Source organism: Vanessa cardui, chromosome 25, assembly GCF_905220365.1.
Source record: "Vanessa cardui chromosome 25, ilVanCard2.1, whole genome shotgun sequence".
NCBI classification, from domain to species: domain Eukaryota; kingdom Metazoa; phylum Arthropoda; class Insecta; order Lepidoptera; family Nymphalidae; genus Vanessa; species Vanessa cardui.
In genome coordinates, this window is record NC_061147.1 from 43731 (window position 1) to 155200 (window position 111470).

Genomic DNA, 111470 nt, shown 5'->3' on the forward strand with positions numbered 1-111470 from the left:
AAGATATAGGGACAGAGAAAGCGACTTTGTTTTATACTATGTATTGACGGAACTCCTAAACGGCTTACAGTTAGGGTGCGATTTGGGGCAGAATTTCTTTCTGTCTTTAATCAAATTTTGTGTATATGGTGATGTCATATGATGTACGACATAGCATACGAATAGCTCTTTTGCAAAGTTTTTTTACTGAGGTCGATTACAGCTCATTCGAGGGTGGTACCTTGTAGTTTATGCCGCATGACGTATTAAAGCCGCATTTTCGAAAGTCTATTTTTGCTTTATTCGAAAGTTTCTTTTGAAATTGTCCCTGAAGTAGTTTCTGATTCATATAAACGGCACGCTTAATCTATCCATATTAAGAAAAAAATGTTAGTCTACATCAGCTTCACTTAAAATCAAAAAATAAATAAAATTTTAACAAAAAGAAAAACCGACTTCAAACAAAACAGTATTTTAAAACAAATTAAAATGCACTAAAAATAATAAAAATAATTGCATATTTAACATATTTTTTTTGGCTGACACCGGCTCCAAAAATAACAATAACTATAACTACGTTATATAATCGTAAATCGACTTTTAAGTAGTCTAATATTTTTCATTTCATTTTACCTAGGAGGACTCTCAAAAATATGTTAAATATGCAATTATTTTTATTATTTTTAGTGCATTTTAATTTGTTTTAAAATACTGTTTTGTTTGAAGTCGGTTTTTCTTTTTGTTAAAATTTTATTTATATATTATGTAGTGATAACAAATAGGTACAATGACACACTTTATTCATTTGAATTACATGCTGTAAAGGACCACATTGGTCTACATTAAATGCCCAAATTATTTAAAGTACCTAAGTGGATAAGGAATTATGCTATTTTGCTTAAAATCGCTTCGAAAATAAGTCATTATTTCTTGTAAAAATAAAAGATAAAAAAATGTTTATTGTGGGTTATATTTAAGAGAAAGACATATACTATCGCGGACTTTTTTGTAGACATTCTTGAGGTGTACAATTCTGTACTACATTATTTTGACCTAGTAGGGTTCAGCCAGCGTATACAATGTAAGCGCAAAAAAATTAAAAAAATTACGACATAACATTAGAAACTTTTAAAATTATCAGTGATACTTAACTATATTGTCTATGTATTCCCTTCCTCTCGAATAACTCTATCTAACTGCAACAAAATTCGTAGCGTAATTAACTTTAACATTAAATAAAACTCTTAATTAACCGACTTCAAAAAAAGGAGGAGGTTCTCAATTCGTCGGGGCCTTTTTTTTTTTATTTTTTATGTATGTTACCAAATTACTCAAAGATGGCTGGGCCGATTTTGATAATTCTTTTTTTGTTTGAAAGGGTATGTTTTACAGGTGGTCCCATTATCAGGAGATCAGGATCTGATGATGGGATCCTGGAGAAATCGAGGGAACTCCTCAAATTTTATAGGCACACCTATAGTGATTTCGGTTTTATTCAAAGTGCCTTGGTCATATGCTCACGAAAAGTGACATTTGATGAAGTGGAACCGATGATGAAGACCACAATTGGTAATTAGAACCTATTAGTAAGTAACTATTTTACGGGTTTAGTTCTATTTCTTTAAGATAGTCGTCAAGCAATTGATGTTAGTAAACATGCCTATGATGAAGTCTAGCTGATGGTGGACTACCAGGAGAACTCCTCAATGATTAACGGCATTGCATCGGGAAAAATGGTATTGTCTAATTGGCGATGATCAGTTAACATTAGGCTATTGTAACTTAGGTAACGCTTAATTTGAGTTGCAGTCCACATCGTCTTGAAACGGCGTTGAGTTATGTTTAGAGTCGAAAGCCAAATAATGGGATTCTTTATGAACGACTATTATATATAAGAATAAGAATGTTTAATTTGTTTTTTATTATGAATTAAATATAACGAAAAATATGTTATTGTCAGGAGAACAGGATCTGATGATGGGATATTGAAGAAGTCGAATGAACTCCCCAAATATTAATATAGGCACATCTGTGCGATTTAAGTTTTTACGGTTCCGTAGTCAAGACGGAACCCTTATAGTTTCGTCCTGTTTGTCTGTCTGTTCGCAGTTTTGGTCCGAGGTACTTAATACTAAAAAGCTGTAAGCTGAATACTGTAAAGCTGTATTTAACATCAGTATACACATGAATTACGCTGAGAAAGTCATACAATAAAATCTTTAAAAAACATTTTTTGGGATGTTTATTTATAAAGTGAGTAAAAAAAACTATTTTATCTCATAGTTTGAGGTATCCTTGGATAAGTCGCTAATGATCATTAGAACTGTTTTATAAAAAAAAAGTTACTTTTTAACGGTTTTGTTTCGACTACTTTAATATGGTTGCTGAGCAATAGATGTTTGTCAACATGTATTTGGTAAAATGTAGCTGTTGGGGAGACTATTTTTTGTAAATGTTAAATATTAATTGATACTAGGCTATTGGAGCCGCTGAACGGCTTTAGCTCAAAACAATTTACTCACGCAAAAAAAAGAAAGAACAGGGCTGTGTTGAATGCCTTTCATGACACACACATACGATGCGTATTACTAGTAAGTACTAAGGAATTATGCTTTTTCGAAAAATACAAAAGCTGATCAAAATAATGTAAAACAAGATATTTACTATTTATTACCGGTTTTTGCAAGTCTTTTATTTTAAAGGTAGAGAGTGTGATTGTGCTGTTTTCTATTTCCTTATAGAAAAGGAAAACAATGCAAAATATCAAAAGTTTCCTACCAGAATCTTCAACATTACTTATCCTGTTTATATTTTACTTCAAGCATAAATAATCAAAAATTATCTCTTATTTGGAGGGTCAAACTTATTGTACTTGGGAAACCAAATATGAATAGCTGTTACCTTAAGACTTAAGTAATAACAGAAAAGTTTACCTTTCAGTAATCATATATGATAATTATATGAAATATTACTATGAATCGTCATTTAGTGTAAAAAAATCTTTAAGTGGGATTGAGAATAATTACCACTACAAATACTCTATTTCAAATATTTTACGGATTGCTATTCAAATATATTAATATAGTTGCTTAGCAATTCGTCACGGTGAGAAAATCTTTTCAATATTTAATGTATCTCTGAAGAAATATTTCGTCTAAACATTATACGAGATTCGACGCCTAACAGTATCGTCGGTAAAAGACCACCGCAATTATTAACGTCGCTGGGTATAACGTTATCCGGAGGTGTTCTGCCATAAGTTGCAGCTTCGCGTGATTCGTCTGTAGCATTTATCTTATAGGTTCGGTTCGATACAGCATTAGTGGCGGACATTTTACCATTGTATTCGTCTACTTGCTTAACAGACTTAACTATAAATGCGAACAACAGCACCATCTGCGAACTCCTCCGTTAATGGGACCCTTCGCCTTTCACACAATAGCTCCAATTCTGTAGTCGTTAGCTCTCCAAATCTTAGATGATTGAGTAGATCGATAAAATTTTGATCATTACGTTGGCGCATATTTATAGTTTACTCGCAAAAAGAAAATTGATGCCACAAATTGACTTCTGCTGAGCACCATGCTGGTTGAATAAAGCACCAATTGCCCTTTACAGGTGGCAACTGCATTATGTCTCCAAAGAGCAAAATATTCAACCCTCCGAATAAGAGATCATTATTTTTAAATTCTTGGAGTCTAAGGTGTATCATCCGAAGATTCTCGTAGGAAACCATTGAGATTTCGTCAATTACTAACCAATTTATATAGCGCCACTTCCTCCTTTCTTGCTCCAATTTGTGGCCAGTCATGCGAGTATATGCTCTAGAATTCCCCTTCTCAATAGGCAAGTAAAAAACAGCGTGTAGAGTTTTACCAAATATTTGCCGAGCTGCAACTCCAGTCAAACATGCTTCTTCAACGAAAGTAGGTTGAAGCAATGAGTCGCAGGTAGGAGTATAACAGCGCTTTATATGTTCAACAATCAACTTTAGAATAAAAGACTTGCCGCTACCTGCTCCCCCGGTAATAAATAGTAATAATTTATCGTCATTACCCTTCAGATTGTTTTGGATAGCCTGTGTAATTTTTTTAAACAGATTTTTTTGCTGAACATTTAACCCCCGTATATTGCTAAAAAAATCATCATCTGTCATTAGTGCGCTCTGATGCAGATCTTCACAGAAATCGTCATTTTCGTGAGCTATAACATGTTCATCTGTACAAAAATGTGGCTCATTTCGAGAACGATTTTTATCAACAAATGTGTCATGAAAGGCATTCAACGCAGCTGCTTGAGCGAGTGCTTGCTGTATTACTTGCTCTGCGTGAGCAAATTGTTCTGAGCTAACACCGTTTAATATAGGTCTTAGCTCTCCGTGTCGTCTTAAAAAACATTCTTTCGTCGATTCCCCTTCTAATAAAAGTTGACTCTCTACACGGAACGGGATATGGCAAACAATCAGGTTATAATAATACGCCTCTTTATCACTATTAATAGTATAATAACGCGTCCATAATACTGCTGCTTTGTTGCGTATCCGCATTCGTGTATTGTCTCTCAGTTTGTAATGTGACGGTTGATTTTCAACACTACCCATCTCTATGTCCCCATCATCTTCAGTCCATGTTGAAGAAGACATAGTTTCATAGCGAACGGCAAATTCAGCAAGACTTATATTTTCTAGTTGGTCGGGTCTAAGCATATAGCGGTCGAAAATATTATTATATATGGCGGTTTCATCTCCGTCAAAACGCAGTAGCCGGAATCGTTACTCTGGTTTACAGCTGTTAATAAATACCGTTTTACGGCTACTGATTTTAAGTGGGAGATGGCAAAGACGATAGGCACATTCCGGAGCACTGACCAGTCGCTGTGAAAGAATGGCCATTGAGACGGCAAATAACTGATTCCACACAGCGCCACCACTTATCTTTGCCTATGTAATTGCTTCCCGAACTACATCTCCCGTATCATGAGGTTCGCATTTACTTGCGTACTTAGCTACATAATATGCAACAGCCGTAACATTGCCACACGGCTGGATATCCATATTACCCTGCCATAGAGAAAGTAATTCAGGGTTGTAATTATTGACCATGGTCTCAGAGGCAGTTCTTTTTAATATACAAAATCGACCATTATTAGACAGCGCTTCATCAGACCCCAAACAGATTGTACTGTCTGCTAGTGCTTTAGGGAATCCAAATCGACAGCAACTATCAGTGCGATTTTTTTGACAAGTAGCAGTGTGTTTATGTATTTGTACATTTTGAATCAAACTGAGCAGTAGCGGATCATCAGGATTTAAAGAGCACGACACAATTTTTTCAATTACTGCTACGCCTTCCATGGTGAAAAAATCTGGAACCCCTTCACACCACAACAACATATGTAAATGTCGACTGCCTCTATTTTGGAACTCAATCCGATACCAATAGTCTTGAAGAGGACCTCCCAAGCAGTTATTACTATTTCTTAAATAGCGTATTAAAGCATTTACTCGAATGTTAAATTGTCGTGCAACTATTACTGGATACTTCTGTACCAGTGCCAAACGTTCTGGAAATGACAAAGCTTCTGCGTTATCTAAATCGCCGCCGTCAGCAATGAGCAATGCTTTGGTCATTTCTGGCCAATTTAAATCATTGTAAGAGAATGTTACGAACCAAGTTGGAGCTCCGAGACTCCTGACCATTGCAATTAATTCTGAACTACACCGTTTCCAATAGGAAGCACAACCTCTTAAATTTCTCATATTCTCCACTAGTCCTTGTGGCGTCCATTCGCCGTAACCTTGCCGCCTTCTACAGGATACTGAAATGCTAGATTTGGCACGAAAATATTCCACAACAGAAAGAGCAAAAAAAAGGTAGTCGTTTCTCTGGAAACGTATTTCTGAACCCATTATTCTGGCTTGAAAATAGTCCAAAGCTGTTATTGGAATATCTCTCTCTTCTCCGAAGCCATTTTTTCCATCGGGGAACAAAAAATACCACCCTAACGCTTCCATTCGTCGCTCCCGTTCTAAATTTAATGGAGGCGCAGTTTTACGAGTGGTTTCTGCTAGTCTCACTTCTGAATCTACATCACGGTCATTGACGGAAACAAAGTTACTCAAATCAGGAATCCCTTCGTCAATAGAATGAAGCATACTGGTAGTGTAAACATATCTAGTTTCTGTCTGAGTGGTTTCATTATCATCTTGGGGCAAAATTGGGTTATCACTTGAATGTCCTGACGGTGGAATGTGGTCTTGACTATTTTGAGCTGGGTTCACAATAATGAGCTGTTGATTTGGCTGATGTTCGAACTGACTTATCTCTGATGATATTGTTATAGGGGTCAACGAATACACGTTCAACATTAAGGAAAACGAAGAACTGCTTTTATTAGGGACATATAAATTTCGTCGTAAAGTTGTATATAGTTTATCTATGCTGCTAAATCTCATGCAGCAAGCCGTACCTTTTGATGGAGCTTTACAACTCTTGGCACCTCGGGAATGAGAATCGAATAACCAAAAAGAAGGCATTTCCGATTGGTATTTGCAATGCACTGTAACTGTCATTGAATTACACGTTAATATTCCATTTTTAACAGTATTAGCGTTTTCAAAAAACAACCACTGCAATGCTTGACTTAAATTTGCCACATCAATCTGAAATTCCCTTGAACGTTGTAAGTTTTCAAGGTTTTCTGTGACAATAATTAAGCCAGTTTGGTGAGTTGAAGCGGAAGTTGCTCAGCCAACTCAATAATATCCTTGGCGAAAAGAACAACTTGCCCCCTACACCAACCTTGACTGTACCGATTTTGTACACGAATCATTTGTAAAAATGGTACAATCCTCAATAAAAATTTTTTCTCAATCTCAGTCAAATTAGCTATTTCTGCTGGAATTTCTGACACAGTCATTTTATTCCAAAATGCCTGAGCTGGAATTTTCCGTTTTTTAATATTATTAAAACAACGATGACAAGTTACGATAGTCCTTAAAGTGATTAAATCAACAGGAAGCAAATTCTCAAAATTAGCCGTTTGAAGATTTGTACGCTGCTGAGGATATAACATTTTCTTACAGATATAACACGCCACATCAGCAAACACATTTATTGCTGTGTTAAATTCTTCAGCACTCGTCAAAATTCTAGTATCGCAGGCACGCTTTTTATTAAGACGGAGCTCTCGTTTTTCTTGTGTTTCATTTAAAAGTGCTTGAGCTGAACGCCGTTTTGCTAAAGCCAAACGATGTTCACGCTGCTCAACTGTCTCTTTTAACAGTCGTTCATAGATGAGTGACAAGCGATGTTCGCGCTGTTCAGCTGTCTCATCAGAGAGCCGTTTGCGAATTAGTGACAAGCGACGGTCACGCCCTTCAGCTGTCTCGTCAGAGAGCCGTTTGTGAATAAGTGATAAGCGACGGTCACGCTGTTCAGTTGTTTCATCAGAGAGCCGTTTGTGAATCAGTGACAGGCGATGATCACGCTGTGCAGCTGTCTCGTTAGAGAGCCGCTTAAGCATACCCAATAAACGGTGGTGACGTTGTTCAGCTGTTTCGTTAGCCAAACGCTCACGAATAAGCAACATGCGATGCTCGCGTTGTAGTGTTGTTTCATTGGCTAATTGCCTTTGTGCATTACTTCTCATACATGAAAGTCTTACTTTCCGGTCTTCTGAAGATTCTACTAGACGCCGTACACGGTTTCTGGCGCTGTTGCGCTTAAGGTGCTCATTTATTTAATTTTGGGACTCCAGTGCCCGACGTTTTCTTATATACAAAGCACGTGAGGAAGGCCTCCCCATAATGTATCCTTCTTTACTCAATTTTAATAAAAACCAAACTAAAATGAAATGTTTAAATGAAAAAAAAAACCTCTTAAAATGACAAAAACTAATTATGAAGAAAAAGAAAAATCCTAAAACTAACAAATATACAATTGCTCAACCTAAACTTATATATAATACTTTTATAATACAATAATATACCTCTATAAATAATATATAATACAACAGTTGTTACTGTACTACTAATATTTATACAACAATAACTTACTCCTAATTAAATCTAAGCTAACTACAAAAATGGAAGTAAATAATTATATTAATATGAAACTAGACTGTTTTATACAGAAATTAACTACAAATTTAATTAGACAGTATCGAATGAATCCCAAATAGCATAGAGTATCAATAAAGTACACAATAAGTTAAATTTCATGTGATTTCTACAGCGCTTAGGTAACCTCGGTTCACGAAAGTACGAAACAAACGATAGCGCGATTTAACTCGATCACACCGCCATCTATATTTGCGCGGCGGTAGGTTAAATAAAATGGAAAGTAATTTGCATAGATGGCGTAAATAGCAATATATTTATTAATTTCGCTTAACCCATGTTATTTATCTTATAATATAATATACTATAATATATTGATGATATTAATCGTTATAACTAGTAAAAATTAAAATAAAGACATTATTTATGTATAAGTAATTAATAAATTAGTGTTAATTGTTAAGTTTTGTAGCAATTTTAGTTAGTTTCGTGTATAATTGTTGAAACATATGAATGTTATTATGAAAAAAAGAACTAATAATAAAGACCATTATTTATGAAATTTAAAACTTATCAGTATATCACAGGTTGTTATTGACATACTTTTTTAAAGAAAGGTACTGAGTATAATAAAGTGAATGACAAACACTACCAATTGTAATTATAAATAACAAAACAACACTGAAAAGCAGTAAATAAATTTTTATAAATAATAATATAATATAAAAAAACCGCCTACAAAAATGAACTAAAAAAAAAAAAATAATCAGTTACATCCATATCCAATTTACGATTTTTTAATCACCTTTTGAAGTCGATGATTAGCAGCCAGCTTGGACATAGCGAAGGTCTTAGATCGCGTGTGGCACAAAGCGCTTCTTTCGGAGCTTCCTTCCTATGGACTTCCCGGGAAATTATGCAATTGGATTACCAGCTTATTGGCAGATCGAAGCATCAAGGTCGTTGTCGACGGTGCATGCTCTGACTTAAAATTAATTAGTGCTGGTGTTCCACAAGGCTGCGTTCTATTACGCACTCTGTTTCTTCTGCATATCAATGATTTGTTGCAAATCGGGAACATTCATTGCTATGCAGACGACAGTCCCCTTAGACGAAAACCGGAACAAACTTGTGTCTGAAATCGAGTCTTCGTTAAACAAAGTCTCGAACTGAGGCCGGCTAAATTTAGTACATTTCAACCCCAAAAAGACGCAAGTTTGCGCATTAACCGCTAAAAAATCACCATTTCGGGTGCTCCCCAGTACCAGCTCCTTCCATTTGATCGCATCCAGCGGCTCGAGTTATCGACAATCAAGGCTTTTCCGATCTCCTTGATCCTTTGGCTTTGCGTAAAAATGTTGGATCACTCTGCATCTTCTACCGAATTTTTCACAGGGAATGTTCCGAGGAATTTTTCGGATTAATCCCGGCTACTGAATTTCACCTTCGGATATCTCGTCAAAATTTTAAGTTTCACCAGCAGCACCTTGATTTCCGAAAATCCACAACATTTTCTGCCTCGCACAACCACTTCGTGTAACCAGCTTTCGCCGGCGGTTTTTCCGAACCGATACGGCATGGGAACCTTCAAGAAAAGAGCGTACTCCTTTCTTAAAGGTCGGCAACGCACCTGCAAGCCCCCTGGTGTTGCAGATGTCCATGGGCGGTGGTAGTCACTTTCCATCAGGTGAGCCTCCTGCTCGTTTGCCACCTATGTCATAAAAATAAAGCGACAGGCGAATGCGTTAGTTCCCGCTCACCGGCGGCGCAGCAACTGCTGTTTCTATCTAATTAATTAAAAGACGACAACAGTCTCTTTTACCCTATCGTTACAAAACCCGATATCAAATTTATTATTTATTATTCTATATCATATGAGTACTCTTCGTATTTTCATATACTTGGTAATTTAACAATGATTTAATAACTGACATAATTAACAAGTAGGTACTCTCTATTTCGCTTGTTCATTCTAATGTATTAGGTAACTATTTTAATTACTACGAAGACTCAATCCAAAAGTGAAGTCGGCTCATAAAATATATTAAAATTAAATAAGTCGGCACTCATTAAACCGAGTTGGTCAAATAGTTAGAACGCGTTCATCCACACCATTGACAGCATCAGTGGTGAGCATAAGTGGTTCACACTCAAACACAAAAAACTCAATTTTCATGTGTATAATTTGTGTTGGTAATAAATTTCGTGATTACTGGTGAAGGCAAACACCATGATGAAACATGGACGTGTTTAATTTCAATAAAAAAATTGCCATACGTGTGTTCACTGCGGGTTGCATCGGAGCAACTTGGTGGAATAAACTCCAAACAATCTTCTCAAAAGGGCATGCATAAATTGCGTAGCCCAACAGTGAGACCTAATTACAGGCTGTTCCTTTCAACGGGCCAAAAAACTTTCAGAAATTAATCATACATAATTAAATAAAATAATACAAACAAAAACAACAACAACAGCCTGTAAATTCCCACTGCTGGGCTAAAGGCCTCCTCTTCCTTTGAAGAGAAGGTTTGGAACATATTTCACCACGCTGTTCCAATGCGGGTTGGTGGAATACACTTGTGGCAGAATTTCTATGAAATTTGTTACATGCAGGTTTCCTCACGATGTTTTCCTTCACCGCTAGCACGAGATGAATTATAAAGACAACATGAATCAGCGGCGCTTGCCTGGGTTTGAACCCGCAATCATCGGTTAAGATGCACGGGTTCTACTAACCACTGGGCCATCTCGAAAATATAATACATTTATACAAAATATAATTACAGATATTATTGTATATTGTTATCAATTAAATAATTGGAATTTATTAAACAATTTATTATTTATGGTGCAGTTATTATATGATTTGCAATTAAGATAAGTATAATTAATATAATTGATAATTATTGTGACTTCATCGTCGTCGTCGCATGTTTCGATCTTATAATAATTAATTTCCATGAAGATTTCAATATTAGCACAGTTTTTGACATGTATTTTTTCTTGTATTTTAAAAATGTGCCAAATAGCTTTAAAAGTGACTTCATTAGGAAAACCTGTTATATATTTATACTATCTGTTGCCAGTGGCTCACGTGAAATATGGTTTTAAATAAATTAACAGACTAATTTAAAATATTACGCTAATTTAAGACGTCTTTGTAAAGAACACTTGTGGTTCATTCATTTCCATGCAGTCCATTTTAAAGGTTTGACAGACTGCAAACTGTACTCTTTTGAACTTATAAGATCTATTACACTGTTTCTCCGTCACTAAGTTATAATTGTAGCCCCTATGACATTATTAGTCTGGTGCCGTGTCTTAAATCCCTCATCAGTATCATTGGTACGACAATCTTCAAACTGAAAACGACGGACCTCAAGACTTACCTATACACGAAGTTTCAACCTCTATTTCAACCCTTAAGGGTAGAATATTTATATATAATTATATCCTAGCATCGCTTAATGTTATATCCTTAATATCTACTCGTTTCTCACCAATTTACCAAAAATGTAGTTTCAAGTTTCTAACTTCATAGATGGCGGACTTTCAGAGTAACCTATATACAAAAACCTTATTTCACCCCTTAGGGCTAAAATATCCAGAAAACTTAAATACGTGTTTACTCATTTTTAATCAGTATCTCAAAAATAAACTTTCATAGCTCTGCCTTAAAAAATTGGCCAAATTCGAGTCTACTATATATATATGTATTGGCAATCCCTGACATCCCAGAGGGCTGAAATACCCACAAACGCTGAAATACGTATCAACTTATTCTTAATCAATTTACCAAAAATAATGTTTTAACTTAATAATTGACGGGTTTTCACACAAACTTTCAACCCTTGTTGAAGGGGGTAACCCGGGCCTTAGAAGTAGAATATTCATAAAAGCTGATAAAGGTATTTTTTTAATTGTAACTAAACGCCTGAAGACAAGGTTTCATGCTTCTAACTTCAAAAATGGCGGACTTCAAGACTAACCAATATAAGCAATAGCAACCCCTATCTCATTCCTTAGGCCTAGAATATCCTTAAATACGTATTTACTTATTTTTAATCATTATTCTAAAAATAAAGTTTCATGTTTCTAACTTAATAAATGACGGACTTTTATACAAAATTTTCTTACAAATCGACTTTTTTTAATCAGTATCCCAGAAATAAAATTTCATGTCTCTAACTTAAAAAAAATAATTGAACAAACGTTTAACTCCTATTTCACCCCGTCGGGTAGAGTTTTCAAAATTCCTTTCTTAGTGGGTGTCTACTCAATAAATTGATTCTACTCACCAAGTTACAAGTCGCCGAGCGTAAACTGTAATTGTTTACGCTCGGCGATGGTAAATCAGTCAGTCAGGACTTGTTATTTTATATACATAGATAAACTTCGCATTACATTAACGTTAAATAACCTTACATTAACAGCCTGTAAATTTGCCACTGCTGGGCTTAGGCCTCTTCTGCCTTTGAGAAGAAGATTTTGGAGCATATTCCACCACACTGCGGGTTAGTAGATACACATGAAGTCGAATTTCATTGAAATTAGACACATATAGGTTTCCGCGAGATGTTTTCCTTCAGCGTCGATCTCGAGATGTATTATAAACACAAACTAAGCAGTTGCTTGCCCGGGCTTTGAACCCGCAATCATCGGTTAAGATGCCCGCGTTCTAACCATTGGGCCATCTCAGTTCATTTGGTCGCTGGGCCTTAGTCACAGCAAAATACATTTTTAAATTTTCACTTTGTAATTAATTTTTGATCATTAACAATGTACAAATAAAATTAACGAACAAATCTAGAAACATCTTAAATTCTTAAAAAATATTTCATTTAATATTCGTCATCTATTTCATCTTCTTCGATGATGTTCTCGATAGGCTGCAGATTGTTCATGACAGCTATAAACTTATTTGTCAAGATCACATAACCTCTAAAATTATCAGTGTTTATCTTCTATATTGTATACGTATGATATATAAAAAAACATTCTCTTTAAATCACTCTATCTATTAAAAAAACCTCATCAAGTTGCATAGCTTTAAGGATTTAAGAATAGACAGGAAAAGACAGTCAGAGCTGAGCTCCGCAACATACGCGATTAGAAAAGTTAGACAACTAACTGATATTGATACCGCTCGTTTAGTTTATTTTGGTTATTTTCACAGTATTATGTCATATGGCATATTACTTTGGGGTAACGCTGCAGATATTGAATCTGTCTTTATTTTACAAAAGAGAGCAATCCGGTTTATTTATAATCTTGGAGCTAGAGACGCTCTTCGGGATGTTTTTAACAAAGTGGGAATACTCACTGTTGCGTCGCAATGTATTTACAACAATATTATGTATATTCACAGTAACATTGATCACTTTGATAAAATCAGTGATAATCATTGTATGTGCACTAGGAGTAAGGATAAGCTTATAACGCCAAGTTTTCGACTCCGCAAAGTCAATAAATACTTCTTGGGGAAAGGTATCCGTTTCTATAATAAAATTTCGCAGACATTTTTAACTTTGCCGTTTAGTAAATTCAAATCGTTTGTAAAAAATACATTGGTAGAAAAATCATATTATTCGATACAAGATTTTATAGATGATAAAAAAGCGTGGAGTTAATACCTGTTGACTTCCAAGCAGGATATATTAATTTAAATAATTGTATTCAATTAAAATGACTGTATTTTTTTAAATGTTAAAAAAGAGTAACTACTGAATTTCTATCCGGTTCTTCTCGGTAGAATCTACTTTCCGAACCGGTGGTAGCTTCACTTAATTGTAAAATGACGATTCAAAAGTGCTTGTAAAGCCTACTGGAATAAAGTTTATTTTGATTTTGATTTTTTTGAGTGATAACAAATATGTACAATGTACACACTTTTCACTCATTAGGAAATACAAACCGCTATGTCCGTGCGTTTTAAAACTGTAATATCTTCGAAATTATTCATTTGAATTACATGCTGTAAAGGACCATATTGATCTATATTAAATGCCCAATTTATTTAAAGTACCTGAGTGGATAAGGAATAATGCTTTTTTGCTTAAAATCGCTTCGAAAATAAGTCATTATTTCTTGTAAAAATAAAAGATAAAAAAATGTTTATTGTGGGTTATATTTAAGAGAAAGACATATACTATCGCGGACTTTTTTGTAGACATTTTTGAGGCGTACAATTCTGTACTATATTATTTTGACCTAGTAGGGTTCAGCCAGCGTATACAATGTAAGCGCAAAAAAATTAAAAAATTTACGACATTACATTAGAAACTTTTTAAATTATCAGTGTTACTTAACTATATTGTATATTGCATTATATACAAAAACCTTCCTCTCGAATAACTCTATCTAACTGCAACAAAATCCGTAGCGTAATTAACTTTAACATTAAATAAAACTCTTAATTTTAGGACTTAAATCAACAGCTGAGTCTTCTCTCAAAATTATATAATAGATCAGAACTGTACAGTTAGAGTAAAAAAATAATAATGAGTGCCAAAAGTCAACGAAACTATTTCGTAAATATATTCAACTAAACAGTAAATAAAAATTCAAATTAAGATAAAAGAACAATAATCACACGATAATAAGAACTGCAGAATACTTATTAAATCACAAATTAATTACGATAACAAATATAAAATTTAAAATTGTGTAAATAATTTTGTTCAATAATTAAATTTTATCATCATTATCAACAGCCTTTTTTCGTCCATGCTGGACATGGGCCTCTCCAATAGCACGCCACTGTGATCGATCTTCGACTACTCGCATCCAGCTTCTGCCAGCCGTCTTGCGTATATCGTCACTCCACTGTGCCCGACGACGTCCTACACTACGTTTGCCGAGACGCGGTCTCCAACCTAGAACACGTTTTACCCAACGTTCTGTTCAGTTCAGCGACAAATATGGCCAACCCATTGCCACTTCATACAGCTTACTTATCCGGTGGGCTATGTCGATGACTTTGGTTCTGACGGATCGCCTCATTTCTGATGCAATCTCGCAGAGAAACGCCGAGCATAGCCCTTTCCATAGCACGCTGAGCGACTTTAAAGTGGTGGACTAGCGTTGCCGTGAATGTTCACAAGTAGAACGCATGTAAAGATTCTATGTAACTTCCCAAACGCTGCCCAACCTAGCTGAATTCTTCTATTCACCTCGTCCTCAAGGTTGTTTCTACCTAATCGCAAAGTCTGCCCGAGGTAGACATATTTTTGAACAACTTTGAGGACGGTACCGTGTATCGCAGTCGGTTCCGGTAGAACATGTTCATGTTAGTTGTTGTAGGTCCTGCAGCGTTTCTGTAAGTTCAGCATCCTGAACATATCCTCCATTGCATTAGTGAACAATTTAGGGGAAATAACGTCCCCTTGTCTCACTCCTCGATGCAATGGTATGGGATTTGTTTGCTGATTCTGTAGTCGGACGGACACGGTGGCAGCTTCTTAGAGACATCGCCAATCAACTTGGCAACGCTGCAAGGACTCCATTAAATTTACTATTTGTAAGTTAATGAGCATTTCATTAACAATGTGTTACTCCTTGCAAACCTTTTGGGACTCTGTAAGTTGTAGTGCTTGCAATGTAAGCTCAAAAAGTGTTTACGATAACACATTAGAAACTTCTAAAGTTAGTAGTGTTACTTTACTTTATTATGCCTGTGTTCAACACGGCACTATTTTTCTGTTCACACTACGTATATGAATTAAGTTCCAATGCTCTTGTAAAAACTCGTTTTACTAACTAGCATATAATATTCATAGGTGAATCAATTGTAGAAAAAAATCAGCACGAAAAAAGCTAGTAATTCCATCTGTCAGGATTAAACAAGCACACCTATAAACCTCCTTTGTGTTGCTGAAAGTTTTCTTTATATTTAAATTATTCTTTAAATTGTCGTGTTTAGTTCTTAGGTGACGCCAAGATGGCATTGTTCAATTTTTATAAGTTTTTGAATCGTGCAATCGTTTTGTTATTCTGTATATATAAGACATTGTGAAAATTATTGTTTGGTGTGAATCGTCTCAAGAAGTAAACGGAAGCTTATACAGTACTAAGTGTTTCATTTCGTGAATAAGGAGCCTACCGGAGTTTATTCACCATCTATATAATTCAAAAAGTAAATTTGACAATTGACATGTAAAACAAACTATTTTATGACATAATAATACAAACTATTTTAAACATTCCGCCCACCAAGAACTTGTTTTATTAAATTACACACACATAAAAATTAAATTAAACAATATAAAGACCGCCCACCATGACACAGTAAAATTAAACTAGTATAACAACAATTATAGTAAATAAATTTTGATTAACATTCTGAATCACAATAAGAAAACTAAAATTAATTATCATTGATAGACTCAGTCATGGGTAAAAAACAAAGTTTGTTACACGCTCTTTTGAATCCTTCCCCATGTGCTTTTTCTCAACTTTTCCAAGTAGCCACTTAGCGGGTGGCAAATTTTCGTTTCTGATAATTACTATATCACCAATATCTGGTTCAGCTCCCTTCGATGACCACTTATACCGTTGATTTAGTGTAATCAGATATTCAGCTGACCATCTCTTCCAGAAATCATTTAACATTTTTTGTACAAATATCCTCGCTGTAGACCTGAAGACAATATGCCTCTGAAGTAATCTTCTTCTGGAATTGTTATTAATGGTTCTCCAATAAGGAAATGACCCGAAGTCAGTGGCAATAAATCATCTGAATTTCCACGCAATGGACACAACGGACGTGAATTCAAACATGCAGAGTTCTGCGTAACGATAGATATAAAAAGACATATATAGCCCTTATAAGTTTTTGAGCCACAACCTGACGCGACTCTCACTTTTATGAAGCCAGTAAAATCTACTCCCGTAGTCTTAAATGCTCTCTCAGGTTTCAGTCTCACTGATGGTAGTTGACTCATAAATGGATGAGTTTTTTGTCGTGAATATCTGAGGCACGTAATACAATTTCTGTAACATTTTTTAACATAATCTTTTGCTCTTAATATCCAGAACTTTGATCTTAAATAATTCAGCATTGCTAGCGGTCCACCATGCAAGGTTTTTAAATGAGCATTTTTTTATGGTATAGGTTGGCGGACGAGCATAAGAGCCACCTAAGTGGGATGGTAAACGGTCACCATCGCCCATAGACAATGACGCTGTAAGAAATATTAAATATTCCTTACATCAGCAATGTGCCACCAACCTTGGGAACTAAGATGTTATGTCCCTTGTGCCTGTAGTTACACTGGCTCACTCACCCTTCAATACTGAGTACTGTTATTTGGCGGTAGAATAACTGATGAGTGGGTGGTACCTACCCAGACGGGCTTGCACAAAACCTTACCACTAAGTTAATCTTGAATGATTATTTTGTGAGGTGACTTGGTAAAATAGTAGAACGTTTCGTATCAAAACTAGCTTGAGAATGTTCAATCAAACCACCAACTCTTAAGATAGCGTCAACATCTAGAATAAGACAAAGGTTATGTAATTTGCTAGATTTTGATAAATATCCATTAGTCTTTAGAATATTAATATCATCCTTAAAATGAAAATTTTGGGTGTCTTTTATACAAATTTGTAAAACTATGTTCCTCTCTTCTGGTGTAATGTTTTCTGACAGAAATCTTACCTTATTTGGTATTTTCCATAGCAGAACTCTTCGACAATAAAATGACACTCGCAATAGTCTCTGTAAATTCGAAAATTTGAACCACTGCGCTCTTGTTCTTACTGGATCTTTGTTCCTCGTTTGTTATAAAATCACTGGATTTATATGTTTCGTACTCAATAATCTCTTTGAGCCATGATGGACCAAACCACCATAAATTGAGATCCTTCAAGTCTCCGGCTTGAATACCTCTTGATGCACAGTCAGCAGAATTCTCCTTTGTATTGACATGAATCCATTGATCTCTATCCAGAATAGTCAATATTTCTGACACTCTATTGCTGACGAACATCGTCTAACTGCTTGGTCCACCGGTTATCCATGCTAACACAGTGGTGGAGTCAGACCAGGCTCGTAATCGTTCCTTTGGAATTTTTAGAACTTGCGACACTTCAAAAATTTATTGGGCTGTAAGAAGAGCTGCACATAGTTCAAACTGTGGGATGGATATTTCCACTGGAGCAACTCTAGTTTTTGCCATGATAAGATGGACTCTAATATTCCCTATTACATTTTTACTTTTCATGTAAACTGCAGCAGCATAGGCAGCTTGCGAAGTATCTGCAAATGCGTGAAGTTCTACGTAATAGCAACGCTTTACTTGCAACCATCTTGGAATAATTATGCCTTTTACGTTAACCAAATCGAAAAACGTCGAAACGCTAACCACTCTTTTAATACTGGAAAGACCAAGACCGTGAATTTGACCGCACGGCGATTTCATTCCTAAATATTTTACAGACTATGTTTTTGTTTATTTTCATATTTTATGACTTTTCCTAGGTTGCTATTATTATGCTAAATCTGTTTAAAAAAATATTAAACTATATGTTGTATATGAGATTCCCTTACAAATACCTACTAAGACCGCACACCGTCAATGTGACGGCATAATTATAAAGGCAGCGATAAGAATTTTTTTTAATTTTTTTTTTTTTTTTGTTTAGTAAACAAAAATTTCTTCAAACTAATAAATGTACTCTTGTTTTATTTACGTTGAATTCTCAGTTCGTCAGTTGATACTGTTTAGATTGCTTACATTACACCTAGTACACATTGGTTTCGTCTGGGAAATAGTCGTAATTTTTGAAAAAATGAGCCGCAATCTCACTAATTCTCAAATAGAACAAGAACTGTTGCGTTATCAGGATATACAACAAGATGTGTCGGGTGATGAAAGTGATGACAATTTATCAGAAAGTGTTTGTGAAACCAGTGATGTAGAATTTCAGCCGGAACAGGTCACTTCTTCATCAGACGACTCCGAAGTAGATTCCTCTGCTACAAATAACAATATTATTGTAAATTCGCGTAGAGGACGCGGCGATCTCGTAGATCAATTACCGGATGTCGAGCAACGCGTGGTGGACGTCCAGCTAGGACATCAGTACCAGAGGTCAGTATGTTGCAAGTAGCAAGCGATGGCACAGAATGGACTTGTATTTCTGCAGACGCTAGTGGAGTAGGACGTCGAAGCCAGCAAAATATACTTAGAGAAGTCTCAGGGCCTACTCCATACACCAAAAGATATGTTGAAAATAATAACCCAGTTTCTGCATGGAGACTATTTATTCACGAATACATCCTATGACGTATAAAAGAATGTACTGAAAAGGAAGCAACATGACAAGTGTCGAGACGACACTTGGAAGTTGTCCCTAGATGAACTAGATGCATTTATTGCTTTGATTTATGCTCGTGGAGCCTATAACATGAGTCACTTAGATTTAGACATTTTGTGGTCGCAAGATTGGGGACCACCCGTTTTCAAGAATACTATGAGCAAAAATAGATTCAAAGAGATAATGAGATACTTAAATTTAAATTTAAAATACTTTATTGACCAACAACATAAGTTGTGACAAAAGGCGGACTTAATGCCTGCAGGCATTCTCTACCAGTCAACCTTTAGGCCAAACAGAAAGTCATGAAGGCGGTAACAATAAATTTTATAATAAATACGATAGTAATAATAATAAAACAAGAACATTGATAAAATATTTTATATATGAATAAGAAAACACATTTATAATTATATATACATATATGATATAAAATAACAGAGTCGTAATAGAAATTATAAAAACACGGCGTAGTGAGAAAAAAAGAGAAAATTAAGAGAGGTTTTTAATAAGATGATCCTGTAAACGACGCTTGAAAAATGCCTTAGTAGGAGCCTTTCTAATTTCTACCGGAAGTTTATTCCATAATCTGACAGCTTGGACAGAGAAAGCGTTAGTTACGAAACCAGAGAAGTGACAGGGAAAAGAGAGAAGGAGAGAATCAATAGAGCGTAGCTGTCGATCGTGATTGTCAGAGAGAAATTTGAATTTATCCTTTAAGTAATCAGGGGAAAGAGGGTCAAAAATAATAGAAAAAAGAATACACAGTAGCCGTAAATCCCTGCGTTGGCGGATAGGGAGCCATTTGATTTCGGCTCTACAGTGGGAAATGTGGTCGAATTGTCGAAGGCAGAAGATGAAACGCAGGGAATTATTTATGAGGCGATCGAGTTTAATTAAAAGATCGAGTTTACTTACGTTTTGATTTGAGAATCACGCGTTCTGCTCGCTTAGCTAATGACAAATTTGAGATGATTTCGGATATATGGAACACATTTATAACTAATTGTCAAATGTGTTACATTCCCGGAGAAAATTTGACAGCTGATAAGCAGTTATTTCCATCAAAAACTCGGTGTCCATTTTTATAATATATTGCAAACAAACCAGACAAATTTGGCATAAAATTTTGGCTGCTTGTAGACGTCGAGAGTCCTATGTGGAGGATTTCCGTATCTAGGAAAAGACGAGAACTGTTCAAACGATATTTCATTACCCGAATATGTGTTTTTGAAACTAGTACAAGCCTATTTCAAAAAGGGCCGAAATGTTACCACTGACAACTTTTTTACGTCTCTAAATTTGGCTAAAAAACTAATGATCGAAAAGTTGGAACAATGCGGCGTGCAAGACGAGAAGTACCGCTGATTTGTAGAAGTATTCGTACTGCCATATATGAAAGTATTAAATTTAGGGAATGGGAAGTGTAGCTTGAGTCCAAGAATATTCATCAAGAGATAAATTTAGAATTTTTTCTAAAGCTTTTTTAAGGGTGGCATCGATTTGATTGGTAAGACTAGGATATTTCCAGATTGGGCTCGCACGTAGAATGTACATTAATTTTGGAACGAAAAGGCAATGTTTTAAGATTGTATAAGCTATATGAGAATTTAAAATGCCCAGTCTGTCAAAATTGTCCGAAAATATTTTAATTTTTTCGTTAAGAGAAGGCTCTATGCCCTCATCAAATAGTGGTGCACCAAGGAGGCAAAGTGTATCTTTATGAAGAATTTTTATGTTAGGTGCAATTTTATTAAATTTATCTATTGCCAAACTATTAATATTAAATTATTAAAGATTATTAAATATTATTATTAAAGATTGATAATTAAAATTATATTTGATGTATTAGTCTTACCGATACGTCCTGATAAGATCCAACCTAATTGCGTGTTTTGTGCAATAAGGCCACACTCCGATGGATGTTTCTTAAGACCCTCTAACATGATTTCGCTAAGGATGTCAACATCCAAAATAAGATCAACTCTGTTTGGCTCTCCAAATTGCGGATCTGCCAGTAATAAATTCTCCATTTCTGGCCAGTCCGTGATTATAGTTGTATTATTTGGTAAGAAGGAAGTCAATGTACTCAAGATAAATGCTTCAACTGGCATCGTAAACGAATGATATCTCGACTCTAATATAAATGAAACCGAACTCTTTGTATGTATCTCCCCGTCTTCCACTCCTATATAAGGCCATTTACTGATGTCCGTTCAAGACCCAGAGCTTGAACAGTAGTTTCGTTGATAAATTATGCCTCAGAACCTTGATCTATAAGAGCACGTGCAAATTGATAATAGTCAGTTTTGCTTTTGATTTTGACCACGGCTGTGGCCAATAATACTTCTCTGCGTCTCTCCTGTGTAAAGTGAGTTGATATCTTAGTTTCCGTTTCAGTTGCGATATTAAGCTCCTTCGACTCGTAAGAAGTTGAGTCTTGTTTTCGTTCAATGTGCAACAAAAAGTGATGACGTTTTCCAAAACGTCGACAGCAGGTTGATTGGCGACAAAACTTAACTGTATGATTATGTCCTAAACAATTAAAACACAATCTCTTTTCTTGCACAAACTCAATTCTTTCTTCAGGAGATTTATTTGCAAATTGCTCGCAATGATGTAATATGTGTGATCCAGAACACATAGTGCAGGTTTTTGTATGTGAAATAGCTCCATTTCTCTCATAAGTAGAATGAAATGATTTCTGCTTGATTAGTTGTTTTGATGGATTTGTCCCTAATATTATAAAGCGAGTTTCTAGAAATTTTGGTAAACCTTTCCAAATCGGTAAGACTTCTGATTCAATTTGACTAATATGCACTTCCCATTGTTTGCGAAATTCTTGACCTAATTGGGTACAACTAAATAATTAATAAATAAGTCCCAATTCTCAATGTTTACATTTAAGTAGTTAAGCGATTTCAGGCACGGCGTAGTGGTATCCAAGCATTGTTTCAAATTAACCGCCGAATCAGTAATTACATTTCTTTGATAAAACAGCTTTTTCATAATCTCATTAGTATTATATCTCAAATTATTGTATCGCTTGATCAACATTTTCCATGCTTCACCATAATTAATTTCTGTAGTAGATATTTTTTTAAAAAGGTTTGCAGGTTCCCAAAAGTCTGCTCTTTAGATAACGCAGATTTTGCACTCCACTTAAATTTCCATTTTCATGGACGAGCGATGCGAAGAGATCATAGTTATAAGTTTTGCCATAAATTTGCCATTCATCATAATCACCTGAAAATATTGGCAAATTGATCTGCGGCAATCGTACTTCATACAAGTTCGTCGCCTGATTTGAAGAAATTTTCTTTGACATCGATGTTGTTATTTGCTCGAAATCTTCTTTTAACTTTACCTTAAATTCAAAATAAACTTCATCATATTTATCAAAGATTTCATTTCTAAAATAATTTAATTTAATTTTTCGGCGACTGTCACTTTCGATATTAATTCCGCATGCTGATCAAAAAATATTGTATATAATTTTTCTCTATGTTCAAGCTTCGTTTCTATGAACGTCCGTGTAATCCTTTCTTTTGGTGGTTTTTTATAATATCGAAAAGTTTTTTGATCTTCTTATTTTAAAATCGTAGACTCCATTTTATAACTTGATTTTCTGAACTGTCCGTATCAATTAACTTATATTTTGAAATCTTGAATATTCATAGGTGAATCAATTGTAGAAAAAAATCAGCACAAAAAAAGCTAGTAATTCCATCTATACACATCAACACCGTCTAGGGATATTTTGTATAAAATTCTTAAACTCAAAAAATCATAGCCAATTTTAAAATCTTTTGATGAAAAAATAGTCTTTCTATTTCGTAAACCTTCTTGGACGATTCTAAATTTGAATTTGAAAAAAAAATAAAAAAAAAATATTTACGCGACATAATGGTAGCGATGGCCGAAAGTTTCGTTTACCTACAGTCATATTGAGATATTTTTTTTGGTCAAATTTAAGTTTAAAGCAAGTTATAGATTAATTTAGAGTTAAACCTATTGTGTGCATCATACAGCGGCGCCATTTAACGAGAGATGAAAGGCTAATGGCAGTAGGCATGCTCCAAGCTGGGGCTACTCAACGGAGTATTGCTGAGGATATTGGAACAAGACAAAACGTTATATCTAGGTTATGGTCACGTTACCGTGCTACTGGTTAAGTGACTGAATGATATCCAGGTGGGAAGCGTATAACCACTCAATGACAAGACCGATATTTGCATATTGCTCCGAAAAGAGAACCAAATGTTACAGCATTGCAATTGGTTCAGAGGCTCCAGCCAGAGGACCAGTTACTTGTGAGTGACCAAACTGTAAGGAGAAGGATCCGTGATGCTAACCTTCATGCTCGCAGACCGCTTCGTACTCTAGAACTACGCCGAAGAAATCTTGGGCCACGACTAGAATGGGTTCGTGTAAATTTGTTCTAGGAAGATAAGCAGTGGTCTGTAGTGCTGTTTACCGATGAGTGTCGGTTCGGTTTCCAACTCGATACACGTAGAGTACGTGTTTGGTGATTTACTAGTCATGATAGCCGTCTACAACATCTTCAGAAAGTCCATTAATATCACGGCGGGATATTATGGTTTTGGCGTGAATTAATCTTGATGGAAGAACAGACCTCGTTTGGATCAGAAACACCATGGCGGCTGAAAAATACCGTAACGAGATGCTTGTGCCAATAATTTAGCCCCATAGACTAAAAATGGGCTAAGAATTCACGCTCATGGACGATAATGGCCGTCCGCACACAGCGAGAGTGGTAACGAGATGGTTGTAGGAACAAGACGTATCGGTCTTAGGCTGGCCTGTTCAATTATCTGACATAAACCCCATAGAGCACGCCTGGGGCATACTCCAAAGAAGGGCTTTGAGGAATTTCCCTGCAAATTTTGCGACGGAATAGCAACTTTTTTTGCATCTTAGTGGGACCTGGGACAATATACCGCAGCAAGACTTGGATAACTTGATCCAAAGTATGAAAAATTGTGGTAGGACCGTTAATAAATGTCCTGGGTGGTTTAACAGAATACTGATTTTTCATATGACTGTTAAAAACAAGAACTTTTCTATATTTTTCACATTTTATTGAGACAAATATTATTTGTTATGTTTACCATTATTTTACGTTTTTTCTTTATTTAAGTATAAAATTGTTTACGAAAAATAAAAAGGTTTATTTTTTATTCTGGAGTATAGTCAGATAAATGGGCTTTATAAAAATATAAACATGTTGCATGTTATCTTTAATAAGTTTTGAAATAATTGAGTAAATTCAAAATATCCCTAGACAGTGTTGATGTGTGTATATAATTCAAATAGAAAAATTGACAATTGACATATATCACACATTACTTTATGACATAATAATACAAACTATTTTTAAACATAACTATTTTAAACAGCCTACACATTTACTACATTACACATAAGAAAAAAACTGCCCCAAAATCCGATGCAAAATTTTAAAGATTTAAGCGTACACAGGTACAGATAGACAGAAGTAAGCGACTTTGTTTTACACTTTATTATGATGATTAAGTAAATTGGAGGCGAATGCGACACGACTTTAAAAAAAAGGGAGGAAATCGGCAGCTTTATATATCTAAATCTCTGATGTTTTCTCTGTCTAGAAAGGTTTGTAAGTGTTAGGTAGACAAAGACGCGAGCGCGTCACCAGCGCCAGTTGAGAGGGTTAAGCGAACGTAAGTTTCACACGGTTTAGGTAACGGTCGCGCTCGGCGTCTGCAACACGAGACCGGACTCGCATTTGTGTCGGTTCACGTCTATTCAACGTCTTTTCAATAATAATAATAAATGTTTATTTCATCAATAACCAAGACAGTACAATAACATCTCAAAGGTTGACTTCTCCTTTTGAGTGCCGTGAGCTCCCGTGCCAGAAGAAGTCGCTCTTCCTTAACACACTCATACTTCAATTAAAAGTTATACGATGAAACAAGCTAAGAATTACAAAAATATATATAAAAGTTAAAGGTAGAACGCGTGCGCGTGTGTTAATGATAATATAGTATAGATAACTCAGGTGACACGCGATAAAACACTATAAAAATCATATGATTGGAACTGGAGAATTGGCTCATAAAACATACTAAATCGTTTTATAAAAAAGTGATAGTAATATTTACAGCAATTATCTCTGCTGGAATACATGTGCGGCTTATTTACGAGTGCAGATTAGAGCCGAGTGTAACCTTCAGCGAGCAACAGAGTAGTAGGAGGACACGCGACAGCCACCTCGATAAGCACGTACTTAGCAACAGCATGGAGTGTTACTTATATCGCGATACTTTTAACAACTATTCGTAACCAAACCGATAAATACAGCTTTTGTCTTTGCTATATTTAAAAATATATTTTATTTACAGCACTGTTTGCTTACGAGGACTGCTCGCGCTACCGAGAAACTCTCTCGAATAGCAGGAAATAAAAAAGATATATTAGTTACTAGAACCGATACATTTAGACATTCCAACGCAGGTTTTCTTTGCTTATTTATTAAAATATAATATAAATAATAAGTTCGAAGCTAAATAATGATTTCAGAAGTGACTCTGTGAATATATACAACCGTATCTTATCTGCCGCACTGCTGACACTGTTTCGCGGGTAACGATCACCGCGGTGATAACGTGAAATCACAACGTAATCCTATCAGAGAGGGTTAGTTAGATGTTCTGCGTAATATCAAAATAACTTGCAAACCTTAGGTGTATTGATTTATACACACAGCTCGACAGCTGTATGTAATGTGAGAATTACATGTAAGCGATTATGCATAACGCTCCTCAAAATAAATATTAAGTTCAAAAATATATTTTTGAACAATTAAATGCAGCCCATATGACGGGAGTGAATACCCCTCCCCCGCTCGTAAACATTATTTACTTTTGTTTTCTTTTTCCTTCAGTTTGTTTTTTAATCACATTTTATTATCTATTTTTATTATACAAATGACTGTTGTTATACATTGCTCTGGCTGTATCAAATAAATCACAAACACACATTGTGTACCCACCCAATAAAATGTTGGAGCTCTGAACTGTTCCCCTTAAGCAGTGAGCCTTCGAGCTGCGGTGGCGCAGTTAATGGTTACTTAAAAGTATCATTTGAATTGAGCTCGGTCAATACCATTCGACGTAAGTGTCGTGGAAAATGAGTATTTAGAACACAAACGAGTCGAAATAATAATGTACAAATAGAAATTCAAAAACTTTCATCAGTAGTCGTCCACGCGTCGGCGGTCGGACGTCGCGGGCGCATGCGCGGTCGTGATTACAAATAGCGTACTTATTGGGACACACGGCAATGAATACAGTTTCACTCGTATCCGGGAACCGAGCCGATCCTTCGGCGCGGCAATAGCAGCGAATGTTTCGTCAAAACTTTCCCAATCCGTAAATATAGGACAATTGATATTCAATGGGCGCTAATAACGAGTATGCTTTAAACCAATATTTCTAAGTTACGAATGTTTACAAAATTAATCAAAGTACATTCCTGTTAAATATTTAGTACCTAACTAAGTTATCTTCAAATTGACGTGTGCTTCATTATTTAGTGTGTTTTAAGATATTTTTAACAAGAGCTTTATTTTTTAAGGAAAGGGTTTTTGATACTTAATAATAATAATATGGTCCCAGTCAATCATTTTGTAAAAAAAAAAACATTTTAAAACGATTATTATCTAGTTTTTACGTGTATCTCAACATGCCGGTTTGTAAGAAAATGATCTCTCTATCTATCTAATTATTTTAATTCTTAACAGACCAAATACGCTGCAGCACAACCGGTTTACAATTAGCCATTCAAAAGTTTCTCTACATATAACATTATAACACACTCATCCAAATTGTATATACTTGAAAAATTGGGATTCAGTACGACGATGAGAAGTGACTTAAAATTGACTTCCGAAATTTTATAAGCTGACTTCATTAATTAAATACAACGGGTACAGTATTGGCTGTGTGTGTTGTTGCTGTTCCAGTAGATCGCATATAGGCCGACACAAGGCCTTTCAAGTCCCGGGCCAGCCTATTAGGCTTTGTGTTTGGGGTTTGTCTGTACGACAGTAGTTAGCGATTATTTATCCAGTCGAGCCTTCGTAATCATGTCATGTCAAATTTACAATCGGATCGAGCAAAGGTACAGAGAGTGGTGATACCACCTGTATATAATTGTATTGCCACCTGTGTCTAAGTGTATTGCGGAAAACGGTCAGGGTGACATCAGCATCATCTGAGTGAAGCTAATCTCAGGCGTATTAAGAGATAAGAGTACACAATGAATCATAATTCTATTTTATTCCGTGACGTGTTACTTCATTCTTGTCCTAAGTTAGCACTATCTAGCCATGCACCTACGACAGGATCTAACACGTACACACACACTGCCATCTTAACTCAATACATAGCATTGAGCTGAGATGGCTCAAAGGATAGAACTCTTAAGCGAAGATTACGGATTCAAATCCAGCTAAACTACTGTGTCATGAAGTACTACTTTGATCGTACAATTCACCTTATGCTTATAGTAATGTGGTACTTTTATCAGATGTAGCGCATTAGGTCAAAGAATCTTACTCGGTACTAATAAGTATGAACTGGTATCTAAATATACTAATATAGCTATTAGTATACATTTGAGCGAATCCAGCTGTTTTTCTGCTTCTAAACCAGGTTGAGGATTTCAAGTAAAAACTTAATCAAGGTGTTTTACTTTATTTGCTTTAGTAATTTGATCTAATTATTATACTATATTAGTATATTTCGTCATAAATCATGAGTTATACATTGTGATTCACGGAGTTCCTTAACGGTGCTTCACGATACAATCTCGGTTCAGATCTACTAATAAAATAATATACATAATACATTAATACATATAAACTATAATTGCTGTTGATATACGTTTAATCCATTGACAATACAATTGATATGTATTACAAGCAGACAGGACAAACACAGGGTTTTTTTGTAGATAATAATGATGACACAATTGGTAATATCTAAACATACTTTATTAGGATGTGAGTTGTCTCTCGCTAAATCTTCCTCGTGCGGTTTGGCGAAACTTGCTTGAGCATTAAGTACAGCTAGCTAGCTAGTGACGACATTGAAAATAAAATAAATTTTAATATTATAAAATACTAAACAAAACTATTAAAGAATGTTTGAATGCGAACAGTTGATATAAATCCACCTAACCAGCACTCATGTTAATCATTACGACATCCTCCCCAAGAGTCATGGCATGATTTCACTGTACACGAAATGGGCTAACTAATCCACACAGCATCTATGGCTCCTGAGATATGCGGTACCTAACACAATATTCACAGATAACTTGCGTTGGGTTTGAAACAATTACCTCCCTTACAAATTATATTTTATAATAAATTTAAAAAAATAATAGGCACAATATTTCTTTTTGAACCACAAATCAGTAACCATATTTTATTTAAATTAAATCCTACTCTACTTAATACAATATACATACATTATCTCCAGCAAAATGTACCTTTTCTACATTGAATAAAGTTAATGACTTTGACTTTGGCATATTGTTATTGATTTCAGAAGTCATTACATGCCCAACCCGTGTTATCCGCCGACGGCAGTGGTGCCACACCAGAACCATCACGCCGGCGGCACGTGACTGCCCCAACTGTACACACATGTACCGTACGCGGAGACCCACTCGGCGCGGACGCGGGCCGACCAGCGAAACGATTGCGTCATAATAACTGACGGCCCCGTCGATCTATTGGCTAGCTGCTGAGGCTATATTGTTATTTTTTCTTATCTCTAACAAATAACAATATAGCAATTGTTTTCTTATATACACATACCTATACATAAGTACATTACAAGTAAAGACATATTTAAATAATGATAAGATGAAGAAAATGACATTCTTATCAATAGAAGCGATCTCTTACAGTAAACCCCGGGCGCAGAGACTAAACGCTCCAGACAGAGCATTGCAAACTGCAAACATACGGGAACGTCGGCGGACTTCGGTCGCAAATGACATGTTACATAGCGCATAGAGCCTAATTAAAGTTTGTGGAATCTCACGTAAACCTTAAATTGTAATTACAATGCCGCTCGTCGAAAAGCATTACATGTGAGTACCTGAGCGCGCAACTATAAACAGATCCCCAACGGCGCGGACAACACGTCGCAGAGATCGGACACGTACAATAAAATACAATTTATTATTTATTAATAGATACACCAATTGAACACAATGTATTTTACTAAGTTTCTAAACTCTTTTAAAATGGAATAAATTAAATCTCAAAGCTAAAAATAACGAGATAAATGGAAACAATGTTTCTTGCATCAAGTTTAGGTGATTGTACCAGGTTTTGAGGAACGGTTTAACGTTTGTGTAATGTGGTACATTAAGTTATTGTACAAAATGTTGTACAATGGAAATAGCCGTCCGTGAGTCACATCGGCCGCTATCAGCGCCGGCGACCTTGCGACCACCGCGTCTCACCACTACAATGGAAACTATGAATTTAACTACACGTCATACACGCCAGCCAGCAAAGGATTATAAATGCATCAACTACTTGCCTCATTGTACGAAGAGTATTTTAATGCAACATTGAAACTTAATTATTGACTTGATAATTAGCTACTCGTTCTCGCAAAGAACGTTTCATAACTACGTGGAATTTTAAATATTGTAACAATATTATTTAGTAAATAATCAATGCTCTGTATCTTTAGAGGCGACTTAGCTCAGTGGTTGTAATACGTCAATATTCAACGAAAACATCGGCCTCAATTGTAAGGTAGCACTACTACGTGGTGTGCTTAATTTGAATCATTCATATTACTTTATTGTAAATCTACTTAATTGCAGTAAGACAGCGGTGTATTCATACTTTCCTTTTTTAAGCCGAAAGATGGAATTCAGCTAAACAATCTGCTCAGGGGGAGAAGGACCTTACACTTCTACCTTTTTTTTTTTATTACGCTGGAAAAACCCTTTGCGCGCTTCCCCCACGTGATGGAAAGTGGGGGGGTGTGTGGGACTCCCCGGAGCCCTGAACGCCGAGTGCGCCCAAGCACACCGGGTTTACCCACTAAAAAACCAGCGGTACCCTCTCCGTCTTTCGGCGGACGCCACGGGATCGCTTACGCATGCTACCGTGACGAACCTTACACTTCTACCTGGATGTGCGCAGGCTGTTAGTGCTTTTCTTCTCTAAGCGCCATTGGGATTTGTTGTAACTTCCTCTTAATACGGATGTGAGCTCCCAATCATCGGTTGAGTTCATCGAGTTCCGTTCATTCGGGTGTTTCGATTTATGTATATTTAATATAAAAATTAGAATCTATCGTGGAATCGATGACGTAATTTCAAAGTGTTTGCTCGCAGCACAGCTAGTGCATGTCGTGGGCGCTCGGGGTGAGTGAGGATTCTCGACTGAGTCACCGCATCTCGTGACGAGCAAGGCCGGCGCGCTGAGCCGGTAAAGGCCGCACAGAAGCGTGAGACTCACCCGTACTCACAAAAACCAAGGATGCGGAGGCACAAAGCGTCACTACTCACTGCTAATGGTTTTATGAAAAAATTACAATAAATTATTTATTTAAATGGCGATAAAAGGAACCTTCCTAACTTAATGATGTGACACTCGAATAAAATATTCAATATCTACGAACACAGCGCGTAATGGACGCTTAGAACTTGTACCAACTTGTATTTTGTTGGTATTGTAATATTGCTAGTGCTATGAGGATAATGTAAAGTATTATGACGTAATATCTCACGAACTAAAATTAAATAAGCGGTTTCAATCGGAATGAAACAGGCACAAGAGACAGAGCATCATAGGTCCTGAGGCAGGTATGGTGTGTTTTTTTTTTATTTCATAAAGCACTGTCAAATGACAATTAATGGTGGTGACTTACTATCATCAGGTAGTCAATATCGCGAACGCCTACCTACCACATAAAAAAAAAATTAACTATTCGTATAGTGGATGACGTGTTTACTTTAAAAATTCACTTTAGAGATAAAAAAATGTACGCATTAGAATAATTTTATTACCAGCACCCAGCACCCACTGCCCAAGGTACTTCACTATCGGCTGACTGGAAAAGGATCAAACCAGACGATCAATTAAAAATTAATTTTAATATAAATGTATAGAATGAATACAAGAATAATTAATAACATAACTAGTATTAATCTATTTATTACATTCGTAATCAGGACATTATCGAGGCCTTGAGACTTTACTATCGAATAAAATAGACTTTACACATGTTGTAACTCACAATGTTATCAAATGATGTTTTCAGACACTGAAGGTAATGCTCACACTACAGATTGCGATACAAAACTTTAATTCAATAAATAATATTTAAAGCGAGCCGAATGGGCAGCCAAAACACAACCCTCAGAGACCCCGGAGATATCAGTATGAAGGCAGATAGGTTAACTTCCCAGCATACATCTACAAACATAATATGTAGGTACTTATCGACTGAAAAATTTGAACCACCCAATTTTTGATTAGTGTTCTTAAGTCTTACAGTAAAACCGCGTCTTAGTTTGAGTGGTCATAAAAAATACTTACAAGTAACAGTGGCAGTGCGTTTGGCGTTTGACGTTGTACCGTCAGGTAGACCGTTTACATGGTAACAAAAGATTACCAGCAGTTTCAAGTCCTCCTATATAATGTCTATTTACTGTATTCAAAAAATCATTATGTCGATTTTCCATATAGAAGCGTAAATCAGAAACTAATCAGGAATCGGAAGGATATTGTTGGAAAATGACAGGTACTGGTATTTCGATAGAAAACTGTACATGGCGAGTAGACGAGCCTCTATCCCCGGGCAAAACGATTTTTTGTTTCATGAAACAGTAACTATGCCTCAATCAGAAACAAAAACGATATAGGTAGTATTGTTTTTCTAGTCATATAATATAGACAATGCTTGTGTAACACTTGTTCTTACAATATAATATTGCTACTTAGTTCTAGGAATATTACAAGTGTTTATCATTCCTCAGTAGTGACAATCTAACCGTTAACTTCTTTGTGCATAATCTTTGAAAACAATGCGTTTTACAATTGAACCAAAGGCCGAGTGGCTGTATCTTGTTATTTATAGCCGAAGATTGTCGGTTTAAATTCGGGCAAGTATCATTCAATATCAAGGTAGTTGAAGTAAAACATCATAAGTAGCCTGCGTGTGTCGGATAAACCATCTTCCACCTGAGTATCCTTAGAAAGAGAGAATACTTAGATTGTGGGACTGTAGCTATTGTACCATACCTGCTTTCGATTTAGGGCTGTAGTTCGAAGACGACACAGCACAACCTGTCGAGTAGCAGAGTAGTAGGTGGCAGTCCAACGCTCGCTTGACAGCAGAAGAAACAGCGGAATTTTATGAATGTCACTTTATTAGGAGTTTTGTTACGAGGACTAAATATTCAGAGGTACCTCGTACATACAATTGCTTAATAGTATTATAGAAATAATATGTGTTCCATTGTTGATGTGCTTTTTCTGTTTCTTGTATACCTTCAGACACGTGACCAACGACACGGTCTAATTTGTTGTTAGTTCTGACAGTGTAGCAGAAACAAATTTCAGGCATTTCTGTACGTTTGCACCTGATTTATAAATTGTTTGTCTATGTTTATATATAAAAGTTAAAACCAATATAATTTATATTGATTAAATGCAAGTAATTTATTATTTACAATAATTAGGTACACGTGTCATTTATCTTACCTTTTTAGGTTTAGTTTTAAATAAAAAAAAGTAAAGTAACAGCCTGTACATTTCCCACTGCTGAGATAAGGTCTCCTCTTCCATTGAGAGGACCATTGACACCGACTCCAAATATAGCAATAATTATAACTACATTATATAATCGTAAATCGACTTTTAAGTAGTCTAATATTTTTCATTTCATTTTACCTAGCAGGACTCTCAAAAATATGTTAAATATGAAATTATTTTTATTACTTTTTCGTGCATATTCATTTGTTTTAAAATAGTGTTTTGTTTGAAGTCGGTTTTTCTTTTTGTTAAAATTTTTATTTATTTTTTGATTTTAAGTGAAGCTGATGTTGACTAACTATTTTTTTTTTAATATGGATAGATTAAGCGTTCCGTTTATATGAGTTAGAAACTACTTCGAGGACAATTTCAAAGGAAACTTGCGAATAAAGCAAAAATAGAATTTCGAAAATGCGGATTTAATACGTCACGCGGCGTAAACTACAAGGATCCCTCGAAAGAGCTGTAATCGAACTCAGCAAAAAAACTTTGAAAAAGACCAACTATATTTCGTACATCATATGACATCACATACACAAAATTTGATTAAAGATAGTAAGAAATTCTGCCCCATATCGCACCCTAACTGCGAGCCGTATAGGAGTTCCATCACTACATAGTAAAAAACAAAGTCGCTTTCTCTGTCCCTATATCTTTAAATCTACGCAACGGATTTTGATGTGTTTTTTTTTAAAAGATAGTGTGATTCAAGGGGAAGGTTTGTGTATATAATACATGAACAATATAGTAAAGAAACACTGATAATTTTAGAAGTTTGCGATGTGATGTCGTAAATAAACAAATTCTGTAGTATATTTAGTATCAGTATTGCACCCGTGCGAAGCCGGGGTGGGTAGCTAGTTGATTATAATATTCGACTATGATAATTACATAAACATAACCACATTACGGAAGGTGACTCAAATATCCAAATAAACTATAAATAAAAGATTCGACTGAGTATCGCTAACGTGCTCCTCAGAATTGTTCCGTTCCCTTCCGTTCCGTTACTTTGTCATGGATCCTGTGCTCAGAACCTTACCAAACTTTCACCAAATTACCCTTGAAGTATATATTTTATTAAAGAATTATCAAAATTGGTTAACGTGATTTTCAGTTATTCACCTATTTGTCGCGCATATACATAATGCAAATTTAAGACTTATGTCGTTTTCATATGGATACCATCATCGGAAAAAATTAAAAAAAAATTGGGACCCCACGGGAAGCACTACCTTTCAAACAAAAAAAAATTATCAAAATCGGTCCACCCAGTGAAAAGTTATGAGGTAACAAACATAAAAAAAAAAAAAAAGAAAAATACAGACGAATTGATAACCCTCCTTTTGGAAGTCGGTTGAAAAATGGTCTCATACGCCACCGATGACTTATATATAGTTTAGGTAACTTCGTTTTTGTATGAATCTGTTGACGGAGTTTAATTTTTAAAAAGATTTAGAAAGATAACTTTAATAACAGAACGCATTATGAGTATCCCACAGCTGGGCAATGACTTATTCTAAACTAAAGCATAAGAACGTGATTTTGAGGTCCACTATAATTATTTACTAGGAGTTCCTATTTGAATGCTGAGTGAGCCAGTGTAAAAACAGACACGAGCAAAATGTCCTTTCCCCCTCGGCAATATGTCTAACAGTATTCCCCTGGCTTCGTATTTGAGCACGCCTATATTCTGCGTGTCCGCTCGCGTGGCCGGAGCTTCTAGTTGGATGTAAACCGGTCGCGTTATTTAAGAACGCATAAAACTATAAGCCTTCGCGGCGCATTTATATCGACCCGAGATGTTGACTCGATAATATAAATGTACAAAAAGGATTTTCTTTCGCCGGTTCTTCTCAGGTCGGAGTGTTTTCTTTGACGAACCAGTGTTCGTTTAATTGTTCGTGCAATGTTTAATTTGACAACTGCTTTGGTGATCTGATGTAATCGTTACTTATTGAATAAATGAATTTTATTCTTATATAAGGCGTATCTTTTTATATCTTTAATATTTATTAGATACAGATTTCGAGTTGTCTCGTGAAGCAAAATAATGTCCTGCGGCTATTAGGGTTCCTCAATGGAACGTGACCATGTCGTTAGAAGTTTTAAACAGCGATATTAATTTTTATGTCTGTTGTGTTACCCATTTAATTTTGTTATAAGTTTATTGAGAAGTATAAAAAATAACAAAGTTCACCAAAACTGCCTGCCTGCCCAGATACCTAATTATGATTAAATAACAGCCTTTTAACAGCCAATTCTTTCTTTATAAAGGTCAAAATACTTTAAAAACACTAAAGACATGCAGGTTGCCCGATTCACATTAACACAACTAATTTGACTGCTTCAAGTCTACATATATGTACACTGCAAACATTCAGATAATTTTTAATATTCTTATGTTTGATAAACGAAGTGAAATTAATGGTAGGCAATTTTTTTCGATCTATTTCGATACACATACAATATCGTTTCCACAATAAATGACAAAATGAATTTTGTGGGATGTTATGTAACAAGATATTTGAATGCGCGAGGAAGGGAAGAGAAGGGCGCCTCGTAGCTCAATAGCATGCAGACGTTAGACAGCGGACACAGCCGCCGCCTGCCAGCCGTCGGAACAGGTACACGGCACACACAGGCAGACAACACGACTTCGTTTCAAACATCCTTTATTGATCACTCAACAATAATTGCACTTAGTAATTATATAAATCTAACTACACATTTAGGTAATCATTTCATAAAAATCGATTTTCCTCTTAAATTATAATTAAAATAATATTAAATTTCAATAGAATTCCTTAATAACGAACAGTACCTATGTACTATGTACAACATTCAATGGCAATAAATGAAAGGCACGATATGTTACATTCTGTCGGGTGAAGCAGCGGCGCATTAAAATACTAAAATTATTGTACTAGGGAATAAGATCGCAAATCAAACGTGATTTCGACGAGCACTGATGTCACCGCACGGCGATAACAGCCGGCGGGGGCACGGGGGGCGCCCCGCGCGCGCCCGCACCTGCCGCGCGGCCGCCGTGACCCACGCACACAGCCGCACGCACTCAGCACTGCACGACATGTAGCGACGCCGCATGCGCAGCCTACGACACGCACTACACCCTCGCACGCACGCTCCGCTCCTAGCACCTCATAGTTTCTTCACGATGTCAAACTTCGACTTTAGATCCATAGGCACCTTCTTAGGATCAACCTTCTTTTTCGCAGCGAGTTGCGCGCGCATCTCCGCGGCTGTCATTTGAAGATTAAGGCGTGGCGGAGGCTCCGATGAAGGCGACTCGTTGCGATCAGTGGTTGGCGAGGAATCGTTCGTACTCGCCGGCGAGGAAGCATTTGCAGATTGCGCGGACACCGATCCCGCGGAAGCCGGTCGCTCGGGAGCGTCGAGGTCGGGCACGGGCTCGCCCGGGGCCGGGGCGACGACGAGCAATTCCGCATCATCAGGCCGCTGCTTGATGCGCGCGACTACTTGCTTATGCGTTTCTCCGGCGATGCTCTGCCCGTTGACTTCTAAGATGCGGTCTCCGCGGCGCAAGCCGGCTGCCTCCGCCGGGGACCCGTCGTCGACCTTGCCGATGTACTGTCCGGGCTTGCCTTTCTCGGCGTGTAAATTGAATCCGTATCCATCGAAATTAGGCACCTTCCGCACGTGGCAGAGCCGCGGCTCCGCGGCCGCCGACCCGTTCGCAGCCATAGCTATGACTGTGAATGCGCGCGATTGCTAGCGCACGCTCCGAGCCACTGCCTCCCGCGCTCGCGCCGCACACCTCCGACGCCCTCCTCCGCCTCACCTGTGGAGGCTCCGGCTCGGGACCGAGGGCGAGCGGAGCGGGGGAACTCGAGTACTGCCTCCAGTGTATACCGAGTCGCCGCTGCGGCGCGAACTATCGTCGTGAGTGTAGTGTGTGCACGATTTGTTGTTGCAAGTCTACGGAAAGGGATTCCGATTGAACGCTGAGAAGGGTAAGTACAGAGCCGTGAATAATACAAGCTCCAAAGTTGGGAGCACAGCTCTAAGGGCGACACGTCATAGCGCGCGTACCTTTCGGGATCGAGGTCGCTTCGAGAGTATGCCGCTTTCCCGCGACGGTGTTCCTAATATATTAATATATTCCTTTAAATAAAACGCTATTTTAAATGACTGCGTATACCGTATTTAGATTAATTTGATTGAACATAAAATATAATTACGAGCGCCCGAGAGGAAGAGAGAGTAGGCGACTTTAACGCGGACGCGGTGATTTTTGCATTAGAGAACCCTAAATTCATAGTTAAGACACATTCACTCGAAATGTTTCGAATTAATTACTAGCATGTACTCATGTAGCGATGCCAGGCGCGGCTCCGCGAGCGGCCGCTAGATGGCGGTGGCGGCGGTCGGACGGTCGTTGATCTGCCTCAACTCTCACACGTCAGGCCTCGCTCAGCTGAATTCTAATTACTGTTTACTTCGTAAATCGCACCTCCTAGGACTACGCTACGAGACCGGATAGCTCCCTTCCACGGCCCGTTGCTATGACAGCTTGTATGGAGTTCCTGTGCTCGGGGCGGCGTGCTCCGTGACCGTCATAATTAACAGCACCGGCCGCGCAGGAAGTAGATATCGGCCTATGCATACATGTCGCGTTGTATCGTCGACGACAGTCATTTTATTACTTATCTATCTACTTATTGCCGTGAACATAAGCCCCGGCGTGGTGCGGGGTTCCCGACTCGCGCAACAACAGTTACGTGCCAACAACAACACTAATCTTCGATAAGATTAAAGTTATCTCGGAATAACTTTGATTAGGACACATTCTTGATACAATCATTAATACAATTTAAATTACCTCGAAAGACAATTAATTTAAATAAATAATTTATAAACCTTTATTAATTGGTCGACTTTGAGCAATAGCTAAATGCCGGGGAAGGTCCACACATAAGAGTACATAACATTAACTCGTGATTCATCAAAAGCGTCCCATTAATGAATTCGTGGTCACGCCGTGTGCGCAAGAGTCTGAACTGTTTTTCGATACATTTTGCTTATTAAATAACTATGACTATATTATGTATCCTAATTAGAAAGTTTAAACACAATTTCAGTAAATTATTTCTACTATTTGTACTCATATCTACCATATAAAGTCATGTAGTCCCACTGCATGCTTAATATAGTCATATCGATGGTTCACCTTTAGGCAAGTTGCCAAGAATGTGCAATTCGAATACCAATACAAGCGAGTATTAAGAACATCTGCCATGCCCATGGTCATCAGAAACCGAAAGAAAAGCCCTTACAATAATTACAATTGAACTGCGAAACGTGAATCATAACCGAAGATAGTTAATTTATATAAGTTTTCAATCCGTGTCATTATTAACATCACAAGGAAACCTACACTGAGGTTGCCAATCCGCCACATCTGCAATACGCTCGAAATCACCTCAAACGGAGGAGTGGCCAGCACTTTCGATTCGCGCTGTGTATATCCAGCAGAAGTGAAATCTGGTGCAGCTGCTTTTGACTTCCGCGAAGATATTTCTGGTCTACCATCAAAACGCAGATTCTGATGCCATAACGCGCAAATCGCATCAGATAATTAATTATATCAAAAAAATCAATAGGGAAAGCAAAATTTGCCTGTTTTTTAACAGCTCTTAATTGAAGTACATAAAAATTCTTATGGTAAATATTAAAGACGCTTAGCCTTTGATCTATATTGATTATAAATTTCGTCGTAAAAAAATAATATTTAAATGTCATATGAATGACTAATGACTTGTACAATTGATTAAATTTTTCTGCGAAAATATTTCGATGAGTCGATGACTCAGTGAAGCTCATTACGACGGTGAACTTGAAACACTAAACGAGCCAAAACTGTAATTATAGCGAATGTGTGGCAATCACGGATGCGACACGGATTGACCAGCTCTAGGAATTTCAATCATACGACTCATCGTAGTGACATTTTATATTTTAGTGTCTCGGAGTTGAGTTAATGTTTGAAATGTTTTAGTTTATAAAAGTTGTTAAATTAGTGTTTTGATTTCAAAGTTCTCATAGAAACCAAAATTTATTTAAAATCGATAAATTTTAGATTATTTTGATAATTTTAGTAGAAGGCGCCACTTGCAGTGATTATATATTAAATAAACTATATCGTGAGTATCGTCACAGGAAGCCTCCGTGGTCGTGTGCCTACTGTACCGTTACGTCGACGCGATTGGTAGCTAGAAATGAAGTATTGTTTTAGTGTGTGAATAAACTATACAATAAACATAATAACGATGAAAGAACAACACCTAAAGTACTTCAAGTCGTGACCCAGAGCGCCTAAATCAGCAGAGTACACCGACAGCGGCCGAAGCTAGTTCGTTCGTTCTGCCGCTCGACCGCAGGGCGCAGACACAAGTCGCGCGACGCGAAAGTCGCGGTGAAACCATCGCGGTACTTCTGCGTACGGAGCCCGCACTTTTTATGCGATGTGTCTACCGCGACGCGTCACTGACATGCCTATGAACTCGTAAAATAAATGATTCGTTAATCAGCTATTTCTATGATATACTTGTTCTTTGTAAATTTTAATTCAAATTATATTCAAGTTCAGTTATGGATACCACGTTATATTCAATAACAGCGTATAACAATTTTCTGCAAATGAGCAAAGACATCTTCGTTTATTCACTGATGCTAGCCCTCGGTTTGCAAGCCACGCTTAAGTTAAGCTAAGCTCCCGTTCATCTCATGTACCCAGACAACTAACACGTCAATACCCAACACTAACTCGAGATTACGATCGGGTTTCTAATGTCTTATTTGGAATATAAACGTCGACGTTTATTATTCAAATATGGGTCGCAGCTCGTACATCAGCGCTCGCGGTGGTGTTAACGTTAAGGCTCGGCGATGTAGTAACGAGTAAACACTCCGTTCGCTTCGCATTCCCGAGCGATGACGCGCCGCGCAGGTAGCGCTCACGCACACACGCGCGCCTCGCGTTACTATTTATTGCAAACGTTTCCAACGATACGTGACTTTTCCCAAACACTTTTGTGACCAGCGATGGGTTACATATTTTGTACAGTTAAATCTAGAATATTAATCGTTTTTCAGTATCGACGTTTTCATCGTCTAATTCATAAAAAAACCACTGCATCCTTGGATTGCTAATATCGTGTTAGAGTTGAATTCTTAAAGAGCGTTTATAATAAAGTGTGTGTCAAAGACGAAAATGAGTGTTAGTTGAGGTATGGCCCGGTATGACACTGGGCGGCCTTGAGCGGCTCGCGCGGCCGCTCCGCTGTTGACACCGCACTCGACGAGTGTGTTAGAGCTGACGATTTTATCTGTAATGATAAAGCGATTAAAACTAAATACCAAAAGGTATTCAAATCACATGTACGTACCCAATTAGAGTTATATCTGATTTATAATACAGATATTTTATTCATGTTTCAGTACCCATTTTTTATAAAAGATAGCGTGTTCAAATCCAGGCAAGCACTTAGTGCTTAACGGGATAGTTCGACGTGGAACATGCGGTATGATGAGCAGCTCGTTGAGAGGTCAATCTTTCTATCTCTCTCTACCCAACAGTGGGATTCGCTGTTACTTCTAACCACGTTTCTTAATAAATGACATCGGAGCAAAAAACTAGAAAGTGAAATTACTTTCTAGTTTTTTTATTTTTAATCAAGAAAAATTAACATTCGTGTAATATTCGGCTCTTGGATAAGTATAAGTGTAACAAACAGATTATTCTAGATATTCTAGATAAATAGAACATTTATAAATCCTTATTGAAAATAAACTACAAACTCTTGTCATCTATACAATCCTGTGATATGTAATTTGCGTTATATATTAATATTTTTTAACCTCTAATGCAATTTATTAATAGTTAAAAGCAAAATAATTATGGCAATAGCAGTCATTTATATTTGTCCCGGTCTGAGGGGTGAGTGAGACGATGTAACTGCGGGTGCAAGGAGCATGTGGTCCCTCAGCGCGCGGACCGTTAAGGAAATGATCAAAACTTCGTACGATCCCAACATATTTTGCTCGATTTCTCGTCTGACTGTCTGTATTAAATAACTTAATACTACTAAGGCGAAATTTGAATAAAACGTGACCGCAGATCGGAGCGAAAACGAGTATTAAAGCATAATACGAACTAGGAAGAACTAGCTTTAGTAACGAGAAGCACAGATATTCTATATTCGATTTAATATAAAAATATTGACCACCAAGTCTGAACTCTTTACATCGGAATATCTAAATAAAATTTCTTCGCAAGTTTCCCACGCGAGTCGTTGTCGCGTCTAACAATAACGCAACTAGGAACCGAACCCGCCTCACTTTCCCCCGAGCGGCAGTCGGGCCGTTAGAGACGTCGCGACGTCGATACTACTCGATATAAGTAACTACAATATTACGTGAAGTACTGGGAATATTACATTCTAGACTCTGCTAAAATATTCATTATTATTTTTATCCCAGCGTATGAAAGGTTTCCAAATGAAACGTACACACTTGAACAAAGTTGATTCTGTAACTCGTGATGTAATCGTGTTATCACAACATTGGCGTCGATCAAAATATTTATTTCTTATGCATGTGGTACCGCCATAAGTGTATGCTACATGTCACATGGTCGTTGATGGTGCGTGAAACCGTTGTTTAGGGTAGCAGTAAGGATAAAGGCGAAAAAGAAAATTATGTAAAATGAATGTTAGCAATGTAACGCAATGTAATCAACGCCTCAATCCATCGTGTGGTCCAGTTGTATCGTAACAGTTACAGAACACATTGCATCACTGTCGTCGCCGCGTAGGAAAGCTACGGAACACGCCACGGCGGGCGCTCGCGCGAGACGCCGTGCGTCGCGCCCGATCAGCCTGCAAAAGACATCAACGATGACACGTCTTACGCACAAACACGTCCTAATATCCAAACGCCATGACAGCCATACCGACAAGTACGAAGGGACGTTATGATATTTCAGTATTAAAAAGTCTATAAGTAGATATAGCCACATACAAAACATTGCTGCTTAGTTTATTTATTGATGCTTATAGGTTAATAAGTTAAATTCATAAATTCCTTTTCAATTACTTTATTTACTTTTCTCTTAAGGCTTAAATTTTAAAATATTCATATGTCCATATGAATATTAAATTAAAAGAAACCAAACCTAAAACCATACAGAGTTCACTTTTTGCACATGCTTTTACTATGACTCAGATAAAGAAATTGAAGGTAAAAAAATAAAGTAATAAGTAGTTAAAAAACTAAGCCCCACCGCGCTAAAAATATTCTTGTCGGAAATGCGTAGCGTAGAGTACCGCCTCGAGGTAAGGGTGACTCACTTAACCAATACCAGGTATCATTGTTTTAGAGCTAATAATTCAAAAGTAACCGAAGTGAAAATACACAACAACACGACTATAATCGTGTGACGTCATTATTTCCCGCCTAGCTAAACTTTAAAGTCATGTCAACTGAAGGTCATAGTTGTTTATTAACCTTTTCTCCTCCTCGGAACCACATTATTAGTCTTATTGCTTTGCAACGAAACAATATGTAGGATATCTTTACACACACACGCACATGTAGACACGATGACGTTATCTCTGATAAGGGGACGCTACTTCAAATATATCACCTATAACTAAGTGGGTACAGCTCTGATTATTGAATTTATTATTTGTGAAAACACTTCTATATCAACTACGCCACAATAAATGTTAATTACAGTTTTATTTCAGTGAGAAATTAAACAAAAGCCGCTTTAAGTTGGAATGAACAAGACTAACAGTATGTCAATTTTTTTATTTATTTATAATATAAAAAAAACAATCATTTATTATTTTTAAAATCCATACCTTAATTAATTTAACTCTGTGACGTTTATTAATTTAAAACATTGTGACGTCTGATCCTTATAAATCATCTCGCACTCGACGGTAGAGAGGAATACAGTGAGTGCGATGATCCTGTGTTAGTTGATAGTGAGAGCCACGAAACTTATCGACTCGCCCTGGAGCGGCGTGGCGGAATAAACTCCAAATTGATTCGAACCGCAATCTCGGGTTAATGTTCACCTGCTGCTAGTGGGAAATTTCAGACACGACTCTCGGCTTAACGCAACAACATTTTTTTAAGAGGAAGAGACACAGCCCTCGTCCATCAGTGCTAACTTTATTTTTTTTTACGCTGTAAAAACGCTTTACGCGCTGCCCCCACGTGAAGGAAAGTGGGGGGGGGCGTGGGACTCCCCAGTTTCCTGAACGCCTCGTGCGCCCAGGTCCACCGGGTTTACCCACTAAAAAACCAGCGGTACCCTCTCCGTCTTTCGGTGGGCGCCACGGGATCGCTTACGCATGCTACCGTGACGAACCATCAGTGCTAACTGCTAATATTGTTAAAAAAAAAGTATTTCTAATAAGATTTGCATGTATGCGTTTATTACTTATTTAAACGAAGATATTTCCATAAAATATTTCACGACATATCCTCTCACGAGCCAAAAAGACATTTACAGCGATGAGACCTTGAGATGTTGGAGTTATTGTAACATGTAAATATGTTTGTAGTGTAAATGTAACGTAACGTGAAAATCAAGTATCGTATCATATGTAGAATGTTAAGAAATATTAGATTCCGAAATAGTTTTAATGAAAACGAACGACAGGAAAACCACGGCATACATTTAAAAAATTAAAAATAAAACATCGTATGATGTAACGTGTAGTCTTTATGTATGTTAAATAAACTGCTGGTTTGTATTTGGAAGCGTTAATCTTATATCAATTCAGGGTCGATTTTAATTATTTTGTGAAGAGTCGAGTAGAGTAGAGAAGAGTAGAGCTGCAAACATAAAAGACAATTAACAACGAGGATGATATATGAAGGACAACCAATTTATATTATAAATGACTCAAATCTTAGACTGGTTGAACTTTTGTCGAGACTAATACAGTATCAATATCAGTCTATTGTTTTTTGTGAAATACAACGGGAGAATCTCCATGTTAAGGTCTCAGGAACTCGTTGTCAATTATAATATGTGCCGTTATTCGTACAAGAAGGTCACATACCCAGGTTGCTTGGGTGTCATCAGTTGATTAAAGAAGTTACATACAAAGAGTTATGTATTTTAAAACGACTTTGCACTATTACTCCAAGTATTTCAGCTGCAAACAGCACAAACATGTAATTTGGAGTTAAACACAAATATTCGCTCCGTCTGTTTACTCATTACTCGGCTAGCAATACTATTTACATACAAACATCGGCACCATGTGACTTAAACTTAAACTTCACACATGTAAACGAATATACATTATTTTTATCTTCGCTGGCAGTTTAGTCATCAGGTTAATTATGTAACCCCCTCACAAACAAAACACAAAAATAAGGAATACCTACTCAATCAAAATCAAAAATAACTTTTACAGGTGGGCTTTTACAAGCACTTTTGAATCGTCATTTAACAATTAAGTGAAGCTACAAGACTATATAACTAATCCTTAGTATTGGTTGATTTCTAGGCAGAATATGTATGTGTATGCAGGTGGATATAATTGTAATTTACTACTCTGTAATTAAAATGACGGAAAAGAGTAAACTACAATAGTTTCAAATAGGCTCATAGGCACCACTGTTGTTACAGATCAAATTTAAAGGTACCATCGATTCAGAAAGTAGATTCCAGCGAGAAGAACCGGCAAGAAGTGGTTACTCCTTCTCACCGTTTAATGACATCGTACGTTAGTAACTTATATCACAGTATTCATATGTCAAAACTCAAAGTACCAACTACGAACGAGTAAATGTTTTTAAGTGGTATCGATCGCAGCGATAAACATTGCGACACGGCCACTTAAACTCGGTGCAAATATAATTAACCACACTGGAAGGTGATTCGCAAATCCGCAATTCATTAGCAAACCCACACACGTAACGTACACAAACCCACACACACAACGCACTGAGGACGTAACGACGAGTAAAGCTATTAACGCCCGCACAGCGCCTGCGCACTCTTTAAACAAGTACACATATTTATTATACCCATCGATAAAATAGAAGTTTAGATACTTCTAGGTGATTTTCTATTTCTTTAAACACAGACAAACATTGGAAGTAGGTAGTGTTGGTACCTAAGAACCCCATATCAGATATTCTACCGCAAATAGCAGTACTCCGTAGTTGTGTTCCGGTTTGAGTGTTAATGAGCAAATGTAACTACCGACACAGACACAGCCCATTGGTATCTAAGGAATGGTTAATACTTCTTAAAGAGCCATTATTAATGGGGTTGGTAACCACATAGGTGGTCCACTTGTTCGCCCGCCCACCAGTATCATAAAAAATATATAGTGATCAAATTCACTTTACCAATATTCTACAGCATTTTTTAAAAATAAACGTCTAATCGATTTCGTAAAAATAGAGGCCTCAATACCAGATCTCCTATCCGGTAATGCTGTCAAGGTCAGTAGGGCCCGTAATAGAAAATTAAGAAATAATTATAGTATGTAGATCATTTCCTGCAACTATAATATATTAGCAAGTACTAATCGTAATTTGTATCTATTAACGATTACAGTCTCCTCAGTTCACCTCGGATAGGTTTTAGGATTTATGTTTATCTCGACAACTTTAGCTGACTGCTGAATTTTAATTTAGACATCAAACGTTGATTCATTCAATATAAATTTGAATAGAATATGAATATCAATGAGTGACATATTCTCGTTGTTGTTGCTCTCTGTACGTAACCTTCATTATTTTCCACATTAATCGTTACAGATTATCCAATACCATTTCGTGTTTCGTTAAAACTTTTATCTGACAAAAAAAGTCAGTAAACTTATACTTAATTGTTTAATAATTAAGTTTCTAATTTTAATTTGATTTCTTACAGTAAATATTTTTGCGTATAAGTAGGATTGCGGTGTCCTGTAATAAATGGCACACGACATATAAACCTTTCATTGATATGTTGAAAAGAAAAGATAATGCTAAGCTACTGGAGGTCCGAGAAGTTAGCTCGTACCACATCTTCAAAAATAAAGACATGAATAAATATAGATTGTTGAATATGGATCTTGAGCGGTGTCATATAAATTCAATTTAAAATAAAGTTACCTATAATTGTTTTGTCCAAAACTCAAATAGACGTGTTCGTGATACAGCGCCGAAGGTCGGCAGTACAACTTATTTATCATAATTCATAACATTGATATGCATAACTCCTTTGGAATGCGTGCCTTGGAACCTGTTAGCAGATAGCTGTTTGCAGCCTCCGAGCCGAGGTGTTTTAAATTGTCTTGTGACGTAATACACGAATTATGACGTTCTTAATATGTTCTTAGTCAAATCATGAAGATTCTTAGTTCAAGTAACGCTTAAATCAATACAACGTTATCAAAATGGAATTTAGCTAGTATTCAACAATCATACACCTATGTGTGACATACTCACAACTGACTCCTATTCGAAAAACAGAGGATACCAAGTCCAAGTTCTATTACCGTCAAAATAATCTTGTACGCAATAAGTTCTTACTTAAGTATGATCCTTTAACATTAATTTTGAATTTATAAATTGCTTACAAAACTAATAACTCAATACAAACAGATTACGATGAAAAAGTAACAATTCGTAATTCTTTCGTTGAGATAATTTTATTGGGAGCCTTTCTTAGTTGAAGGACCGGCGCGTATTGACCAACCTTCGTCCAATCAAACAAACGACATCTAAGCAGAACATTCAGAATCTTCTACCACCGGTACCGGTACGCTTACCTACTGGTACAATATTCAAATATTCGGTTTAATATTCAAGCGCAAGGTCGTTCCTATTGTTCAGTAAATAATGTCGTAAGATGGCAGAGAAAGCGCGTAACTTTCTCAATATACACATGCCTTATGAATTTGTGTTTAAAATAACTACGAAGCAGCAAGAATGTTTGTACACAAAGACGAGAAATGATTAGAAACGCGACTTGTGTTCTGTATTGTGCGTGAGAGAGAGGTCGGAGGTTTCTCTTTCACGGCGCGCATCGCAATGAAGGGCGCACCTGCAGCGCGGACGCACTTCTCTGTAACGCATTATCTACTGCTATCTTTAGTGAACACGTTTTCATAAGTCAAAGTTGTGTTAGCATAAATGGTTTGTTTTGTTTTATTGTTATTTTTTCGCTTAATCCTATGCACGCTTACAAATACCGTTCATTCACCAACCCACAGCGGAGCAGAGTCGTGGAATACCATTAGATCCGAATGTCCTCGGAGGCCTTACTGCTGTGGGTTGTTATTTTACGTTTTACAACGTCAGTCCGACTCAGTAGAACCATATTATTGTTAAGATATTAGCACTTATGTATCGGCGTGTGGCATTGTACCATCATGTATCGACCCAAAGAATGGCGGTTCGTATCGTATAGGTACGAGGCTATGCCAGCTCGGCATTAACAAGGCTTTTATATATTTCTATGAAGTTGAATGTCACGATTTTGTGACACTATTATATATATATTAGATATTCATTTATTTAGATTGAAGATAAATAACATACTAATAATAATAAAAATCTCTTATTATTATCTTTTACTTTTTTGCTAGACTCGTACACTAATAATCCAATTTGAAATATTTTCGACGGCTGTTACAAGAGATTAAAGAATAAGTCACGCGAATCCATTCGCGCTTGTAATATCAAAGCCATTTTTATAAATTCAATCGTTACTGTCAAAACAATTTGTAACTGTATCCGATGTCCGTTCCGGCCGACAACTCGCCTCAGATATTATGTTGTCGTAAGCAAACCACAGGCCGGCAACAAAGGCAAATAGATTCTTTGACATTTTACTAGTTTTAGTTAATGTTACCTTCCATTTTACTAAATCTGCCCAGAAATGGGCGTAAATAAATTTTATGGGTTATTAAGTAAGCATTAGTAAACCAACATTTAGTGAAGAAACATTTGAAGTCATCAAAAAAGTTAAAATATGGAAAAATTACCGATTATTGTCATACGTATTTGATTGGAAGTCTATCCAGAAGATTGCAATTCCTTTTAATTGAAAGTGAATCGATTTAAATCAAGACGTCGCACACGGTTTAAGGAGATCTAAATTTTAAATCTCCGGTAATCGTCGTAAAATGATACCTCCTGTGAGCCCTGTTCTGAGCACACTTTATAAGCTGTTACTGCATCAGAACAGATTTTATTTCCTATAACGGGTACAGAATACAAGTAGCTCGTGAAAAACTAATGAGTCCACGCAAGCAGCGCCGCTGTTGTCTCGTGGAGTCACGTTCTGTAAACAAAACCCGAAGACAAAGATCTTTCACGACATTGTGCGGCGACACGACGCGGGCGGCGTGTTGACAGTTGATTCGCAACACTTGAGTCGAACTTATTGTTAATGAAATTATTTCGCAACGCAGAATAGCAGAATTCAATATTTTAACAAATACAGTATCTCATTGCAAATACGCTTATAGTGTTATTTAAATATTACAAAGCATTCATTCATAGCATTATATTACTGAAGTTATTATTATTATTACGGATTGGTTACTTACTGAGTTTGGTTTATAATATATTATTTTCTTTGATTGCAGACTTTCACAAACAACGTATCGAGTACTTAACGTTCATACCAAAAATTAATTTATCGTGATGCGCGAGTGGAGCCAGTCGGCGTGAAACGAGCCGCTGATGATGGCGATGAGGAACTCGGGCGGTGGAGGCGGAGGCGCGCGGGGGCGGACGTCGGACGCGACGGCGGCGCGCGCCCTGGACGAGTTCGACACCCTGGCGGGGCTGAGGAGGAGCGCCTACGTGCTGGAGCATCTCGCGACCTTCACTGTCACGCGCGAGACGGGCATCGTCTATCCCGCCGATGGCATGAGACGACTGTTGCAGCTGGAAAAGAGCAACGGTAATCCGAGAACTAATTTATTACACAAACATTAACTTCTTTAAACATACGACTAAATTTAGCAAACAGTCAAGATACGGAGAAGTCTTCCTGACGATGATGGCAACGGTGAAAATTGTAGATCCCGTGTGTCTTGTGACACAAGTGAGCGCACTTTTTGCCAAGGACCCACCAATTTATTGCTGCTTGCCAAAGCTTGCACTAATAACAATTGACCTTCTAAACGAATCATGTGCTATTTTCATAAAAGTTATCATTTACTACATAGATCTAAATCATAAAGTAATAATTTTTTTTTTTCATTATATTTAAGTAAATCCGAACGATGTCTGAAATATAGCGCAATGAAATGATCTGGATAATGGTAATGCGAGTAGGTGTGTTTTTTGGTAATCTTATTAACAGGTTTTTCATTTGTTGTCACACAAGAGTAACTACAAGTTCCTTGTCGATTTCTCTCTCTCCAGGTTACGGTATAAATAATGAACCTATCCGAATAAACAATATTTTGATTTAAATTTGTCGTTCTTTAATTTCAGGAATATGGAGCCAAAAAATGCAACTTTGTTTAGAAGACCAATGGGTCCTGGTAATGGATTACGAAACCGGGGTGAGCCTTTTTTGTCGTCAATGATCCTTTACATTGCTTTGTGTTTACTGTTTCACACATAGTATCTAGACATATAGTATCCTTCTTGTTCAACTGAATGTAGTCAAACTTTACGTATTAGTAGATAGTACTTGTAGATTTCTAGTATAGCATTTAGATAAAACAAATATCTGAGATTCACAAGTCTGTTAAAACTGTACTCTGCCACAAATGTAGCAACAAACTTAAGGCAATGTTCGTATAATAGCACTCGTCTCCTGTTACAGTCGATAATGGAGCGCTTCCCAGCGTCATGGGTCCACTCGCCCACGGCGTTCACGTCCCCCGAGCCTGCGGAACTGTACAACAACGTGCTGGCGTTCGTGGTGGGCGCCCCGGAAGGCGGCGGCGGCAACTCGCCCGCGAACGCTCGACGCGAACTGCACATATTTCAATGCCATGACGTCGGGGCTCAGACTCTCGTCGAGGAATTAAACGCTCTTAAGTAAGTTTACCGTCAATATATTTAGCTGTAAATAGCACGTTTTGCTGCAAAGGCCATTCAATTATGGAAGGCATTGTTAATTAGACACACACAGAAAGTATAGTGCACATATAAGTTTCTACGAGAACAATGATCGACATGCAGCCTATGATTCTAAAATCAGATTTGTTGTGTTATTTCACTGGAAAAGTAGATTTACCGAGTTACGAGGAAACCTTAATGTTAATTATATGATTTACGTCGAATGAGGTTCCTTGAAGTCTATAAACAACGATTATCAATTTGTGAAATGCGATGTAAATAATTTCAATATATTTGAAGTCTAACAACTAATTAGCAAAAATTAATTTGAGTAACACGCTAAAAATACCTGGAATAAACTTTGTCCTCTTCCGTAATCATTAACGAGTATGATAAGAACTATAGAAGTAGTTACTTATACTTTGCAAATTAATTTAATACAAGTAATTGAATAAGTTTTTCGACAAAAAATTGTTGCGACGGAACAATTTTTTATTACGACGATTAATGTGACGCAAATATGCTAAACAAGTGATTAGTTTAGCGTCACACGGCTGGCAATCCCAAATACAAGATATTTACTTTTGTATTTTCTCTGCACACTTGCTACTGCACTAATCGTCAAGGCCTAAAATGATGACGGCGATATAAGCAGAATTTCACGATAAAATCGCAAAGATATCTTTAACATTTAAAATAACACACAGATGTTATCTATTTATTGGTTATTATTATTCATCACGTAACAACGCGTGGAATGCCTAAAATACGCTTAATCTTATCATTTATCTCGCGCCCACTGAGATGAGGAGCTGGTTGGCAGACGTCAGGTGCAGTCAAATCGCTAACGGCGTCGCGTGAACTTCACATGTTCAACAAAGGTTTCATCTTTCCATTACCCGTCTCTGCCTACACCTGGTGTGCATACTCATTAAACTGAAATACAGGAGTTCGAAAAACATTGTTTCATTAAAAAAATTCGAAACGCTGATGCAATATTAGAAGCCTTTGTAAAGGGAAAATTACGATGATGATACTGTTGGTTGTCTACCATAAATCTGGTCAATGTGATCGCTCATACAATCTGTGCCTTTACAATCTTTTTCGGACATTACAAGTTTAAATTGTTACTCGGTACAGAATGGTTATAAATAATACTGTGCTTGCAGGGGAGTCGGCAGCGGGGGATCCGAGGGAGGTCGAGATTTTGTTATTGAACGGGAAAGAGAAAGAGAACGTGAAAATGAAATGGAAAGACCGAGACGACAGGTAACTGGCAAACATCAATACATATCATTAGGATACATAGCGCAGCTCTTTGCAATCTGTATATAAGAATAGCTCCCAATCACAATGTGTTCGCCATCGCCATCGCCAAAATATCAACTGCTTGTTTAGCTGTTCTCAGTCTGTCAGAATACTACAGTTATAGGCACAAGTTCCAAGGCTGCGTTGTCGTTGCTAGACGATCAAAAATGATTACTATTCCAAGGCTATGAGTAATGTTGACGCACTTTTTACATTGAATGAAATAAAACGTATCTTAGAAATGCAACATAACGCCTGACCTCGTTGTATTAAATGTATGAGAGCATTGCCGACGTGAGCTGCTCATTGTTCTAGAAGCGAGCGGGCGTTTTATCGGTTATCAGTCGTCTTATCATCTCCCGATAAGGGCGTACAATCGATTGCTTTTATTGCACATTCGAAATGATTAAATTCCTACATCGCACAAACAACTTTATTTTCATTTTGTTATTGCGAAGAACATTATGGTTACTATAAACTATTATTGGAGTGCTATCACGTGTACTTGTATATCATGAACTGTGATATCTGTGCCGCTATCGAGCATATTAAACATTCACAATTTATTTAATCTCAAAACTACTAATGATTATTGATAAATATTGTACTATTGTATTTTAATCTATTCAACGCAATTATACCCAAAATTTAAATATTATTTTATTCTCTTGAATATCAATTGTTCTACATTTTCTACATTCGCAATCACAAAGAGATCCATCCGTCGTTATTTTCACCATTAAATGGAATAAAACAAAATCGTTTATTTTTTGTCGGAAATCATTCATCATCAATTTTTGCTGTCCAAACGAGCAATCTTTGAAACGACAAAGCGCGAAAGATATTCAAGCATACCCTCAAGTTTAAACATTATGTCTTCTCGTATAAGTGTTAATTTACACAATTTCATACAACCGTCGATCCGTCCAAAGGCGCATTTCCAAAAAATAGAAATATTGAATGATAAATCAGGGCCTCGATTCAACTTATAACGAAAACTTTGACTTCGTATCGCTATTACCAGCAGTGTTCCTTTCATAGAGCTGGCAACACTGTCGATAGTATCGATAGTATTGCGGTTATCAATAGAATTTCTCATTGAATTATCGATACTATCATTAATATCGATCCATCTAACCATCGATAGTCAAACTATCGATAATTGAAAAAGATCGATAAAAAAAAGGTTAGAGATGTTATGGACCACATGTAACAATCTGATTATTTAATTCTGATTACCTATATTATGAAACTAATAAAAGAAAGTAAAGTCCAAAAGGACTCAAATTATTCAACAGCTGACTCTATACTAATGCTATGGAGCTACATTGCAGGGTCCTAGAGTGAAAAGTCTACTATAAGTCAGTGAATATTCTATAATTATCAGATATGTAATGTATTCTATGTAAAAGTCACAGTAATGATTTTAATCAAAAAGCACGGATACTATAAATACAAAAATCGAACTTAAAAATGTCGCGAAGATTTCTATAATAGAAAATTTCCAACTTAGAGTTGGACACTGTTAGAGATACTACGAGATATCTGATGTAGGTGAAGGTCGCATCGTTCAGATGGATTATCACAATGGCGTGTCCCTTATTGACAATATTTGTTAGTCTCGCTTTATTTATATTTTTGTTTGTATATTACGTTGTCCAAAACATGACAATTATCATAAATAATTATATATTGGATGTGTTAGGGTATTTCCCACGCTGGTATTAGTTAAGCAATAGAACAGAATATGTCAATATTTTAAGCAGAGATAATCCGCTGTAGGATTACGTACATTAGCCCGTTATCAGTGATAGCGGAGATACGGGTCGCGGCGACATTCGGTCAGTTTCATCAGCGCCTCGCTGAGTACCTCGCGCGGCCGCTATGGCGCCGCTCTATCACACCCTCACGCGCCAGCAGTGGGAGGCCGTCCTCACTGTGAGTTCCCGCGACTACCACGACAATGTATCACGCACAGAGATATTACGCGCGACGTATAAATAGTTTTTAATCTAATCGTTTCCTGCTCATGACTCAAATACATTTTAATAATTTGAAATGAACGATATTAGCGGCTCATTTAGATTGTATGATTTTAGCAAATGTCAGCTCAACTGGGGCGCGGCGAACGCGAGCGCGGCGGGTCGGGGGGGGAGAGAGACGACGCCTCCTCGACGGGGTCGGAGCGACTCTACGAGCAGGACATCGCCATCCTGAATAGGTGTTTCGATGACATAGAAAAATTCATAGCGCGCCTGCAGCACGCGGCGGCCGCGTCGCGGGAGCTCGAGCGGAGGCGGCGGTCGCGCGGCGGGGGCAAGCGCGCGGCGGGCACCGGCGAGGGCATGCTGGCTCTGCGCACGCGGCCGCCCCCGGAGCGGGACTTCGTCGACGTGCTCCAGAAGTTCAAGCTCTCCTTCAACCTCCTGGCGCGACTGCGCGCCCACATCCACGACCCCAACGCGCCGGAGCTGGTGCACTTCCTGTTCACGCCGCTGGCGCTCATCGTGGACGCGGCGCAGGACGTGGCCGACGGCCGGCTGCCCGCGCGCGTCGTGCAGCCGCTGCTGACCCGCGACGCGCTCAACCTGCTCGCCAATTGCGTCACCAGCAAAGAGACGGAGCTGTGGCACTCTCTCGGCGACGCGTGGCTCATACCCAGGTAACGATTCATTATTAGACGTCTTACACGAAACAGGTTCCAGGATTACTAATATTCCTATTTACCCCTCCTTATAAGCTTATTACTTGTGTTAGTAGTGGGAACGACACTAGCGCAAGGGGTCGGGACCGATCCTGCGAATGTTCCATCGCTAGGCGGCCCGTAAACCATTGCGCTATTGATGCTTCAATAAATGAAATAATTGATTTTGTAGTAAAATACTTTTACACGAAAGTTTTTAAGCTTCTAGTCCGCCTATATTTACGATGAACTCAATTATATATAGAAGTGTAGGTTCAATCACTTTCATAAAGTTTATAAGATTTTAAATTACCATGGTTATTTTTATTATTAAAGTAATTAATTTCGGGATATTTACCATGTTTTTTTATTTTTGTTCGGTGGAGCTCGATATTTCGACATTGTCTAGAAATGTAGCAAGACCCGTATCCCGAAATTAATTAATTTAATTCATAAATATTTTTTTCTCATCGCAGAAGTAGTCCCTCATGTCAGTGCGTTCAACCATACAAACGCACTACGCCAGTTAAATATTGTTCAACCCTGAAAGGCAAAGTAAAGCTACTGACCGACGAATTGATAGATATAGGAAAATAAAAGATCGAATTCAACATTTTTAACGATGTGTAATTGGTATTATTTACATAATCATTTAAAGTATAGATATCATAAATAGATCGCCGATATACATCAAGATATATATTATATACCTACTTTCAGAAATACATTTACAGTGACATCATTCGATACCGGATTATATAGATTACAGTACATCCTCCATGGGTATGGAGGATGATCTATTGAGGAGATCCTATTTCGAGATTATCTTGAATGACTTGTTCACGAGACTATAGTCCGGTATTGTCACCCGAAGGCGATCGTATCAAATGCCCTGAAATATTTAAAAATTTGACGACCTCCATGGTAGAGTGTTGTGTACACCGGTTTTCATGGGTACGGCACTCTGAGGTCCCAGGTTCGATTCCTGGCCGAGTCGATGTAGATTCCATTTCTATGTTGTCTTGGGTCTGGGTGTTTGTGGTACCGTCGTTACTTCTGATTTCCATAACACACGTGCTTCAGCTACTTACATTGGGATCAGAGTAATGTATGTGATGTTGTCTCATATTTACATATTTAAAAAACCACAAATCGTTGATTTTATATAAAATCGATGTTGCCAATAGCGTCGGCTAATAATAATAAACATCAATAGATGCATTTGTGTATCGGATATTTGCTTAAAAAAATTTTATAGAAATATTACAACTTTTACAACAATTTCATTAACTATATTTATTTTTATTCAGAGTGAAAAGGAAAGCAAAGCAAAATAGTAATAATAGAGTAATCTTTCATATTGATACCTAATTATTAATCAATATCAAGAGATATTCATTTAAATAAATATCCGGTCTAGATTAAACTCATCAACAACAATGACGCTTTACCTATCAACATATACACGCATCGAAGAATCGTATAACCGTCAGTCGACTTTCTACTTGTATTTCATGAGTGAGATACGAAGTGAGATTTGACAGAATAATACTGCTGATAAATCCACTAATGACATTCCTTCGTTATCGGTTGATTATGTTGAATTATTTAAAAATATTATCAGCGACACCGGTTTCTCTACGTAAATTATACGCGAGGAATTTGCGACGTAACCGGCGTAGTCTCGAATATTCGTCGATAAAAAACACAAGACAAAGTGAATAGGTAGTTTCATTAAATCGAACGTCAGAATACTCCCATTTCCTTAGTCATAAACTTCGATTGCTTGAAAAGCAGCAAGCTTATCAGGCTGTAAATCCCGAGTTCTGATTCAAACAAGAGGTCGGACTGATAAAAACGAATGGGCTTTTTGTCGAAATCATTTCAGTCTGACCCAAATCTTGCATCTACCAATCTTTGGTAATGGAACGGACCTCAGCATCTGCGGCGACAAATGCCATGGGAATCCAAAGTTAACAATGACTTTTAACATTAAGGCTGGATTTTGACCAAATTATAGGGTGTAATAATAAATTTAATTTTTAATAAAAACTTGTTCTAGAGAACAATGGAAGACGACAATACCTCCGTACCAACCGGTATTCATGGACGGCTGGTCTCCGGACTATCAAGTCGACGACCAACCTTTGCGTCGGTAAGTGCGCCACACTTAATTGATTTAGTAACATAGAGCGGCATAATGGTGTTTGTATACGTCCGCAGTCTCCCCTACCCGTAACGAGTTATATTATTCACAACTTCCATCACCATTTATCTCATATTTATTGTTTGTTATACATATTTGTAAGTCATTCCATGTGTTGTTGCTTTTCGTTTGTGTTGAGTGTTTTTGTGTGGTGAAGGGCGTCTCCTCGGCGAAATGAGGCCGGTCGGGGTGCGGATGGGCCTATGGTAGAGGAGGAAGCAGCTGGGAGGGCTGACCGCTCGGAAGGCTACGGATACGATCGAGATGAGCCCGACTTGTATGGCGATCAATATGCGTCGTTTCCCAGGTTTGTGCTTCGTTAAACGTCTATATTGTGTCGTCTATTTCTAGTTATTTTTTAAATAATTTATTTTAAATTTCTGAGAAACCCTGGATCAAACGAAAAAGTTACATATCGAGGCATTGGTCTCAATAAGATCTCATAGTTTGAAAATTGGTATTCCCCTACATCCAAAACAATGTCCTTGATACATACATTCACTTCAATTATCAAATACAATTTATCAGCTATCGTTGAACATTATCAATCCCCTATAAAATACAAATGTAATTCTATAATAATTTTAACAGGGTTATAAACTTTTGTGTTTTAGATCATGTGTCATTCCAAAAAAATCTGTAGGGAACAGAATCATTCGCCTATACTCGTATTTACACTATGAACAGTCATTCATAACTGCATTGATTGAATGCTAACAGAAGGTGTAAATGTTTCAGAAACACGCGAGCGATGGCTCGCGAGGACTCCGTCTCAGCGGCGTCGTCCCCTGAGCGCGAGCCAGCTTACAGAAGCGATCGTGACGAGGGTGCGTACTCAAATAGCGTACCAGGATCAAGTTTCAGTAGAAAATAATATTGAAAAATACGAAACGAATTTCTTAGTCTCTTTGAAGTTTGTTTGTTTGAATGTCACTATATTTTTACTTCACTGAAATTGTTTGAAAATGCAATCTTACTACAAGTCTTGGTACCTACACTTCCTATTTCGTCAATTATCCCATTAGCGTGTTCCAATTTTTAAAATGAACGGCCGACGGGCACAATGACATACATGTTAACTTCCCGTAATTTGCGACCTATTGACGAAGTTGTTTACGATGACAAGTTACAATACCTGAACTAGATGAGTATTATTATAATTATTGCTAAATGGAACAATTTTATTGTCTAATTTTCCTTAACTTAAGCTGCCAATGGTATGTATTCTTTAAATATTTCAAAGATATCGCTTTTTCAGATGACTTGGGCGAGGCGTGGGCGAGGGGCGTGTCAGCGCGCGGGGGGCGGGTGGTGCGCGTCACCTACCCCCGCACCGCCAATAATGACAAGGAGCTGACCGTTGTACGCGGGGAGTATTTAGAGGTAGGCACATTTCATTCAACATATTTGCACAAGTGGTTCTTAGACGTCGTCATTATTTCTTTCTAACATCCCAATTTTCTTTGGGTAACTTTCTTGGTGGATTTCTTTCCTTCTAATATTAGTAAGGGTGATTACACAGCCAAACGATGGATGAGTTTAATAAACAAATCTTAGTCTGTTTTCAGCGCGAGAGGTCATAAATCCTGTCCGTTGTTTTTTTGCAATTGTCTAGAACCTTACTACATAAAAATGTTATATGTCATGTGATGTTCATGTTTATAATGCTCTTTATTGAATATTATAATCTCTGATAAAAAGATTTTCTGATGCACCTATCAAACACCTCGACACAGTCAAACCCTGTAAGCGAAGTGGTATAATGGTACATGCTTGAAGTAACCTAGCAGTGTCGCAACCGCAGGTGCTGGACGACTCCCGCAAGTGGTGGAAGGCGCGCAACCGGCGCGGGGTGACGGCGCACGTGCCGCACACCATCGTGGCGCCCGCGCTGTCGCCGCCCTCCTCGCCGCACCTCTACCCCAACCCCATCTACACGCATTATCAGGTAGAGGGTATTTTTATCACATAGGTGGCAAACGAGCAGGAGGCTCACCCGATGGAAAGGGACTACCACCGGCCATGGACATCTGCGACACCAGGGGGCTTGCAGGTTGCCGGCCTTTAAGAAAGGAAGGATTAAAAACACCCTAATTTTAAATTATATACTATCTTTAAATAGACCTACCGTCTAATGGCCCATTCCGGCCACTGTAACCATTCTCGAGAGAGACATGCGTGTAATTCAAAGACGTCTTGGCAGTTGACAGCCAGACCGTTTCTTTATTATGCCCTTTAACGTAAGGATAGCTATAAGGGCGTGCTCTCCAACAGACAGGAGTTTACAACACCATCGATTCCCAGATCGAGGTCTATCTCTGAGGATTTCTAGACCGAAAAGGTCCAGATACATCCCGATCAATAGTAATTATCACCCTCTTTTGAAAATAGCTACTGATCAGGACCAACGGACCAGTTTATCCCCATATTATTTAATGTCATAATATGTATTTATTTACTAACTTCTACTTCTCAAAACATGCACTCTATTCATCAGGAGAGCGGTGGAAGGGGCTCCGGCGGCAGCAGTCCCACCGGTATGGCGGGTAGAGGCGCGGCGGGGGGTGCGGGTGGCGGTGGTGCGGGGGGCCCCGGGGGCGCCGACTGGGTGCGCCGCGAGCGCCTCGGCAAGAAGGGCGAGTTCCGATATTTCTAGCGCCGCCGATGACTCGACTCGAACCTGTAGCCTCACATATGTACTCCCATATGTAATGGCGTGTGACGCTGCAGGCTCTCTCCTCCCCACTCTGGACGTCCTCTACCAAAGCGCTTAACGCACGCGCGTGCAGTCCGCCAGGACATCGCTTAGTCATAATTTATATATCGATTTAAGATATTTATTATTCCGCGTCCCGTACGCTCGTATTCTTGTAGGCACGTACTGACATATGTATGTATGGAGTGATGTTCGCATCGAGTCGACGGCGCTGGTGAGGAGCGCCGCCCGCGCGCGTGTGTGCGTGTTGTCGTGTCTGTCTCAACTCTGCGTGTGTGTTGCTATCGCTGGGAACGTCGGAGCGCAGCGCCGACTACACACGGCACCCGAGTCGCTCGGACGAGACTGGCTCCCTGTGTCGTGTGTAGCCGTGGCTGTGTGTGTACGCTTGATGTATCGTTTACTGCTGTATCAGCGTTATAAAATTGTAACTTGGTTTCAACACTAAACATTTCGATAAAGTAAAGTATAATATCTTCGAAGGAGTTGTCAACATCAGCGCTATTAGTGACCTACAAGTCTGATATTAATCGACAGTGCTATGTTTTGTTTAATGCTCACTGCATCGTTTGAGTTATATAATATATAACTTAGAATATTTGTTTTATTAACAGAGTCTATATTTTTACATCAATAATAAATTATTATCGTACGTCTAAGTTATATCATAGATGTTTTGTAAATCAACTCATTATTATCTAAACTCGTATGTATTTTGTACCGGGGGCAGGAGGGGGCGACGACCAATAATGTGTATCTCAATAAAGTGCTCTGGTTCATTGTATATAGCGTCACTAACCTCGCGTCCGGCCTCAGGGAGAATGCGTTTTACTTCGCGATCGAATGGACGATGTGACTTTGAATTGTCATCATATTATCATATTTGTTTGCCCAACAGACGAATAACATGATTACTTCAACTTACAACAATTGTCATATGAGCTAAATTTTATTTGAAATAAATAAGAAATTAACTTCCTTAATTCATAATGGTGTTACAAGTCACGTGAGCTGCTTATGATCGCTGTCACGACCAACTGCTAGATTAGATCATTAGTAAACAAGGAACGCAATCTCCCCGCGGGCGGACTTCGATGAGACTGTAATCAATTTGGAATTGACAACAGAGCTATTATTCCGTAAGAACAAACTTGGCACCCGACGTAGAACGCGATCGTTTGCTATTAGAGAGTGATATTGACGATATTGATTCTTACGTAATAGCTTTGCAGAGTCGACCCGCTCCGCTCCCCTCTACAGCTGGATATACTCCTTGTTATATTTACATTTTATACCTTAAATAAACTATTTAAAAAATACTTAATCTAGTCTATTCTTTCCGCCTTCCTATTCGATATAATTAAATAAAAAAATAACACTACATATCTAATTGTTTTACATTTTTGTTCTAAAATAATACATTTAAAATACTTCTACAATAATTAGAGTGATCTGTGTGTGCTTTGCTTATGTGTGTGACCTGTGGCGTGCGTGTCGCGGTAAGTGTGATGCTAACATTGTGTGTTCTTTGCAAATAATATTTAAAAATAACGATTAACTTGTGTTGTTAAATTTTACATTTATGACTTAGCTACCTAGACTCCCTTAAAACCTCCTTTTGATTAGCTTGTCTAGTTAAATACTCTTTGTTAAAGTATCTAAACTCAAGTTTCAATATAATAAATACGAATTAGATTATGATTCTAGAAGTAATCATTCTATACAAAAATAATGACTTCTAAATAGGAACCAGTTTTACAGTGTTTATCGAATCAAAGTCCCACATTGTATACAATACCTCAGTTCCAGAATCACCGCGTAAGGTTGAGAAGGTGGTACCACCTCCTCCACCACCGCCGCCGCCACCACCCGAACCTCCGACGCCAGCACCCGTGATCGTGCCCCTCAAAACTGACACCATGAAGTGTAAGTCAAGTACCTGATACTTTTGGTATCAGGCTTTATTACCCGCTCTCACATACCGTCCCTAACGCAATTGAATGATATACTATCTACAACATACCTATATACTAATCAGATAGCCGACCCGGTCACAATACCCGGTCGCGCGGGCACAATAAGGGTATATAATTATTAGATTAAAGAACAAATATAAAAAGAAGTTGACGAATACGCTTTAAACGGCGGAAACAAGTTTGTATTATTCTATGCAAAGATACCTAATTAGGACAACAAAGGCTAAACGTAGTCTCAGCTCAATGGAGTACGTAAGTATTCGTATCAAATATATCGTATGTGGCTGCTTTAATATGAAGTCTTAATGCCGCCAAAGTCCAACAACACTTTAAGAGCTATTTGCCTGCGGTTCGGAGGTTGTTTCATCTTATATAGCAAAATTTAAAAAATACTGAACCAGGTTATAGCTCTTTGTAATGATTTAAATCATTACTTAATTTACACGCACGATATTTTCGTCATATTAGTGACTTGGAAAATTATATAATTATAAACAAAACACTACCATGTGGAGAAAATATATATTTTGTAACTCACCAGCGACGAAGTCGGTAGCAAGTACCAGTAGCGGCCTGCACGAGGAACTGAAGATGGTTTTACCCCAGATCCAGCAGCGCCGGCTCGACTTCAAAAAAACCCCCGACATCTTCATACACCAGGTACCGTACACAGCGCTTGACTACACCGCAGAAACGTCGCAATCATTTATTGACAGCAGATTGTTTTGCGTGATTTTTATTAATGTATATAGTCAACAAGTGAACTAGATGAACTGATATATTTGATTTGTCAACACAAAACAGTAGTCAAGGAATAAAATATTTTATATTTATATATAAAATATATATGTATTATACATATAAATAACTTATATGTAGGTTTCTATCCCTACACGCGTTAAATGTCTGTCTGTCGGTATGGATTCCTACCAGCTGGTATTACGTCGAATCTTGAGCCCAAATATTTGAAGAGATTGTTTTCTTGACGTGTTTTCTTTGAATTTATCTTCGTTTGCTTAAGCGTGTGTGATTATTACTTATGTCCTTATTAAAGTTGAACTTAAGATATTTATTTTCAAAAATCAATTACAAGGTAATCTTTTTTTCTTAGAAATCAAATCCTGACGAAGTAGTGGCTTGGTTGGAAGCGAAGGGCTTCAGCTCGACGGCTCAGAAGCAGCTGCGGGTGTCCGGCCACCAGCTGTTCGCTCTCTCGCGCACCCAGCTGGAACGCGTGCTCGGGCAGGACGAAGGCAAACGACTCTACAGCCAAGTCCTTGTGCAGAGAAACGTTTCTGGGGTAACCAACATTTTGAATAACGACATATATTTTAACGGATTTATGATAATGACCATTTTTCATAATGAGTTTGATGCAACCTGTAGATTTACTTCGTTTTTGTGCAAGACCATATGGGTTAGTACCTCGCACTCATCATAAATTCTACCACAACCAATGTATTGTTTTTTTGTGTGTCTGTCTGAAGGATAAGTGAGTCAATGTAACTACAGGCACAAGGGTCATAACATCTCAGGTCCTTAGCGCGCATTGGTGGCGCATTGGTTGTGTAAGAAATGGTTAAATTTTCATATGGGGTCGTCTGTACCAGTGATGACCTTCAGGAGATCTATTTGTACGTCTTCCTATTAAGGGTATAAAATAAAAACTTGCAACACCTAGCACAATTTCATGCAACAAAGCAGGCTTACACGCGATGTTCCTTAGATCTCGAGATATATTACAGTACAAATTAACTTCACGGAAACGCAAACCTGTTAACTGGTCCTACAATATAATTTATTCACTTATGCTTTTTGCTAACACGTTTGAAATATTTAAAATTAATTAATTTTTAGTTTTCGTAAAATAATTTTATTTTACATTAAAAATGATCCTTTGTGAATATACACGATATTGCTTTAGAGCATAATCATGTAATAGGACGTAATTGCAACTAAAAAAAGAAATCCTGCCGGAGCGTCGAGGTCCAAGACTATAACTGCACCAGTTGTAACCAATGGCACGTCTCGGCGTTTACTTGTATCAAAGTTAAATTAATTAATGTTGTATCTCTGTGTTGGTTGCGTTCACGCGCACAGTACAAGACGACATCGGCGTCGGAGCTGCAGAGCATCCTGCGCAAGGTGCGCGAGAAGGTCGAGGTCTCCTGAGCTGCCAGCCCGCGGGCCCGCACAACACGCACACGCCAACCAATGCCAGCACAGGAAACCCGGATACCACACGCGACCTGTTCGACCTCCCGGACTACCACAGAAGTTCCTCTTATTGCTAATATTAATTTAATTTATGATTTAAAAGTTACAGATTTTCGTACAAAAAATTTACTTTATTTTAAACATTTTTATTTACGGTATTTAAATACATTTATTTTTTATTTGATAAAATAGCGTTGAAAGAACTAACAGATGGGGAGTTTTAATAAAAGATTACGTGGAAATATTTCGATTATTTATTCATTCTTGTCTTAAAATTATAAAACAATAATATTTTATGGGGTCGTACGTATTAACGCCATCGCAGACGATATCGGTTATGTTAATCTTTTTAAACAAATCAGATTTAACCTAACCTACCTTATATCGGTGCATTCGTAAATTTATTTGATTGCTGCGGTGGCGTTAATATGCATGAACCTATTTTGTACACATAACAGTAAATCATAAAGCTGCGAGTTTTGTTTTGTAATAATGTAAAATATAATAAGTAATGTGTCGTAATAATTTCTAATAAACGAATGTAAATAATCGTGTAAACGATACGAATGCTCGACAGCAGCTCACTTGAGCCGCGATAAGTAGAGTACTTACTTTAATAATAAATATATATATGCTTCTACTTTGAGTTTCTCTCACTATTAACATTATGTAAATAGTTCTATATTACAATATCTATATATTTATTTAGTTGCCGTAAAATAGTCTTTTATTTTCGTTTAATATCTATCCTACCCAACCCTGATACTTAATGTAATACATAAACTCTATGTAAATAAATCACTTCAAACCTTACGATAACAATAACTGGAGTCAGCTCGCTCTCATGGCACTTGGTCGAGTGAAGCCGTTACTCCAGTGACGTCACAAAATTAAGTATTTTTTTTATAATTTGTTTATTAATTCCACGGAATGTCTTGAACGAACGATGTGGAAGTCCTAACAGGACGATTTTTACCCGCAGTTAAATATAAAAACAATTTTAGTTCATTTTTATATTAGATACTAATGCTTATATAGAAAAACGTCAAATTTGAACCTAATTTGTGACGTCACAGACATGTGATTAAACAATCTGTTACATTTAACCTCTCTTAGTTCTGCTTGACATCTTATAAAGGCCACGACCAAGTATAAATACCTTCCCGTCCAATGCAATCCAATAAAACTATATCTAATGAGTATGGCACGAATAATAGTATCTTACGATCTAACAACTATATATTATCTTTGTATATTTTACTACAAAACACATCAAACAACTCGACCAGCGAGCAACGACACACACGCATGCGCACAGCTACACTTCAGACTTAGAGGCCTGGCTTTAATACGACGCCGGCCATATTTATTTGTAAAAAAATTTTTTATCAATTTCGATTCTGATTGAGTTAATAATGAAATATTATTGAGCGTACTCGTGTGTCGGATTATACTTGTCGTGTTATCACGCCCAGACTGATAAAACTGGAGTTGACAACAGAGCTAAACTAGTTTAATAGTGAGACACAAACACCTTGTGCAAATAGGAGTTGAAAGATAATATCTCGTGGGATGTGTCATTTATATTTTAAGTATGTGCGAGTTAAATAGAATCGTTTTCATTTTAAAAGATCGTACCGACCACGACTTGAGTTCAAAAAGGTCAAGATGTAATAATGGTTTCAATACAATTAGATTCTTTAAAACGGACCGCGACCAAGTACGCCATTAAATTATCTGTAATGACGATATCTAATCACAGTTATAATGTAGACATACAGTTTACACACTACTTTGTACGCAAATACATGATATTTTATACAAATACATGAATAAAATAAATAATAGTACTATCGCTATCCAAAAATTAGGAAATATCGCTAGCAATATGCAGCTCTAACAATATGTAACTCTATGGTTGCATAGTAACCAATTCATTTGTGATCTAAATGTTTCAACGCTGATCAAAGTCAAACAAACTCATCAGTATTTGAATGGTCATTGGTGGATGGCAACTGATAGCGCTATAGACGACCAACGAGCGGTCACCATTAGGACATTTACTTTGATCAATGTTTAAGACATTAGACGAAAGCGACGTCACTCGACGTGTGTCCGAAAATGCGACATTATATTGGTCATAACTCTCTTTCACTCCTCTGAAATAGCTACAATTCTTATTTCTATGTGAGTGTGATGGTCAAAGCGACCGCGGGTGCGAGGTGGTGCGAGCGTGGTGCCCTAGGGCGCGCGCGCCGCGATCCTGGCGGCGATGGCGGCCGTGAGCGCGCTGCCCTTGCCGCTGCCGTCCTCCGCGCCGAGCAGTTTGAACTGTTACAAACAAACGAGAATGACTTATTTATGAAGGACTACTACTCTAAATATGGCTCACATTCTCATCAAACTTTCCAGCATATGGGGCCTGTATACCAGTGATCTAACATATTTTATTACTTACAAACTTAAACACAGGACATACTCGAATTTATTATTAATTACATTTAATTGGCGGTGAGCAAAGGGTACCTTGTGGTTGGGCGCGAGCAGCGCGATGTACCGCTCCATGAGCGCGCGGATGCGCGGGTGGCGCTTGAACACCGACCCGTCCACCGCCACCGACGCGCGCGCGCGCGACATGCGCCGCAGCAGCGTCGCGATACCTAACGTCAACACGGACCGTCACTGAGTGCAATGTCTCCTCGTGGAGATGGCACGAGGTGCATACGAGATCACAGCTGAATTGATAATGGCTGGAGATGATGTATAATTTAATGCCCGTTTATAATAAAATTCTTTGGACCTCAAATGAAGTCTCACGTGCGTCCACAAAACTGATCCTTCAAATGATTGTTACTACTCAAATTGTGTGACAATTTTTTAAATCCATGTCCCCGTGGCGTACTCACAGACGGAGACGAGCTGCGCGGCGCGGTTGGAGATGACGCGCGCGACGTGCTGCGCCACGAGCGCGTCGTGCCGCGACACGGCGCGCCCGCACGCGTCGCGCAGCGCGTCCGCCGTGCGCGACCACTCGCCCGACACGTTCTCCCTGCGAACAGGACGACTGCGTTACAAACTTATTATTTATTATTTACGTTATTACTTTGGGGTAACGCTGCAGATATTGAATCTGTCTTTATTTTACAAAAGAGAGCAATTCGGTTTATTTATAATCTTGGAGCTAGAGACTCTCTTCGGGATGTTTTTAACAGAGTAGGTATACTTACTGTTGCGTCGCAATATATTTACAACAATATCATGTATATTCACAGTAACATTGATCACTTTGATAAAATCAGTGATAATCATTGTATATGCACTAGAAGTAAGGATAAACTTATAACGCCAAGTTTCCGACTCCGCAAAGTCAATGGATCCTTCTTGGGGCAAGGTATCCGTTTCTATAATAAAATTCCGCAGAAATTTTTAACTTTGCCGTTTAGTAAATTCAAATCGTTTGTTAAAAATACATTGGTAGAAAAAGCATACTATTCGATACAAGATTTTGTAGATGATAAAAAAGCGTGGAGTTAATACCTGTTGACTTCCAAGCAGGATACATTAATTGAAATAATTGTATTTAATTAACATGACGTTGTATTTTTTAAATGTTAAAAAAGAGTAACTACTGAGTTTCTTGCCGGTTCTTCTCGGTAGAATCTACTTTCCGAACCGGTGGTAGCTTCACTTAATTGTAAAATGACGATTCAAAAGTGCTTATAAAAGCCTACTTGAATAAAGTTTATTTTGATTTTGATTTTGATTTTGACTTATAATAACACTTCTGAGTGCCGGAACGAAGTTCTTTTACGCGGCTTACGGAAGAGTGAACAGTTTAATGATTTTTAGGTTTAGACATTATAATAAGTTACAATAAATACCACATATCACTTTATTTTTATTAAACTGCGAAACTTACCAATTTCAAAAATATCATAAGTATTAGAACAATTGTATCTGGCTAACCCAATAATCCCGGTAATACTACTCAACTTATAGACACGACCTTGTCAAATTTTTACACCGTTAAATAAATAATTATAAAGAACTCACTCCTCGAAGAGGCTGACGTGAGCAGACAGCAGCGAGCCGCGCGCGGGCACGCCGGGGAACAGCCCGTCGCGCGCCAGCCCGCCCAGCACGGCGCACAGCAGCTCTCCCAGGTACTTGCCGCCGATGTACTTCTCGAAACTAGAATTTTATTTATTAGACTCTGGAACTCAAAAAACCTCAAGGAAAAAAATAATAGGAAGCACGAGAAAAGACATATCTTTAATGATGAAAACATATGCAATACATACGTAAACGATGTAGCGAGGAGAGAATTGTCGTCGACCTCCTTATCGAACTCGGTACGTAAGAAAGAGAGGCAGCCATTGTCCCCGAAGGCGCCCCATTCGATGTCGACGCACACGTCCTGCACGCGCTCGTGCGCGGCCTCCCAGTGCTGCACGCGCTCCGCGCGCTCCATGTAGCAGCCGTTGGAGCCCGTGCCCATTATTACCCCGATCTGGAAATTAAATAATAAAGCATTATAGCGCATTAGCCTCACATCACCCACACAACCCACATGTCAGCAACACCGCCTACGACTATGTAGCAATCCTCGGATAAGAATCGTATGCTCAATCACTGGGAGCCTCTTGGATTAGAATGTAAGATAATTTCTTATTATAAAGACAAGATAGCGAGCAAATGGTTCCCCAGGCGGCAAGGTCACCTTCGCTCAAATACATTGGGGCTCTCAGAAATATAAACAATTCCTTACATCACCAATGAGCTGCCAACCTTATGGGCTAAGATATTTATAACTTGTGTCTGAGACTCCTACACGAAACTGGTTCACATACCTTTCACGTCACGTCACGTCTAAATAAATAATCTATTCGAAGTAATTGACTGGAAAACAAGCATACCACAACTTCAGGGTCGAGCTGCGCGCCGGCGACCAGCGTGCCCGTGGTGTCGTTGAGCAGCACCTGCACGGTGACGCGCAGGCCGCGCGCGTGCAGGCTGCGCTGCAGCAGCGCCGCCACGTCCACGCCCTCCATGCCGCCGCACTTGAAGCTCTTGGTCCACGTGATCAGCTCGCCCGACGATATCGAATGCTGCTTCATTGGAAACGAAAATGTGAATCCTGCCGACAAAAGTATAGATTAACAATGAGTTGAAGTCGATGATGTTTTAGTAAACACATATGTTATTAACGCGCAAAAAGTGAAAACTAGAAAACGTCCTAATTGGGACGTTTGCCTTTAGTCGTTTTACGTAGTAATACGTTATAATACATCATAATTACGTAGTTATACGTTTTACGTAATTAAAACATGTAGTTATCCCTTTTTCTTATTGTTTTTATCAAGCTATCCTTTAACGAAATGTAAAAATAAACTAAAATAAACGGTCCCCGCCGCGGCACACTTTTTTCTGTTGTTAAGTATGGATATAACATATTAGAATATCATTGATTGAAGTGAAGACATCGCTTTATGTAATGTATTTGATTTATAATTTCTAACTTATTTTGTGAACAGTTGCACGTACGTGGCAATCATTTTAAAAAATTAACACAAATATAATACATAAACTTATAACACCAATGCGGATCCCGCAAAGTTACATACTTTCTGGAAACAAATATTGTGGCTTTTTGTCTCAAAATGTCTTTAAAAAAAGAGTAGAATGAACTAAACGAAAATATACAAAACTATTAAAAAAACATATTGGCAGTATAACATACCAAGGGATAGTTCATCATTCTCCATGCCCTCGGTGCGCAAGAAATCCTGCACGCAGTCAGCCAGGAAGTTGAATAGATCTTCGCCTGGTCCGAGGCGCAAGGCGTCACTGAACAAAAAGTTCATAAAAATATAATTTTAACGATCTCATGTACAATACAACAGCAATCTTGTGTTAAGCCATTTTATGCAAAAATCCTATCATCAAAAGTTTTGGACGAGATCGGTGAATCCAAAAAGCCACTCAGGCATAAGTTGTCCTAGTATATATAATGAAGCCTAATATATAAGTACCTTCTTAAGGTTATTATTTAGAGCCATTATTATTTATTGCAAGTTCAAACATACTAAACCAGTTGATAGTAATGATTAATTGTGAAGCAGGAAAAGTTACAGGATACAGGACAGAGACTTACTATCATTTTGAGGAGAAAACTTGAAGCTTCTCGAGAAGGCTTTCAGAATCTAAGTTGGATGGAGATTTCCATCCGACATAAGCATAAATGATATAGTAAACATATAATACTGTTATATTTTGCTTCACCGACGAGTTTTAAATAATTATGAACAAAATAGGCAAATAAAAACTCAGTGTTGTATGCCTTCTACATGTGACCAACAAGCGCCACTCACTGGGTGTCGATTTAGAATTTAGAATTTAGATATTTAGATTTCTCAAAATAATATTTAAAATAAAATGATTCTAGAAACTTTGAAAGGAATCAAGTACTAAGATTGTATTACGAAAGCTACCTAATATGATACTGTTTAACATCCTCTCTGACGAGTTGACCAGCTTGAAGCTCCAGAAGTAGTACGCGGAAGTTAGTACCACCGAGGTCGAGTGCCAGGAACACGCCTTCCTCTGAAATCAATAACTATATATATTACAGGCATTTGTTTATCAAGACAAAAATATAACTTAGTGTTATTATTAGAGATTGAAATGATTTTTTAAAACTTTTTTAAATAGAAAGCTAGTGCATGTCTCTATCCTTCTTGCAATTACCACGTCGAAGCCTAATTTAGGAGGCTTTTCGCTGTACTCCAAACATATGCAGACGAATCGTTCGGTTACGTGGCTGTTTACGTCTAATACTAATATAACAACGCATGCCAACACACCGGTTCCGTCGGGCAGCTCTGGAACATATGTGTTTTCCATTTGGAGACTAGAAGGTCGTTCCCGCAGGCCGTTTTCAATTTCTCGCGAGAAGACCTCGCCCACACGTCGCAGCGTCGCCCCACAGAGCACCAGGCCTGCGAGTCGGGAGTCTATCTGCAAAGTTTAATAAATGTCATTTAATTCTTGCCTAACAGCGATATATCTTAAATAATCTTGCAGGAAAGTAATATTATTGTTTATATTACAGATGTAAGCAAGATAATTAAAATAAAGAACAATGTGAAGTCGATAAAAAGGAGGGACTATAAAAACAATTAAAGATGTTGCACATATATGTGTTTATTTAAATAAAATATAGGATTAAGTACAAGTAACCGAAAGACTTACTGTCATTGATTGATTGATTCTTATTAAAAAAAACGATATGGGACAAACATTAATGACCAATTATAAAAAATCAAAAGAGATTATGGAAATCTTTCATTCAGAGATATGTACATCTTTAGTTTTTTTTAATTTCATGTTTAATCCTACTCTTATCATAATAAGGCTTAGCAATGAGTGTTGTCGGTTGTCTTTCATGATATTGATAGACTCTTGACAGCTCATCCGTCTGGAAATGTGTATTCGATGACGCTTCGCAGAAAGTTCGCAGAATTTTTCTATACTACGATATACTAAGTGTGTCACATCTGTATTGAACTATTTTCGCATGTTTTTAATTATGCTTGAACGTGGATTCATATGTATGACTGTCCTTTCTTATGTTAAGTAATTAATGTTGAGCCTAATTGAATGTAAGCTGTTCCTACTTATTAATCATTAAACTTGTGTCGTACGGTCCGGTTTTGCAAAATTAATAAAATTTTGTACCTATACACTTTTGCCGTCTTATAGTCGTCAGTCAGAGTGAATTTATCTATAACTTCAGATCTTGTTTAAAAGTGAGGAGAAATATATAAATTTATAATTGTTATTTAACTTTTCACATCTCAGTTTACGCTACCTCGTGATTACGGAACTATGTAACTGATCACAGCTAGCTTAGGTCTTCTCTCTTTATTAGGATAATCTTTGGTGCATTTCACCACACTTCTTCAACACGGGTTGGTTAATTTTCTTTACAAAAATTAAACAATATAAAATAAAGTATTCCAACTACTTGACAACTTGAAATATTAATATACTGTATTGTGCTAAATTATTTGTATTTAACCGATGACAGCAAATATATAAGCCAATTATAAAGTATAAAAGCAGTATCGAAAATTGAAAAACAGTTTATCACTAAAGTTTAACCTTTATTGGCGTCTCGTTTATTGATATCTATGAATTTAACGATCCCATAAAATGCCATGAAATAAAATCAATTGCAGGTTATCGGGGTTGCGCGCTGCGTCGGCGCGGAGCTGGCCCGCGCTGGCCCGCGCTGCCCCTGATAACATAATGACCATGTTATTGAAGATAACTGACATTTGATTCTGCAATTAATTATGAAGATGTATGATCACACTATCCCGAGACAGTTCGGCCCCTTCTGATTTATTTAACGTATCCAATGACAGCGTCTTAACACAATTATTCATTGTTCAAGGTAAACAGGGAATATATACAGGCTCAAAGATTTGGACTAGTCTTGAGACAATGTACAAGATTTTCCGTCTTCCCACCATCCATCTGTGGTAAGACTTTGGATATCTCAATATGGACGGATATAATAACTTGCTAAAATACCCACAGCCTCAATTATTATATTTTTTATAATTTTCTTTAAGAAGAAATTAATTCTGCAAACCCATTGGTTAATTAAAAAAAATGGATCCCAATTTTTGCACAATTTTTCATGAATTTGGTGGAAATATATGTTATAGATAAATATGATTATTTATTTTTGGTGTGTATAGACATTACCAAAGTATAGAATACGAAGGCTTTGCAACATTCCTTCAACAAACGTTAGGTATCACGTAGGATGTTATCAAATATTCTAGCTTGAAGATAGATAGGACCCGATAACGAGAAAGTAAATCCTCGACGACAATAAAAAGCTTATGGCGGTATCTATCACAACATTTGCAATGAAATTAAAATTATCTTTATGGCAATTATAAACACGACCACCGACCAATAAGACAATATAACATAGCATTAAAGTACTCGCTGCAATATAAGTAGAAGCTGCTGACGTCAATGTTATTAATGTATTATTGGCACTAGATTACAACGCATGGTGGTGGGACTCTTAACCAAAGTTCGGCTCACACCAAACTAAAGGAGTTCTGTGTACCATTCGAAAGTCTAGGAGTTGGTAGTGTGAGATGTTCCATCGGATTATGAGCAGGTGGAAATAGAGACTCCACTTGTATTTGCGCACACATTTGTATATCTAGCAGATAGACGTTCGGCCGACAACGGTCAGGTGGACGTCATCACGATTTTAACAATTTGTAAGTATGCATCGGTGGCAAACTAGCAGCAGGCCTGACTGAAAGTGGCAATATAGGGGGGCTTGCCTTTAAGGGCTGGCTTTTAAGGAAGGAAGTCACTTACTTAAGTAAGTCATCAAATGGATAAATTTGAAAATTCCATTATTCTAGTCTAGTCTAGTCGCATTGCATGATGCAAGATATGAATTTGCGAAGTTTGTTTCAGAGTTGTTATACAAACATCACTATCGAAGCAATAATTGTATATATAATTAAGATATCGTATCTACGCCTCACTTGGTACATGCGTACAAATTCTATACTAATATCATGGAGCTAAGTTTGTTTGTTTATAAACCACGACTGAACTATAACTGGCATCAAGTCTGCAATATCTTCTAAACCATTCATTATTTTTTTATACGTAAGTTTATTTTTAATTAAAGCTAGTGAACAATCAAAAAAAGTTAATTTAAAAATTTAGCAATTAAGTAAAACAAGGCCATGTAATCTGTCCAAAAAAATTATGTTTGGTCTTGGAACATATTGATTGTCTTTGCTATTATATTATTTATACGTTTTTATGCATACAAAAAAACAATTACTGCCGAGTTTACCAATTTTTTTAAAGTAAAAAATGTTGACTGCGATGTATCTCGTTTGGGAAAAAAAAATTGGTTCTCTCGATTGCCTCTCACATTGTTATATATCCCGGTTAACAGTTTTGCACTGAGATAACATCTTCAGTGCAATTGACTAGTCCTCGAGATGGAAGAGAAATCATCCTCGATTGTATTATAATGGTTTTAATTTATTTTCATTGCTAAGGAAGCTATAAATAGGAAATAATTCTGTTTCTAAACAGTTTAACAATCTGAGAGACTGACAAATCAGTTACAACGGCTCTTGAATTGAGACAAGTTGTTATTAATCAAAGCGGGCCGACTTCCACTCCGAGTCTGTGTCGCGTTTGCGTGCGCGCTCCAACCCCCGGACCAATGCACTCGTGATCGTGAGAAGGAATCAAGTTAAAAAATACTCAAAGCTATTAGCTCAGGAATAATGTGACAACCTCCGTGGTCGAGTAGTGTGTACACCGGTTTTCATGGGTACGCCACTCCGAGGTCCCGGATTCGATTAATGGCCGAGTCGATGTAGAACATTAATTAGTATGTTGTTTTGGGTCTGGGTGTTTGTGGTACCGTCGTTTATTTGAATTTCCATATATGAAACTTTTACCGTGGTGTCGAATAAGGAATGCGCTATAATTAACAGCCTAGCATTGTCCCACAGCTGAGCTAAATCATCTCTGGGAGCTTATTCCAGCACACCGCAACAAAAATTGTTGGTGGGCAAGGCACACAAATGAGTGAGTTTAATCTGAGACAAATGTCTTCAAGATGTTTTCCTTCTAATCTAATACGAGTGAAATGAAATGAAAATGAAGATTAAGCAGGTGGAAAGTTTTGTGTTGCTTTATCCCGCTATCTTTTTGCATAAGATCCATTAGATCTATGTGTTGGAAGCAAGGCGTCACCTCGAGCGTCTGAAGTATATTGTAATATATTATATATAATTTGTATTCTAACTGCCCGATAGAACAGTAGGAATCTTTTAATTCTGCACAATTGTCGAAGTCTCCGTCAATCAAAGCGCCATCCGTCACAATTGAGTGCAGCGAATCGTAGCTCGGCAAATAATTGCACGTGCAGCCCTCGCTTCCACTTAAACTCATTGTTTTTCATAAACCACGTAAATAATACGTAACAGTCACGTTTTATGAAACGTTAAAAAACCAATACTTCATTTAAGTAGGCTATTTGAATTACAATATCGCAAAAAAATTTTTTGCAATATTGAACCAACTTTTTAAAAATAATCTAAATTTAATGTTGCTGTTCGGCGCATAGAGTTTAAGCTCACTACTACTCTACTCTTTTCCAATTCTTAAATTTCATAGGTATGTTCATTAAATACATTAAATAGGATTAAGCGTGAAACTAACTTTTTAGTCATTTATACAAATAATCATCTACCGATTAAGAAGCCTTTTAATTGATAAATATTAAATATTACATTAATGCGCAAAATAAAACGTCAGTAAAACGTATGGTGCAATAAATGCATTGGAGAGATATTTATTAGTTTTGCTGGGTTGTCCGTTCCAAAAACTGACCAATTATCATGTGCAAATCTCACTCTCAGAAATAGTAGAAATATTACTAATTATTTCAGAACTTATTTCTCATAAGACCGATGTTTTGTACGTAGTGGTACGTATTCAAATATAGTAGATACTGGTTATTCATGCAAATCTTGTGTTTTAGGCTTAATCGTTATTTCGCAGCCCACTATCGCGTACTCAGCTCGGCGAAGCGCCCGCGTAGATACTCGTGTGTAATTAAGATAAACTTATTATCAGCACGAGGAAAAATCTGAGTTTTGGGTGACCTCGGGCGAAAGGCCAATCAATAAAGTATAATCTTTTTTTGTTATTTAATAATATGCGATTTTATGCGTAGATTTTTTGCCTGTATATTCGTTAAGGTTACTTAATTTACTCGATTTTAACATTATCTTTATAAAACTTACGGAAATTTTAACAAAAAATGGGACAATTTATATAATTAAAATCATAAAATACAAGAATAGGGATAAAATTATTGCTATTGACTTCGCAATAACAGTGCTGGCCCAGAAGCCGATAACAGAAGATCAATTAATTTGAAACGCCATATTAATCCTTATCAAAATGAATGGCAAATGAATGATTTTCTACAAACCAAGTTACGATTAATGCCTATTTGACTTGATTTTGTCCAGATAATCGGAATTCTAAAAAACAGGTAAATGTTATTTAAACCATTTAAACCATTTAAACCATTTATTTTGCTACACACATAAATTACATAGATTATACAGAAAGAAAAAAAAATTCAATTTAAAGAACACAGTGTAGGTAGCAAGGGGTTCATCTCAGTATAAGCTGTGCTAATGCACAGCACTGATTTTCAGATGGCCCCTGACTATTGCGTAAACATATACACATGCGCGCACACGAAAATAAATAAATGAAATTATAAGAACAAAAACTAAAAACTAAAAAGCCCTTATACTAAAAAAAGAAACATATCACACAAAAAGAAAAACATCACTAGGAACTTAGGGATAAGATAGACAGACAGACAGACTTAGACATAAGACATTAAAATTGAATATGATTAATACTAAGTCTATGAGGTAGTATGACTAACACTATATTTGGAGTTTATATGGAGGTTATTGCATTCTTGCCTTCGTTCCATGCGATCACAAGCTACATATTAATTAAGCGTTGTATAGAAATTTAGATTAATAGTAAACATTTAAAATAATAAAAAATAAATCAGCCAACTCTCATGTAAAAGATGCCGCATACTAGCTCGTATCACAAGGATGCTATAGCAAGGATAGACATTTCCGGTGTGCATTATCGGATCAGGAAGCGGAAACAAATACAAAGAATTATTTCGATTTTAATAATTACTTTTTACTTCTTTAGCAATCAAGGCATTAAGAATCTTAAGAACTATTCTGTAAGGACGATTTATGAAATTTGAAGCACATATTTATTTCGCAAGTCTCAATATATGTGCCAAATTTGACACGATTATTTCAAATAGTTTTTGAGTTATGAGGGGGTCAAAAGTGGCTCCAAATGGTTCGTGTAAAATTACACACGGTGCTGCTCGCCAGTTCTATTACCTGAACTTGGCTGACACGCTACCTCGTGTCTAGATCTCAAAACGCTCTTTAAAGCAGCATGCTTAAAGGCTAGGCTATCCTCATTTAATACACAAGTTGTAAGTGTTTGTCGGTAATTTTGTCGGTACCTTAATAGCTCGTGCTCTGTCGTCAAGCTGCAGTGGGGGTGGTAGGAACTGCTGCTCCCAGGTGCCGTTGGCGGCAGTGCCGTTACTCGTGCTGTTGCCATTGATGTATCCCGCGTGGCCGTTGACGCGAGTGTCTACTGACAAACTGTTTTCTATTGCCGTCGACATTGTTGTGTTGTTGTTTATTATGTCGTATGTGTTCTGTAACAACACAAAAAATATATAAATTCACTTTTATAATAAATTTGTAAACGAACTGGCCGTGACAGAGAGGTTGAATTGAAAATGGTTGAATACGCTCTGCTTGTACCTCATACCCTTTACCAAAGGGATAGACCCTTTATTTGTGACAAATTAAGCCACAGGTTCAGCACAAAGTGTCGTCCTGAATCAAGTTATTAAGTGATACAAGGATTGCAATATCAGACACGTTAGTAAGGTATTAAAAATATTCTAAATGATACTTTGCAAAATTAAGGCCAAGATACCTTAAGTGTTGTATTGCTAAGTGATGAAAAAAGAAAAATATTAAGATGAAAAATTTAGCAAAAAAAACGTAACATCAGCGACAATTAAGTGTACCTTGTTTATTGCAATTACATCTAATTATTCTTATCTAAGAAAATTAATATTCTAACAAAGAGTTACATAACAATTTTTATAACTGTCATTCGGAAAAATAAAAATCATACTTTTTAATAGCTTCAGAATATTACAAAAACTTATACTACACCACTGGCATGAAAACGAACTTATAACCGTTGTCTCGCTGCTGGTTAGATAAATACAGATCCTGACTTTTTCTATCAACCGTTACTTTACATTATAAGGACGATAATGAAGTATTGCATAAATATAAATCAAAGAGGACGTATTTTAATGAAATGTATGTTTTCCTATAAAATAAAATAACTTATATTTAATCTTATGCCCTGTATATAAGCAGATGGTCTTCACTGTCCCCATTAGCCGTGTAAAAATATTAACCATTCTTACATCGTCAGTTCGCCACCAACTGGCGCACTGATTATTGAACATTAAATCGAGTCACAATAAGCATTTCTGTTTGGCGGTAACAGCGCAGGCAACAAATAGTACACAAATGTAATAAAACCAATATGTTATTCAAACAGTTGTGTAAACAAAATCTTTCCCTATATTCTCTCAACGACTTGGAATCCGACACCGAAGTGAGTTCAAAGCCAGTAACAATTTCTTATCCGACACCCATTTTTTATTTGACACAATTTCGAACCCTTGGGAACACTATCCCTAGGAGCTATTACTTATAGATATATATGTAACAATATTCAATCGAAGACTATTATCAGCTAAAAAAAACATTTTGGGCACAATCTATGACATTAAACGTCCGCTGATAAGACACACGAGAGAGCCACCCAGAGTCTACCAAGTCAATTATTTGGAAAGTAGACTAAACCAGACAGATTTCTAGACCTAGGAATGTGGCACTACTGCCTCGTCTAGGCATAAATATCTTACGTTGTTGTGGTAAAGGTAAAGTAAAAGTAACATATTATGATCTGCTACGGAGCATGGGCCTCGTCTTTTATTTCATTTTTGGAAGAATAGATTTGGAACTGAAATTTAAATTGCAACAGTACTAAGCGGGTAATGAACCCGCAATATTCGGTTAATATTCTTGTGCGTTAACAACTGGACCGTCTCCGTGGTACTAATATATAGGCAATGTTTCACAGGCCACAGCAATTTAGAAGTCGTAGGCTAAATCCAGAAAATTAGTGCTACTACCGATTCTCTTCTAAAAACGTCTCTGCTTAAAAGCTAAACTTCATTTTCATTATTTATAACAACATTGTATAGATTGTCACCTGAATACCATAAAAGTGTGTAAATGAAAAATATAGCGACTAACGAGGTTTTTTCCTGAAAGGAAATACAAATTACTATAATGACGGCCGCCATTGCGGTGAATCTTGAAAATTACAATTATGTTTCAATCGCAGTTTCCTGTATTTTTTATGCGAAATCGTTTTAATATTCTAATATAACGAGTGTAATATTTTTAGCAGGAATAATTTGTCATGCATATACTGTTTTAATAACACACTAGAGAGTTAGATGGATAGGTTAAGCCCACTCACCATATACTTATTCTACCGCTCAACAGCAAAACTTTGTTCCGGTTTAAAGGGTGAGTAAACCAGTGTAACTACAGGCTTAATATCAAAGTTTGTGCGCATTCGTACCACGAGGAATCATTTTTTAAATGACAAAGTCTATGGGCAACTGACCATTGGGTGGCACACCTACATCTAAAACAAAAAAAAATACTTAAATTGACGAAATGCGACTGACCGAGGTCTTGAATATTCAGTATCGATTATTAATTCGTGAAAAAATGCACTTAGAGTATCATTAAATATGTTGGAATACAATTAGTATGGTTAAATAACATTTTTATCGACTTGTTTTTCTTTACTTCCGATGTAATAAATATTATAAACCTACATATATCTTTATCATCCAATTTCATAGTCTAATTTTGAATTAAAATAAAAGTGAACAGACATCAATTGAAGTCATAATTCTGAATGCTTACGATAATGACTTCGTTAAAAATATTATTATGCAGTTTGATAAAGTGTGAATAAAAATATATTTATTGCACACAGGTCACGACAGGCGAGTAAACAGAAACACGCATCGCAGATCGCAGTCGGCGGCGCGGCCGTGACGCGGCGACGCGCCCACCTCGCGCGGACAGCGCTCGCTCTCCTGACTACAACATTCAAGATATAAACGCTTTTTTTAGCTGAATGCTGTTATGTTTTCAGAAACAGCAACGCTTATTATAAAATTCTATTTAACGTCGCCGTTTATATGTGCGTCGAGTCTTGCAAGTGATTTTTGTAACCGACTAGAGCCATGCTTTTGTTTTTACGATTTACCTTATATTTCATGCGTTTTAGTTTACCCAAAGGGATTTACACTAAGTCCTCGCAAAGTAAAAGATTAATTTCCTCGTCAATAAATTTTAAATGAAATTTCAAAGTCTACTGATCCTTCTATGAATTTAGCTGTACCCAATGATAGATATATTAATTTAAATAATTGTATTTAACTAACATGACTTTGTATTTTTAAATGTTAAAAAAGAGTAACTACTGAGTTTCTTGCCGGTTCTTCTCGGTAGAATCTACTTTCCGAACCGGTGGTAGCTTCACTTAATTGTAAAATGACGACTCAAAAGTGCTTGTAAAAGCCTACTTGAATAAAGTTTATTTTGATTTGATTTGATTTAAATGGGGCTGTCATTGTGAAATATTTATTGAGATAATGTTATCACTTGGGGCTCAAAGAGTCATCCTATAATCTCACTCACTAGAATTAAAAAATAATACCTAATAATGGTTGTAATGTCTTACATCAAACCCAAGCTTCGCATGTAAACAACAACTAACGCCACAATGGCAACCAACGTTGGCCGACTTCTCCAACTTTGCGGAAAACTACGAAACTTAATAACAATATAAGTGATTAAATATATAATATTTGATGACACTCAGGTAATAATTTATTACTCTGAGCGGTGTCTAGAGTAGCACGCAATATGGAGCCGTATCTTATTCAATATTATTTCAACACAAACACACAAAGTAGACTTATCATTGATAAATCAAATATAATAAAATAATAACCGTTCTGTAATACGCATGTTGTTTTGACTCGTTAGTTTAGTGAGTAGATTATAGGGCTATGGATTCCAATGTACAGGGTTCAAATCCCAGATGACGGAAATAAAATCGGGAAACACATGAAGCTAATTGACAGCCCGTTTGAGAACGTTTCATTGTATCTTGAGATTGAGACGAGATAAAGTCACATTATTTAGATTCCAACTTGAAGTAAATAGTAGTTTAAAGTCTATCTTTTACCACACTGCCAAGCCAACCAGCCAGCCAAGGAATACATCATTACTGAACAACTCTCGACTGCGACAAGCCAACCAGACTCCGACCGTGAAATAATAATAAGTAATGATGATTGTCGCGGTAACGAGAGCTGTATGTGTATTATAACACGTGACACGTGAGTACGTTCGTACGCCCATTAACGCGAGTCGAGTGAATCTTGAATAGATGACTATGATTAAAGAATACAAATTACATGAAATTAATTTATTGCCGTATTCTCTGCCAACTTCCAAACTTCGAACTCCTTCTAACAGAAGAAACCCAGAAACTTTTAGTAGCTAGACTCGGGTCTCGGACCCAGCTCCATGAGATTTGCAACTGGCACTGTGAGATCCCACTATCCCATAGGAGTCACATTTGTAAATTTCTCTCTACTAAACGCATTAAGCAGTCTTTCGATAAGTCATGTTTGAGTGACCAGCACTAACAGCGGCAGACGGCCGTCCCGCCGGCGGCTTCACACCTCTCATATCAAATCACTATCTGAGTTAAAAATAAAAATTGAACAGCGAAATTATTTATCGTTATCATTCAACTGTAACAGCTGTTACGTAAGAGCCGATTCGCTGATTTTACAGAAAATAACGTGCAAAATTAGATTTGTTTTTCAACACGATAAGTAATAGGCTCAAACGATTCGGGTCAAAACTATATATTATATCTAAAATTCATATTAATTCAAAAAAAATAATTAATTTAATCAACGACGTGCTAAAACTTATTCGACTTTATTGTGTTGAAAAACAGTTGTCATGTTGGTCCCACACATAGTAATTACCAGTGTATGTGTGTGTGTGATCGCGTCAGTCGCTACTCCGTTGACCATCAAATCATACCGTATCGCCAGCGAAGAAGATCAGATTAAGAAATCAATAAACTTTCACATTTATCAATAAAGACGGTATTTGTTCGTAATTTAGTAATTATTGATCCTTCCGCTGTATCCTTTAATCCTGAATCACAACGGAGTGAGGCTGCCTGACGTCGAGCGCCGCCCACGTCACTCCTATCGATAATGTAATGGACGGAACACACTCGTATTATAATAATTAGCGCTCTATCGCGCCGCCGACGCCGGATTAGCCGCAGACTCTATCGCGATAATTCAAACAGCACACAAAACCGTCTCGATGTGTTGTTTATCAAAATTTTCGACATTCTGTTTTAAAGCAAGCTGATTTCTTTGGCCGATTCGTCTGAATTGGTTATTTCTGAACTACTAGTTTTTAACAAGGAAGTGTAGCGTTTTGCACTCTATGATGTAGATTGCAAAGCGCTACACTACATACATGTATTTTCTAAACAGCCCATCGTTTATTCACAAACTACTGTCGCACAACTAATCTCAGGACACATACGAGGAGGATGAATCCTTTCAACTCGCGTCAGTAGTTTAAACTATAAAACGGTTGACAAACTCTCCGTCAATGCAATCTTAATAGGAATATCCTCTACGACTGCAATCTTCTCCCCCGTTGACGTCGGCGTCGCAAAAGATTCATTGACTTATAACGCGCAATATACGTCGGCCGGTTCGAACTCGGGCCCCCGGAAATTCGCGCAAGCGAATCAGTAAAACGGTGACACTCAGCTATTTCTTTATTTAAGTAATTACGTACGGAAAGATGGTATTTCGGAAAAATAATACTTATTCTATAATATTAAGCTACATACACGATCTTTTTTATATCATTGAAGAATAAATATAAACTTAAACTATCATCTTATTTTTGTTTATTGCTTTATAATTTTATAACAATCTGTTTAACATTCCTGAGAATTGCACATCAAGTTTATTAGCAAGAAGCTATTACTACTTAGTTTACTTGTGAGGGATTCAGTTCAATAGAAAAATGATCAGTTTCTCATTCTACTAACAAAAACGTTTTAAAATAATCCAATTCATAAACCTCAAATAATTTTATTGTATTCGTAGCTATGTCACCGGATGTATCGTATTAAAAGATAATAAAAATGAGAAATAATGACCATTACCTCGTATGCCCACTGAGGTCCAACAATCACACAAACGTCACTGGCGCGGCCCGCGAGCTGTGCCGGCTGCTACTGCGCGCCGGAGTGACGCTAAGCGGGCCGCTCGGAGGCCGCGGGCTATCAGCGGGTCGTGCCTCCGGATAGCCGATATCTCGACCTCCGATAATGCCGATGTCGCAAACTAGACACCTTCAGATTTTATCGAGCGGTCAAGTGCGACACCATTTCGATACTTTTCGATTAATCGAAATCAAACTTAAAGTCTTTTATATTTTATAAATGTTAATTATATAGTATATTAGGAATGTTTCGGTCACACAGTCGTGCTTCGTTGAATAGAGACCCATAGATAGATGTGCCGTTCGCTTATGGGTAAGGCATAAATAAAGCGAAGGTACTTATACAAGATTCCGACTCTACAAAGTAAATAATTTCCTTCTGAGGCGAGGCTGAATAAAATTAATGATGTAAATAAGTCATTAATCATTTTAGAAATATATATTCGCCAATACATGATTCTAAAGAGCCTAGCTAATTTGTAGTTGATTGTAGCTCGGCACCTCCTTGGTGGGGTACCAAGATATTAAAAGTTAATGAAAACAAACTGTGCGCGCCTTCATTAATGAAAGTTAATTCTTCTGTAATAAAACATTGAGAAGAAACTGCTCTGTGATATAAGCAAATGATATGCAAGATAAACAAATAACAAAACCGCGTTTTGTTTATTTTCGTCAGTAAAGAATATTCCAGTCTCATATAAAGTCACTGATTACGTTTCTTCGAACGTCATGATTTATATTATTTAATAAAACCGTTTGTATAAATAACTACAAAACTAAATAGGATTCGCTAATCTCAGAACTACTGCATTCAATTTCAAATATTATGTTTTTTTATGAATATTCATAAACCTAGCTAACATTATACGTTCAAATATATATATATATATTTAGCATACAGAAGTGAAATAGATTAAAAAAAGACAAGATCATAAATAATTTTAATCAGGATATAAACAACTTCAATCATTTACAAGCAAACATAATAGTTCTAACTTCGAAAATATCTTAACATAAATAAATCACCAAATCGTACATATTGAAGTAAATTACTTACTCGGTTGAGTTTACAAATCCAAATAAAACACAAATAACACTTATAACAAATTACAAGTCGCGCCAATATTATTGACCTTACTATTCGCGCCCAAAATGATAGAATAATGACAGCTTGATGCAGTTTCGCGCGCTTTTGTTTCTTTTTTTTTTATTTCATTCTTTCCAGCCAGTTGCATAGTTAAAGGAATCTCCTAAATATATACCCTCAATAATGAGTTAATTAAAATATTCATAAGTGTTACTATGTTAGGACGCTATTTAAATAACAAAAGTAATAAGCGTCAATATTATAGCGCAATGTTTTAAGGGCAGACTGGGGATGTAAAAATTCGCAAGATCGATGCTGACCCCTTGGACTACTGTCGTCCCCACTCCTGACACAAGCCTTAAACTTAAATTGTGGGGTAAATATTAGTAATTCCTTAAGTAAATTGGGACATAGCTACTATTCCGATTAATAAAAAAATAACGTGTAATTTTTCTAATAAAAAGAAGCAAATTAATATTAAGTTCAAAACTTGTGATTACTTTTAAAAGACGAGAAGAATGTAATGGTATTTTTTATGTAATGCTATTTGTTATTTGTCTCTGGAGCTGACCTTTACCGTAATTAATTACATACAGAGCATCGCACTCAGGTGACACTGACCCAGAAAATATGTGGGGCGCGTCATCCAGGCCTTTACGTTTTATATATATATATATTCTTGAAATAACTGTGAAATTTTTCGTACTGTTAAGAAATATTTTTTTTAGAAGTTAGCGAAGCGTAATAGATTATTGTATTTCTTTAATTTTGTAATAATATTAATGATTTACTAATATATGGCTGACGCTAATCCCGGTACTATTTCATTAGCTTAATTAAGCCGGTCTTGATGAATACGAAACATTCCTCAATTATTGTACCGCCCAAAACTAACTAAAATCTCTAACCCTCTGATCTGTTTGAACAGTGAGCGAGCTAGTATAGCCACGAGGAATGTAAGCAGTGGTATATTTGATTTAATTTGGCACTCCACTACCTCGCCTGATTTCCTTTATATAAAAAATCAATCACTGAGTTCGTCCTTTTGTTACTGAAAGTGGGGTTTTCTGTCGAAAAGTTCCCAGAACGAGCTCTGAGGTTAGAATTTGGAAGTGTGTACACTCTCGCGTCTCGGACAGAAGGTAGAATCGCTCCTGAACTCACTCCGATCGTACCGAATTTGCTGTTCCATCATATTATGTGAGCGAGGGGACAGAAATGGCACTTGTGTTTGCGCATCTCACTCCGCACTGTAGCACATCCGATGTTTGATGGTCCCTTGAGATGGACATGATTATCATAATTAATTCCATAATTGGCGGTAAAGGAAAACATAGCCGAAACCTTATATTAAAAAAGTAGAAGGTAGAAAGCGTACAAGCCTTAGAATAGCAGTGGAACGTTTGCAGGCTGTTAGTAATTTAATGTTTTTAAAGCCTTAGCAAGTAACCATATTTACAACGTCATTGTCGCATATCTCATTAATCGTCCGTTACTTATGCCATGTAGATACTCGTATAGTGCGTTCTACGTGAACTTGACCGCCGGCGGTCCGATGGCAAACATGTAAGTACATGCGTAAACGATAGCACACGATGTAATGATGCTCGGGGCGAGTAAACAACTGCGAAACGCGACCGCACTTACGTACGTACGCTGAGTTTTAATTTTCATAGAAAGTTTATCTAAGTGCCTCATTACAGTGTCATTGTTTATTTAACTGTCTTAACTATTGCGTATATTGACTTTAACAATTCATTCAATTGATCCCGTAAAAGTCCACTAGCCACTACACTACATCATAGAATCTGTGGGTCAAGATTCCAGGATGCAGTCGCTGGGCTAGTTTGATTCCGAACAGGTCACACTGGCCTTTCATGTATTTAATTTGTGTTTTAATTGATCTCGTCTGTGAAAGAACAAATCGTTTGCACGCGTCGAATAAATTTCTGACAAATTGATATTTTTCGCATCCGATTATTAGGACGTTTTTCCCAAATGTATAATGTTCGATTTAAGTAGTTCCGCCTTTTATAATATTAGGTTTACAACAAAATACATACACAGCAAAACTGTTAAGTAAAAGTGTCCGGGTGTTTTGTTAAAGAATATCCGAACAATTTTGTGAAAACGCTTACTCTCAAAAATGTTGCCGAGCGACAAACAATTTGCCAAATAAGAAATTCAACCCATTGCACTTATAAACACGTGTAAACTCTGTTAGTAAGCATTACTGAGCAATTAAAATATACTTAATGATATGTTTGTTTATGATTTGAGAGTTACATAATGCCTGGAGCTGGAGAAAACAACATAAAGGCCATTATTGCAGTCGTATTATCGAAACGAAAATGATGTGATAACGTAAGTCTGAAGTCTCGTTTAATACTTTATCACATCATCACGTTTATGTGATACTAGTTATCCGCCCCGACTTCACGCGGCGCAATAAAGCCCAGCACAGTTCGTATATATGATGTATAAATCTGTTCAAACAAAAGTTTTAAGCAACTTTCATAACAATCAGGTGACCGGTTTAGAAGCGCTTAGAGAACAAACTAACAAATAAACACTACTTTTATATTACAACAACAACAACAACAACAGCCTGTAAATTCCCACTGCTGGGCTAAAGGCCTCCTCTACCTTTTAGGAGAAGGTTTGGAACATATTCAACCACGCTGTTCCAATGCGGGTTGGTGGAATACACAGGTGGCAGAATTTCTATGAAATTTGTCATATGCAGGTTTCCTCACGATGTTTTCCTTCACCGCTGAGCACGAGGTGAATTATAAAGACAAATTAAGCACATGAATCAGCGACAACCCGCAATCATCGGTTAAGATGCACGCATTCTAACCGCTGGGCCATCTCGACTCAACTTTTATATATTTAACTTTTTTATATATTTAACTCGAGTTTTATATATTTATTTAGTATTATTATATATTACATTATATATAATTTACAGCTTAACTTTTATAAAAAAAACTGGCTTTCACAATATAAACGCTAGCGTGAGCTTAGTAATTCACTGCTATGACAGTTTTTGTTATTATAGATTTGACACTCGAAATATTGGGACGTGGCATTGTTTCAGTAATCACCGCCTTCATTACATTCACAGGCGCAGCTGTTGTTCGACACAACGTGTAGTTAATGATGGCATATGCCAATAGCTTCCACGCAAGTGTCAACAAAAACCACACAAAGTTCGAGTCCATTGCGGTCAGTGGTAAACGAACGCAGACCAATAAAGTAACATTAATTCTATGTGTTTTAATAGCATAACGGTAAAATCACCAAAATACTTGTAAATCATTACAATCATTCATTTTTTTTCCAAAGAAAGTGAAATATTTAATGGTGTCTGGTGAACTAAGACTACTGATGCAAAATAAGAGATTGCTTAATCTTAACTCACTAACTGTAACCCAACTAAAGTGACTGACGATTGATTTAGAAACAAAAGTATATTTATTGAAATTCTTGCTCCTAATCCAGGACGACAATCCACTTCTTATTTTAGGTAATCAATTTCTTATTTTAAACGCTCTTTAATCGTTGTTCGCTTAACGCTCAATTATTTGCCAAACATTTTGTAATAATTAAGATATTCAAGCAAGGTTTTTCTCACAAAATAAATCACGACGTTGTCAAATTAATTACGAGTCGTGGCGAAAGTTCCTGTGTGGCTTCTTCATATTATTATTGAGAGAATGTTGGGAAGTTTTCACTAATCAAACTCAGACACTCGAATATTTATAAAAGGGCATCTTCGTGGCCAATTTCGTCTTTTGTTAGTAATAATTCTTTCTTAAGTGCTGACTGATGACAAGAGTTTATGCAGTCTGTGGTGATGCGCTCTTGATTAGAGTATGACTCTTGCTCTAACAGCTAAGCTGCTAGGGGGATCCAAAATGGGGGTAAAATAAATCTTTCTGAGCTACGTATGAATATAACAGTCACAGTAAGCAGAGAACTTTACATCCTACAATTCAAAGAAATTGATTTAAAACTTTTCACTTGCTATAAAGTATAACAACTACACAATCGATCTAAATACAATGGCAACGGTTCAGATATTTTAAAATTGCAAATCGAAAATAGGCATCGCATAAATAGAAACTCACATAGACACCAGCAAATGAAGATTGACGCCGGAGAAGGGCGAGGGGCGTCAAGGGAGCCACGACGGGCGGTGCGCGCGCGCCGCGGTCGAATCCATTAGCCGAGGACACCGCAAGACACATAAGAGAAATTGCAATCTCGCTATTGCAAGGACATCTAACTTTTATCATGAACCAATTAGTTTACAAAAAATATTTGGAATATTTCATTTTAATCATACTAGTCGCTTATGTCCTCAGTAATTCCTAGACTAGATACTATGGATTTTAAGTTAAAATCAAACATTACTCATTTTATAACAATCATCGATATCAAATATCGTATAATCCAGTTAAGTTTTCTTCCTAAAAGACACAGGTAAGATGTTATCATTTAAAATGTGCTTGTCATTTACTGTTGATTTTGTTTTGCACTGAACCTAAACAAATATTTTTTTATGGAATAGGTTGGCGGACGACCATATGGGCTACCTGATAGAAAGTGGTCACCATCACCCATAGACAATGACGCTGTAAGAAATATTAACTATTCCTCACATCGTCAATGCGCCACTAACCTTTAGAACTAAGATGCTATGCCCCTTGTGCCTGTAGTTACACTGGCTCATTCACGCTTCAAACCGGAACACAACAATACTGCGTACTGTTGTTTCGCGGTAGAATATCTAATGAGTGAGAAACCGTTGAAATGATATATTATATCGGTACGACTTCTACGCTACCTGTAGACATTGTTTGATCAGTTACCAAAGTAATGTAGATAGTCAATTATTGATCGTTAATTCTCTTACGATCAACATGTTTACAAATGTCGGGCGCAGCGTGACGCGTGACGCGACTCGCACGGCCCACAAACAAGCCTCCAGCGCCGACCACGCCTCGCTCCCGCAAACAACTCTACATTTTATTTTCGTTATCTCTACAATCATTCAACACGCACATTGAAGGCTGTGGATCTCGAGGTTTCAAATAAAATCGGATGAAATCAGTGTGTACATATCAAGTTTTTAAGTTTTATTCATATCCCACAACACGGCCCACTTGACGAATGAAAATGATGCCGTAACAAGTTTAACATTTCTTCATGACACTTAGCTATTACAGAGAAATGAATCTCGTTGTTAAATGTTTTTAGAAATAAATATAATTAACTGATTATGTTTTTATTTATCTATAGATCTGTGGATGCGTTTTTACGGTATTTTTACACCTTAGTATAATCCTAACGAAAGTTTCCTATTTATTTAAACCACCTACACGGGTATGGTATTTGTAAAAATCTTCATTAATAAATTACTCCACCTAACATGTCACAAAAAGTAATTGAAAACAAAATAATCCAAACACAAATTGTCACCTATATATACGAGTACAACTCAACTAAACGATTTCCAAATATCGCCATTTGTTTATCGATATACATACGTATATGCATATTATAGATGATTATGCTAAAATATGTTTCGTGAGTTGACTATTTCTTCTATTGTTTCGTGGTTTTGTTAAAACTTATATTTAATTAACATATCTATAGAGAAAAGGAGGAACGGCACAACGGTATATCGCAATAGAGATCGTTATCGGGATGGAGAGTAAGAATTAGTTTTATTATTAATCTTTTCTTGGCTTTGTAAATTTGCTTAGGCCACTACCGATCAGTATTGCTCGTTATTTTTGTATTTTGATTTGAGTTTGATGAGTAAGGCAGTGTACAGGAACAAGTGGTATAACATCTTAGTTCCCAAGGATGGGAGCTCATCGAAAATGTAAGGAATGGTTAATATTTCTCACAGCGCTGTTGTCTATCACTTACCATCGAGTAGCTCTCATTTGCTATCCGCCGATATATATTATAAATAAATATGCTGCATATTGCAGCCATAATCAAATTGGGTTAGCTCTCTGGTACAGATATATCGTGTTTCACAGCTTCGCGTAAAGTAGGAGGACAAGCTAAAACGTTTCACAATAAATGTGTAAACTATTCGCTCCACAAGTGGTCTTAATGAATTAATCACGAGCGACTTTGACGTTGCGAATCACGCAACATCGGAGCTCCAATTAATAAGGTCTAATTTGTTCATCTCTATTGGACAAAATAATTCCTGAATCGTGATCAATCGCCTGTTGCCCACAAAATTTAATGCAATAACGCAAAGCTACGTTTCAGTGATTGCACTAGAATAGGAATAACAACACAATGAGCTTACGTGAAACATAAATTACACAAAACTCATGTAGGTATTAATTATAGCAACGGAAGTTGGTCTTAATTTAAAGACAATTGTTTTATAGAAGATGTCTCGATTTAGCGTTATGAGAAACCTTAAATTGTTTGCCGGCTTTTCAGCAGTAGAATCTATACTATGTTTCAGCGCTTCAAAAGTACAAAACTTACTCGGGTAATTAATCTTTGAGTTATATTTTTATTTCAAACAAATGGAAATTCAATTCGAAAAAATTCAACTTTTAAAAAGGTAGCATATATGTATTTATGTGTTACTGTATGCAATGGTAACTACATATATTATTTTAACAGCTAGTAACTTCATGCTTCTTGTCAAAACAAAATAAATAAGAATCATAATAATCATCACATATTATATAAATGAAGAATTCGTTATGAATGAAATATATTAAATAACCAATCCCGGTTCTGGTAATCGATGCTAGTCGTAAGGGCCAATGACCCTAACTCGGACCAGTGTCAAATGTTAAACCGTAACTCCAGATTGTTTTTAACTTGAACATAACATTATAGGTCGGAATATTTAAAAAAAAATTAATAACGTAGAGGTATTTTTTGTGATCTGAAATAATTCGGCGACGCAAATTGCTGGCCGCGGAGAAACGGGCCTCATTATGCATTATTTACATTATAGCGTTTGGTTTGGAATGTCGGCGCTGTTGACACACGAGTGACGATGGTGCGAATTATTTATTGTATTTTTTTTACTATTAAACTTTTATATTATGATCATTTAATCCAAAATTAAATAATTTATAGGTAATATCATATTTTTCTAACGAATTGTAAACAATATCGTAAGTATGTTAACGCCGATTTAAATAAGTGATAAAAAACTTTTATTAAATTATAAAATATAACGAATAGATACATTTTTATAAATACTTTCGATGAGTTAATAATGTTATTTATTTAATGTCTATAATAATATTCAACCGAACATATATTGGGGATTTCATGGTTTTCCATTTGTTTGACGAGTATTTTGGAAATCGATAGTGAAAAGATATAACGATACTCACACGTGGGTCGGAGTGCGTGTCGCACCACAACGAATCAAAATAGATACCAAGGCCGACGAGATATTGTATCGGAGGCGCGACCGAGCGAGCGACCACGACGACGTTAGCGCGAACACTGCCGCGAGCGAGCCGTCGACGGTCGAGTGCGTCCAGTTCCAACAGCGAGCACGCCGCCACTGCCCCCACGATACACTCTGACACCCAACGTTGACACCAACGGCCAACGTGCCAGCACCAACCTCTCAGCTGATATTACAACGACAATAACACCAACGTTTGAAAGGCGCCGGTCGGGCCTCACATCGTTGTAGCAAAAACAATCGTGTTATATGTGATATGTCTTGTCTGATAATATCTACAAGTTTAAACGGGCTCTAATTTTATTGAACCGCCTCGTTGGTTAATTGTCCGCTAATAAGGCTGCGAAATTCTGGTCAAAATAATAAAGTTAAACTAAGTTTTTGGGTCCCTTATTTGTCTAATAGCGTCCAACCTCACAGTCGTGTTCAAGGTATTGCTTAGACTCCTATGTTCGGTATATCGGATAGATTCGACCGGATTGACGTCAAACCGTATCTATTGTGGAGTCAGACCGCTCAAAGACATTCCAGCACCTAAAATCCAAAAATAAACGCCTCTATAATATATTATTTATTAAATAATATTGTTTCACTGTTTGTTATCAGAATGTTACCTACATGAATTCGGAAGCCAATTTATGATTTTCAATTAAATCCTTTTATGTCTTTACAAGCGCTGCAGCAAATGATACAATAAATAAAACACCGATAAACTCTGCCATGTAAGAAAAATAAAATTGTTTACAGTAATATTTTACCCGAATAATTTTGATAAAGATATTGTTTAATTACATACCTACAATATTTAAATGTTTATAAACTTTCAGCCAAATATAATAAACAAATTCAAATTATACGATAATATTTTTAGCATTTGTTTTTCATAATACCGATGACTTCTGGGGGAACACAACAACACGAAGTATTGCTGTTTGACGCTAGATTATCTGATGAGCAGGTGGTACCGACAGAATCGGAAAAAGCATTAGACCTGGTTACCAAGCTATTCATTGTCGCTGTCAATATCTTTCCTTAGATTGCCAGGCTGCTGGACAGTATTGATTACTCAGTATCGCGTTTATAGTCCATTTGCTCGACAATCTACTTACTACAATCACTTGTATAGGTAAATATAAATACCTATTACAAGAAATAATTCGCATTCGCGTCAATACAGCGACAATTATCTTTTAATATAATATCAAAACTACAACGGGCCTGCTCGTACATTCAATATTGTTGATAAGATAACACGTGTGAGAAATAATTATCGAAACAGATATTTCGGCCTAGACACAACTTATAAAAAGTTAGGCTTTTAATTCAGTTGCCTCAATTTTATTAAGGACTGATCAACGTCGGCTCATCTTATTTAATTTAAACCTGAATGTTCGGGGGCGGTGAAAGGCGATGACGCTACAAGCAACCAATGATCGTTCAGCTTGTAGTTAAATTAGATAATCCGAATTTAAGCAGCGTTTCGAAAACTGCCGTTAAACCTTATCTAGTTGCAAAAGATAATGGGTCCTATGTATAGTTCTGCAGATATCTTCAACTTTATCTTCTGAGTCAAAAAATATTATTTGTTAGTATTTTATACACAATACATACAGACGTCAAAAAGTTCAAATTCGCTGTTGGAAACATAATTATGTAGGATGTTGTGTATCGTTGACTGGTATTTAGTACTAACTCTGTAACTTACATCAATTTAATGGTCGAGTTTCATGGCTCAGTAGAATGTATTATATGTTCCGAACAGTAGAGGTCTTTTCTCTTTTAACAAAAATCTCCAATATCCCCACATGAACTGAACCGAATTGATGAAATTTAGTATGAAGTAAACTTGAATTCCAAGAAAGCATATGTGCATGCATACATTACAAACATACATTTCACATCTCAACCAGCACCCCGAAACGCGAGTGAAGCTGCGGGCACCTACTAACATACAATAACAGTCTTTAGCTATATTTTGTTGACGGGAAGCGCGAAACCTACATTCCCCCCATCATCTTCCCCTTTGACGTTCATTTAACCCCATTATATTCTCCAGGGAATATACCTTCACAACAAGGATTATTGGCCATAGACCGCCGAGGCCAGGAAACGCTTTGAAGCCTAACTACCGTCTACGCTTAGAGTGCACCACGATAGACCACGCATACAACTACCGAGCGAAGTCGAGCGTGTAGTTGGATAAAAACAAATGATAACATTCACCTATAAACAACTGCATTGCAAGAAGTATAAACCACTCCTTACACCATCCGTGTGGTGTCTACCACGGGATAGTTGGTGTGGCTGTTGCGGCCCGTGTGTATGCAATTATTCTGAAAAAGCATCACATCAGACTTAAAAGATTCGAGGATCCAAAGTATTGCTATTTGGGTTTAGTTCCACTGGTGATTTGATAACTAACCTGTGTGTATTGTTTACCAAATCACCTTCTCATTAGTTTTTCCGGACTATTAACAAAAGAGCAAGAGGTTCTATTTTGTTAATAGGCAGGAAACGCGAACACCATTACATATTGTATTAGAAAAACTAGTAATTTTGTCTTTGTCTAAATCTCATTAGTGATTTAACAAGACTAAGTACTCGGTAATGACAGTTGATGCCATCCCTCTCTTTTTTAAATCGATTGAACAGGAACTCCATATGACTGGAAAGAGTTCAGTACCAATGGATTTCCATGTATCTGAGGAGTGCAAAGACTGCAATCTTCTAATTGACGGACGGCTGAGCATTTCCTCCCAAAAACAACCAACTGTCTTGTATCGGCTCCAGACCAATGAGATAGTTGTAGTCTATATCTCACCCGCACAATTATCTTTCACTAATCACTCGAGCCAAGTCTGTAATCAAGTTGTATTATCAAGGTATTTAGTGAAATTTTTAACATTACCGTAGCAACGTTTGATATGAATACGAATACTTATCGTAAAAACTATTGCGTAAATTAATATTTAAATTCAATAAAATTGTAGCAAAGCATGTTCGGATTATTTAATAACTTAACCGCCCCGGCTGCGCACGGATATAATACTGATACTAAATATACTACAGAATTTGTTTATTTAAAAACTTATCAGTTTTTCCTTACTCTATTGTCCGCGTGTTATGAACGTTTGAATCAATCTATATATTAAGAAAAACCGTATCAGAATCCGTTGCGCAGTTTTAAAGATTTAAGCCTACATATATAGGGACAGAGAAAGCGACTTTGTTTTATACTGTATAGAGATAAATCCATATCTATATTTTTTTCAATGCCCAACACGTGAAAATCTTTGAATATTTTCACATTCCATTTATATCATTATCTTCAGTACGTTTCCGAGGTTTCCGGCTGAACATAATTATACAATATGACCAAAGGTAACGTAGCAGAGCAACGCGTAGCCTGTTAGTAAATTAAAAAAAGTATGTATTGTTGACCCAGCTTCAGATAAACAGGAACATCAAATAGTTAACAATATTTAATATGGTCTACAATATTTATTTTTACAGTCTTCGTTAAAATCATCCATTATTATCTTCCGTATTTAAAGCCAGATTAACAATTCCCATGACAAATTCAATAATATCATATTTCTACTTTTATTTAAAAATGTCAAACCAAAAAGTATTCATTACATTTATATAATTCTGTGACTGAATATAACTCAACAGCTAGAAGTTATACAACCTTTAATGATTATTTATAAATATTATATTTAAAATACTTCATAGGCTGACAGTATGGAATGTGGTATACAATCACAATTTACACACAGCTTTTGATTTATTGGGTTTTTAGTTCTGGCAACTACGCAAATAAAATTTAAACCCTACAAAGCTGTAGATTCTTGTTCTTGGGTTTCAGATTAAGTCAATAACAAGTTTAGGGAGTTTACTGCTAATGTTTATTACTAAGAAAGCCTGAAAATTGGTAGCGGTTGTAAACCTGTTTTAAACAGCACCTAAAGAAGTCCCGCGCCCGAGCTCCTACCTATTGTTCAGGTTTAACAATCAGTTTTTGTAATCTGTAATATTTCACACATTGTGGACCTTTGAAATCGACCAGTTAATTGAAGGCACGATTTTGTCACGTAATTAAATGTACATAAATATCGATAATTTGGGAGCTATGTTGCATTTTGTTCGCTAATTTATTTATTCATACAAGTGTGTGATAATTGCGATAGCTCGATACGGTTCAATAAAATTGAATTGGTATTTAATTGAACGGTCGCCGTCGGCAACTGAACACAATTTAACGACAAATTGGCGCCGACGCAATGGAGGTTATGATCTCGAAGTCTCGCTCCTTATTGAAACCTTTGCGAATATACCAATAATAAATTAATAGATGAGGCTTCTTCCATAATATGCGACTGTATAATAACTTTGAGTATTCATTGACTTCATTCATCATGTAATTCATAATGAATTTATAATTTATATATTAAAAACAGTTTCGTCCCGGTTTTTATCAACGATATCCACTACAAGAGCTCATAGGACTATACATAGAATAGGAATGGCAGGATTACTGCAAATGAAAAGAAAAGAAAAATATTCATTCTGATACATTTTATTTAAACTTTAATCGTATGTCGTTGGTATTTCAAAACATTCAGTTATCGACCTTACTACACAATTTTAAGGTTGAATTTATTTTTTCTTAATACTACAACCTTACCATATCCATAGGTGTATTTATATACAATAATAAATATAAAAATGGGAATCGTATCACAACTTGAGGCACTTGTTCCTAACTTACGTTTTAGTCAATATACATATATAGTCCCAAAGATTCAATGAATTTCGATGACTTATCGGGAGCGGATTTAAAACTAAAAAATATTTTCACTGGAGACCCTTACGTGTTCCCTGCACTCTATACTGCAGATAGCTGCATATACAAAATAGGTTATCAGGTCAGACGAAAATAGATGAGTTTGTTTGAGCTCAGTGTGAAAAGTCGCCTTCTATCAAAATAAAAATATTAAAACAACACCGACGATGCACCCATCGTTGATGGTGATCAACTATGGGACAACTAAAAGATTTTTCCTTGAAAGCTTTCTTCGAGCCAATGCGACGATACTGCATGTTAGTGTTTGACAATACAATGACTAGTGATGACACCTACCCGATGAGTTATACTGGGCTTTGGGCTGGGTAGGTACCGAGTACCGCCAGATGTTCTACCGCAAAACAGTAACACTTAGTTAGATTTGAAGGGTTACAGAGTAGTGTACAGGCACAAGGAACAAAACATAGTTCCCGAGAATGGTGGTGCATCAACGATGAAAAGAGTGCGTAATGATTCATACAGCGATAACTTCCATGGATGGTAGTCATCACTCACCACCATGTCGCATCTCCCTATCCACATGCACGTAACAGAACAAATAAATCAAAATAAAACTTATTATTCATTAAACATCTTATTTGTTTGACCAGTAATGAAACATATTCAGATATTTCTTCCAGTCAAAAGTGATAAGATATTTATAAAATAATTTATAATATGCAGAAATACGATAGTATATAATAATGAAAGTTTAAGACAGTAAACGTGTTTTAGTAAAAACTAAGCGAGCCTGCAATGATAAAATTTAATGTCATAATGACAATAAAGTATCGGTTCAGAATTGCATCGTTTTGTTATTTTAGGTTAATTCTAAATCCGCTCCTATCAGTTATTATAAACAAATAACTTATAACATTTCTATGAGAAATTCAATTAAAATGAAATTCATGATCAGTGCGACTTCATAAGTTTTTACATTTTAACTTAACGTACACATGAAATTGAATAAAACTGCTACAAAACCTTTAAACTTAACTAATTTGGGAGGTCCACACAAATCTATCTTTTCAGGTCGCTTATTAAAGTCAGATTAACTAATATAACGAAACGCTGACCGGCCATTGGTTGCCCGTTGCGTTATCGGATACAACCGACCAATGGCCATTCAGATCCCAAATTGATTAATGATCAGATTGGTTTAACGTACTTTTTGCTGTCTTTATTGTTTTAATGGTCATCTCACACACACGAAGACACATTGTATGCACTAAGGACACTCATACTATATTATCTTAAAAATATTGATCTTAAAAAATTGACTTCGAACAACGTGTAATCAAAAGAATCTTTTAGTTTAGTCAAATTAGTTTAATTTAAAGTTTTTTATATAATATTATTTAAATTTATAAAACCAAATAATAAAAGTAACACGATACATTTATTATATTTTTCAATAATTTGCGGCCGCCCCACGCGATAAATACACCAAAATATAAAGAGTTAAAAATTAAATAGGATCTTATACACTTCGTCTGATATAATTCGTGCTGTCTCGTTCTAGTCTGCGAAGTGGAAGCAGGAAAACAATACCTTCAGCCTCAAATAGAATTTGTTTAATCTTAAAACTAATTTATAACGAAGTATGAGGTAATGGTTATGATTCTAGGAAAATGATTTCATCTGTATTAACCGATCTAGTTTCCCTTATATTTGAACCAGAAATACTCGACAAGGATTTTTTACCTTACAAGTGCCCACAGCCCACAGGTATAGATATATATTAATACTGCGAAATAATCTGTGCCCTCTTGAGACAAATCAGATCCAAAATTAAAAAAAAAACGATATTAAAACGAAAGAACTATTTTTCAGTGATACCTTCATTGATTATGATTGAGTAGACACTAGTTGACTTTGAACAAACTTGCCTCACACTAAATGTCCAGGAATTCGGTTCATATGCCCATAAAAGAGCAACACAAACTGTCAAGGCAGTCTGACAAACATACACAGATACAGTTGCTTTTGCATTCATCATACTAGTATGGATATAATCCTGTACAATTGTCATTCAAAAGTGCTTGTAGAAGCCCTTTCCATAATCAAAAACCAATCATGTTTGGTTTTAGTTTTATTGACTTGTATTGTATATTGTGAGCATCACCAAAACTTTATAACATATAATTGCACTATTATAATCAAAATAACCTTATTGTCATCTCCTATATTGTGAATACATCAAGTCTAAAGATCTTTAAGCGATCTTTATCAAATATACATATGTATAAATTGTAATGTACATAATTTGTAAGAAACCCATAATATAGAAGCTGTGGGCACTTAGTATGCCCAGATGGGGTATAAAGCCCTATTTTCAAATAGTTCTCCGTGCCAGGCTCGATATCGACAGTTCCAGGATGGGAACCTTCTTGACCAATTCTGTCGAGCAATCCTCGATAAAAATATAAGTGAAACCGGATTGGTTAATAACAGTACGAACACTTACAACTACAGTTCATTTAATAAATAAAATGGTTACAAATCCAAAAGTTTACGTATTTGTAGTTACTGAAATAATAATTGCTATATATATGTTGGTTCATCTGTACGTTATCGATTATCATAAAAAATGGTTAGTTGTTGCTGCAGTTTTACAGCAAATCACAATATTCTAAGTACGTGTTAGTACCGAACTCACTATCAACATAAACAACTGTCCAACTTTTATACGTACGTAAACGTAACACCACTGCTGGGCTAATGGCCTCCTCTCCCATTAAGGAGAGGCCTTGGAACATATTCCACCACGCTGTTCCAATGCGGGTTGGTGGAATGCACATGTGGCAGAATTTCAATGAAATTAGTCACATGCAGGTTTCATCACGATGTTTTCCTTCACCGCCGAGCACAAGATGAATTATAAACACAAATTAAGCACATATATATAGTGATGCTTGCCTGGGTTTGATCCCGAAATCATCGGTTAAGATGCACGAGTTCTAACCACTGGGCCATCTCGGCTCTACTTTTATGAATGCATTTTATGAAATTGATGAGTTGATTTGATTAATAATTTAGTATCTCTTCTCTTCTATTCTCTTGGGCGATATGAAGATTTCTAATAATTATCCTAAGAGTGTAAATAATTAATGTTATTTCGAAAATGCAAATGTTAACAAGATAATAAAGTATAACAATATCAGAATCAGTTTCATTTTAAATTATATGCTTATACAACTTTTAATATTTATCAAAATTATATCATACCACAATAATACTTAGACGAAGTGTCCGTTCAATGATTCGCGGGTACGCACATTATAATGTAACAATAATAAATGCATTAACAATTCGACCGCAGCGGAATTATCAGTCGTAATTTTATTTTTTTGGATAAACCAACATATATTGAGGATATTAGTCAACTTTATTCGTATTTTAAAATAATATGCTAAATTGAAAACAGCGCCATCTGTCGAAAATTAGCGCAGTTGTAAACGAAACAAACTGGGTGCTTAAAATATACCATCGATTTGTAGAATCGTTTAGCAGTACCGCGACTACAGACCAACCAACACTATATGTACATATTATAGTAAATAACCGCACACGTCTTCATCAACCCAACTATCTAAATTGGATAAAATTGATAGCAATCGAAAGTGTTCCCGCACCGCTACAGCCTTCATCGCGAACTCAGTCTGAAAAATGAAAAACGAAAACTCTTTAACATTACAAAGCAAAACACGCCTCACGTGACTCGATAACAACAACAACGACAACCACAGCCGGTAAATTTCCCACAGCTGTGTCAATAGCTTGTCGGTCGAGCATATGGGACGTGACGGTAAGTAAGTGGTGGCACTGACTTGTGCGGGCGCGGCGGCGGCGGGGGGCGCGGGCGCGGCGCGTCGACGCAGGCCGTCTTGAGGTGCATGGTGAGCAGGCCGCGCGCCACGAAGCCGCGCCCGCACAGCGAGCACGCGTACGGCCGCGCGCCGCTGTGGTACCTGCGCGCGGGGGGGGGGGGGGGGCGTGTCAACGACCTGATACTCGTGATATCGTATTGTTTGCTAATCGTACCTTTTAAAGTTGATAGGAAAAAATATATTGTTTATAAATTTAAGTGTACATTATTGTCAGAGGAATTTTATTATACCTTACCCTAAGGAGAATTTATTGACTTTGAAGAACCGGAAACATGGTGATATAAGCTTAAAACCATTACCCCAAAGTATTATGCCATATGACATAACGAAAATATACGAAAAGAGCGATGTCAATGTCAGTGAGTTGTCTAACTTTTCTGACAGGGACGATAAATGAGGACTCTACTGAAGTCTGGAATCCAATGCTACTCCTAAAACCACCGTAGTATCGGCTAAATCAAGACTGCCACCGTTTGAAGATATATTATGATTTTGCTTTCAGAATCTGTTCACATCGGCATAGTCAGATTTTTTCCTGTCAACCTTAAAAATAAGTTAAGTATCAGTCAGCAAACAACACTATGACACAAATACGTTTAAGATAAAAAAGAAACAAAATTTATCCTTGTGGAACACCCATTTTAACGTGGAGCCATTAATGTAAACTTGCTGGACTCTTTGACTTAAGTATGAAGCAATGAGATCAAGAGCTTTACCTTTATTGCCATATTTGAGCTTATAAAGAAGATTATCGTGTTCTACACAATCAAATGCTTTAGACAAATCACAGAATGATCCAATAGCCATCTGTGATTTTCCCAAGCATGGTAAATATGTTTGAGAAATGCTATTCCCGCTTCAGTTGTCGACCTCTTTCTTGTAAAACGGAATTGATGAACAAATTTTATTAGTCATTACCACACAACAAAATATTGCTTTTGGTGTATTATATGTAGTTTGCGAGAACTTGGTTATAAAAAGAGCAAATTATATAAATATGGAGGAGGCTTATTCTACTCTAGAGAGATTCTCTGTGTCGACGCATACAATAAGTTGTTCACATTCGGAAGCTCTGCACGGGCTATTTATATAGTTTGCTCAATAGAAAAGCTGATGAAATAACTTCATATACTTTATATTTCAATATTATTTCATACTAATACGTATGATCTAAAGAGATGTTGTTCTACGAACAGAACTTGATAAAATTTCTAAATAAAATTCGATGCAATAACGCGCCTACAATGTAAAATATTCTGCGCAGTTACCGAGGCCATCAGATCAGCCGTCGGAACCGAACCCCGAGCGTACCTCTCGTGGATGACGAGCGTGGAGCGCTGCGAGAACGCCTTCCCGCAGTGCGAGCACACGTGCGGCTTCTCGCCCGAGTGCACGCGCTCGTGCAGCTTCAGGTTGCACTTCTTGACGAAGCCCTTCCCGCACACCCTGCGGGCCAGTGGCGGCGGTTAGACACGGGACCGACCAGCGAGCTAGGCGAGGAGGAGGAGGGGGGCGACGCACTTGCAGACGTTGGGCTTGTAGCCGGTGTGGATGCGGATGTGGAACTTGAGGTGCTCGCGCGAGGACAGCGCCTTGCCGCACACGTTGCACAGGTAGTTGAGCTCGCCCGAGTGCACGCGCGCGTGGCGGCGCAGCGAGTTGGCGTGCGCGAAGCTGCGCGCGCACACGCCGCAGCGCAGCGCCAGCGCGCGCGCCGCCGCCTCGGGGTGCGCGCGCGTGCGGTGCGCCAGCAGCACGCGCATGAGGCGGAAGGCGGCCGGGCACGCGTCGCACGCGAAGCGCGCCGCCGCGCCGCCGCCCTCCTCGCGCCGCAGCTCGCGCGCGCCGTGCGTCAGCCCGTGCTTCAGCATGCGGTGGTGGTCGCGGTACGTCACCTCGCACAGCGCGCAGCGGAACGGGTGCGCGTCGCGCGCGAAGTGCCGCCGCCAGTGCTCCGCCCACTGCGCCGCGCCCACCATCTGCCCCAACGCGCGCGCATCGTTACTGCCGCTCGACACCGGTCACAGTGTACATATTTGTATGTTGTTGATTATAAAACTTGTTGGACGACAAATACCTTTAATGTGTCAAATAATTCCTCCAATAGTATTGAGCGTACTCGTTCACCAATTTGATTACTATAATTTAATGAAAAAGGTTATCGTGTACCAACTTGTAATTGAACAAATTAAAGCTTGTAAACACTATGTGCCCTTGGGCCTTTATCTTCAAAATAATTTATAAAAAATTATACAAGAGCTATGTGTAATTTGTTTTTACTAATTACAAATCCGAGCAAATACCATATCAATGGCGCTATTATGGATTTACAGACATCGAGGTAATGTGTGAGACCAATCAATGAGCGAGTGTTATGCTTCTATGTGGAATAAAGGAATTGGATTTGATTTGATTTGATTTATAGGTGAAAATTGGAATTCGGACGCGATGTCAGGCGGTAAAATTCAGCAGCTGGGATTAATCCAATCAGTTCCTCAGAAAATTTCCATCAAAAAAATACATGAATAATTTTTTTTCTTACAAATGTTATGTGTTGACAAATATCAGGTGCCACAGCAAACAGATTAACCTTGATGATGATATGATGTCATGATGACACATTGGAAGGCTACAGTGCAGAAAAGCACTCACTCGTACCATTTATGAAAACAATGTAAAAAAGTGGTCCCAACATTGAACTTTGGGCACTCCTGATATAGTATAACAATAGATAGACAGAGTAGTAGAGGTGTTACCGATTTGCTATAACCATAGAGAGCAACTAATAACACTACTAATAATAATAGAAGGAGCTTTCTACTTGAAACAGAAGAGAATAATCTCAATAAATCTCTTTTAATATCACACTAAGTAAGTTCCTTTACAAAAATCGAGAGATTAACTTTATCAAACGATCTACGGTATTATACAGCTTATGGAAAAAATATATTAAAGATCAATAAATTGATAACAGCCGATTTGTTTTTAACAAAATATGTTGCTGTCTTGTGTCTTTTCAAAAAACCGACTAAGTAAAAAGTAACAAAAACTTGTCAGGTTACATTGATTTCTATTTGTGTAAACCAGAAAAATATTCCAATTTCTATGATGCCATAAATATTTGGTACTTTACATGAATGACAAGTTTTCTATGTCCATTATGATGACACAGCAATTTTTGAATTTCTATAAAAATAAATGTGCTGAAATGTGCCCAGTATGTGCTATGATGTGCCGCTTGAAGAAAAATTTACTTTGAGGAGGTCCTTTTTTTAAGTCCGGTTAGCACCGCTACTTTGCTTTACCGAATTCATTAAAATTGCGCCGTAATGTGCTCGACATGTGACATACATGGGCACATTTCAGTACATTTTTTTTAATAGAAATTCAAAAATTGCGATTTCATCATAATGGACATAAGTTAATGTTGTCTTAAATTTTCACGATTATTACACATTTAAATAAAACTAATTATAACGGATTGGAATCGCGTATATTAATTATTTTTTTTAAACATCCCGACGTTTCGAGCACTTTGCAGTGTTCGTGGTCACGGGTAGACTAAGATGACATTTGTCTATTTGAAGAACAAAGGAAATATTATTAACAACTACCGCCAACGATTTCTCAATTGGTATCTTGAGTAACGTTCCGGTTGCACGCAGAAGGCACTAACTGTATCTTTAGGTCTTGCATTCTGTTGGATTTGGGGTTTTAAATTTTTAATAAGTGGATCCCAGGTGTTAGAAAGTCTCCAACCATCTTCTCTATTGAAGTTCGGATGTTTTTGAATTTCAATAGCCTCGCGTATCATTCTAGGAATGAATCTGTGTTCTCTAGCGAGGATCTGTGGTTTATCAAATCGGATAAAATGGTTAGGTTTATCCAGAGCATGTTCACAGACTGCAGACTTTGAAGAACGTTGTTCTCGAACGTTGTTGTTGTTCTTTAAATAAACAAATGTCATCTTAGTCTACCCGTGGACATACGTTGTTGACATAAATTTTTTTTTCTCAATGGTATTCATATCTCTTGTTTATGAGACGTATTTGGCTAATTACGACGTTTTATGAAAGTAACACACAGGGAAATTGTTCGGTTGTTAGCTTTGAAAAACGTCAGGAATTTGTTTCAGGACACCTACAACAGATAACATAAAATGACGACAGAGACATCCCAAGACAATAACGATATCATACAAAAAAAGTAGAAATAAGTTTATTAGTAGGAAATGGAAAATATTATAGAATTTCACCTGATTTTCATTTATGAAAACGTGAAAATGCCAAAACAATTATCCAGTAGTATAAAATTAAGTAATTTGATGACTTAGTATATGAAACTGCTCATATGTTGAACCAAAATAGAAGATATGCAAGTCAATTGTAAAGCTCATTTATTCTTTTTTCAATAGTAGTCAAGTAATAAGCTCCATACAATATTATATCTGTGACTGTACTGTATAGTGAGCATGAAGCAACAGTGAGAGTCGCAATGTTGTGATTGGCAAAGCTACAAAATTTAATCAGCCGTCCTGTAGTTTATAAACATACTTAATAAACTATATATATATGGCCATATAGACATAACTCATAATTTCTGGCGTTTTAGTCCTGCTGAGAATTGACAATTGTTATTTGAATGTAAAACTTCAGTTAGGAATTGGATTTCTAGCTGAAACACAGCCAACTCTTTTACAATAGGCTATTTGACAATGCAAAAAATAAATTGTGAATTATTGTAATCAGTGTATATTATGAGTTTAAAAATGGTTATTTACAAACGAAAGTTGAAAATAATACTTAATTTATTCAAAAATCCAAAAATAAAAATGCAAATTTTCAAACGTTTGTCAGGTGACACAAAACGCTCCTGATTGGCCGGGCTTATGATGAAGTCACTTTCTAGTAAGCTTTGCTTTTGTACCATATGTACCACAAATTAAAATACATGAACGTGACGTCATCGACCCCATTGCAGCGCCATATTGTCCAAGTAGCGTTTTTGCGCGCTATTTAAACATGGAATTTTTAATATGAATTTTTTCGGCAAATATGTACTAGAAATAAAAAACACAACTTTTACTGGGTTCCTTAACTTCTACTAAATAATATAAAAAGGATTTTGAAAACCAGTCAAATAGCCCATTATCAGCATAATCTCTCTTGAAGAAATTAATAGCTTCTTTCACTTTTAAAGCCATTTGAGTAATTTGCATTAAAAATTTTAACTTAAAGCACCATTATGTTCTTTGGGTACCTTTTGACAGCGTAGGCAGCGCGAAGCTTCGCCAGGGGGAGCTGGCGGTGGGACAGGTTCCTGAGAAGCCTCGCACTTGCGCCCGTGCTCCCTGAAATAGGCAATTGACGGAAATTATAAAACTACAAATAATACGATTAAGTGTCGAGATGGCCCAGTGGTTAGAACGCGTGCATCTTAACCGATGATTGCGGGTTCAAACCCAGGCAAGCACCGCTGATTCATGTGCTTAATTTGTCTTTATAATTCATCTCGTGCTCAGCGGTGAAGGAAAACATCGTGAGGAAACCTGCATGTGACAATTTCATAGAAATTCTGCCACATGTGTATTCCACTAACCCGCATTGGAACAGTGTGGTGGAATAATATGTTCCAAACCTTCTCCTCAGAGGGAGAGGAGGCCTTTAGCCCAGCAATGGAATTTACAGGCTGTTGTTGTTGTTGTATCAAACTACTCCTTAACATTTTTTTCTTGATAGTATGTATGGTGCTCTCAAAACTGTTAAAATGTTATATGTTAAGGTTTAAAAACAACATTCATGACATTATATTTACCTCAGTGCGCACTTGTGTGTATGTGCTCTCATCTACTTACTAGATAAAACTATTATGAGATTAAATTATTATGAGATCTTCTATATAATTTTTAATGTAATATAAATAATCGAATACCCAACATACTTATAATGTTTCAGCAGTGCCAGTCTCGAGCCACACTGGGCAAAGCACATGCAACAATAGAACACATCTTCACTGGACTCCGGTTTCAGCCCTTGCATGCTATCCAAGACCTTTCCCAGCTCCTGCGGCCTCATCTCTATCTCTTCCTTGACAAGATCCAGATCCACTCCAGACTCCTCACTAATCAGCGCCAGTCCATTTGTGAGAGACTGTGAGCCGAGCTCCTGCTTACTTTGTTTTGTTTTTTTTTTCCTGCCTCTTTTAGCTTTTATTACCCCATTGCTAGTGTCGTTGTTTTCTTTTTTACTTTTCTTTTTTTTCTTAAGATCGATAAGGAACTCTTCCTCACTGTTATCTGAATGTATGTCTATGTGTGCAAAATCATCTATTTCAAAGTAATCACACTCTTTTTTAATTTCTGGTGATAATGTTTTTGGTTCAGTTTTGATTTTAGGCTCACTGGTGCTGTCCTGTTGGTGCTCCGTTTGTGTGCCCTGGGTGCACGTGTGAGGAGGTGGAGGTGAGTTGGCATTTTGTTTTATAATTGAGAAGTCTAATCTGTCGTTAACAATAATTTTTGATGATGTCAAAATGCCCTTTAATCTGAAATAATAAACATATAGCATCAGTTTTGTTCATTAATTCTAGCATAAGTTATGAATACAATACACATACAATACATTACATATTCATACATATATCAAATAACATTACAAAGTATACAAACATATATACATATATATTGTTTTCTCATTTTAATATATAATCTTATTGCACATTAATATGTTCAAAATAATGAATAATTAATATATTAATATAACACAGTTTCAGCTACTAATACTGAAACTGGCCTAAAATCGGCCCATCTAGGTACGGCAGTCGTAACTGTCGTTGTCTTGAATGAATTCATAAAAAAATGCGCATATTATATTAATTACAGCTGACCCGGTCAGGCGCGAAGCTCACCTGTTTTGAACTTCAATAGTTTCATTACAGAATTGGTAAAAATCGTTCACTTTACAACTGCACTTGTCACAAATCTTCTGAGGTAGTCGATCGTTTTTAAACACCTGCCGACATCACATTATTATTAAAATTTTCGAATAATACCACATTAAATTGTATCAAATTCAGTATACTTTACCTTTATTGGCAAGTATAACGACATTTTTAAAAACAAAGCGTTCTCCTCATCAAAAATATAATTATTTACAAAATGAGTGGAACAGCATAGACGGCAAATATCATCCATGTTTTAAACAAAACAATATTTATAAGCATAAATTAACACAGTACACGATGTTTATCCGCTTTCGTTACGAAAGTGACAGCTAGTTCAGCCATTTGTCAATATTGACCTTACCCAGCCAGTGTTGCAAGTTAAATAAATTCTAGCTGTGCATTAAGAAAGACCTGAATTTCTAAAACATATACTTACATATATAGTTATGTTAGTATTCGAGCAGACAAGAGGGTGGGCGGAGAAGGCAGGCGCGACAGGGGCCTGCGCCAAACTTTTGATTAATGAACACAACGTTTGTAAAGTTAACTTACTCCAGTTAAATTGCAAATATTCAAAACATTGTAAACTTGGCTTTCAAGTTGAGCGCTTTCTGTTCTGTTTTTAGACATTATTTTCTAAATTTACATTTATCCATTCATTCGTTTAACAGTACGTATTACTTTCAGGTATTACTGTATATGTTTATTTATTTATGTCACTAGTGTCACTTTTGCATATAACTAAGTATAGATGTACATAAATGGTTACAGTCGTGCATCATTAATATTCATAGATTCGTAGAACACATTATCATCCCTTGCTATGGGTTACTAGTAAACACTAAAAGTAGAATATGTTTTAACTAAACGACACACATTTTTTATTTGCTAATACATATTTCACAGTTCTATGTACTTTCATTGTTTAATTGTAATAAATATAATAAATACCATATTAAAAAAAAATTATATGATTTACGTTAGGTTAAAAAAGTTTTATTTAAATTTTAATGATGTTATAATATTGTTCAGTAATTAATCGCATTACAAAATCCTTCCTTCATTTCTGTTGTTCCACTTTTTGTGGATATCATCTACCCAGATTTGCCCCGTCGAGCATCATACTTCGGTCATATTTTTTATAACTAACTTTTATCTAGTTTGTTTCAATAGAATTAGGTTAAGGTACACATTTTGTATTGTTACATCGTATCTTAAAATGAACCCTACTCAAACAAATGATAATTATGTGAAACGACTTTTGTCCTTGAAATCTTCATAATAAATTGAACTAACGATAATTTTTTTTTATTTGTGTCATCGTTATATTAATAATTAAGTTCGCAAGGAAGGTACATTTTGTAATTATATTATTTCAGATTGGCATACCGTAACTTCCTAAAGCGAGCTCTTTTTACGCGATAGCCAGCGATAAAGCCGTCGACTACCACTTATCTTTATCTTTATCGTGCGCCTTCAACAAATAAAGTGTAAAAAACGAGATAAAACCGAAGTACTATTGTAGGCGACGTGACGTTAGCTTGCATTTCACTCACTTCTCACACTGATACTCAAATCATTGACTTTCTTATAAATTCTAATTCATCAAATCATTTTCAGAAGTGAAACTTCTTTTTGAATCATTGTGATTTCCAACTCGTAGAAATAAAATGTGTCAAGTCAAACAAAAAAAAAATGTATCAATTTTTAATTCTACCTTTTGTTAAATTGTACAAAAGTTTTTTTTAATTATTCGACTCTATATATAAATATGATCAATATTCATTCTTCATTCTCATTCAATGACAAAACAAAGTTGAAAGTTGGAGATGTTTGTATCAGTAGTTCTTAGGCCTATGACACATACATGATTATTTATATATATATATATATATATATATATATATATATATATATATATATATATATATATATATATATATATATATATATATATATTGTGTTTATTTATATTGTTATTTTATCACAATAATATTTTCAACTCTTTTTTATGATAACCAACAAAAGACTAAAAGTGAAGTCAGGATCGAATCTAGCACTTTCATATCTCATAACAGCCGACAAAACTTACTAGGTAAATTTCATTTTAATATTTGATATTTACAAACTTACTTGATAACTTTTTGAAGATTTAACAGCCGATTACAAGTGTAAGAACCGAGATTTTTATATCCTTAGTTTTTATTCCGATATAGCTCTTTGTTTAGCGATGAAAGAAAACATGAAGAGAAATATATGTGAAATTCTGCTATACACAGATTTTAGTGGTACAAACACCAGTTTGCTAAATAATAACTTTTTTTCTTTACCCATAGTAAAGTTTGTAAAATTATACACATATCGTTGATTTTTTTTTTGTTTTAATTTTCCAATACAAATTAAAAAATCGGGGGTAATTAAGTGTTTTATTCCAGCGATCGTTTTTTCTTAAATTAATTATGAATAAACATAAGTAATGATTCAATAGTAAATTATTAACTTAAAGTTAATACATATTCTCTAATCTATTTTAAAGGCCTCGAAAAGCACTTTTGTATCGCCATTTTACAAAATTGAATTAATTTTATTAATGAAATGTAAATCAGTCAGGAATGTAAATTCTGTCACGAAGAACCGAGAAGAGCAGCAGGTACGTATTTTTACACTTAATACACTAAATAACAACAATCAGTGTCTGAATTGTTTTATGAAAGAAGGTACTGCTGTACTAAAACTTGAATAAGGTGTGTTTTAGATTTTATATATCGTATAATCATTATAAAAATAAATTAATTGTTGTCGATAAAATTTTGTATACAGTCAAAAGCAAAACATGCTTTACTTAAGTAGACTTTCAGAGGCACTTTTGAATAGTCATTTTTTATCATATATTGAAATAAATAAAGTAACTGTAAATTATATTAATTTAACAGTAATATTCATAATAAATATACCCCTACCCTACTACCTAACCCTAACAACCTAAAGCTAACCCACTACCATTAACACCTAACACCATACTCCTATGGTGTTAGGTGTATGGTATCCATACACTTTAATTATTCGAATAATGTGTACTTTTCGATATGCGCTTTAAATTTATTTATGCATAAATATAACTGAGATTTAAACCAACTTCGAAAACTGAAATTTGGTAAGCATATAAAATGGCCCCGTTATGTTATCGCGACCATTTTAGTTTCTTAACCTTAAAAATTATCATCATTCTAACCTGTACGTATGTGAATTGTTGCGATTTATCAGAGACCTATTTGATAATTTGATAAGAAAGAAAAAATAGGTTCAGGTGTGGCCTATCAGTGACTCTATATTGAAAACATCCAAAATGAATACCTAAAAATTTACCGTTTATTGGTTTTTATTTCGCGGATTTATATTTATTTATGAAAAATGAATATAAAACTACAATTTCCTTCATTATAGCTTAAGTGTTGCTTGTAAAATTTTAAGAGAAAAGGACGAGAACTAAGTGCCGAGTTATTTTTTTGCTAAATAATCATTATTTAATAAACTTAATAAAAAAATATCAATGAAATCAGTTAATTATGTAACTATTACTTTTAAAGTAAGTTGAAAGATTCTACATAGGAAATATTTTTTTGGCGTAAAAATGGTCACTTAGTCTATTTCTCAATACATTATTATGTTATGATCATTTAGAAATTTTAATGAACTAATGCAACTTTGCATTCTTTTTTGTACACGTTATATATGTGTTAAATAAGATAGCACGAGTCCATGGCGGTATATGTATACTCTAGCGGAGAACGATTGCGCAGGAGGAGGGCAAGAGGGCATTGTAGGTTGCGTCATATGTTACAAAACCACCTCCTTCATCTGAAAATCTGAGTTTACTAACTGGATTCTAATTATGAACTTCGACAGGCTTTGATAGTAAAGCGATTTATTTGAAAAAGTTTCTACCATTCATCAATAATTTTATTTATTTATTTATGCTTTATTGCACTAACATTTAATTTTAAATTATACCTAAGTATTAATATAAGTTGCATAAATGTAACAGGCAGCATTATGTATATGTGTTAAATACTATTTTAATAACTTGTTTTGATGACTGCTTCGATGGTCCAGTGGCTAGCTCATAAGGGGCAGAGCTCGAGTTGCTAAGTTTCTTTTCTAGGGTTGGTAGTATCAATACTTGCGTCAGTCGGTTTGTACTTAGGAATCTCTCGTGTACCACAAAATTATATCACATGTTCTTTTTCGAAATTTAATCAATATACTCTTAAAACATCTTACCTCAAATTAACAAATATGTACTTTCTTACCATCACTTGATGAGTATGATTGTGTTCAATATTGGTACAGAATTATGAAATCTCCACTAAGGTTGAGCTGAATATTATATATTTATATTATATTAATGCATAAAAGAATAAAAATAAAACATATTTTTTACTTAGACAGGCTCATAAAGCACTTTTGAATCGTGATGTTAGTGTTGAACTAAATGTAAAGTTACCACTGTTTAGGGAAGTACACTAAACCGAGAAGAATCGGCAATAAACCCAGTAGTTACTCTTTTAAATTAAATTGAAATGCCTATATCCTGCGTAGAAATCTAAAAATACTAAGTCGACGCTTTTT

At 36.7% G+C, this 111470-nt stretch overlaps 4 protein-coding genes and 1 long non-coding RNA gene across 11 annotated transcripts; 1 reads left to right on the forward strand and 4 right to left on the reverse strand.

Moving 5' to 3' along the window:
- Positions 1-29242: 29242 nt before the first annotated feature.
- LOC124540515 lies at positions 29243-31347 on the reverse strand. The gene is made up of 2 exons (XR_006967146.1): positions 30586-31347; positions 29243-30370 (listed from the first exon to the last, which is right to left on the reverse strand). It is a non-coding gene; the product is annotated as an uncharacterized LOC124540515 (long non-coding RNA).
- A 4529-nt stretch (positions 31348-35876) lies between these two features.
- Positions 35877-37012, reverse strand: LOC124540416 (Na(+)/H(+) exchange regulatory cofactor NHE-RF2). The gene has a single exon (XM_047117947.1). The coding sequence runs from the start codon at positions 36942-36944 to the stop codon at positions 36381-36383; it is 564 nt and encodes a 187-aa protein (XP_046973903.1). The 5' UTR covers positions 36945-37012; the 3' UTR covers positions 35877-36380.
- A 51-nt stretch (positions 37013-37063) lies between these two features.
- LOC124540414 (epidermal growth factor receptor kinase substrate 8-like) lies at positions 37064-64061 on the forward strand. 6 transcript variants are annotated; one of them, XM_047117939.1, is made up of 16 exons: positions 37064-37213; positions 48881-49200; positions 49740-49810; positions 50077-50294; positions 51485-51584; positions 53723-54285; positions 56369-56461; positions 56670-56819; positions 57251-57339; positions 57771-57895; positions 58317-58460; positions 59010-59049; positions 61032-61154; positions 61746-61864; positions 62316-62504; positions 63286-64061. In XM_047117939.1, the coding sequence occupies exons 2-16, from the start codon at positions 48978-48980 to the stop codon at positions 63496-63498; spliced, it is 2460 nt and encodes an 819-aa protein (XP_046973895.1). In that variant the 5' UTR covers positions 37064-37213; positions 48881-48977; the 3' UTR covers positions 63499-64061. The 6 variants fall into 6 exon arrangements, with proteins under 6 accessions (XP_046973895.1, XP_046973898.1, XP_046973897.1 ...); XM_047117942.1 differs by having other exon boundaries at positions 63305-64061; XM_047117941.1 differs by having other exon boundaries at positions 61038-61154.
- On the reverse strand, positions 63658-91272 carry LOC124540415 (hexokinase-1-like). 2 transcript variants are annotated; one of them, XM_047117945.1, is made up of 11 exons: positions 91084-91272; positions 76584-76784; positions 70285-70438; positions 69913-70024; positions 69162-69268; positions 68338-68558; positions 67723-67931; positions 67475-67612; positions 66328-66470; positions 65948-66081; positions 63658-65752 (listed from the first exon to the last, which is right to left on the reverse strand). In XM_047117945.1, exons 2-11 carry the CDS (start codon positions 76749-76751, stop codon positions 65663-65665), a joined length of 1476 nt encoding a protein of 491 aa, XP_046973901.1. In that variant the 5' UTR covers positions 76752-76784; positions 91084-91272; the 3' UTR covers positions 63658-65662. The 2 variants fall into 2 exon arrangements, with proteins under 2 accessions (XP_046973901.1, XP_046973902.1); XM_047117946.1 differs by lacking the exon at positions 91084-91272 and adding an exon at positions 82538-82693.
- Positions 91273-99647: 8375 nt separating this feature from the next.
- Positions 99648-107176, reverse strand: LOC124540545 (zinc finger protein 260-like). The gene is made up of 7 exons (XM_047118201.1): positions 106984-107176; positions 106806-106909; positions 105840-106442; positions 105159-105249; positions 101421-101878; positions 101211-101345; positions 99648-99980 (listed from the first exon to the last, which is right to left on the reverse strand). The coding sequence occupies exons 1-7, from the start codon at positions 107089-107091 to the stop codon at positions 99782-99784; spliced, it is 1698 nt and encodes a 565-aa protein (XP_046974157.1). The 5' UTR covers positions 107092-107176; the 3' UTR covers positions 99648-99781.
- Between the last annotated feature and the right edge of the window lie 4294 nt (positions 107177-111470).

Bases quoted from the DNA above. Each gene is read 5' to 3' on its own strand.
- LOC124540416 (XM_047117947.1), bottom strand. From the start codon at position 36,944: ATGGCTGCGAACGGGTCGGCGGCCGCGGAGCCGCGGCTCTGCCACGTG.
- LOC124540414 (XM_047117939.1), top strand. From the start codon at position 48,978: ATGATGGCGATGAGGAACTCGGGCGGTGGAGGCGGAGGCGCGCGGGGG. The intron at 56,462-56,669 runs GTAAGTGCGCCA...TGTGTGGTGAAG, and splicing joins GACGACCAACCTTTGCGTCG to GGCGTCTCCTCGGCGAAATG. The intron at 56,820-57,250 runs GTTTGTGCTTCG...TAAATGTTTCAG, and splicing joins CAATATGCGTCGTTTCCCAG to AAACACGCGAGCGATGGCTC.
- LOC124540415 (XM_047117945.1), bottom strand. From the start codon at position 76,751: ATGTCGACGGCAATAGAAAACAGTTTGTCAGTAGACACTCGCGTCAAC. The intron at 68,559-69,161 runs GTATGTTATACT...TTTTGTCGGCAG, and splicing joins GAATGATGAACTATCCCTTG to GATTCACATTTTCGTTTCCA. The intron at 65,753-65,947 runs GTACCCTTTGCT...TGTTTGTAACAG, and splicing joins TGCTCGCGCCCAACCACAAG to TTCAAACTGCTCGGCGCGGA.
- LOC124540545 (XM_047118201.1), bottom strand. From the start codon at position 107,091: ATGGATGATATTTGCCGTCTATGCTGTTCCACTCATTTTGTAAATAAT. The intron at 106,443-106,805 runs GTGAGCTTCGCG...TTATTATTTCAG, and splicing joins ACTATTGAAGTTCAAAACAG to ATTAAAGGGCATTTTGACAT. The intron at 105,250-105,839 runs GTATGTTGGGTA...TGCCTATTTCAG, and splicing joins GCACTGCTGAAACATTATAA to GGAGCACGGGCGCAAGTGCG.